Source organism: Lethenteron reissneri, unplaced genomic scaffold (assembly GCF_015708825.2).
Source record: "Lethenteron reissneri isolate LAM-NWPU_2019-01 unplaced genomic scaffold, ASM1570882v1 scaffold_1640, whole genome shotgun sequence".
NCBI classification, from domain to species: domain Eukaryota; kingdom Metazoa; phylum Chordata; class Hyperoartia; order Petromyzontiformes; family Petromyzontidae; genus Lethenteron; species Lethenteron reissneri.
Genome location: NW_026891378.1, coordinates 3,883,860 through 4,012,484, shown reverse-complemented (window position 1 = coordinate 4,012,484; position 128,625 = coordinate 3,883,860). Strand labels below are relative to the sequence as shown.

General features: G+C 50.8%; 1 protein-coding gene and 1 pseudogene across 3 annotated transcripts; both read left to right on the top strand.

The window, feature by feature from the left end:
• The first annotated feature begins 31,558 nt into the window (after positions 1 to 31,558).
• On the top strand, positions 31,559 to 78,225 carry LOC133339106 (E3 ubiquitin-protein ligase TRIM62-like). Of its 3 annotated transcripts, XM_061547227.1 has the most exons (12): positions 31,559 to 32,539; positions 38,268 to 38,363; positions 39,168 to 39,401; positions 40,549 to 40,571; positions 41,121 to 41,215; positions 42,747 to 43,204; positions 67,853 to 68,050; positions 69,560 to 69,655; positions 70,447 to 70,680; positions 71,795 to 71,817; positions 72,413 to 72,507; positions 74,744 to 78,225. In XM_061547227.1, exons 1-12 carry the CDS (start codon positions 31,979 to 31,981, stop codon positions 75,292 to 75,294), a joined length of 2,664 nt encoding a protein of 887 aa, XP_061403211.1. In that variant the 5' UTR covers positions 31,559 to 31,978; the 3' UTR covers positions 75,295 to 78,225. The 3 variants fall into 3 exon arrangements, 2 of the variants coding, with proteins under 2 accessions (XP_061403211.1, XP_061403212.1); XR_009754678.1 differs by lacking the exon at positions 71,795 to 71,817 and having other exon boundaries at positions 74,744 to 74,880; XM_061547228.1 differs by lacking the exons at positions 71,795 to 71,817; positions 72,413 to 72,507 and having other exon boundaries at positions 74,744 to 74,968.
• Positions 78,226 to 93,049: 14,824 nt separating this feature from the next.
• LOC133339082 (E3 ubiquitin/ISG15 ligase TRIM25-like) lies at positions 93,050 to 106,612 on the top strand (annotated as a pseudogene).
• The last annotated feature ends 22,013 nt before the right edge of the window (positions 106,613 to 128,625 follow it).

The following is a 128,625-nucleotide window of genomic DNA, read 5'->3' as shown; positions in this document are numbered from 1 at the left end:
TGTGCGGTCCCCCTTCCTAAAGTGGGGGACCACCAGGGCATCCTTCCAATCCTGCAGAACCCGTCCAGTGGCCCAGACTGATGTTATGATGTCATGTAGGGGAGTCTGCGCACAAACGCCACCCTCCCTCAGCATTTGGCTTTGGAGATCATCTCTGCCCGGTGCCTTTTCTGGTCTCAGATTCTGAATCATCTTCAGTACTTCCTCAACGTATGGCACCTCAGCCAGCCACTCACAGAGGGTGACTTCCTCCTCCAATATTTGAGACACCGCAGCCTCAGCAGGGTCATCCCCACTTTGTCCCATGACGTTTTCCAGGCTGAGGGATTCCCCCTCCCCCAGGACCTCACAAAAATGCTCAGCAAATCTGCAAACCTGTTCCTGGGGGTCGGAGATTGGATCACCGTTCTTTCCCCTAATGATGGTAATAGGTGTGGTGCTGCAGGTTACTTTTTTGATAGAGTTAAATAGGGATTTGTGATCGCGGGCCATTGAGGCAGACTCCATCTCCTCAGCAACCCGCGACCACTACCTATCCTTGCAGCACCTCACGGCTCTCCGAACCTCCGAGCAAAGGCTGTGGTAAACCTACTCATTCTCTGACGTGGGATGCTGTAAACGATTAGAGTGGGCCTGTCGCTTTTTCTCAACCATACTGAACACCTCCTCTGTCAGCCAGGGTATCTGTGGAAGTCTGGACCGCATACCCAAAGCAGCCATTGCATCTGCATGAGTCACAGTCCTAAACCTCGCCCATTTACCCTCGACATGGACCCAAGCACACACATCGACTCACACACACACATAGACTGACGCACACATTGCCCTACACACACATACACATATGGACACACAGACATCTACTTTAGATACACACACATGGATTAACACACACATATCGACTCACACACACGCATTGACTTAGACACACACATCGAGTGACATGCACACATGTATGGACTTACACTCACATGTGGACTAACAAAGACACACATATGGACTGACACACATACACATCGACGTACACACACACATCGACTGACACACATAGACACACAAACGCACATTGACTTACACACTCAGATGGAGGCATGCACAAAAATCGACTAACACACACACATGGACTAACACACACAGCGACTGATACGCACACAAATGGACTGACACGCACACTTGGACTGACACACAAACACTTCGACGTACACACACACATCGGGCGTTGTCCGTTGTAAAAAGACAGACACACACATAGACTTAAACGCACGCATCGACCTACACACACACACATATGGCCTCAAACACACACACATCGACTCACACACACACATCGACGTGCACAGCAATCCCCGATGATGGCACAGCTATCAGCATTGCAGTACTACGTATCTGTAATTAGCGTGACGTGAGCAATCGAAAGAATAGAAATACATAGAAGAAATAAGCTGAAATAAGTCTAAATTAAAGAGCAGCAGTACGCACAGATAGGTTGAGAAGCAAGCTACAGTATAGATTATATACTGCCAGTACACTGACTGAATGACATAAGCATTGCTACAGTCGACAGCAGCTGAAAAAGCAGGATACAGTCAACATGAAAGGCTTACAGTACACTCATAATGGCCAAAAGCAGAAATTAGCAGTGTACATAAGAGTGCCAATGCACTCAGGTTAATTAATCGGCAGGCAGCAGGCCATATCCCAGACTGGCAGTACACTGTCGCAGCATCATGAAAACACACCTAAAAAAGATAATATTTAGCAACCTAATGATAAATTTATTAGTTTCTGCACACAGACATTATTGTAATATTTGGCAACGTATTAGTTTCAGAATAGTAAGCAATGAATCTGAGTTGTTATCTGACACACAAACATTATTATGTAATGATTTGGCAACTTATTAGTTTCATAATAGTAAACAATGAAGCTGAGTTCTTAGCGAAAGATTAAATACAATTATACTTGACATTGCCGTGGTGAGGCCTGGGCCTGTGCAGAGCCTGCGGCCTCGCCTACATTGCCCAGCTGGAAAAGGTGACACATTGCCAGGCTGGGGGCTAGGCCGCTATGCCCCCCCACCATCCCCCCGCCCAAGCTACAATATTACAATGTAAGCGCTGTAATAATATTAATATGTAAGGACTTTATAGCAGTAACAGCACGCATTGGGGTGGGGGGGAGGACATAACACTGTGAAGAATGAACTTCAGCATAGTGTGTATTTTTTACGCATATTTAACGCAAATGAATATTTTTTGCGATTGTGTGTGCGTTGCTAGGGGCAACTCCTGGTAGCGTTTCGCGCATGTGCAATTGCGTGCTTTGTCCGGCGCCGGGCGGCATAAGTAAATAAATAAATAATGATATATAGCTGAAAATTGTTAATTAAACGACTTTAAAGTTTACAGATGGGAAAATAGAATAGCCTATTCCCACTGCGGGGTTTCGGGCATGCTGCCTGCCAAATATTTTTCGACGTAACCCCACCGTTCGAGAGCCAAATTCCTCGCACGGCGTCACAAAAAGTGAGACCTCCCCTCAAATATGGCGTCACAAAGCTCTGCCCCCCCCCCCAAATCATATTTCCATTTTGAAAACAAAACATGCTTCAAATCAATTTAAACTATTGTTATTGTAGTGCGTATTTAATGTAGCACTGCACTCTGATGTTGTAGGAGTGTTGTTATAACAATCAGTGTTGTTATAACAATTCTATATTAATTTAAAGTTGGCATTTAGATGTGACATCACATTTCCCAACCCCCTCCCCTCGTCACACATCGTTACAAATGTCTGACCCCCCCCCCCACAGGTGCGTGACGTCATTTATGTACGGCCCCAAAACTAACTTCTGTCAATAAGATGTGATTAACCATGCAAAAAATATTTAACTACACTTATTTGGACCATCTTATTAGACAGACAACTATTACAGGTTATTGATAGACAGCCAGTTTTGTTTTACCAGGTTTAGTTTTTTCTTTTTTCACACTTTTGTTATGTAGGCTAGGCGTAGTCACAAACCGTACCTCTCCATAACAAAGGCTCAGTCTTTTGTTATGCAGTATATTCTTAGTCTTAAGCCTCACCTTGCCATATTAATAAAAGTGTGCCGTACTTGGCCCTTCCCCTCTTCAACCATTATATATACGGAGTGGTAGCTCTTGTAATCTCTCATTTACTTGATACAGCTGTCGTGGCTGTGACGGTTCCACAAGAGCAGACTGCAGCGTATCATCCGCACTGCTGAAAAGATGATTGGCTTTAATCTACCAACCCTTGAGGACCTGCACACTTTGAGGACCCTGAGGCGAGCGAGGAAGATTGCGGACGATTCCTCGCACCCTGGATACTCTCTGTTCCAGCTACTCCCCTCCGGCAGAAGGCTGCGGTCCATCAAGACCAAAACCTCACGTCATAAAAACAGTTTTTCCCATCCGCTGTTGGCCTCCTCAACAAGGCCAAGGGCTTACAATGACTTTTACACTTAAAATGACTGTTACACTTACTATAACATTGTATCTACATAATTACACCTTTCCATACTTACAACGTGTAATCTTATTTGTATTTTTGTATTTTAAGATTGTTTAATATGGCTAATTAACATTTTACATTTCGCATTTTATAAGGTCTACTTATTCATACTTTTAAAGATTTTAGCCCTTTAGTATTACTTATACTTTGTAACGTTAGTATAGTTAGAGTGTATACCTTTTATATAAGTTAAGATTCCTACTTGTTCAATGTATGCACTGTCCCGCCATAGTGAATTCCTTGTCTGTGCAAACTTACATGGCGATTAAAACCATTTCTGATTCTGATTTCTGATTCTGGTTCTGATTCTGATTCTTCTGAAGACGGAAGCTTGTGTTGCCTCCGAAACGTCGTGATTTTTATTTTATTTTACTTTTATTAATTTTAATTTTTTACCTACGTGACTTTACCGAAAAACCTAAGAATATGAATCCTTGCAGTCACGAAAGCTTCAAATCTAGAATTAAATTCTGTCAATAAAGCAACAGCAACACAGCCACCTCTCTCGTTTCCTCTGTTTATAACGATGCCCTCTGTCACTCCCGCTCGCCTGCTACCTGTGTGTTCAGTCACCGTCCCTGCGCGTGTATGAGTTTAATGTGTAGCAGTACATGCATGTTAGGAGAGGTGATGGTAGCAGCAGGCTGCAAGGCCAGGCAATGCATCGTAAAAGGTGATAACTATGGCAGTGAAACATTACGATACTTAATGATATGAAAATAACAAAGTCAACTAATCAGAAGGTAAAATCATTAAAGGAATTAAAATTATTTCATACATTTAAGATTGATTATAAGATGAGAGATATCGGTAGCAGCAGCATAGTGAGCCAGCCAATTCTGACAGTTCAAGCAGCACGATAACATTTGTAAACTTATTTATTGACTAGGGTCCCAAGGCATGGCTAATGTGCGCCCACTTGCAAAGTGAATGAAATATGTTTTTAAACCCGCTCCTGTGTCTGTGTTTCTCACTGACTCCACAATATTTGACCACGTTATTCCCTCCTATGTAAAACTGTCATCACTACACTCCCGACCATGGCTTATTGGCAACTCTGGGCTCAGCAGACTTGGTGCAGACCCGGAATCATGCTCCCTGCAGCACTGCAAAAGATGTCCCTCTCCCGCACTTTTTCCAGGCTAGGGGCAGGATTCCACGTGGCGTCAGGCCACATCTTCTGTACATTTGTAAGGGATGTCAGGGGAAGGATTCCCACCAATAGGAGGGGGAGTGGGTTGGTGACAGGGGAAGGGGGAGGAGCAAGCGAAGGGATATAAGGGTGAGAACGGGCGGGAAGAGAAGGGATCTTGGCGGGAACGAGATTGAAACGGCTGGGGACAGGTGTGGACTGGAGAAAAGGAATTAAAGACGAATCCCCTGCAACCTTGTGTAGCATTTCTTTTATACATTGAAACGGGATAAAATGAATCCGCAACAGAATGAACGATAAATCATGTTAATGATTTAGGCCCTTCTATGGAGTAATGGAACATTGTTTCGCCCATATAAGGAAAACTGGAACTGGAATCAGAGGATTTTTACCGATCCAATGCTCGAGTAAACGGGAATCGACCGATTTTTTTTACAATACAGAGATCGAACACTGCTTGATCTATGTTGGAACACACAAATACAGGTATTCAAAATATCATTGCTTAATCTATGCTCGAACACATGAACGCGGGTATTGAAAATATCAGCTTGATCCATGCTTGAACGTAAAAATACCGGTGTTCAAAATATCACAGCTTGATCCATGCTTGATGCATGATCCAACACATACATCACACGCTACCGCCTTTTCGCCCTTGAACATCACCAAAACCAAGGTTCTACACCAACTCAGAGCAAGCTGGCAGCAGCAGCCATCTGCTATATGCCTAATTTCCCTCTTTCATACCTTACCTCCCCTACATCGCTCTCCTTCTCTCTTCCCCTTCTTCTTCCCATCCACCACTATCATTTGTTTTAGTTTTTATTTTGGCGACATATTTTTTGTTGTTGGAGGCGCCGCTTCTTGATCACGTCTCCTGCCTCCTCCAGCCCCCATTGGGCATCATAGCAGCAGCCTGGCTGCCAACGGTCCCCACTGGGCCGCACCATCGCCGGTGCCTCGTGGCTTCCTCTCCGCTCTTTACAATCGGCGCTGCTTCCCTCCCGCATCTCTTGCCTGCCCACCACGATAAAATGTCTGCCCCCTTTTCTGGTTACCACAACCCCCCACCTGCATCTGGATTGTAACTGTTTATCACAATTCAGTTTTGTGCAGCGCGTGATGATGCTCTACGTTGGAATGATTCGCTAAGGAGATCGAAGCTTGAAAGTAGTCTCGTTACACTGTGAGCAACCTGTTACAGAGACGTCCACGTAGAAGCAATTCAGTTGCATACATTCAAGTTGCCAAGTTGCACGCAAATGATTGCTCGGGTGTAAGACATACTTAACTTACGTCTTTGTAGAGCACAGTTCGTATCGATTTGAACAGTTGGCTACGCACGGTGTGAAACAAGTTCCACATACGTACGTGAATTATTGATCCCGTATCCTAACCAAATCGCGATAAACTGTCAGTCCACTGTTTGATTGGGGCCACTGCATGCTGTGCGGGTCGTGGGGGTTATTTGACCACGTTTCAGGCTATAGAATAGTCGTGTGGTATTGGTATGGATTTGAGGAATTACCTCTGTGCCTAAAAATTGCAACAGTAATGCAAAGTTGTAACACAATTTGAATTTTTTTTCTTTTTTAAATCCTTTATATTAAGTTCGCTTGCTTGCGTGCTTGCTTGCTTGCTTAGGACCGTGCAAATCTTTCGGTCGTTTTTTAACCCACTTCCCGTGATCCAATCGAGCTGACATTTTCCACATAGACTCGTTGTGCCAGACAATTATTGTTCGTGAAAAAAAATCCCCAAATTTTACACTTTTTAGGCAAAAATAAAATTATTTTACATATATTCAAATAGAACGCATTCATGGCTTTGGCTGAACGTCAGAGTGTAAGAGCCCAGAGCGTAACCCCTCCACAGGCCGTGGTGGAGTAGCGCAGTTGGTAGCGCCCTCGCTTCCCATGCCAAAGGTCGCGGGATCGATCCCCGCGTCCTCCACGGGCGAATATATTTTTAAATCCTTTATATTAAGTTCGCTTGCTTGCTTAGGACCGTGCAAATCTTTCGCTCATTTTTTAACCCACTTCCCGTGATCCAATCGAGCTGACATTTTCCACACAGACTCGTTGTGTGTGACAATTAATTTTTGTGAAATTTTTTTTCCAAAATTTTACACTTTTTAGGGAAAACAAATTAAATATTTAATTACCAATTGCTTAATACTGGCAGACAATCATCTGACCCATAGATTGCAACCATCTCTAGCCAGAGGACGAGATAACTCTAGCCGCCACGCATATAAAGGAATTATAGTGAAAAACTTTGTTTTTACGGGTTATACTTGTTACAGTCCAACGTCGCATATCCGACTCGCTGGGGACTGAATCATTGGTGGTTATGTGAAAAAGTCGGATGTGATTATAACGTTTTTATAAACGCATTTTTATGAACAAATAGGTTTCTCGGCACCAATGAAGTGCAAACTTTTGAACGTGGGGAAATGTTTTATTGTACTTCAGAGATAAGAATTTGTATGCTAGATTAAGAATATGTGACTGCATGCGATAAGGTAAAATTACAAACACCTTTAGAATGTGATCGTTGCACCCTGCACAGTTACTGCTGAACTGGATGTGGGCAGTTTTGTTAGGGCGGACATTGTGAGAATAATTATAGACCAATTTTTATTATTTTACAACAAAATTGGAAAAAAATAATAGACGGCGACCTGAAACCCACAATCTCCCGCGCAATAAAGAGTCTGGTTTCCATGAGGATTCCTGTGCCACCACAGCTATGATGGATAATTATTTTTTCTTCAGTAACCTGCATAAAGGCCACTACTTCTGTGTACTATTCATTGCCTTGTCAAAAGCCTTTGATACTGTTGACCATGATATTCTACTCACACGACGCAGTCAAATAAAAAATTTTGAGGTATCTCTCAGACCGTTCTCAAAAGGTACATCCTGGTAACATCTCGTCCAAAAATATAAAAATAACAAATGGCGTTCCACAAGGTTGGGTGGCTATTGTGACGCTGTATACAGATCAGCTACTAATGTAACACTGAACAGACTAAACCCCATTTGTAATTCTGATCTTCGATTTGTATTGGATGTACCATACATGCCCACCAATTTGACCTCGACTTAAAATCACATCTCACGTCACTTGATGCAAGTCGAAATCTACATTGGGCCCTGTTCATCCGTAAAATCCTTATTGGCAAATCTGTGCTATATTTAGCTAAATCATGAAGCCCACTGTCAAACCCAAGAAACTATCCCAACAACAATAATTTAAATACGTGACAATGACTTTGCCGTTGCAGCACCAATATTTTGGAAAAACCTTGTTTCCTTCTTTAACATCATAAATCTTCCTTCAATAAAAGTCCTGAAGCGGAAGAATCGTGCTGGCTACAGCCACATTTGCAATGTGATTGTAACGTTGATCCATACCCATGTATCGATAGTTCAATATTCATGTACATTTTATTGAGAAACTGGTGTGATGAGGGCTATTGTTGTGTTTCCTGACTTGCACAGGCTTGCATTTAGTGTTTAAACATTCATAGCAATTAATATCCGATTGTAATTTGTTAGTTATATATCGGAGCTGCGGGGTGAGGGCAACAAAAAGAACACAAACATCAGTTCTACAGAAATTAGTTGTCAATGTACGTCAGATCCAGACGCCGCTATCTCTCTTCTTTCAGAATGCTTGTCTGAAGCAAAACTTAAAGCACGAAAGATTATTGACTACTGGTGGCGAGTTGAGTTCAAGATTCGAGGATCTCCCCCTCTTCACGTGGTCATTTGGGGCTATAATATTCAAATTTTTTACACTGAACAGGGCATCAATAGGATCGATGAACTGATTACATGTCATATGCCAGAGGATCCAGAAAAAAGCAGTTAGTGGAGACCTTACAAATTCATCATCACACTCAAACAAGCAACAATAACTCACAAATATCTTGCAGATTCAACTTCTCACGCAAAGTTTCTGACACAATGAAAAATGAAGCTTACTCATCCGATCAATTCATCAGAAACGGTGGAAGGTTTCGATTTTAAGCTTTCGTGACTGCAGGGATTCATCTTCTTGGTTCTTTCGGTAAAGTCACGTAGAAGGGAAGTAATAAAATAATAAAAATAAAACATAATAAAATAATTCTCACGACGTTTCGGCTACAACGCAAGCAGCCGTCTTCAGGTGAAGAATGAGACACTACCAAGCTAGGAGCTTATATATACGCTGGGTTGGAGGTGCAAGAAGAGCGCCTTAACAAAAAGAATGTGCATATGAAGAGGAATTTAGCATATTCATGGGAAATGCGTAGGAGGTGGGCGGGGGGTTTCAAAGTCATATTATGCCCATGCATTATGCAGGATCAGCAGCACCAAGGGAGGGTGTACGGAGTAGCATTAACAAAGGTAAGGAATGTTAATAGTATGTAGCTGCAGTTACTAAACAACCACGTAGAAAACTAAAGTATAAACTACATAAAAAACTATACTTTAGTTTTTTAACTAAAGTATAAACTACATAAAAAACTATACTTTAGTTTTTTATGTAGTTTATACTTTAGTTTTCTACGTGGTTGTTTAGTAACTGCAGCTACATACTATTAACAATTCCTTACCTTTGTTAATGCTACTCCGTACACCCTCCCTTGGTGCTGCTGATCCTGCATAATGCATGGGCATAATATGACTTTGAACCCCCCCCCGCCCACCTCCTACGCATTTCCCATGAATATGCTAAATTCCTCTTCATATGCACATTATTTTTGTTAAGGCGCTCTTCTTGCACCTCCAACCCAGCGTATATATAAACTCCTAGCTTGGTAGTGTCTCATTCTTCACCTGAAGACGGCTGCTTGCGTTGTAGCCGAAACGTCGTGAGAATTATTTTATTATGTTTTATTTTTATTATTTTATTACTTCCCTTCTACGTGACTTTACCGAAAGAACCAAGAAGATGAACGGTGGAAGGATTTGCACATTGAAACGGTGTAAAGGTGAGGAATTTGTTAACAAGTACAATACGAATATGTTGAAACTCTGGAAGGCCAAGATGGATATCCAACCTTGTGGATCCAATCAACCCATCTCTTTCTAAATTGTAAAGTATATGTCCAAGAATGAGCCATCTGAAATGTATTCCAGTCGAAAGGATGCGTTTAACTGAATTTGCTGACAAAAAGATGTATCTTGAAAGCGATTTAAAATTTGCATGTCGGTGCTGAATCAACGCCAAGTGTCTGCTTGTGAATGTGTCTATCGATTATGCCACCTTAAAATGCGAAAAAGTTCACGGAAATGTTTCTCAACAGCCGCAAACCTGAGCAGCGCTTCACATTTCTTGCATTTAACTTCGATGACGAGGCATCTGCATTGTGTTACAATATCTTTGATCGTTACGAGAAGCGATCCCTTGAGCATCCAATATACGACTTTAACAACATGTCCCTGATGGAATTTGCCATGCTTTTGGAGCCACATTATACCAAGAAGGTAGATAAAGTTGATGATAATGACGGGGATGCTGATGCGTTTCAACAACTGGCTGTACAGACCAACGTTCGTTTAATTTAACTGCAAGATAGCAAAATGCGAATTAGGACTCGTCTAGCTGTCGTCAGAGTTCACTAACTTCAAAGCCTCATCTAATCCAGAGAACTACTACCACAGCTTGCTAGCGCAATATTCTCCATTCTGAAATGAGCGTTAACTTCTTGATGGCTTTGGAACAGCTATGGTTGCATTTTTTACCAAAAAAGAATTGCTGAAGACGTCCAGCGCTGACATGACATTTCACTGACAATGGGATCATCACTTGAAAAATGATTTTAATCAAGTGCATGCATTTGAAGAGCTCGAAAATCACGAACCACCTGAAGATGACGACGTGAATGACTATATCGAGGACATCCCGATGGAAGATGCTGATTTGACAGGGCTTAGCAAGACACGAATGTTGGGCAACGTGATCTATACAATTTCATTACCCGCAAGATCCGTGGTCAATTGGAAGATGGATCGCAGGAGAGGTTTGAACTGTTCATAACTGGAGGAGCAGGAACGAGAAACACTTTTACACTCAAATTGCTTAAGGAGCAGATACGCCGAAGCTATAGTGGTGAGAAAATTATTGTAAAAGTTTGTGCCTTGACCAGAGTCGCAGCACGATTGATTTATTGACACATGTAGCATGCATTCAATTTTGAAATTTCCAGTGCAAAAGGATGCAACGTTGGTGAACCCTTGAATGTTGATGGGCGGATACCTCAAACGCCTGAAATTACAGCGGAAGGACATCGAATTAATGATCATCAACGAAATATCCAAGGTGCCGTATAAAATGCCCAGCATGATTGATCAGAGGCTGAAACAGCTTAAGTTAACACCAAATTTCTTTGGACGCCTCAACGGCCTCCTCTTTGGTGATCTCATGCAGCCAGAAAGGATGCAACCAGCAAACTATTTGCGGCATAAATTCTCATTTTGTGAGCTAATGCAGAACATGCGCCAACAAGGAGACACCACATGTATCGAATTGTTGAATGATTTGATGATCGGCCAGATCAAAAGTGAGCATTTCAACATTTTGTTGGAAAATTGGAGGACAACAGCTCCAGAATTGCCCATCGAAAAGGCTCTGCAAATCCATCCAACTGCCAACCAAGTTTATGATCATAATAACAAAGTCCTTCAGCACTGAATGTCTGTGATCAAAGCCCAGGATTTTATTGTTGACTCATCACGAAGCACTGAAAATGTTGATCTGGAAAAATTGATTCCATCGGATGTCAACAAAACCGCAGGCCTTCCAAAACCGCTGACCCTGTTTTAAAGCACAAAAGTGATGCTTCTTTACAATGTCCATGTTGGAAAAGGACTAGTCAATGGAGCGATGGGACAGATAACTGACATCATATGGCCTCAGCTCAATTGTATGCAGAAGACATTCCATCTGTAGTGCCTGAAACTATACGTCACGCGCTGAGGTCGGTGTGTGCGCACGCGGCGTACAGTGGGAGCAAATGAGGACACGGGGTGCTGATTAGCTGGACATTGTTGTTGTCGAGATGTGGGTCCGCGCTGTCTGAAGATGGTAGCAGGTGACAGGGAGTAATTAAGGACGCAGGCCGCTGATTGGCCGAGAGGGTGTTGTTGTCGCGGAGTGGCGCAGCATTATCGGGAAAAATATGCCAGGTGTCAGCGGGGGCTGGGGGCGAGTGGCGTCGCGGGGGATGCCACTGATTAATTGGGGATTAATTGGCTCGCGGATAAAGAGAGGGTTTTTTGGAGGAGACGAGAGTTCGCGCCTGGGAGGAGACAGAGGATGGAAGAGTCGGAGCAGCAGAGCTAATAACAATGTAGGGTAGCAGTGGAGAAGCGTAGGGTAGCAGTGAAGAGGTGTAGAGTAGCAGAGAGACGACGAAGCCAGTAGAAAGCGGCTGGAGTGTGGGAAGAGAAGCTGATGTAGTTACGACAGAGTGGGACAGCGGAGCTGATAAAGACAGCCGAACTGTGGCGGAGAGAGTGGAGAGGAGAGTCGACGGAGGAGTGATGGGGAGCAAGTGAGGCAGGCGGAACGCGGCGAGTGAGCGGAGAGCGCGGAGGAGAACCGTGGATCGGTGTTAGCTGGAGGAACGTTGAGCGATGTTGGATGGAGGAGTTTTGATCGAAATACGCGAAATAAAGTGAAGAGGAAAGACAAGAAGCTGTCGAGTCAGCACTACACATCTATAAACATTTATTTTGGAGAGATTGCATTTCACTGAATTGAGCCGATGTCTGTCCAGTTTCCTGCCGAATATCCATTTGGAACCGCAGAAAGGCGCATGCTAACACTCATCCTCTGTTCGGCTACAACGGTCCACAAAATTCAGGGATTCAGTGTGAACTATACATCAAGCTTACAGGAAGCATTGTTTGCATCATAAAGGTACTGAATGAGATTAATCGACTAAGATTATTGCCCAAATATAGTGAAGGATAGTATTTTTTTCAAAATGCTTTGAAACCGTTTTGATACTTTTACTCTAATATGTATAAGGAAATCTCAAACTTACAGAAAAGTCATTGATACATTCATAACAATACAAACATACGAATTTAACTTTGATATTTTATACTTTTCAATTCAGCTTTTTGGGAGATAGAAATTGTGAAAGCATTGAAAGCAAATATTTAGACTGAAACGTATAAAAAATAGTTTTTGAATGCACATGCTTTAATTTCCACTCAAAAATAGAAAACATAATTTTGACCCCAGAATAAATTCAATTGATCTACTAAATAAAAGTGGGTGGTTTCCTTTCGATAAGTTATATTTATTTATGCCAGCCACCCACTTAATTTAAATTTAATAAATTCTGGGGTCAAAATAATTTATTTTCTTCGGTTGAATGCAAATAAAAGTATGTGCATTGAAAAACGAGGTTTTTTTTTACCAAATTTCATTTTTGTTGTTCTCTGCCCCCTGAACAATGCCCATTCTGTTGGAATATGCGCTGATGCCTACTTCATTGTGTGGTGAGTCTATGGGTCTCTGCGTGGTGAGTCTTTGGGTGTCAATCTGAAACGAGAAAAGTGTCAAAGCATGGGCTCATTAACGTGCACCGTGTAGAAGACGGTGGTTTCAGGTGTTAGTGGGTTGTGGTCATTGTAGTAATTCATCGCTTTGTTATAATGTGGCTTTGTTATGAAAAGGTTTATGGGCAGCTCCACGAGGAGTTTATTTCTTTAGCCAGTTGAGAGTGAGTATGTCGGTGCGTGAGATGGTGAGTGAATGTTTGAAATGGAGCATGAGCGAATTAATGGGTGAGTGAGTGGGTGGGTGAGGTGATTTTAAGGTGAGGTATGTGAGGGTGAGTTGAGAAGGTGAGGATGAGGTGAGTTGAAAAAAGTGAGTTGAATTGAGGTGAGATGAGGTGTGTGAGAATGAGGTGACATCATGAGTTTACAAGAGGTTATTTGAGATTAGGTGAGTTGTTGACATGAGGTTTGTTGAAATGGACTTTGACCAGCAACCCCTTGCACCGAGACGTGGGCACTTTTCAGGGCGTGTCTTGTGACATGCATATGTGGGCGAGTGGGATTGTGCATGAGTGAGTGATATGGTGGTTGAGTGAGTGAGTGGGTGAGGTAATGAGTGAGTGGGTGAGTGAATGACTGATTGGGTGAGTGAATGAGTGAGTGGGTGAATAAGTTACTAAGATCCTGAGTGAGTGAATGAGTGAGCAAATGACTGACATGGTGGGTGTGTCCATGAGTTAATTAATGGGTGAATGTGTGAGTGGGTGAATTCCTGCCTGAGATTGTAGGTGGTTGAGTGAGATAGTGGTGAGTGATTGGGTGAGTGATAAGTGAGTTGGTGGGTGAGTGAGTGAATGAGTGAATGAAGGGGTAATTGAGTGACAGAGATGGCGAGAGGGTGAAAGAGTGAGATGGTAGATAAGTGAGTGAGATGAAGAGTGAGTGAATGACGAAGCGAATGAATGAGTTAGTGAGATTGTGAGTAAATGAGTTGAGGACAGGGTGCGATGGTGTCGTTTGAGTCCCTGTCTCTCTGCGCCTCTTTCTCCCTGTACTCAATCTCGTTATCGATCCTTATTCCTCTTTGGACCCTCCACTGGATAAACATCCCCTGCATATTGAGCAGCACTGCCCATAGACTCAACACTGCCCATAAACTCAACACTGACCCTGTAGATAAAGCAGCCTAACTTCTTACCCTTTTTCTTTCTCCATAGTACAGCCTGACCTCTTCTCCATTACTCTATCTCGTTGTCTTGGATACAATATAACGTGGTTCACAGAGGTGTTCAATGATGGTACAGTAGTCTGACTCGATTGGTTTCCGGTCCATTTGAAACTGAAATTATCTGGATGTGGCTAGGGGCCGGGTGGCCAAAACCCATTGGCACCGTCCAGTATACAAGGGGGTTGACTGTTAGAGCAGCACCAGCAAAAGAAGCAGCACCAGCGGGAGAAGCAGCGGCAACAGTGGAGGAGGCAACGGCACCAGCGGGGGCAGCAGCAGCACCAGCAGCAGTGAGCTGAGCTAGCAAAGCAGCTCCCCCTGGGGTGTAAGCAACGACCCAAATGCCTGGTGTGAGGATCAGAAGGGAGAAGGCAGGACTCAAGATCTATCCTACTGTAGTCCTCTTGGACTGATGTCTAAAACCTCGGTGCTGGTTTCCCAGTCCCGTGCATTGAATATGTGGTACGGTTATTCAGGGACGTTTGTGGACTGTCTCCAGTGCATGTGGACAGTAGAGTTGGTTTTGGTGCTGTGTGTGAAATAGTGAAACGCATAACGACCACCACTACGGAGACTGTGCGTGTTTATCGGGATTACGCAGAGTCATAGGCGTTAGTGGGTTTAGATAGACCCGTGTGTCTGTGATGAATTGTGTGTTCTGGGGGTGTGCGGCCGTATTGGTGGTCCTACACACATTTCACCCTACTGTCTGTAACCTGGCCGAAGCACAGAAGTAAAATTGCTTCAATGCTTAAAATCCTGGTCCATCGATGCCGTTGCTTATTCAGCATTGTGGAGCCAACCGGCCTGCAAAATAGTTCACCATGGTGGAAGTAATCATTTAGTGATGTGATGCCGCCGCCACAAAGCCGCTCGGCGGGTGCCCCATCTACGACCTCGCCATCACCAAGCGACGGGGCCTACCCCGCTTCCCCCTCACCGCCCCACACATTTCCCCCCCATAGAGCTCCAAGGGGAGGTCACCTGGCCGGCCGGTTTTCACCTGAAAGCCCTCATAGGGATAATCTTCACGGTTTCCTGTGGCCAGGGAATTGGGCGACCTCCCCCGATGCTAATTCGCACTGAGGCGCTGTGACCGGGGTTGAGATTGCATGGTCACGGCGGGGGCTGTCCAGCCACCACGGTTGAAACGCACCCCCCACACACGTATCGGCAAGGCAGGCAGGGGTCCGCAGCCACGAATGAAGGAAGAAGCCAGGGGGGCGGCTGATTGGCTCGGGGACTGCCGCCGCGCAGCAGCCCACGGCGAGCCCTTTGTTACGGAAACCGCGGCTGATTAGCATAGCAAAGGCGCCCGTGGACCACCGCCGGCGCCGCCGCCAGCAGGGGCCCATTGTTAGGGAAACCGGGAATGCGGCTGAACCGGTACGGTGACCTGATTGGCCGAGAAGGCCCTCGGGTCGGCTGTCTTTAATGTAGGTTAACGATAAAAGGGGAGCGCAGACAGGTAGAGCCTTCTCTTGCTCCAAAAGTCAGCCCTCGGGACGGTCTCCAGCTCAGCCACTCGAAAATCCGTGTGACGCGTCGAGGTGAGCAACGAGGACGAGGCCACCGGAGCGCCGTGCGCATCTAACCGTAAGAGGTAAAATAGTATTGGGATTGAGGCTAGAAAAACCAAAACCGCTTAGAGCCTATCAAATTAGATAAAACGGGTACAGACCCTTGGGCGATAGTGTAGGCCTGCCTTGCCGATCCCTACTGACCCAACAGTGAATCACAGTCGGCCGATAATAAATCATTAATAACCCATCGCAGCTTCGTGTGGTTTGGACGAGCGGGTGAAAGCGCGTGGTGCTGTGTGTGTGTGTGTGTGCGCTCGTAACGTGGGTGGTCGGTGTGTCCACGGGTGCACGCTTCGTCTGTCGCCGTGGAGACTTGTGCTGTGTGAGGGCTCACACCCACCGTAAACACCTGTTCCACGGCCCCTTTAAACGAGCATTATCACCCGCTCGCGGCGGCTGCGCGTGTGCGAGCAACGTCATTCGCCCTCCGACCCCTGACCCCCCGTTCAGAGCGTGTGATTGCTGCACGGGGCTGTGTGAGGGGAGACGTCACGTTTGATTGGCGGAGAGGCAACGCAGTGTTTACAGGCGTACGGGAGCCGGCGACGAGACATGCCTCTCTCGCGAACTCGTTGAGGTGCGACCCAGGGAGGGGATCCGTCGGGTGACAGCCCTTACCCCGCGAGCGATGAGCCCAGCGGCGGCAGCAGCTGTTCGCATACCAGCGGGGGGTCGGGAAACGGTGGGACCCCTGCAGTCGGCGCCCAGCAGGGAGAGACCTAGGGGGCCAGCGGCCCCAACAACTTGGTGTCAGAAGTCGTACGAACCCTCACATCTTCACGGGAAGGTGGCGCGTTACTCCACGCAAAGGTAAGGCATGTGTTCACCGGCCAGGGGACCCTTACATGGAAAGCGTTTTCCCGCAATATCATAGTGGCTAAAGAGCTTAATGGCTGGTCGGACGCGCAGGCGTTACGACAACTTACGATGAATTTCGATTTAAAGCTTTCGTGACTGCAGGGATTCATCTTCTTGGTTCTTTCGGTAAAGTCACGTAGAAGGGAAGTAATAAAATAATAAAAATAAAACATAATAAAACAATTCTCACGACGTTTCGGCCACAACGCAAGCAGCCGTCCTCAGGTGAAAACCAGGTCCGTCGAGGCGACAGAGTCTGAATGAAACAGCACACGGGCTTAGAGCATATATATAAGCTGGGCGCATTGACAAAGGAATTTGCATATCAACAGGAATTTAGCATATTTATGGGAAATGCAGGAATGTAATTAGTACTGCATATGCATGGATGGGCGGGCAGCCGACTTTGAAGAGGCACTACCCGAAAGCGCGCAAACCCAATTAGAGGAACTAATGCGTAGACTAGACCTGCGTTTCGGCACGCGCAACGCGATATGGGCAACGACGGCCCTAGAGGCACGCCGACGCCAACCCGGCGAGGACTTCCGAGACTACGCTGAGAACGTGCGATCACTAACCCGGATCGCCCGTCCAGAGTTCGCGAAGGAGGTCATTTACGCGCTAGCTGCAGACAAACTGCTCAGGTGCCTAGCTCGCACCGCGTGGTGGCAGCCCAAAAGGGGTTGTGCAGGCCTCCCCTTCGATACCCTGGTCGAGCGCGCACTTGAGTGCGAGGAGCTCTCCAGTCAACGCGCACAGCTCCGAGGGTCGGGACAGGAGTGCACCGTGGCGAGGCTGATCCCAGATGAGGAGGAGGAGGATGAGGAGGAGCCGGCCAGCCCAATAAGGAGACGGGCAAGAGAGCCCCAGAGACCCCGCGAGACAAACCCAGGGTGGGTAGCCGGGTTACAGACCGGCATGGGAGATATTGCTGGCCGGGTAATCCGAATGGACGATAAGGTAACCCAAGTAGGTGAGAGGGTAACCCAAGTAGGTGAGAGGGTAACCCAAGTAGACGACAAAATGAGCCGAAGTATGACCAAGCTGCAGTCCTCCTTTGAGACCATCCAGTCCGAGGTGGGGGAGCTAACTGGAAGGGTAGCCTGACTAGAAGTAGGGTCTGGGCAGCAACATACTGGGGGGAGAGGAAGCGGGCAAGGGGCCCACTACGGAGCCGCAACCCTTCCCCGGGCATGTTATATATGCAACCGTCGAGGGCATCTCATAAGAGATTGCCCTGAGCTCGCCCGTTCTAGGCAGGCACGGGGGTTAAACTCCAACGCCCCCTAGAGCGCGGACCAACTAGGGGTGCAACTGACGCGGTCACGACACAAATAGACGATAATGAGAATAATGGCGAGCGAGTGACCTCCACACAGATCTCAGCAACAACACCCAAGAGCGCGGTGACTCCTGGCGACTGGCTGCGGGAACTGGTGGCGGGAATCACGGGGGCTACGTCGCTGGTGGAGGGGCAGGTCAACGGACGGCGTATCCAGATCCTGATGGACACGGAGGCGGTAGCCTCACTCGTGAGCGCGGCACACTGCAGCATGATCGGAGTCGATGTGAGCCGCCTGCAGGCCCCGGACCGCGCACTGCACACGGCGAGCGGAGCCGGAATGAGGCTACTGGGGAGGGCCACCCTAGAGGTCCGCATAGGCAGCCAGGTGTGCACCCAAGAGTTCTACGTCTCGAGTGTGTTGTGCCACGAGTGTTTTGCAGGTACCGACCTCCTGGAAAAGCTGGGACTCAACGTGCAACCCCGCCAGCGGTGCGCCATCATGGAGAGCAGCGGTGAGCGGATTCCGTTCCTGGGACAAGAGCCGACGCGCCCCCGCTTCGCACCCGTGGCCGCTATCCTAGCGATGGCAGTCACCATCGGGCCGCTCACCGAGATGCTGGTGCCGGTGGTAACATCCCCCACCGACCCCGCGCTCCGACCATCAGGGGAGGTAATGCTAACTCCTCACCCGGAGTTGGCAAAATGGTATGGGGTCGTGGGATCCGCCACGTTGGTAAACGCAGATGGGTACCGATTGTTTATGCCTTTGTTTAACCCTCACAGTACCCCGGCGATGCTGCGACGGCGCACCCCGGTAGCCACCGTACACCCCCTGCACGCACGCCACTCTGACGACTCGGTGTTCGCACTCTGGGCTGAGGACACCGGTCGTCCCGAGGGTGACCAGACCTGGCCTGGCGAGTCGGCCCGACTCCCCGAGCCGAGGTTGTTCCCCTGCTCGACGCGTTACACGTACCATGGGCGGATTTAGCTAGGGGAGAGGCCGATCGGCTGCGCGAGTTACTGCAGGAGTATGCCGACGTGTTCAGTGAACATGACTCGGACGTGGGTCGGACCGACCTTGTTAAGCACCAAATTGACACCGGTGCAGCCCGACCCATCAAACTCTCTGCGTACCGAGTGGGCGCACCCGAACGCGCCCAGATCAAAGAGGCGGTTGGGGACATGCTTCGCGATAATATAATTTAGCCCTCGGCGAGCCCCTGGTCAGCCCCGGTGGTACTAGTAACGAAAAAGGATGTGTCAACCCGGTTCTGCGTCGATTACCGTAAATTGAACGCAGTCACGCTCGGCGACGCCTTCCATCATACCCCGCATCGACGACACTTTTGACAGCTCTCGCCGGTGCGTGATATTTTTCCACCCTCGATCTCGCGTCCGGGTACTGGCAGGTGGAGATGGCGGAGGAGGATCGGCCGAAAACCGCATTCTCCACCCCGATGGGACTATTCGAGTTTCGAGTACTCCCGTTCGGACTCACCAATGCGCCCGCGACGTTCCAGCGGCTGATGGAGTTGGTGATGCGGGGCTTGCAATGGGAACAGTGCCTGATTTACTTGGATGATGTGATAGTGTTCAGTAGATCTTTGTCTGAGCACTGGCCCAGGTTACGGGAGGTGTTCCAGCGACTGCGAGCGGCTCATCTCAAGCTAAAGCCACGTAAGTGTTACATCGCACAACGCGAGGTGGGGTACCTCGGGCATCGCGTCAGCGAGGTAGGCATGCACACCGATCCGGAGAAGGTACGCGCCGTAGTGGAGTGGCCACGGCCAAGGAATCTGACGGAGATCAGATCATTTTGGGGCTCGCCACCTATTATCGTCAATATGTAAAGGGATTCAGCGAGATTGCACGCCCCCTCACCCAACTCACTTCCCCTAAGCACCCCTATCAGTGGACGGGGGCCTGCCAGACGGCCTTCACCACTCTCAAAAATCACCTCACCCACGCCCCCACCCTCGCTTTCCCCGATTTTACCACCGATTTTATTTTGGACACTGACGCCTGCAGCAGCGGGCTGGGCGCGGTGTTGTCACAGGTGCAGGATGGGACAGAACGAGTCATCGCGTACGCCAGCCGGACCTTGAGTGGGGACCACCTGAACTATTGCGTGACCCGCCAAGAGTTGTACGCCGTGATTTTCGCATGTAAGCAGTTCCGGCCGTATTTGTACGGCAGGAGATGTCGCGTACGCACTGACCATTATGCTCTGCAATTTCTTCTTACATTCAAGGAGCCGCGGGGGCAGATGGCCCGGTGGCTGGCGCAGTTTCAGGAGTACAACCTGCAAATCGAGTATCGGGCTGGCCGGACGCATGCAAACGCGGACGCCTTGTCGAGGCGGCCCACGGTGTATGCCGAGACAAGGCTGGAGGAGGCCTGCCCGTGTTTCACGGGGGGACGCTGCCGGCAGGCAACGGACCCCCGAGAGGCCGCGGCCACTGATCCCCCCCCAGCGAGAGTGCAGTGTGCGCCACAGAGACCCTCACAGGTGGCACAGAGGATCCCATCGACCGCCCGACAAGCGCGGGACCCACGGCTCGGGGCCCGGCGGACCACACCGCCCCGATCGAACGGATCCAGGAGGACGTCGGCTGCGCCTTCCCGGGCCTGAACGACGAGCAGCTGAGACAGACCCAACAGCGGGATCCGGATCTGGCGGCGGTGGAGGCGGCACTGCGGGAGGGAAAGAGCGCCCTACTAGGACCCTAGAGCAGTTTGTCTGCCCGGTTGTGTGTGCAGAACAGAGTGGTATGGGAGTTAACCGAGGCCGGCCAGCCGGGGTGCATCTGTGTTCCTGCCCAGGTGCGACCCCAGCTGCTACGGCTGGTGCATGACCATCCGCTCGGGGGCCATGACGGGGAATGGCGCACACGAGAGACCCTACATCGCCAGTATCTCTGGCCCAAATTGACGCAAGACGTGGCCGCCTGGGTACAGGTTTGCCGCGCCTGTCAACAGTGCGGGCCGAAACCGAACCGCTATCAGGTACCCCTAAGGCCGTTCCGCCTCAGCCGCACAAACCAACTGGTCGGGATCGACCTACAGGGGCCATTCCCGCGGTCCCATCGAGGCAACCGGTATATCCTAGTCGCAGTAGAGTATTTCACCCGCTACCCCGTGGCAGTAGCCATCCCTGATAAAACGGCCCTGGTGGTGGCCCGGGCATTCGTGGAGCATTACGTACTTAGGCATGGGATCCCAGAACGAGTCCTCACCGACCAGGGTAGCGAGTTCGAGGCTGAGCTGTTCCAGGCACTGTGCCGAGAATTCGGAATCCAGAAGGACCGAACCACAGCGTACCACCCCCAAGCGAACGGTATGGTGGAGCGCATGAATCAGACCTTAGCGGGGAAACTCAAACGTATGGCGGCCGCAAATCAACGGGATTAGGGCGAACACCTCCCCTACGCCCTTTTCACCTACGCCACCACCGTACACACGTCGACGGGACAAACCCTGTTTTAAATGATATTCGGCCGTGAGTCTCGTTTACCCGCAGACCTGCTGTTCGGCGTTCCTTCCCTCCAGCCGGAGGAGGGAAGCCGCCCGTGGAACACCTGATGGAGACCCTGCGAGAAGCCCGAGGCCGAGCATACCCGCAAGGGGAAGCCGCGCATCGGCGGCAAGAACAGGGCGCCCGACCCCGCATGGAACCCCCCTTATTCCTGACCGGCGCTAAGGTATGGCTACACACCCCTCGCGTCGGGGCCGGGCAGGTGGAGAAACTGACGACCTACTGGCGGGGACACTGGACCGTGGTGCGGCAGATCTCCCCCTGGATGGTTCTAATCTATGGCGGGGAGAGGGGTCGAGAGACGGTGGTCAACGTCCGCCGCTTAAAACCATGGAAAGCGGCCCCGGCGAGAGAGAACCCCGTCCCCCGAAGGCCCTGAAATCCCGGGGTACATGTACCCCCCGTGTTTGGGGGCCTCGCACACTACATGGGCCCCGCCGGGCCCCCGACCCCGAGACGCCCCGATCCAGTCAGGAGACGGCGCGGACGACGGCCCCTAAACCCTTCCGCTGCTGAGTTTGTGCCCCAGCCCACAGGTGCCGGAGGACGGGGAGAGCCGCTGGAGTGGAGGAGGAGGCCGCCGCAGGAGCTACAGAGGACGGAGCCACCCGCCCCGAGACCAGCCACGAGGTCCGGACAGATCGCCCGGACCCCGCAGCATTTTCTCGTGGGCGCGGCCCAAGCAAGGTGCTCCAGTCAACCCGAGACGGGGACCGGCACCTCGGGGCGCTATGTGATGCCGCCGCCATGAAGCCGCTCGGCGGGCGCCCCATCTACGACCTCGCCACCACCAAGCGACGGAGCCAGCCCCGCTTCCCCCTCACCTCACCTCACATAAACACACCCGCACGCATTTCCCCCCCCCATAGAGCTCCGAGGGGAGGTCACCTGGCTGACCGGTTTTAATCCGAGAAGCCCTTATCGGGATAACTTTCACGGTTTCCGGTGACCAGGGAATTGGACGACCTCCCCCGATGCTACTTCGTGGCGCTGCAACCGGCATTAAGATTGCAAGGTCGCAGCGAGGGGCCACTCGGCCACTGTGGTTGAAACGCACCCACCACACCCACGCACGTATCGACGAGACAGGCAGAGGAGGGACGGCACGGCATAATTTAACATGCAAAAAGGGGCTCGAGCGCGTAGGTGCCATTATTAGGGAAATTAAAGGGTAAAGCTGGAATTACAAATAATCAAAGAGGCGACTCGGGCGCATAATGCGCAATTGATAGGGCAAGTGGTAGAGACACGCGGAGGTTCCGTGCATAACTTCCTATGGCAGGCCTTTGTGATGGACGCCGCCGCATAATTTGCATGACAAAAGAGGCGACTCGGGCGCATAATGAGCAATTGATAGGGCAAGTGGTAGAGGCACGCGAAGGCTCCGCGCATAACTTCCCACGACAGGCCTTCGATCGTAGCAAGGTATTAAGGATCTCACTCCAAGAAGCCAGCGATCAAGGCGGCTCCCAGCTCTGCCCTCCGGACGTCCGTGCGACGTGCCCAGACGAGCAGCGAGGAGAATCCATGGGACACCGGATACTTCGAACCGTGAGTAAGAAGGTGAATTAGTATCATAAGCCGATAAATAGGGAATAGGTCCAGGGGTAGCAGAATAGGCCAGCCTCGTCGATTCATACTGATTTAACATCAATTCCCAGGTAGCCGAAAATAAATCATTAATAGCTGATCGTGGCCTCGTGTGATCTCGTTGAGAAGTGTAATAAAGGACTCGTTCACTGTGTCTGTCTCCGTTGTCCTTTATTCAGGTTCTTTACAACTTGTCCCACACGGCCCTCGCTCAGAGCCTCTCCGCTCGGCAGCTCGATGCTGCCGTCGCTCCCGTAGCCTCTCTCCACTCCGATGCAGCTCCGATGCTGGTTCCCTCGTGCAGGCCTCCGGCTGCCCTCACTGCAGCCCCACCGCTGCTCCCCGTTCCTCCGTGCTCGGTCACCGCTGGCCGACGGTGCCGAGTCTTACTGTGTGTGTGGCGATCTCGCCACTCTCCAACCTCCGCCCTGCGTGGCCTCACTCTATCTCTATCTCCAACTCTCTCCTGTCTCTTCCGGTATCTCTCCCTTAAGACCTCATGCCTCTCTCTCACGTGACCTAACTCCTCCCCCCGTGACGTCATACCCGCGAGGCCGTTTACGCCCGCATTACACCACCCTCCCCCATAGAGAAAAATCCAGCCGACCTCGGCTGAACAATAACGACAACAAGTAATGCGAGCGAACACAACCATCACACATGCAAGGACAACGAAGCATACAATAAATATAACAATAACAACAAGAACACAACAGTAAAATTCAACGAAATGTAAGGGATTTCGACCGTGTGTGGGTCGCCGGCCCGTCCCGGATGGGCGGCGGCCCTCCTGCAGACCGGGAACGTGACGGGGTTTTAGGAGCGACAGGATGAGGTCCTCCTGTCGCTATTGGAGGCCCGCCAACGTCCCGGTCCCGTATCCCTGAAGGCCCAGCGTCGGAGGTGTCCCGCAATCGTGTCCGCGGCGGGGTCGGAAGGGCTGCGGGGCTCGGAGTTCCCGCAGCCGCGGTAGGCACACCCCGAGCAGAGCCCCTTGTCTCCTGCTGTGTCACGGCCGGCTTGTCTGTAACAGGCACGACAGGCGCTCTTGCAAGATCAACAGGCACAGGCAAGGGTGAGTCGGCAGCAACAGACCCCGGCAAGGCAACATCAGGAGATGACGCATCAGGTAGAGGGGCCACATATGGTTTCAAGCGAGACGTGTGAACGAACCAATGCCGAGATCCAAACCGAACACGCGCCGACTGTGGGTTGGGAACCTCGATGAGGCGAACCGGCCCTTGCCATGGTTTATGTAATTTAGGAGAGGTACCTGGCCGCACCTGTGGGCAATGGAGCCAGGCCAGGTCCCCCACCTTCCAGGGGCACTCCCCCTTAGAGCGTCGAGCACACCGCTTGTTCCGGGCCTGGGCTTTGGCCGTAGCCATGCGGGCCCCTTCCCGCGCCTCAGTAACACGGCGAACGGTGTCCTGAATGTAATCAGGAAGAGGCTTAGCAGGTCTCCTCACTCCAGTTCCCAACTGCACATCCATCGGCGGCACGTTTTCACGACCGTACATAAGGAAAAACGGCGAATATCCTGTAGCCGCATGCGGCGTCATCCGGTACGCCGAAAGTACCCCAGGGATATGCAAATCCCAATCTGATTGTTGTTCACTCACCGTGTGACACAACATGGCGGACAAAGCCCGATTTAGCCGTTCGACCATACCATCCGTTTGTGGGTGGTAGGGAGATGTCCGTATTTTCTTAGTTCCAAGAGCCGCACACACTTCCCCCAACAATTTAGAAGAAAAATTCCGGCCTTGGTCTGTGAGGAGCCTCTCCGGCGCCCCCTTGTCCATAACGTACCCAAATAGAAAGGCGTCTGTAATAGACGCCGCCGACTGGTCGGGCAACGGCCAGGCCATCGGCCAGCGGGAGAGGTACTCCACCCCAACCAGCAAGTATTTATTACCCTTAGCGGATGGCGGGAAGGGTCTCAAAATATCTAACGCCACCAATTCATTAACTCGAGACACCTGAATAGACTGTATCGGCGGCACATATGGATGTTTAGGTGGTTTTCGCCAGGCACAATCGGGACACGCACGAACGTGACCGACGACATCTGTTGCCATGCCGTGCCAAAAGTAATCTCGCTGCAACGTCAATAGGGTCTTCTGCACCCCCAGATGTAAGAGCGTGTCGCAATGCAGAGTCCTAATCAATTCGTACCGCAAGGATGCCGGTACAACCAGACGCCAGCGTTCCTGTAACCCTTCCCTCCACATCAGCAGACCATCATGGAGAGTGGTTTCCGGCACACCCCCCGTACCCGGTCCCCCACTCTCCTTCGCAGGCCGCTTCCGTAAAGTCACCAATGAATTGTCCAACATTTGTTCCCGAATCCACACAGCCCTTGGAAGATTCAAAACCCCATCAGCCGGTCCCGGCTCCATTGGAGCTTCAGGCACTTCGACTGCCAACGCAACAGGCTGAGGGGGAGGCTGAATCGGCGCACATCTATGCGTCCCAGACGCGCACGCGCAAGGGGATTGCTGTGGCAACCTAGAAAGCGTGTCCACATTCGCGTGATGCACCCCCTTCCGATGGTGAATTTGGAAGGAAAATTCTTGCAGCGTGTCCAACCAACGCGCCAACTGGCCGGATGGTTGGTCCATCTTAAGAGCATACTGCAAGGCCGCATGATCCGTGCGTACAATAAACGAACGACCGTAGAGATACGGTCGAAATTGGCGGAGAAAAAAAACAATAGCCAAAAGTTCCCTGCGAGTGACGCAGTAGCGGGTTTCTGCGGGAGACAAAACCCGGCTACCGTATGCCACCACGCGCTCCACACCACCTTTGGACTGAGACAACACCGCCCCAATGCCCGTGTCACTCGCGTCCGTATCCAGAATGAAGGGGTGATCAAAATCTGGATAATCCAACGTCGGCGCCGTAGCCAATAGATCGCGCAGGCCTTGAAACGCCGCCTCTTCTGGCGGTCCCTAAGCAAATTTCCGTCCTTTACCAGTAAGGAGGTGCAAGGGCCTCGCGATCGTCGCAAAATTCGGAACAAACCTCCGATAATATGAGGCAAACCCCAAAAACCGACGCACATCCCCCACCGTGGCCGGGGTTGGCCAGTCACGGACGCACGCTGTTTTGTCCGGATCCGTGGCCACCCCGTCCGCACTCACGATATGCCCCAAGTAACGCACGGACTGTTGCAGTAGGTGACATTTCTTAGGCTTAAATTTCAAATTAGCGGAACGCATCCTGGCGAACACAGCCTCCAACCGCAGTAAATGGTCGTCAAATGTGCGGCTGAAGACGATAATATCGTCTAAATATATCAGACATGTCTCCCACTGCAACCCCGTTAATACCAGCTCCATCAACCTTTGAAATGTGGCAGGGGCAGCATTCAACCCCATCGGAAGACAATTAAATTGGAATAACCCCTGCGGCGTACGGAAAGCAGTCTTCTCCTGCGAGGGCTCGTCAAGGGGAAGCTGCCAGAATCCCGAAGAGAGATCTAGTGTTGAAAAGAACTTCGCCCCCGACAAGGCATCGAGGGAGTCGTCCATACGCGGCAGGGGGTACGCATCTGCCACAGATACTTTATTTAATTTCCGGAAATCTACACAAAATCGCAATTTGCCGTCTTTCTTCTTAACCAAAACAACAGGCGCGCCCCATGGGCTGTTAGATGGAGATATTATGTCCGCAGCCAACATGTCATCCACTGCCCCTCGAACGTGTTCTCAGCTCAGCCGGACTCATCCGATGCGAGTTTAACCAAATAGGGGCAGCTTCCCCTGTGTCAATATGATGGTAAAGCAACGAGGTGCGTCCCAAGTCCAAATCGTCGGAGCTAAACACATCAGAATAACTCAATAATAATTTACGAATTGCGCAACGTTGTTCCCCAGAAAGGGAAGGATTTTCCCCACACAATTCGGCGATCCTGCGATTATCAGCAGCCCCAGGCCCTGAAACCCCAGCAACCATGCCCTGGCTGCCCAGATAATCCTGTGCCGTAAACGCCGTAGTGGCATGTGCCACAACCGTACCAGCCGGCACACACACATTTTCGGTACTCGCATTAAGCACCTGCAGAAATGGCTGCTGGTCCGGCCGGACAATAGTTTGCACCCCGACGAGCGCCGATCCGCCTGTTATGGTGGCGGACGGCGACAACAAAACCCCAATTGCACCTTGACGACCAGGCACAGGCTTCCGATATCGCAAGGGGATAAGCATCTGTGAGCCAGGTGGAATGTCAACAGATACCTCGGACAGTGCCTGCACCTGGCCGACTGGAGCAGGTCGCCCCCAGGGCAACGGCAAAAATGTAATTTTACGGCCACCCGGTAATTCAATGCAGTTTTCATTAATTCTAATTAGAATGGGCATCTTTGCCAGAAAATCAGTTCCCAACAAACAAGGAACTGCAAGAGACCTCGAAATTAACACAATTCCCGAGGCCGACACTCCCCCGATAGATATTTTAGCGTCCACCTGGCCCACAATGCCCATGCTACCCCCGTTCGCAGCGACGCACGAATCGTAAACCGGACGCACGGCCTCTGGTGGGATGCCCAACAGATGGAAAATTACATCCGATATAATGGTCGCGGACGCTCCGGAATCCACTAAAATATGCACGTCCACCCCTTGTATAGAACCAGGTACAGTGGACGAACCAGTAGCGGCCGCGACGACCCGCCGTGCCAATTTACGCCACTGCGTTACCGAGCGACATGGCCCAGTCAATGGCCTCCCGTTATTAACAACACCCGGATCGCACGACAACGGTGATGAGTGAGGTGTCAAGCCTTGCCGGGTGTCTGGTGCGCACCGACTTGCCTGTCCTGGAGGATCCTTCCGCGGAGCGTCCGCTGTCGAGGCCTCCTGCTGGGGCGGACCTGGGACACGGGCCCAGCAGTCCCTGGCGTAATGGCCCTTACGACCGCAGCGGAAGCATTCGATGTCGTTGCGCCGCTCCGCAGGCCCCCCGTCCCGACGCTCCCGTGTCGGCGGCGCAGCTCGCGGCCCCGGCCTACTGCGGCCCGACCACCGAGCAGAGGCGGCTGTCAGCTCCTGCGGGCCCCCCCCGTCAGGAACGTACACCGCCTTCTTGGGATCCCAACCCACGGCACCTCCTTCGACGATGGGCCCCCCCGTCCACGCCGTGACTTGCCTCCAACGGCGCAGGTTGAACTGGGCATCCAGACATTTAGCGGCCGCCCGGGATGTCAGCTTTTCATGGCCACAAACCGGCATAGGAATCCCCAAATCCCGGGACAGCTCGAGCATCTTACCCAAAATGAGAGGTTTGAGCAGGTCAGGCTCCGTCTCCGGGTATGCGGCCATGGCCAACTCCAATACCTCACCCCTGTATGCCACCGGCGACTCCTCGGGTGCTCGCTGGCGTTGAACAAACCGGCGATGAGCATCATCCGGTGGCTCGTATGCATCTGCCATCTCGTCGAAAACTCTTCTCAATGTTTTCTTCTTCTCGGCCTTTATAGAACGGAAGAATCTCACCGACTCGTCGTCGAGAAGAGTCGGTAGAACCTCCAATGCCTCAGCGTCAGTCCACCTTGCAGAGCGTACCGCCGCCAAAAATCTGCAGGCGAAAGCACTCCAATCGTCACCGATGGAGAATTCTTTAACGGTTGTGAGATGACGACTGCGACTCCTTGGTGCGCCGTCCTCAGCCGATGACTCATCAGGCGGCATATTCAAAATGGCGTCGCATCGCAACGTGTTCAAGATGGCGGCCTCCCGCCGCGGAGAGCGCAAAATGGCGGCTTCCCGCCGTTCTTCTCCTGCCACGCCCAAGATGGCGTCTTCGTGCCGCGTGGCCGATGGCGCCGACAGCGCAGGCAAGGCGGCGGCCTGCGGACCACCATCGGTTCTCCCCAACGCCGTCCTCGGCGTGACGAGCTCACACAATTGCGCCAGCACGATTTTCAGTGTCTCCAGCTGCGCCGCCATCTGTCTCCATCGCAAGTCCGCGTCCTCCGGCGCAGACGGATCCACCGACGCGGCGACATTTTGGACTCCCGGACCCGCACTCGTTCCCGCTCGGATCTCTTCCTCTATCGCAGGCAGGTCCACCGCCTGAGGAAGGTCGTCGTCGTCGGATGGTGTAGCAGATGATGGCGCAGGAATATTCTTTCTTCTGAGCTGTTTTGACATGCCGTTTCACTTCTGACACCAGTGTAATAAAGGACTCGTTCACTGTGTCTGTCTCCGTTGTCCTTTATTCGGGTTCTTTACAACTTGTCCCACACGGCCCTCGCTCAGAGCCTCTCCGCTCGGCAGCACAATGCTGCCATCGCTCCCGTAGCCTCTCTCCACTCCGATGCAGCTCCGCTGCTGGTTCCCTCGTGCAGGCCTCCGGCTGCCCTCACTGCAGCCCCACCGCTGCTCCCCGTTCCTCCGTGCTCGGTCACCGCTGGCCGACGGTGCCGAGTCTTACTGTGTGTGTGGCGATCTCGCCACTCTCCAACCTCCGCCCTGCGTGGCCTCACTCTATCTCTATCTCCAACTCTCTCCTGTCTCTTCCGGTATCTCTCCCTTAAGACCTCATGCCTCTCTCTCACGTGACCTAACTCCTCCCCCCGTGACGTCATATCCACGAGGCCGTTTACGCCCGCATTACAGAAGTGTGAACGCGTGTGGTGCTGTGTACACAGTGGTACGCCACGTGGGAGCGCTGCGCAGAGCGGCGCAAGGGAAAGGGTTGCGTTTGAAGTGCGCGGTACTGTGTATACGTAGACTCGTAGTGAGTGAGTGCCGGGCAGAGCTGGGCGCGTGTGTGCGTACGGTCGCTACGCGTCTGATACAGGTGTGCATTGGTAATGTGGTTATTTGACGTGGAGGCGAGTGCTGCACCGGGCTGTAGATGGGCACACGCTCGCGGCGTGCGAGAGCTGTACGTAGCGGTGTTGAAAGGGGGAGTATGGCGTTTGATTGATGATGCTGTGCGTACGTATGCTCGCAGCGTGGGAGCGCTGCGCGAGGCTGTATGAGTAGGGGGCGTCACGTTCGAATGCCGGCGAAACCATAGCGGGTATTAGGGCGGTGCGGTGACGCAAACGGAATAGGGGATGCAGGCGGGGGAGACCCCGGGGGCCAACGGCCCCCACAGTTGCACTTGGTTGTCAATAAATGATTATTCTCCACAGTTGGTTCACGTCCTTGAGCAAAGTGTTCCAATAGTGCATGACGAATCGAGGAATAATTAATAAATTAAATTTTTTGTTAAGTTTCTCTGTATTCCTGATCGAGTTATTGTCCTTTTCATCGCCGTTAAAGCAATGTTGAAAAATCTGCGCTGGTACCCGATAATAAAATTAAGGGAATTTCACGGCAGATAAAATGGATCCTACCTCATTTCTCTCTCTCCCACGTAAAAAAAAGAGCGACCCTCACAATTAGCATGGCTGCAATAGCGATTCGGGTCTCATTTTGTGGCTGCTCATCCTATAAATGTCTTGATAGTGCATTGCCTTTGCAATTCCGCCTTTTGGTGTTCTCCGGTCTGAGACTGGTGAGACTAGGCCCTAAAAAATTAACCCGTAAAAAAAAGTTTTTCACTATAAATCCTTTATATGCGTGGCGGCTAGAGTCATCTCGTCCTCTGGCTTGAGATGGCTGCCACCTATGGGTCAGATGATTGCCTGCCACCATTAAGCAATTGGTAATTAAATATAAAAAGTGTAAAATTTTGGAAAAATTTCTTCACGAAAATACATTGTCACGCACAACGAGTCTGTGTGCAAAATGTCAGCTCGATTGGATCACGGGAAGTGGGTTAAAAAACGACCGAAAGATTTGCACGGTCGTAAGCACGCAAGCAAGCATGTGAACTTAATATAAAGGATTTAAAAAAGATGTATCTGTAGTAGGACAATCCGTTTCAAAGACAAGGCATCATAGATTAACAGTGCCATGTTTGTTTGCATGTTCGCTAAAAGTACTGTGTGTGGTTAATGCAGAAATGTATTCCTTGCAAAAGGTATATATTGGTGTTTGAACATCTGAACACAACTCCAGTTTAATTGCCAGAAAGGGTAACACCTATTATGATTTTCTCAAACTTTTATACCGGCAAAAAAGGTCCTATTTCGTTTTTTTTTTCGCTGATGTTGATGTGATACAGTCGCACTACCCCTGGGGCACCTGCCCCCCGCCCACATGAGCGGGTCACGGTGCCGGGTTCAGCAAAGGGCCTCGCCCGGTGGTTCGTGGCTCCACAAACTGGACCTTGAGCCCCAGGCACGTGACCGAGTTAAACACGGCAACTCCCACCAGTGTCTCACAGCTCGACAACTGGAACACGACTTTGAGACAGGATCACATTATTTTCATGAAGTAGTTTAAAGTGTTAAACTTATAAGGAAAAAAGGTGAAGCTGAAAGATGAAGATAACAACAACAATCTCGTGGAGTAGAGCGGCAGGGAGCAACGAGTTTACTAGCAGCGTTCCCCTGCCAGTTCAGTTGAGACGAGTTGAGATGAGTTGAGTTGTGATGAGGCGAGTAGAGGTGAGGTGAGATGAGGTGAGGTGGGTTGTAATGAGGTGAGTAGAGGTGATACGCAAATCAAACTGAAAGACTTACTGCTTCCTTGTTGCCCATTTACGTGGCTTGTTCCTCGTTTAGCCTGAGCTACAGACAGAGACTGCCTGAGCTACAGACAGTGCCTTCTCTGAGTGGAGCCACAGGGCCATGGCGAGTGCGGCTCCCAGTGGTAGCGAGGCTCCAGGGGAGTTGACCTGCCCCATCTGCCTGGACGCCTACCGCTGTCCCTGCACGCTCAGCTGCGGCCACTCATTCTGCCTCAAGTGCGTGGAGGGCGCCTGGGATGTGGCCAAGTCCTTCTCCTGCCCGCAGTGCCGAGTGACCTTCCCTCGGAGGCCCAAGCTGAGCAAGAACTTCACACTCGCCAACCTGGTGGAGCAGCGCAGTGCCGCAGAGAAAATGGCCACCATGGTCTTGTGTGACTTCTGCAACGATGGCATGACCGCTGCCTCGAAGACCTGCCTCAGGTGTGATATGTCCTACTGTGTGACTCATGTAAAGACTCATCAGGAGAACCGGAAGTTAAGGAGCCACATTCTGGTGGATCCAGCCACGAATCCTGAGGACCGCAAATGCAAGCCGCACAGAAAGAGGATCAAGTTTTACTGCCGACAGGACAAGAGCTTGGTCTGCACAACCTGCATCATCGCAGGAGACCACAAGGGTCACGATGTGGCTACGCTGGAGGATGAGTACAAGACACGGGAGGTGAGACGGTCTGCGTGTGTGAGTTGTAGCCCCTCCTCCATGAAGTCATCATGTCCCAGTACAAACTGAACAATAATATCAAATAAATATTATATCCTTCTTCTCTCAGCTTCCCATTGTTTCTTCAAAGTTTAACAACCTTGATTTAATATAAAGTATGCTGAGGTTGTCATAGTGCAGAAATAATACGAAAACATGTTGTTATCAATCCTGATATCTGACAAATTTATAAATGTGCTCTTAGTATATTTTAAAAAACTGAAGGACTATAATGCATACAATGTTTTCTCTAAATGACGTGGTTTGTATACAAAAAAGTGGTTTGTGGAATAGAGGAGCATTCCCCAAAATGTAAACGAAATGTTAAACGACTGGGACTGAGTGAGCCGCAGTGCTCACCGCTTGGTAGCCTCGTGCCGGTCTGTCTCAGTTTAGTGCCGCACCCGACAGCAGCTACTGGGTCGCTGGACTTGGGGTTCCAGAAATGTCGCTTGATTTTGACGGACCAAGTAATTCGTGACGGCATTTATATTTTCATTAATATTCTCTATACCGAATTTCTCTGACGCTCAACAGTCACATAGCAGCGGTTCCTTGTGCCATGTAAAACTTAACTAAAACTATTTTTTATTTCACCAAGTGAAGCTCACTGAGCTATGTAGCTCTTTATCACAGGCAAACCTTGCCACAAATGAGAGCTCAACGAAGTGGCTTACTAGGTCTAAATGTATAGCAGCCAAATGCTCTAAACGCACTTTCCAAAACGTGGACAGAAAAACTGGATGGCCCAGAGAAAGATCCATGCGACCATGGAGAGAGACATGCAAACTGCATAAACAGGCATCAGGCACGGGTTCGAACCCACGTCCTCTTGTATTGCAGGTGTAATGCGAGCGTAAATGGGCAGGTCTGATGTGACGATCCGAGAGGGAGGAGTCAGGGTCACGTGGGAGAGGGAGGAGTCAGGGTCACGTGGGCGATGGGTTATAGGAAGGAGACCGGAAGACATCAGGGAGTCGAGGGAGTGAAGAGGGATACCACGTTGGGTGGCCGCCGTGCCTCAGCCTGGTGGCTGAGGGGCTCATCGGACGGCGCCAGCCAGCGGGGTGAGGAGAGAGCAGAGTGCGTGGGGCGCACAGGGCGTGCAGGGGTTGCACGGAGCAGCCGAGTAGCTGCAGAGCTAGCGGAGGCTAGCACAGGGCGTGCGAGGTTGCACAGAGCAGCCGAGTAGCTGCAGAACTAGCGGAGGCTAGCAGAGGGTGCGAGGTTGCACAGGTAGCAGAGTAGCTGCATAGCGGAGCAGCAGTGGGGCTGCATAGGGAGCAGCAGGGTAGCTGCAGAGTGCGTGGGGCGCAAGGAGAGACAACGCTGGGCCGAGGAGGAGGCCAGCGGGGTGAGCGGAAGACGAACACAAATAAAGGACCGACGGAGATCAACATCGTGTGATGGAGTCTTTTATTACATTGGTGTCAGAGTGGACTTTTTCAAGGCAAAATAACATCGAGGAAGACGGCTGAGAACTTGAAAAAGCGTAACCCACTTGTTACGTCTTCTGACGACGAAGAAACGGCCGCCGGCGCACGTCCTCCAGCGGCTACATGGCGGTCCAACTTGAATCGCTGCGGCCCGTTCTGCTGGATTTTGTCACCTTGGTTGCGCCGGTGACGAGGCCGGATCGGCCACGTGGCGGGCCTGGAAGCGGTGAGGATCCGAGTGGGGCTGCGCCGTCCGCCATTGGGGCCTGGCCCACGCTTCCCGCCTCTCCAACACGCGGCAGGGCGCCGCCATCTTGGGTGTGGTCGAGGAGAAATGGCGGGAAGCCGCCATCTTGTCTTCACCGCCGCGGGAAAACGCCGCCATCTTCAACATCGCGGCGGAGAGGCGGCCGTGCGCTGCCATCTGGAGGCGCCGCGGGGTGAGAAGCCTGTTGTGGAGCTGCTGTTTTGCGGGGGAAGGGGAGCCGCTAGGAGAGGACGCCGATGCTGCAGCTGCTGGGGCGGGAGCTCTCCCGTCCTGGCTCGGGTGCGAGACACCGGAGCAGTCAAGTCATCGTTCGAGTTCTGCGAGGCGTCTCAAGTTACCACCCTGCCGTCCTCTGCTCGCTGCAGCCCCGAGCGAGTCATAACGAGATGCACCCGACCCTAACACACACCTCACCCATCTAGCGTGTGCCGGGGGGGCGATTGTTGTCATGTCTTGAGCGAGCGGAGAGCGGTTCGGGCTGTGTGTGTGTTGACGATGGACGCGCTATCTGCTTGTTTGCTTAGTGTCAAATAGTGTGCGTGCGTTGCGGCGTGGAGATGTTATCTTCATGGCGAAGTTAATTATTAATTCGGTTGCGTCAGGTATCTCGCGCTGTAACATCTCGTGGGAGCCTTGAGCGATGTGGTTAATTGAAAAAAATGTTTGCGTGTTGTTGCTGCAAGGTGCCGTGTGCAATGTGGTTGATTGCAAAAGAGAGAATGTTTTTGTTGTTGCTGCAAGTTACGACAGGGTTAATGGGGTGTTGGTTGCCTGCAGATCTGCTTGCTATTGTGCTTAAATGTACGCTTGTGATCGCGATATGCTGACTGCATGTGCTGTTTACACTGTTCTGTACGGATACGGAGTGCGGTGCATTGGTTGACCATTGGGTTTGGGATTGTTATTAATTGTGCGTACCTGTTTGGAAATTGGTAAAAATTCGGGGGGGACCCAAAATTTTGGTTGTATGGGTGTTTATGCACACGAGATTGCGGGTGTGTTCATAGGTAATTGCGCTTGTTGAGAGAGAGGGCGCGCGATTACACCGTTGTTGGTGGCTTTGCTGTTACGGGTGATGGGGCCGTAAATTGCCCGCCAAGTGGCGTCGCTCATTCTGTTGATTGCAAGCGGCCAGGGGTTGCTTTGCGAGTTGGTGTGTGTAAGCAATGTGGTTTGGTAAAATGGGTAAAAATTTCCCCAATACGACTGCTGTGCGCAGCAAACTGGGGCTGTGTGTCCTATCACTGAGGGGTTGTTACAATGTGACGTGGGATGCGTCTTGTGACCCCCAGCAACGGGCAGCTGGGGTGCACGCACGGGGAAAACTGGCGACGTGCTCGCACGTTGGCCCGCCATTTTGAGCGCGCGCGGGGTATTGCGACGATGCGCTTTGCGTAAGGGGCCGCCATTTTGAGTTCGCGCGAGATATTGCGGGGATGCGCTTGGCGAAGGGTGCCGCCATTTTGAGCGCGCGGGAAAAACCTCGGTGGGGCAAATATTTCATCTGTATATGCCTGCCATTGTCGAGTGGGTCATGCACGAGTTGTGGTCACATCGGCCTATGGCTGATGGCTGACCTGACAGCCCGGAGGCGAGATGCTCCGTGGTATGTCTCAAATTAATGGGCCGTGTGCTCATATGGCTCGGGGAGTCATGGTTCAGTTGTGCGGTGGCACACTGAACCTGGTGTGCCGGGGGCTCACGGGATTCTGGAGTGGAGGGTTTGTTACGTGCCAGCGAACGGGGTGACCTGGCTAGCATGGAGCAGGGATTCTCTATGCGGGTCCTCCAGCGGGAAGGGCCGCGGACTTGTTCCGCTCTGGGTTAGGGCATTATTGAATCTATAAGAGAACATTGCCCTGTGGGGGGGGGGGGGGGGGTCGTTGGTGTCTGGCCTTGCCGAGGGATTAATCTTCCCTTGGCTATAAAGCGTCAGACTATAAGATGCTGGTGTGTGTCCATCGCTGATGGGATAGTAAGGGAGGAGCATGGCCGAGTTGCTGCTCATCCCCGAAATTGCACTAGCCGAGAGTATGACCAGTGGATGTTGCTGTGGTTTGACGACCACGGTGAGGGTTAGGGCGAGTTAAATGTTACCGCTGGGGAGCGTGGCTTTCTCCACGCGAGGGTGTGCGACTGGGGGCTTTGCTGAGAGTGACCGTGGGTACATGCTGTGTACGTGCGATGTCTGTGCTGGTCCTCAAGGGAGGACTGCTGGTGGGCAAGAGCAGGAAATGTTTTTGTTGTTGTTGTCACGTGTAAATAATATTGTTAAAATATAAATACTGGGGCATCCATCGCGTCTATTTGGGTATTTATTGGGGGTTTCTTAAGCGGGCCGGATTTACATCATCTCCACTACCCTGGGGCCGGGTGGCTGTCGTGTACGACATGCGGATGTGCGTTGTTGTGCTGTGCCTCAGGGGATTGGATTCTCCTTCTCGTCACAGATCTTCGGCGCCTGCCACACTGGGTGTTACCTGGTGTGCTAACTGGATGAGGACTTAAAGGGGCAATTGAGCGCCCGTTCGTCATTCCTGCTCTATCACTTGCTCTTTGATGTTGGACTTGAGCCGAGCGGATGGAACAGCAACACGACACGCTCTAAGACACCACATTCCTGGGTTGTGCGCGTCGGGCGTTCTTGCGTGTCGGTTGCCGTTGTTGTGCATTGTTCCATTCTTATTCTTGTTGTTGTTGCGCAGAGGACAGGCCGGTGTTCTGTTCCGGATCCTGATCCCTCCCCTTTCGTTACTTGTGTTGTTGTTGTTATAATCTCCGTTGTGTCTGGGGGACTCCTGATTGTGATGCCTTTGCTCGCATTATTTTGTCCTGTTTTAGCCGAGGACGGCTGGATTTTTCTTCACGGGGGGGGGGGGGGGTGGTGTAATGCGAGCGTAAATGGGCAGGTCGGATGTGACGATCCGAGAGGGAGGAGTCAGGGTCACGTGGGAGAGGGAGGAGTCAGGGTCACGTGGGCGAGGGGTTATAGGAAGGAGACCGGAAGACATCAGGGAGTCGAGGGAGTGAAGAGGGAGTGAAGAGGGAGACCACGTTGGGTGGCCGCCGTGCCTCAGCCTGGTAGCTGAGGGGCTCATCGGACGGCGCCAGCCAGCGGGGTGAGGAGAGAGCAGAGTGCGCGGGGCGCACAGGGCATGCAGGGGTTGCACGGAGCAGCCGAGTAGCTGCAGAGACTAGCGGAGGCTAGCACAGGGCATGCGAGGTTGCACGGAGCAGCCGAGTAGCTGCAGAACTAGCGGATGCTAGCAGAGGGTGCGAGGTTGCACAAGCAGCAGAGTAGCTGCATAGCGGAGCAGCAGTGGGGCTGCATAGGGAGCAGCAGGGTAGCTGCAGAGTGCGCGGGGCGCAAGGAGAGACGACGCTGGGCCGAGGAGGAGGCCAGCGGGGTGAGCGGAAGACGAACACAAATAAAGGACCGACAGAGATCAACATCGTGTGACGGAGTCCTTTATTACAAAGGCAAGGCAGATAACATCTCGCCGCTGAGGTGCCCTGCCCACCAACTACTCAGATAGCCCCGCCCACCACTCGGGTAGCCCCGCCCACCACTCGGGTAGCCCGGACCACTTCTCCTGTAGCCCCGTCCACTGCTCAGTTAGCCATGCCCACTGCTCAGGTAGCCCCACCTACTGCTCAAGTAGCCCCGCCCACTACTCAGGTAGCCCCACTCACTGCACAGGTAGCTCCGCCTACTGCGCAGAGAGATCCACTCACTACTCAGGTAGTCCCACACACTGCTCAGGTCGCTCCACTCACTGCTCAGGCAGCCCTGCCCACTACTTTGGTAGACCTGCGCACGTTTGAGCTCCTCGTGAAATCAGTTCCCTGCAGCACTTGATCCCCCAGCCTCCATCGCTGCACCGGGGCACCTGCCCCCATCACTGTGGAGGGGTTTGTGTGGAGTGTGGGTGAGAGGGGATGCTCAGAGAGTGAGTGGAGTCTCCCCTGGTGACGTCTTTCACAGAAACAAGTGGGAGAGGAGATGCGGGTGGTAGAGGAGAAGAGGAGGGAGGCGGAGGAGTCCATAAGGCAGATGGAGGCCGCTCACAGGGACGTGCAGGTACCGTAGTCTGGGCCGGACTCGGTGACCCCGTGACTCCACCCTGAGTAGGATTTGTGATGGAGAACAACTCTATTCATTCACGTGGACTTTCATTGGCTCTAAACACATTGTGGGACTAAAGACACAACGGTTAATGCACCTTAATAAGCAGGACGAGCAACGAGGTGGTTCTCATCTCCACTGAGAAACTCAATCAGTGGTGGAAATTCCACATTCCCATATCTCCATACAACTTACCACTTCAACGTCAGTTATCTATATTGGTCAGATGAAGATTGTACGTACCTCTAATCCAATACTCTGGTGGCAGAGTTGGTGGATCACACATAGACTGTTGTACACGCTTTAGTGAAACCAATTAGACGATAGAGTGACCAGGTGCCAGTATAGCAAGTGGTTTCATGATCCCCTCTCTTCATCCATACATATGTGGTTTTCTCTCACATTCAAAATATGCATTTGAAGAGGAATTGGCCTAACTTCAAAATTCCTTAGGGCTCTACTTGTTGTAGGCAAATTCCAAATTTATCTTCGCTTCATATGAAGGCAAACAAAGCATCGTCCTGATAGCCTTGCGCAATGAGAATGGCACAGACCCTAAATATACTCCTGATGGAATTTGATTATTTCAATGCCTCATAGCCCCCGAATCGTGTTGTACTGACAATGTACAGCAGTGCTATCAGAGGAAGAAGGAGGGCTCAGTGCTGCAGACTCGTATCACTGTATGGACACCTGAATGTCATTTCACAAAGGACCAGACATTAAATGAACAGAGGTGGCATTTCTTTCTCTTTGCAGGGATCCATGACAGATAAAAAGGCCTCAATCTCAGTCAGGTTCTCCCACGCGAGAGCAGCGTTGGATGCGGAGGAGAAGGCGGCTTTAGAACAACTGGAGCAGAAAGGGCGCGACCTGCTGTCCCAGATCGAGAAGAAGATCGCTCACTACCAGCGGGAGCTCAGCGAGCTCCAGACAGCAGCCACTCGCCTGCAGGCCCTAGCACACGAGAGGGACTCGCTCGCATTCCTGCAGGTGAGCGATGGGTCTCCAGTGTCGTTATTGGTACAGAGCCCTCTCACCAGCAGCAGCAGAGGCTCCTGAATGAGAGCTCGCATCTCCTGGGCTTGAGAACACAGCTCCACTCATGGACTCGCATCGCAGCTGAAGTGGCTGCCATTTGGAAGGCCAGCTCATATTTTCTCAGTCAAATTAATTGTCTCCCGCCCTTTAACAGATTCCCATTAAGTTTGTTTCATTGTGAATATAAACTAAATGTTAATGGAATTTCACTTTTTAAATCAACCATGCAACAACAGTGTACACGGTATTTATGATTCTCATCAGCCATTATCTATCCACTTATTGAGGAAGGCCTCCCAAAGCCATTGTCACATCTCATGATGCCGCGATGCAACAATCCACCAGCTCCTGCTCACGAGCCGATGTCATCTCTGCTTCTTACTTCGTGTACCTCCACTTGGATGCACGACCTTCATTGTTCATATCAGGGATGCTCAAATAAATACTATCTCATACACTTATTAATTATATCATTGTGTCTTGAACATCACTTCTACAAGATCTGCACCATGTGCATTGATAACTCGAGAAACTTCTAGTCCTACGTTCCTCTCAACACAGATCAATATCAACCGGTCTCACTCTGAAATATTTGCCCTGCAAATTAGTGTTGGTCCTCATGGTGGTGGCGAGATGTTAACTACCTAGCCTGGTATACCGAAGGTCCGGGATTTAATATCAACACTGACGTCCTTATATATTTGGAGTTTACATTTCTCCCTCCATGGTCGCATGGATTTTTCTCTGGGTCATCCAGTTTTTTCCTCCACATTTGAAAACTTGCGTTTAGAGTATTGGGCTGCTTTAAATTTCCACGAGATGAACCACTTCATTGAGCTATCATTTGTGGCCAGGTCTCTTCTGAAAAAGAGCTATATAGCTCCGTGGGCCTTACCTGTAAAATAAATTGTAGTTTATCATTAACTATCAATCGGTCTCACTCTGAAATATTTGCCCCGTAAGTCAGTGTTTTTTATCATAGGGTCATAAGCCAAGACTTTGGGGTTTATTTTCCACCCACGGTGTTGCAGTGTGAACTCCACTGATCACAAGGGAATGGAGGTAGAGTCACAGTAATGCATCTCTCTCTCTCCCATAGGGGCACCTGGAGGAGACGAGCAGGTAAAATACGACTATCACTCACGACTCGACACACGACAACCTGGGACTGAGTGTGGGGTGCGGGCAGTGAGACATCGGCTGTGTGGAGATGCTCTGTGTGGTGATGCTGTGTGTGATGATGGTTGTTTGTGTGGTTATGGTGTGTGTGGTGATGGTTTGTGTGGTTATGGTGTGCGTGATGATGCTGTGTGTGGTGATGGTGTGTGTGGTGATGCTTTATGTGTGTGTGGTGATAGTAAAGCTGCGTGTGATAATGCTGTGTGCAATGATGCTGTGTGTGGTGATGTGTGTGGTGATGTTGTGATGGTGCTGTGTGTGATGATGCTAAGTGTGGTGATAGTAATGCTATACTCTTAGGTTTTTTCCGAAAGCTTCAAATCTAGATAGTAATGCTATGTGGTGATGCTGTAATTGTGATGTGAGTAATGCTTGTGTGATGAGTTTCGATATGATGATGCTGTGATGCGTGTCTATGTGATGGAGCTGTAATGGTCCTGTGAGTGACGATGCTCTATGTGAAACAGTGGCCATGTCTGTTCTGCTTCACAGGGCAGGGATGTTTACAGCAGATTCACCCTCATGTCCTAGCCAAGAGGACATTGCCTCGCTTAAAGGCACCGAGGGAACTGTGGCCAAATTCCTGTGTGAGTTATTCAGTGTGGAACATGGGTGATGGGGCCATCTTCACAATACATGATCACCGTGTGTGTGTGCACGAGGTCGACTCAGCTTCAAATGCTTACCTAGTTTTGTGTGTAAACATCACCACTAAAGAGACAAAGGTGGCCAGGCGTAGTGCTGGCCACCAAGCCCCGCTTGTGCTGTGCCAGCTTTCAAAGGTGCTGCTTTTCCCCGACAGTCTGTTAAGGCAACACGGGGAATACTTATCTTTGTGTACATCATGGAACTTGATGCGGTGTTTGAACAACATCGCCACTAGGGAGACAAAGGTGGTTGAGCGTGGTGCTGGCCATCCACCTCCTCGTGTGCCGTGCTGGTCTTCATAGACGCTCGCTAACAACACTTGCCCCAATGGTCTGTTGAGGCTAAACAGGGGATCTTTGTCTTTGTTCACATCCCATTCCAGGACACTACTGAACAACACCATGATACTCAGTGTGGTGTTCTTGCGTAAATAATCAGCATGAGTCAGGGGTAATTGTGATGTTGACATGCAGTGCATGCCAGTGAATGTGTATGGGTGGGGAGAGCGGTAGCATAGTGGTTAGCACACTGCACTACGAACCCAGTTACCTGGGTTTAATTATCCGCCATGGCTAATATCAGTTGCAGGTCATATATTATCCAGTCCAGGGCCTCTACTGGGCAGTTTCAACCTCAAATGAGTTCCTGATGCTGGTAATAGTCATGATGGTGATAGTGGTCGTGATGAGGATAGTGGTGCATTGGCCAGTCATCTCAGTCGACCCATGGCAACTGGGTCTGCTCCATGACCTCCTGCCAGTGGGCGTTCTAAACTTCACGTGGCCTCAACGTGCACATAGCCTGACACAGGCCCCGTGGTGATGTCACCGCCACTTAGTGGCGAATGGCTGTTGTTGTTGTTGGTAATGATGCTGATGTTGGTGATAATGTGAGTGATGGGGACGGTGATGGCATTGGTGAATGATGGTGTTGGTCGTGGTGATGGCAGTGATAGTCGTGGTGATGGTCATAATGGTGACATGGGTGATAATATAGGTGGTGATGGTTTTGCTGATGGCGCTGATAGAAGTAGTGATGATGGTATTGGTTACGGTGATAATGGTAGTGATGGTCGTGACAATGGTTTTGATGGTCGTTATGATGGTTATAATGATGCTGGTTGCGTTGGTGATGGTGATGAAGATGGTGATGAGTTGGGGTGATGGGGATAGTGGTGATGGTGGTGGTGATTGTTTGTGATGGTGCTCGTGGTGGTGATGATCGTTGTGATGTTGCTGATGGCGATAGTGATGTTGTTGATGTTCATAGTGTTGATGATGGTGGTGATGGTGATGTTTATGTTGTTGTCATTGATGATATTGATGGCGAGAATGGTTGGTGATGGTGATGTTTGTGTTGTTATAGGTGATGGTGAAGATAATGGTTGGTGATGGTGATGTTGATGGTGGTGATGGTGGATGATGGTGATGACGGTGTTCTGCAGTGATGTTGTCATCGCTGTTGTCACAGATGGATGCTCACCGACTCTCGACACAAACTCAGCTCATAACCAACTCCAGATCTCCTCGGATCTCAGGACGATGACGCGGACCCGTGACTCCCAGGGTCGCCCCGATCATCCACACCGGTTTGATTACTGGTCACAAGCCCTGTGCTGTGAGAGCTTCTCGTCAGGCCACCACTACTGGGAGGTGGATGTGGGGGACGCGAGGTGGTGGCGGGTTGGAGTCGCATACGGGACGATCCTGCGGAAAGGGAGTGGTGATGCTGCACAGTTGCTGGGAGGGAGCGACGCGTCCTGGTGTTTAGAGAAATATGACGACAATTTCTCAGTCTTTCATGGTGGTGTGAAGACTGCACTGTCGGTGAGGGGGGCCCCCTACCCCCGCAGAATCAGGCTTCAGCTGCACTGGGAGGAAGGGCTCCTGGCTTTTTACCGCGCCGACTCCATGGAGGTGATCCACGAGGTTCGGCAGATATTCTTGCAGCCTATCTACCCTGGGATGTGTGTGTGGTGTTTGAATGAACCATTGAAGATCATGGATCTCAGTCGTGCATCCTGAGGATGGGGAGAGACAGAAACCCAAAAAACAGAGGAGAGGGGGGATGTTGAGAAGAGTGTGAATTGAGGGTGAGGGGAAATTGGAGGGGAAGGTGGCAGGTGAGCATGGAGGGTGATGGTGAGGGTGAAGGGTCAAAAGAGGGTTAGGAGAGGAGAGGATGGGAAGGAGTGGGTATTGAGACAGTGAGCAGAAGGTGAGGTGAAAATTCAGGGAAGGGTGAGGTGAGCATGGAGGGGTGGTAGGGTAAGAAGGGAGGGTGAGGTTCAGGTTGGTGTGCATGAGCGATGTCGCCTGTCAAGTACAAATCGCCGGTGCGGAAGTTTGAGGGATGTTAATGAAATCTGAGTGGGGAATTAACACAGCCCCAAAGTCCATGTGGTCACTCCTTCACCTGCAGTGCGTGCTCGCATCACCATGCCTCATCTCTACGATTCACCATCATCACCATCATTATCACCATCACCACCATCACTATCAACCACCATCACCATCATCATTACTATCAACACCACCAAAACCATCACCGACATCGTCACTATCATCACAACGATCACCACCATCATTACCATCACTCCATCATCATCACTATTGTAGAGGTGCTAGACACTCTATTCAGTAACCTGCGGGGCCACTATGTATTAAAGGGGCAATGCAGTGTTACCACTCTGGGACCAACGGCCGGGGTTTGGGAGAGGTGAGAGCAGATGGTAAACACGGATTCCCGCCAGACCAATGGCCAGGGGGTCAGATGAGGTAAAGAGGATCGAAAACGCAGATTGTAAAGAACCAATCAGAGGGTCCCACGAGGGAGCGTGGGATTGGATAAGGACCATTAAAAACGGGTATAAAAGGGCGAGCGTGGGGAGCGCCCGACAGTTCTCCTCACACGAAGACAGAAGCCAGGCTGAAAAAGCTAGGACCCTGGACCAAGCCTTCCAGCTCTTGTGAGAGCTAAGGCTCAGTGTTCCTGTGGTCAAGGAGAGAATAGGTATTGGCAGGCAGGACCCTGGCTCCCCAGCCTTCCAGCTCTTGTAAGAGCTAAGACTCTGCGCGACCAGTGGACAGGGGACCCCCCGAGCCAGCGGTGGGTCAAGCTAGCCTCCCCTAAGTCCCAGCCAGAGGACGCTAGGGTAGCGGGTAGACTGGGAATAGCTCCTGCCAGTTCGGAGGCTGTACCTCCCTAGGCTACGGGTGAGGGAACCAGATATCCCTCTGTGTGTGTATAGGGACTTTGTCGGAAGAAAGACAATACACCAGTGTGTGCCTTAAAGAAGTTTATTCATCTGTTATTTACAACACTACAACTGGCGTCAGAAGTGGTTAAAGACGAACATGGAAACAAGAAGCACAGTCCGTGTGCAAGGTACGGAGGAAGAAAACTCCGACTCACCTGGAGGAGCGGAGAGCGCCGCTGAAGATGTGGGCATGGAGCCATCCGCCCAACTGCCAGCCCAACCGCCGATTGCCGCGGGCGACAAGATCCAGGCTGCACACGGCCGTCTCGCCCAACTGCTGCATGCTGCAGCCGCCATCCTTGAAGGAATTACTTTGGGGGCTGCAGGCGGAGTGGACTGGCCGCCGGCGGACGTTCCCGCCATTACACACCCGGAAGGGTTCGAATTTCCCGCCGAAAGGTCACATGCTTCCGCGAGAAGCGGAAATCAAGTGCACGCTGGGAACATTGACAGCCAATCACGGCACGCTGCGTTATCAGCGTGGGACGCTGCCTCCGCAAGTCGCTCGGGCAATGCCACGTCATCACGGCAGCGACGCTGTACAGTAGACATCGTAGACCAAGCAATGGCCGCGTACGGGACCGAGTCCGAACGAGCTGAAGATGACGAGACGGCTGCTCTCCAACAACGTCTGCCCGTCTTCCGCGAATTCACGTCCACAGGGGGCGACTAGGCCGCATTCCAGCTTCGCTTCCTCAGCCACCAGGAGATGGTGGGCTGGTCGGACGTACAGGCACTACGGGCGCTGCCGACCACCTTAAATGACAACGCTCGCGCTGCGCTCATCTCCATTCCCGACAAAGAGCAACTCTACAAGCGGCACTTCGGCGAATGTCCGATATCTACGGACCTCCTTCCACCACCCGCCATCAGTTCTATGAGAGACGGTGCAAACCTAGAGAATCGCCATTGGCGTTCCATACTACACTACTCGCCATGGCAAGAGCGGCTTACCGCCGCATAGACGATGAGGCCATAAACGCTCTCGTCCTCCAGAAGCTGCTGGAGCTGGCGCGTGGACTGCTCGTTGTCATCCAAGCCATGGATGATGAAGATATGTGCTCACTGTGAGCTGCCCGGAGCATCCATACTCACCTGATGCTCGACTAGGACGAGATCATCACCGCATCGGCTACGACGTCGGAGCCTGCCAGCAGGGAACGACGATCGCTCTCCAGATCGTGCCTTCGCAATGACCAGGGCGACGGGCCGGCGATCACCCGACTGCACCGGGCGTCGCGATGACCAGCAGCGGGGATGGCCCTTCCCCCGCAGTGACGTGACGTGTTTCAACTGTGGCCACCGAGGCCACATCTCAACCGACTGCCGTGCACCTCGTCGGCGCTCCTCCGGGTCCCGAGGCCAGGACCGCAGGGCACCCAACGCACCGCGGCATAAACAGGCGAGTCGCGGCACCCCTCACGCTCGGCCCTCACTCACACCTTATACACCACAATACACCATTGACGTTGCTCGTGATTCGGCGTATGACGTGCGGTGTTCTGGTGATTCTTCACAGCCACTAACCTGGGCAGTGGTCGGAACTGGCCCATAGAGTGTTCGCAGCGACGGCGAGTTCCTCGGTGGTTGTGGGTTCAATTGAGGGTGTAGAGTTTTGTGTGCTTGTCGACACTTGTGCATTGGTCACTATCATTTCGGATTAAATTTGTAATATACTGCCGGTGCGATGTCGACCCTTGCAAAAGGTCTCTGTTCCGTGTTTTGCTGCGAATGGAAGTTCGCTGGGGATTATCGGGCAAATTCGGGCGCAATTTTCGATTGGTGATATTAAATTGGCCGGCCCTGTTTTGGTCTCTTCCTCCCTCACGGTGCCGTGCCTCCTGGGAACTGATTTTCTCGCCAAATTGCCCATTAAAATCCTTATAGATCAGGGGTGTATTGAACTTCCGTCGGGCCGTCGGATGGCGTTTTTATCCGCGACCACGCATTCACGTATGGCCAATGTCTCTGTGTAGGCTTTTGCGGCTTGCACTGTACGCATTCAGCCAGGGGCGCAAATGCTTGTACCCTTGCGGTTAAAGAAACCGCTCGCTCCTAACGCCTCGGTACATGGCGTTCTGTTAGGGCCATCCAACACGGCAGTTAAGGGCCTAGCATTGGTGGCCGCACAGACCCTCTTAGCAGCCGACAGGGAGCCATTTTTGCAAGTTTTGAATGTTGGTCTGTCCGAAACCGTCGTTCCACAAGGGTCTGTGCTCACTCACACGACAGTGGCGCCCCTGGGGACCGAGGTCGTGGGACATGTATTTGACGACCCGCAGCCTCAACCTCCTCCCAAATCAGATGAGGGATGGTTAGATGCACTCTGCGCGGACGCTGGCGATTTATCCAGGCCGCAGCAGATGAAATTGCGGGCTCTTTTGCGGGAATTCTGGGGATGTGTTCAGCAAATCTCAATTTGATATTGGCTGCACCAAGCTGCTGTGTCACCACATTGACACTGGCGACGCTGCCCCTATCCGTCAAAACCCATTTCGGCTCAGCCCGGCGGAGAAACAGCATGTGAAATTGGCAGTTGACAACATACTGGCGGCTGATATCATTTCTCCTTCAACCAGTCCCTGGGTGCTCCGATAGTGCTGGTCAAAAAGCAGGATGGCAGTCTTCGTTTTTGTGTTGATTTTCGGCGCCTAAATACAATTTCCATGGCTGACGCCTATCCTTTTCCACGTATGGATGAGTGATTGGATGCTCTGGCAGGGGTGCATTATTTTTCCACTCTAGACCTACTGTCGGGGTTTTGGCAACTTCCCCTCGATGAGGCGTCAAAACCAAAGACTGCTTTTCGGACACCACAGAGCCTTTTCGAGTTTAATAGGTTGCCCATGGGTCCCCACTCGGCCCCAGCGACGTTCCAGAGGCTCATGGAGCTCGTCCTCGCTGGGCTCCAGTGGGACTCATGTCTCATTTACCTTGATGACGACATCATCTTTGGCCGCACGTTCAAGGAACACATTGAACGGTTGCGTGCTGTTTTCTTGAAAATGCGTGCTGCTAACTTGAAGTTCAAACCGCAGAAATGCCAGCTTCTGCATGAGTTTGTGCGCTATTTGGGCCAAATAGTCAGCCGCTCAAGAATTTCCACCGACCCCACAACGACCAAATGCGTCAGCCAATGGCCTACCCCCACCTCTGCGGGGGACGTTCGCAGTTTTTATCGGATTTGCATCGTATTACCGACGTTTTGTTGCTGGCTTCGCGACAATCGCCAAGCTACTGCATGCCCTTACGTCAAAAGGGATGAAATTTAATTGGGGGGATGCAGAACAGGCCGCATTTGACTCCTTGCGGAATGCTCTCGTGGCGGCACCGCCCTTGGCTTAACCCGATTTTGCGAAACCGTTTATTCTGGACACCGATGCCAGCAACAATGGGATCGGTGGGGTGCTGTCCCAAAACGTAAATGGTGTAGAGAGGGTCGTTGCCTACGGGAGCAGGGTCTTGTCCCCTGCGGAGCAACGCTATTGCGTAACCCGACGCGAGCTGCTGGCCATTGTTTATTTCATCCAGCAATACAGGCCGTACCTGTGCGGTCAACGTTTTACCGTACGTTCCGATCATTCGGCATTACAATACGCTCAGCGTGTTGACCAACCATCCGGCCAGCTCTCCCGGTGGCTCGAAGTCCTCCAGGACTACAATTTCATGGTAACTTACCGCAAGGGTACACAGCACAGTAATGCCGATGCGTTATCTCGACTTCCGCAGGTGAATAAATGTGTGTGCTTTATGGGTTCTGGCCACTGCAAGCCACCACTGGCAGAGCCGGTTGCACCTCTTGAAACAGTTGCCGCCGCGTTTCCCTCCGATTCTGCGCCGGGGGCGGACCATGCGGGTCCGGCAGCAAGTGACGACTTGCTGGGGCTAACACTAGACGAATGGGGTCGGCACCAGATGGATGACGCATCGTTGTTGCCTCTGCGTCATCATGCACGTGATACGGCCTCACGTTATGGGAAATTGAATTATTTCGCTATATGGCGGGGTCTGCTCATGCATTGGGATGCTGATTCATGCCATTACAAAATTGTGGTGCCTTCGGGGTTGCGATGTAAAGCCGTGTGGGCGGCACACAAGCGATTGTTGCACCTGGGTGTGCACAAAACCATTGGCTTGCTACGTTTGCAATTTTTCTGGCCAGTCATGCTGCGTGATGTAACGGATATTTTAATGGGCTACATCCAATGTGCGCAACAGAAACCGCCAGCGAAGCCTGCATGCCCACCCCTGCAGCCCATCTCGGTGTCCCATGTAAACGAGCTGGTTAGATCTCGATATTCTGGGGCCTTTTCCTACGACGCCTCGTGGTAACAAGTACCTTCTGGTTGGGGTTGAGGATTTTACACGGTGGCTTATGGCCTGGGCCCTCCCCAACCAGTCGGCAGCAGCCGTCATGGACGCCTTTGTTCAGGGCTACGTATTGGACAAGGGTGCTCCGGAACGGCTGCTGACCGATCAGGGAAGGAATTTTTTGAGTACCCTGTTGAGTGATATATGCCGCCTGTTGGGCACAAAGAAGGTGCGCACTTCGCCCACCACCCTCAAACTGACGGCATGGTGGAGCGCCTGCATAGAACCCTCAACTCTATGCTGTGCCATCAGGTTGATGAATCCCACCTAGACTGGGACTTGCAGATTCCAGGGGTCCTAACTGCATACCACATGGCGCCACATGTAGCGACGGGGTTCTCCCCATTCTTTCTATTGTATGGCAGGGATGCCATTCCCCCTGCCGACGTTCGGCTGGAGATAGAGCTGCCTCCACAATCGTCAAAGCTCGCTGATCACTTAAGCTTCAATCTCCGTAAGCTGTCTGAGGCAGTGATGCGGCAATCGAAAATTCAGCCTTCCGCCAGCGGGAAAATTCAAGGCTGCAAGCCCCTCACACGTCCACGCATCAGTGGGCACCAGGTGATAAAGTGTGGCTTCATTGCCCCCCAGGTGCCGGTGTCCACATCGGCAAAACTCCTAAAACTGTGGAGGGGTCCGGTGGAAGTGGTCGAGGTTGTGCGACCACAATGTGTTAGAATCCATTGGGGACGGCATCGCTGGTTTGTTCACCCTTCTCGCGTAAAGCCTTTTGTTGTGCCACGCGTTTCTGCATCAAGCTCACAACATGAGGGCCGAGCATGCGATGTGTCCGATGAACCGGATGTCGCCCCATTGGTGCCTAATCCGCAGTGCAGATGACGCAGGAATGATGGGGCCGTGCAGGCCACGATCGGCCGCTGGGGACCGGGGGTCATCAAAGGTCTCTACGGAGAGGCCTCATGACCCGCCTGACATTCCTGTCATGCCGCCTGATCTGCCTGCACCGCTAAAGGGGCCACTTGTCCCCTACAATGGTCCCGCGAAACACACGCGTGCGAAATCCCGCCGATTTTCGTAATATCTACGTTACGTAGTACGACACGTCCCAGTGGTGCATCGTTTTTTTGCAGCAACTGCTGCCTGGGTTGTTGTGTCGCGCATGTTGTCAAAATGTTGAAATGTTACCTTGTAAATATGTTGTGTTATTAAGGGGGGGTATTTATACTGGGTGTTTATTCTTGTTTTTGAAATTGGTTCTTGTTGGAAAGGCACACACACACTTCATTTTTGCATTGTTGGAGTTTCTCATTGTTGCAGCCGGGACGGCTGACGCTTCTAAATGGGGGGGAGGGGTGATGTAGAGGTGCTAGACACTCTATTCAGTAACTTGCGGGGCCACTATGTATCAGAGGGGCAATGCAGTGTTACCACTCTGGGACCAACGGCCGGGGTCAGGGAGAGGTGAGAGCGGATGGTAAACACGGATTCCCGCCAGAGCAACGGCCAAGGGTCAGATGAGGTAAAGAGGATCGAAAACGCAGATTGTAAAGAACCAATCAGAGGGTCCCACGAGGGAGCGTGGGATTGGATAAGGGCCGTTACAAACGGGTATTAAAGGGCGTGCGCGGGGAGCGCTCGCCAGTTCTCCTCACACAAAGCCCGGCTGAAGAAACTAGGACCCTGGACCAAGCCTGCTAGCTCTTGTAAGAGCTAAGGCTCAGTGTTCCAGTGGTCAAGGGAAGAATAGGTCCTGGCAGGCAGGACCCGGGCTCCCCAGTCTACCCGCTACCCTAGCGTCCTCTGGCTGGGACTTAGGGGAGGCTAGCTTGACCCACCGCTGGCTCGGTGGGTCCCCTGACCACTGGTCGCGCAGAGCCTGAGCTCTCACAAGAGCTGGAAGGCTGGGGAGCCCGGGTCCTGCCTGCCAGGACCTATTCTCCCCTTGACCACTGGAACACTGAGCCTTAGCTCTTACAAGAGCTAGCAGGCTTGGTCCAGGGTCCTAGTTTCTTCAGCCGGGCTTTGTGTGAGGAGAACTGGCGAGCGCTCCCCGCGCACGCCCTTTAATACCCGTTTGTAACGGCCCTTATCCAATCCCACGCTCCCTCGTGGGACCCTCTGATTGGTTCTTTACAATCTGCGTTTTCGATCCTCTTTACCTCATCTGACCCTTGGCCGTTGCTCTGGCGGGAATCCGTGTTTACCATCCGCTCTCACCTCTCCCTGACCCCGGCCGTTGGTCCCAGAGTGGTAACACTGCATTGCCCCTCTGATACATAGTGGCCCCGCAAGTTACTGAATAGAGTGTCTAGCACCTCTACATCACCCCTCCCCCCCATTTAGAAGCTTCAGCCGTCCCGGCTGCAACAATGAGAAACTCCAACAATGCAAAAATGAAGTGTGTGTGTGCCTTTCCAACAAGAACCAATTTCAAAAACAAGAATAAACACCCAGTATAAATACCCCCCCTTAATAACACAACATATTTACAAGGTAACATTTCAACATTTTGACAACATGCGCGACACAACAACCCAGGCAGCAGTTGCTGCAAAAAAACGATGCACCACTGGGACGTGTCGTACTACGTAACGTAGATATTACGAAAATCGGCGGGATTTCGCACGCGTGTGTTTCGCGGGACCATTGTAGGGGACAAGTGGCCCCTTTAGCGGTGCAGGCAGATCAGGCGGCATGACAGGAATGTCAGGCGGGTCATGAGGCCTCTCCGTAGAGACCTTTGATGACCCCCGGTCCCCAGCGGCCGATCGTGGCCTGCACGGCCCCATCATTCCTGCGTCATCTGCACTGCGGATTAGGCACCAATGGGGCGACATCCGGTTCATCGGACACATCGCATGCTCGGCCCTCATGTTGTGAGCTTGATGCAGAAACGCGTGGCACAACAAAAGGCTTTACGCGAAAAGGGTGAACAAACCAGCGATGCCGTCCCCAATGGATTCTAACACATTGTGGTCGCACAACCTCGACCACTTCCACCGGACCCCTCCACAGTTTTAGGAGTTTTGCCGATGTGGACACCGGCACCTGGGGGGCAATGAAGCCACACTTTATCACCTGGTGCCCACTGATGCGTGGACGTGTGAGGGGCTTGCAGCCTTGAATTTTCCCGCTGGCGGAAGGCTGAATTTTCGATTGCCGCATCACTGCCTCAGACAGCTTACGGAGATTGAAGCTTAAGTGATCAGCGAGCTTTGACGATTGTGGAGGCAGCTCTATCTCCAGCCGAACGTCGGCGGGGGGAATGGCATCCCTGCCATACAATAGAAAGAATGGGGAGAACCCCGTCGCTACATGTGGCGCCATGTGGTATGCAGTTAGGACCCCTGGAATCTGCAAGTCCCAGTCTAGGTGGGATTCATCAACCTGATGGCACAGCATAGAGTTGAGGGTTCTATGCAGGCGCTCCACCATGCCGTCAGTTTGAGGGTGGTGGGCGAAGTGCGCACCTTCTTTGTGCCCAACAGGCGGCATATATCACTCAACAGGGTACTCAAAAAATTCCTTCCCTGATCGGTCAGCAGCCGTTCCGGAGCACCCTTGTCCAATACGTAGCCCTGAACAAAGGCGTCCATGACGGCTGCTGCCGACTGGTTGGGGAGGGCCCAGGCCATAAGCCACCGTGTAAAATCCTCAACCCCAACCAGAAGGTACTTGTTACCACGAGGCGTCGTAGGAAAAGGCCCCAGAATATCGAGATCAACCAGCTCGTTTACATGGGACACCGAGATGGGCTGCAGGGGTGGGCATGCAGGCTTCGCTGGCGGTTTCTGTTGCGCACATTGGATGTAGCCCATTAAAATATCCGTTACATCACGCAGCATGACTGGCCAGAAAAATTGCAAACGTAGCAAGCCAATGGTTTTGTGCACACCCAGGTGCAACAATCGCTTGTGTGCCGCCCACACGGCTTTACATCGCAACCCCGAAGGCACCACAATTTTGTAATGGCATGAATCAGCATCCCAATGCATGAGCAGACCCCGCCATATAGCGAAATAATTCAATTTCCCATAACGTGAGGCCGTATCACGTGCATGATGACGCAGAGGCAACAACGATGCGTCATCCATCTGGTGCCGACCCCATTCGTCTAGTGTTAGCCCCAGCAAGTCGTCACTTGCTGCCGGACCCGCATGGTCCGCCCCCGGCGCAGAATCGGAGGGAAACGCGGCGGCAACTGTTTCAAGAGGTGCAACCGGCTCTGCCAGTGGTGGCTTGCAGTGGCCAGAACCCATAAAGCACACACATTTATTCACCTGCGGAAGTCGAGATAACGCATCGGCATTACTGTGCTGTGTACCCTTGCGGTAAGTTACCATGAAATTGTAGTCCTGGAGGACTTCGAGCCACCGGGAGAGCTGGCCGGATGGTTGGTCAACACGCTGAGCGTATTGTAATGCCGAATGATCGGAACGTACGGTAAAACGTTGACCGCACAGGTACGGCCTGTATTGCTGGATGAAATAAACAATGGCCAGGAGCTCGCGTCGGGTTACGCAATAGCGTTGCTCCGCAGGGGACAAGACCCGCCAGTTCGGAGGTTGTACCTCCCTAGGCTAGCAGTCAGAGCCGTGTAAAGGTCCCGCTAGGTACGGAGGCTGTACCTCCTCAGGCTATGGGTGAGGGGACCGGATATCCCTCTGTGTGTGTATAGGGACTGTGTCGGAAGTAAGACAATAAAACAGTGTGTGCCTTAAAGAAGTTTATTCATCTGTTATTTACAACACTACACTATCATCAGCAACAACAACATCATTATCCTCATCATCACCACTACAACGATAACCACCATCACCACCATCAACCACCACCATCCTCATAATCACTATCAACACCACAATAATTATCACCATTATCATGTCCATCATCATAATCATTACTGAACATAACCACTATCATCATCACCATCATTATGACCATCATCACCATAACCATCATCACCAACATCAAGCTCATCACCATCAATATCACGACTAACACCACTACTATCATCACCACCATCATCATTGCCACCACCATGATCACCACCATCATTATCATCACTATCAGCACCCACATCACCATCACCCTTCTTATCATCACCACCAACACAATAATCAACATCAACACCACAAAAACTTTTATAGTCATCATCACTATCACATCCACCATCACGAACATCATCACCACCATCATCACTATCATCCTCACCGTGAAAACCACCATCATTACCACCACCACTGTCATCATCACCACCATGATCACCACCATCATTATCATCATCATTATCATCATCACCGCCTACATCACCACCACGATTATCACCATCACAATTCTTACTATAATCATTACAACCATCACCACGATCATCATCACCATCACTACCATCATAACTACCATGATCAACACCACTACCATCATCACCATTTTACCATTATTACCACCACTACCACCATCATCATGGTATCATCTTTGTAACGTCTTTGTAGTCTGGTCTGTTATTTTTATTTATTGTGTTTACCCAGTGCGATAACTCAAGACACCAAGATAGGAGTCTCATTTGTAAGAGGGAGTGGAATGGGGAGTGAGTAGATGAGTAAGTAGATAAGTGACAGAGATGGTGGGTGATTGATTCAGTGACAGCATGGTTGATGGGGTGAGATGGTGTGTGATTGAGCGGGTGAGTAGACGGGGGAGATAGTTGGTGGGTGGGTGAGTGAGTGAGTGGATGGGTGAGTGAATTGGTGGAGTATTTGAGTTAGTGAGAGGGTGAGTGGGTAAAATATTGAGTGCGTGAGTGAGTAGATTAGTGAGTGAACGTTTGAGTGCATGGGTGAGTGAGATGGTGGGTGAGTGAGCGGCTGATTGGGTCAGTGGTTAAGTTAGTGAGCGAGAGGGTAGGTGAGTGGGTAAATGATTGAGTGAGTGAGTTCAAGTGTATCGTCTGTAACCGGGAGTAGAACTCGAGAGACCAGGACAGGAGTCTCATTGGCAAGAGTGACCTGGGGCTGGGGGGATCTCTAAAATAACAAAAACGACAACGTGAGCACAGGGAAGAATAACGAAGCGAAGAGAAATTGGCAGAAAAAACCACCAACAACAACAACCACCATGTTACAGACGGAACCGGAAAAAAAACCAGCACCCCGAACAAACTCCCAATACTGCAAGGGTGGAGACAGCATCTGTACACCCAACTCACAGTCGTGTCCACGTGTTGGGGGGCTATCTCGTCAACCCAGGGCCACCCGTCGCGGCGTCCAATGCTACGTAACGACGACTCCCACAGACAACACCGACAGCCCACTCCTCCTGGTTAACCACACCACCACGGTTCCTGGGTTTGTCGTCACGGAAGCGGACCGGTAGCTGCTGCAAGCTGCGCAAGGCGTAATACGTTCAAAGCGGCTAACCCGCCGGATCATCCGGGCAGCTGCATTCTGCACTAACTGGAGCGTCTGCACCAATCCAAGTGGAAGCTCTGCATAGATAACACTATATGTAACACCATTTTTGTTCCTGGGTAGTGTTATTTCCTAATTGCTCATGCCTAAAAAATAAAGAAAGTGGCTATTATTCCCCATAACCTTTGCTTTTGTGACCAGGACATTGATATTTTGACATGTACCTATTTTCAGTGAGAAAAGGGGTGAATATGTCTTTTCGTTCACATATAGTTAGAAAAAAAACATATTAATCAAAATTAACATGTATTTATACTAAAGTAAAACAAAAATTAATACAAAAGATTTATGAGTGAGTAGTTTTTGGAGATTTACAATTATACTGTAAATCACTTTCACGAATCATCCCCCAAATATAGTCTCCCATCATGTTCTTGTTATACTGTCCTTGGTAGCGGCATTCTGCATCATAATCCAGGCGTGTTGAGACAAAGGCATGAACTAATGATTACAGGTCTGGGGTAGAGAGGAACGGGCCCAACCCTCGGAGTGTTTGTAGGTGGTAGAGATCTACTCTGAACGTAGCTATGAGCTGCGGGCGCACAGTCAAGCTCTGATCTAACAGCACACCGAGGTTGCCTACTTTGGACACACGGAGAGGGCGAGTTCTACTAATCAGTGGATGATCGATGTGGCCCTGACACGCTCGCAGACGCTGCTCTGAGCCAACTATCATGTACTCTGTCTTGCCCAGGTTTAGCTGCAGACGGTTTTGCTCCGGTCAAACAGCGACTTCAGACAAGCATTCTGAAATAACAGATATAGCGGCATCTGGATCTGATGTACGTTAACAAATAATTTATTTAGAACTGATTTTTGTGTTTGGTTTGTTGTCCGCACCTCTGATTAGCACGGTTGGATATGTATGGTGCGAAAAAGTTCAACATACATACATAGAATTTGAATCAGCATCTTTATTTAAACTGGAGGAATCCTATGAGTCATGAAGCTCTTTTTCAAAGATGTCCAGTAGAGACGGGTCAGAATGTTACAATAACAAACAGTCCAGACAACTGATAGGGGTGTGAAATATAGCAAAGGTGTGCAAATTACTGAAACTAGATAAATACGAATTAATAAAGTATTTTACTACAATTTGCAATCGTATATTAATTCCTACCGATTTTTCAACACTAAATGCAAGCGTGGGCAAGGCAGCAACACAACAACAGTCCCAGATCACTCCAAGACGACACGGCAGTCCCTGGACACAACTGCACATGAATATTGATCTATTGATACATGGGTATGGATCAGAGCATGAATCTTCTGCTTCAGTACATTTATTGAAGGAAGATGTATGATGTTAAGGGAGGAAACAGGGTTGTTTCAAAACGTTGGTGCTGCAACGACAAAGGCTTTGTCACCCATTCCAATTCTCATTGTTGGCATAGTTCACAGAAAATTAGATGGACGTCTTAGGTTTCTTTGGTTTGACGGGCTTCATGATTGAGCTAATTAAAGCACAGATTTGCCAATAAGGGTTTTATGGATGAACAGGGCCCAATGTAGATTTCGTTTTGCATCAAGTGATGTGAGATTGGATTTGAAATCGAGGTCACATTAGTGGGTGCTGCATGATACATCCAATACAAATCGAAGATCAGAATGATAAATGGGGTTTAGCCTTTTAAGTGTTAGATTAGTAGCTGATGTATACGCAGCGTCACCGTAGCCACCATACCTTGTTATTTAAAAACTTGTGGACGAGATGTTACCACGATGTACCTTTTTGATAACGGTCTGAGATGTATCTCTGAAATAATTTCATCGTACTGACAATTCTAGTTGACTGTGCCTTGTGATTCTAGATTTATATATTTAATTTTTTACCTACGTGACTTTACCGAAAAAAACAAAGAGTGTGTGCCTTGTGAGTAGAATATCATAGTCAAGAGTTTCAAAAGGCTTTTGACGAGGATACAATGCCACGTTACAGACAGGAAATGCCGATTTGTCGTTAATTTAAGCGGCACAGCCGATGGTGGTGTGCCTCGACACAACTGTCACTTCTCCTGCCCAAAGCAGACTAACTTAACCCATGATTCATGAACGCATTTAACAATAACCCTGGAATATGCTCACACAGAGCAGAATGGGGAAGATAAGGAGGCGTGTCAAGACGGAAACACTTCACATATTCAAGGGCCTCTCCATGGACACAAATAGTCGGGGGATGGTTGGCTGATCCAGTGGCAGTTTGAGGACGACCTTGGCTTTGGTGATGTTCAAGGGAGACAAAGGCGGCCGCGCGTGGTATTGCCCACCCACCTCCACTCGTGTGCCGTGCCAGCCTTCATGGGTGCTACTCGCTAACAGCACTTGGCTCAGCAGAAGTGTGCTAAGGCTGTACGGGGATATTTGTGAATACCTATACAGTCGTGTCATCTCTCACAGCTCGGAGATTACGTAGCCATCGCTGCAATCATATTTAGTCAGCTGGGAAGAGTAAGACGGAGTTCATTCGCAAATCAGTGGGGTATCAATGGATCGCCCTATATGAGGGTGATTTCTCAAGGTTGTGGTTTATATGTTAAAGGTGGTTTCAGGTGTTGGTGGTTTGGGGTCATTGTAGGAATGCATGCTTTGTTACAATGTGGCTTTTTATTAAATGGTATATGGGCAGCTACACGAGGTTATTTTGTTTTAGCGAAATGAGAGTGGGACAGTGGGTGCATGAGGTGGGTAATTGAATGAGTGGATGAGTGTAAGCATCACATAATGTGAGTGAGATGGTGCATTAGTGAATGAGATGGTGAATGAGTGATATGGTCGGTGAGTGAGTGAATCGATGGGTGTGTGAGATGGTGGGTGAGTGGGTTGGTGAGTGAGTGAATGAATGAGATGATGCATGAGTGAATGAGTCTGAATGAGTGAGATATGCTGTGGTGAGTTTGAGGCGAGGTATGTGAGGTGAGTTAGCATGAGATATGTTGAAATAAGATGACGTGAATTGAGATGAGGTGAACTGAGGTGAGATGAGGTGTATGAGGATGACATTAGATGAGTTGACATGTTAGTTGAGATGGACTTTGACCAGCCACCCCTGGCGCTCACACGTCAGCACTTTTCATACCGAAAGAACCAAAGAATAGTGCAGTACATTATGATCACAAATACGACAAATGCACGCATTACACCATGACCACGGGACTCCGGGAGGAGACCATCGACGACTGCCGATCAGGCGGCTCCGAGACCTCAGACTGCAGCTGCGCCAAGCTGTTCAACGTGCGGTCGGAGGTGCCGGCCAAGTACAAACACCGTCTTTTTGAGTGCAAACTTCTAGAGCACAGTTGTCAGTGCAAAACAAGACACCCCCTGCTGGGTGCTGGGAATCCTTGAGGCTGCAAACGACTTCACTGCAGATTTGTGTATCCCGGGTTCATGCTGCTTCAAGGACGTAGCCATGGAGTCAACATTGGGGGGGACCAAATCTTCCAGGGGGTCTGGGGGTCCCTCCCCAGAAAAAAAATCTAAATTTGAAAACGAATTTCCTGTCTAAAATATAAAAAAAAATCACTAACACATAGGATGGACTTTTTATTTATTTTTTACAATAATGTCTAATAGTGTATTGTATGACATTGCTGTTTATTCTTTTTTTACCTTTTCTTGTTTCATTGTAGGTAATGGCAGAGATTAGGGATTAATAAACTACAACCATAACCACAATCATGTAAACAGAAATATATTTTATAGCAATATATTGTGGGGGGCATTTTGAGCATTTTTGATTATTGGATGTGTCCCCCCCCCAATAAATATTATAATTACGACCTTGTGCTGCCGCATCACTTAACCCAAGAGTGGAGCGAGCGTGAGGGTTTGTACGACGATCGCCGCGCTATATTCTTTGTTCTTTCGGTAAAGTCACGTAGTAGGGAACTAATAAAATAATAAAAATACAAACATTTTATTGTTTTAAATAAAAAATATAAAGCAATTTATGTTATTATGATTAAATAATAAAAATATAAATTAAATAGTTTTATATAAAACAATAAAAAAAGCAATAAATTGTTCTATATTTTTATTATTTCCCTACTACGTTACTTTGCCGAAAGAACCAAGAATATGAATCCCTGCAGTCACGAAAGCTTTAAATCAAAGTTTAAGATCTCCGCGCTCTCTGCAAGTTTTATTGTCACGGAGCTCTGCTGTTGTCATCACAGGGGGGCGCTGCGTAGCGTCAATTACAGCACATTCACACGTCGCGTTTGCTTGTAATCATACGCACACTTACAAACGAGTTTTTAGAATCATGTAAGCTACGTAACTACGTTATTCTGAATGCTTAAATATACATGTAAAATTTTAATATGCTTTTATAGACTTTTTAAAGCTTTAAATACTCGATTTATTTACGTCAATAATGTTAATACAGCAGTTTTACCTATCATAACTACTTTTGATTCAAGTCACACTTACAAACGAGTTTTGAGAATAACGTAAGCTATGTTGCTATAAATGTTAACATTTGCAGCTTAAATCCAAAATACGTTATTAAAGATTTACCTCAGAATGCTACAGAGTTGTGTTACATTCTTAATCACGTAACTCTATCTGGACAAGTCGCAACCTTACACCACTGTTCCCTACCTCATAGCACAGTAAATGTAATCAGCACAGTGACTTTACCTCACGTGCCTGTACGCAAGAAGTAAAACTTTTACCTCAGCCCGTGTCTCACCGCCTCGCTGCTTAGCAACATCACTGCCGCCAATCTGATGTTGGTTTCCCGCCAAAATCAGGGGTCAGAGGGCAGGTGGGCGGGGCCTGAGGGCAGGTGGGCGGGGCCTGAGGGAGGGGGGCGTGTCCTGCGTGGGTCAGCGTTGAGCTCTGATGAAGCCACCTTTGGGTGTGGATGCAGGTCACAGTGTGATGATGGACCGCCTTGCTCCTCGGGAATGCAACGTGAACGTTCGTTGCGATCACAGATCGCGGACGGTCGTCCAACTTCTCTCAATGGAAAAACCAAACACAGCCACGGATTATGATCTCTCTCGTGCACGTGTCACCAGGGGCCGTCCATAAATGACGTCACGCGATTATGGACGATTTTTGACCCCCCCCGCGTCACACGGCGTCACAAAAAGTCAGACCCCCCCCCCTCAAATATGACGTCACAAAGCTCTGCCCATCCCCTCCCCCAAAATCACATTTCCATTTTAAAAATAAAACATGCTTCAAATCGCTTTAAACTACTGTCATTGTAGTGCTTATTTAATGTGGCGCTGCACTCTGATGTTGTAGGAGTGTTGTTGTGACGTCATTTATGGACGGCCCCACAACTAACTTCTGTCAATAAAGCAACAGCAACACAGCCGCCTCTCTCGTGTCTCTGTTTCTAACGACGCCCTCTGCCACTCCCCTGCCTTACCCCACACACCTGGCCTGCACTCCTCCGCCAGAACTGTCTCCATTCCTACCCTGCCTCGTCTCTTTCCCTACCACCACTCAATTATAGTCATTACAGTCATTACAATAGCATCCTGATGAGTATTTTAATAGGAGGGGGATTTTTCCCAGCTCTGCCACCACGTGCCACATGTACGGCATGTTAGTGTGTGTGTGTGAGAAGCTCGTGTAGTGCCTAATGTGCAATGTGTGTATGTAAAGGTGTACTGCATGTTACATATAGCACTGTATACAGTGTGTATACTGCAATGTAGAGTATGAAAACACGTGTAAGTGCGCGTGTATGAGTTTAATGTGTAGTAGTACATGCACGTTAGGAGAGGTGATGGTAGCAGCAGGCTGCAAGGCCAGGCAATGCATCGTAAAATGTGATAACTACGGCAGTGAAACATAAAACATAACGATACTCAATGATATGAAAATAACGAAGTCAACTAATAGAAGGAAAAATGATGAAACGAATTAAATTTTTTACATATTTTTAAGATTGATTATACGATAAGAGCTATCGGTAGCAGCAGCATAGTGTGCCAGCCAATTCCAACAGTTCAAGCAGCATGATGACATTTGTAAACTTATCTATTGACTAAATTCCTGAGGCATGACTAATGTGCGCCCACGTGCATCGTGAATTAAAGCTGTTTTAAACCCGCTCCTGTGTCTGTGTTTCTCTCTGACTCCGCAATATTTGACCACGTTATTCACTCCCATGTAAAACTGTCATCACTACACTCCCAACCATCGCTTATTGGCAACTCCGGGTTCAGTAGACTTCGTGCAGACCCAGAATCATGCTCCCTGCAACAGTGCAGAAGATGGCCCTCTCCTGGCAAGGGGCAGGCTTCCACGTGGCGTCAGGCCGCATCTTCTGTGCGCTGAAAGAGGATAAAGAAGATAAAATGAATCCGATCAATTATGTTAATGGCGTCCTCACAGCAGCCTGGCTGCCAGCGGTTCCCCACTGGGCCGCACCCTCGCCGGCACCTCGTGGCTTCCTCTCCGCTCTTTACGATCGGCGCTGCTCCCCTCCCGCATCTCTTGCCTGACCCCCATGCCCACCACGCGTCCTCTTGGTGGCCCGGTTGCCGGCGGTCGCCTGCCGGGCCACGCTGGCGCCGTGCGAATTCCTCGCTATCCCACGTGGCTGGGATGGGAGGTCGAGCTCCTGCCCCTGGGGGAGTCTTAACCGTGTCAGCATGACGGGCATGGAGGGAAGATATGTGTCCATGGCAAGCGAGCTGGGCTGAAGCTGCACCATTTACCTTGTCGTGGGCCTGGCCGGAACTGCGCTGCTGCACTGCACATACGTTATGGACGTCGTCTGTGGCCTGCGGTGGCCTTCTTCTCCCTCCTGGCTGCAGCCCATGGCCACCCCCCTTTGTCTTCGCAATACGATGCCTCATTGTTTTTTCAGCCACCCAAGCTTTCTGTCACCCCCCGCCCCAGCTACGACCAGGCCTATCAAAACCCCTCCTTATCCATCCCTCTTTTTTTACTGTCATCAAAAGTACACCACTACTTTACAATAACCCAATTCTTAATTTCATTCATCATGCTGTATACGATTTTCGAATTGCTGTAAAACCCCTTCGTAAAGATGCGATATAAATCTTATACTGGTAGGAACCACCTGGTTCCACCAGCCCACAGGGGATTATTGTGTCCGTCTGTCCGTCGTGCATCCAAAAACGGGAGGGGTCGGGCTGGGTGGAGAGGGGAGGGTGGGGAGGGGCTGGGTGGGGAGGGTGGGGAGGGGCTGGGTGGGGAGGGGCTGGGTGGGGAGGGTGGGGCTGGGGGGGTGGGGCTGGGTGGAGAGGGGCTGGTCACCCCGTGGTGCCCTTATAAAACTCAACGTTTAACCTACTCACGCCGGCTTGTGCCCGCCCTCACAGTCGGCCATATTTGCGGAATACACCACGCCGCTGTTGACCCTGGCCATTGACCGAGCAACCCAACATTCCTACCAGCTCCCTCCGCAGGAATGTGTTTAAGATTAGATAAGAACCATGATCGGACCAGTCAAACATCCCCCAACAATGTTGATGGAGAATCCCTTGAATATGTGGAGTATTTCCCTCTTGACAAAACTCCTTATCTTATCCATCCTGCTGTATGTGAGCGTATGCCAGCATTATTGTTAAGTGCATTGATGAATCGTGAGTTTAGTTTGTCTCCTTTGAGCAGGAGATGTACTTTAAGTAAGAAGTGACAGATACTGTAGGTCCAGGTGCATTACCATCAGCTGTGTCCCTTCAAGTCACCACACATCAGCATCAGCGTTTCCTGCTTCTACCGTGGTATTGTATTCTCAAGGTAACATGCTACTGATAATACATTTTTTTAGTGCTATGGACAATGCTGATGATTATGGACACGGATTGAATGATACAATTTGGAAAATGACAACTGATTGTCTCATCTTCTTGGTTCTTTTGGTAAAGTCACGTAGAAGGGAAAAAAGAAAATAATAATAATAAAACGTAATAAAATAATTCTCACGACATTTCGGCCACAACGCAAGCAGCCGTCCTCAGGTGAAGAACAGGTCTGTCGGGAAGACAGTGTCTGAATGAAACACCCCAGGCTTGGAGCGTATATTTAAGCTGAGTTGGAGGGGGAAGAGCGCCTTGACAAAATAATTAGCATATCAAGAGGAATTTAGCATATTTATGGGAAATGCAGATATGGGATTAGTCACTACTTATGAAATGCGTAGGAGGTGGGCAGGGGGTTTTAAAGTCATATTATGCCCATGCATTATGCAGGATTAGCAGCATCAAAGGTAGGGGATAGGGTAGCATTAATAAAGGGAAGGAATGTTAATATTATTTAGCTGCAGTAAATAAAGACCACGTAAAAAACTAAAGTATAAACTACATAGTATCATCAGTATACTAAATATACTCTCCACTAAGCTGAGCTACTAACAGTAAGTAATACATTACAATTCTATGTCGCAAAAAAATGTAATATACTTCCAGCTAAACGTTTTTCTCTTACATCACACGGGTCTACTCCGTACTATATACTGCCATGGACAAACCCAACATAAAATTATATACTTTATTACTATACACCACCTTCGACTATACATTTTAATATTAAACTATGTATTATTCTACCCACCCTACTGTATATCACACTGCTGTATATTCACTATACAATTACGATACTATATATTACGTTATACATTGTATTAAACATTACAATTTTATACTATTTATTATCATACAATCTGCTATACACTATACAATTGACCGTTGTGTGAAAGATACTAAGAGGAAGCAACGAAATATGTCAATGGGAGAGTGGTGGTAGGAGACTTGCAGCGGAGAAAAGAATCCATTCCCTGCGGAGAATACAAGATATATAGTCAATGCCAGTGAGTGGACTGCAGTCTGAAAGTCACCGTAAAGGTGAACACAATCAGTTAAGATCCGAAATGGTGCATTATGTCCTTCCAATGATTGCTGAGCCAGAATCCATCTTCTCGGTTGAAATTGTCTCTGTGTTTGTATATGTGGATCGCCTCATGAACGAATCTCTCATGGTAGCCAGATGGCTTGCAGAGAACCTCTGTCTTGGAGAAGTCAATGTCATGTGAGCCCACTGAATTGTAACAGTGATCTGCCATAGCTGAGGTGTTTGTCCTACCGTGTTTCAGGTCTGCTTTATGTTCACGGTTGCGGTCCAAGACATGTCGTTTGGTTTCTCCAATGTAACTGCTACCACAGAGGCAACTTAGTTTGTAGATGCCAGGGTACCGTATGTCTGGAACCACATATTTTATAGAACGAACCAGATCACGGAGTTTATGTACTGTGTTGAATCGGACCTGGATCTTGTGTTTAATCAGGATTTTGGATATCTTTTTTGTGACCCCAGCAATGTAGGGTAAGGTGATGGTTTTGAAAGGCTCTTAAACAGGATCCTTCTTGATGGTGGGAGTGATGGCTTTGTGGATTGTGTAGTCGGAGTAACCATTAGCCTTAAGCGCTTGGCGTACGTGTTTGAGTTCACTGGCAATGTGTTCCTGGTTGGAGATGCATTGGGCTCTATGGTATAGAGTCTTGATGAGGGAATTATTCTGGGATGGTGGTGGGAATCCGGTTTTAGGTAAGCATCCGTATTGGTGGCTTTCCTGTAGACAGAGTGGCTCATTGAACCATCAGGTCTCCTTTTAATTAGGACATCCAAAAAGGGTAGCTTGCCATCTTTTTCGACTTCCATGGTGAATCTGATGGCTGGGTGTATGGAATTATGTGGTCGAGGAATTGGTCTAGAGCAGGCCGGCCATGGGGCCAGCTGACAAAAGTGTCATCTACGTACCTCTTCCATAAGGTCGGGCGTAGAGTGGCAGTCTTGATGGCGTCAGTCTCAAATTTCTACATGAAAACGTTGGCTAAAACCAGAGATAGGGGGGAGCCCATTGGGGTGCCTCAGTTTGTTTGTAGAAAGTTCCATTCCCGGTGAAGTATGTATTGGTTAAGCAGTGTTTCACCAGGGGGGGGGGGTACCCCAGTATTCAGTCCTTGATAAGTCAAGACTTCAATTATTGCGATGGTGTCAGGTACAGGAACTTTGGTGAATAAGGAAACCACATCAAAACTGACAAGCAGGTCGTCTCGGGACAGGGAAATTCCCTTGATTGTCGATACCAGGTCTGCGGTACTAAACGCTACTCAAACAACAACCACCACCGTGTTACAGACGGAACTGGAAAAAAACAGCGCCCCGAACAAACTCCCAATACTGCAAGGGTGGAGACAGCGTCTGTACACCCAACTCACAGTCGTGTCCACGTGTTGGGGGGCGATCTCGTCTACCTAGGGCCACCCGTCGCGGCGTCCAACGCGACGTAACGATGACTCCCACAGACAACACCGACAGCCCACTCCTCCCCCGGTTAACCACCCCACCGGACGGGTAGCTGCTGCAAGCTGCGCAAGGCGTAATATGTTCAAAGCGGCTAACCCGCCGGATCATCCGGGCAGCTGCATTCTGCACTAACTGGAGCGTCTGCACCAATCCAAGTGGAAGCTCTGAATAGATAACACTATGTAACACAATTTTTGTTCCTGGGTAGTAAGTGTTATTTCCTAATTGCTCATGCCTAAAAAGTAAAGAAAATAGCTGTTATTCCCCAAAACCTTTGTTTTTGTGACCAGGACATTGATATTTTGAAATGTGCCTATTTTCAGTGAAATAATGGGTGAATGTCTTTTCGTTCAAATGAAGTCAGAAAACAACAACACATGAATCAAAATTAACATGTATTTATACTAAAGTAAAACAAAAATTATTACAAAATATTTATAAGTGAGTAGTTTTTTGAGATTTACAATTATACTGTAAATCACTTTCACGAATCAGCCCCCAAATATAGTCTCCCATCATGTTCTTGTTATACTGTCCTTGGTAGCGGCATTCTGCATCATAATCCAGGCGTGTTGAGACAAAGGCATGAACTAATGATTACAGGTCTGGGGTAGAGAGGAACGGGCCCAACCCTCGGAGTGTTTGTAGGTGGTAGAGATCTACCCTGAACGTAGCTATGAGCTGCGAGCGCACAGTCAAGCTCTGATCGAACAGCATACCAAGGTTGCGTACTTTGGACACACGGAGAGGACGAGCTCTCCTAATCAGTGGATGATCGATGTGGCCCTGACACGCTCGCAGACGCTGCTCTGAGCCAACTATCATGTACTCTGTCTTGCCCAGGTTTAGCTGCAGACGGTTTTTCTCCGTTCAAACAGCGACTTCAGACAAGCATTCTGAAATAACAGATATAGCGGCATCTGGATCTGACATACAGTGAGGGAAAAAAAGTATTTGACCCCCTGCTGATTTTGTACGTTTGCCCACTGGCAAAGAAATTATCAGTATATAATTTTAATGGTAGGTTTATTTGAACAGTGAGAGACAGAACAACAACAACAAAATCCAGTGGTAACCACACTTCTGCGCAAGAGCGCATAAGTGTGGTTACCACATCTACACCTCTAAAAAAGGAGCGAAACAGACTTCTCTACAAATCTGGCTGTCGCCTGATGAAGCTAGTTGTAATTACTGGCGGGTAACGGTGCCGGGTTCAGCAAAGGGCCTCGCCCGGTGGTTTGTGGCTCCACAAACTGGACCGTGAGCCCCAGCCACGTGACCGAGTTAAACACGGCAACTCCCACCGGTGTCTCACAGCTCGACTACTGGAACGCGACTTTGAGACAGTAACAAATTATTTTCATGAAGTAGTTTAAAGTGTTAAACTTGAAATAAAAAAGGTGAAGCTGAAAGACGAAGATAACAACAACAATCTCGTGGTGTAAAACGGCGGGGAGCAACGAGTTTACTAGCAGAGTTCCCCTGCCAGTTCAGTTGAGATGAGGAGAGTTGAAGTGAGTTGTGATGAGGTGAGTAGATGTGAGGATTTGAGACGAGGTGATCCGAGTCTTCGTTTTTAAGCCACCCCTGGAGTGGAGACGTCTGTACTCGCTCACACGTCAACACATTCCAGTGCATATCTATTGATATGCAAATCAAACTGAAAGACTTCCTACTTCCTTGTCACCTATTTACGTGGCTTGTTCCTCGTTTAGCGTCTCAGACGCAGCCAGCGACTGCCTGAGCTCCAGCCAGCGACTGCATGAGCTACAGCCAGAGACTGCCTGAGCTACAGACAGAGACTGCCTGAGCTCCAGCCAGCGCCCGTCTCTGAGTGGAGCCACAAAGCCATGGCGAGTGCGGCTCCCAGTGGTAGCGAGGTTCCATGGGAGTTGACCTGCCCCATCTGCCTGGACACCTTCTGCTGCCCTTGCACGCTCAGCTGCGGCCACTCGTTTTGCCTCAAGTGCGTGGAGGGCGCCTGGGATCCGACGGAGTCCTTCTCCTGCCCACAGTGCCGAGTGACTTTCCCTCGGAGGCCCAAGCTGAACAAGAGCGTGACGCTCACCAACCTCATCGAGCAGCTTCGAGTGGCTGAGCCCATGGCTGCCGATGCTTCTGCTTCTGCTGTTTGCTGCGATCATTGCAGGGAGCCCGCAGTGAAGACTTGCCTCAAGTGTGAGATGTCGTTCTGTGTGACCCACGTTGTGCCCCACCAGAAGTTGGCAAGGTTTAGTGACCACGTCCTGGTGTCGCCCGGTGTGAACTTGGAGAATCGACGGTGCGTGGAGCACGGAGCCGAGTACCGCGTCTATTGCATTAACAACGGACACCTCGTCTGCAGGGACTGCACCGTCACTGTGGATCATCGAGGGCACAAGCTCATCACTCTGAAGGTGGAGCACGACAAACGAAAGGTGAGGAAGAGGTTCTCACGGTCACCGAGCAGTACCCACGATACCGCAGCATCAACTGATGAACTCTGTCCTTGGCTCTCAACAGCAACATCTACTTATAACGAAACCACAGCGAGTGGCTCAGACTCATTTTAAAGTGGATTTAATATTTTACATCCCGTCAATTTATTTTTCAAACGACTGTTTGAAGGGTAAATTCATAGTACAGTCGACCCTTCTGCATCGCGACTTTCCCCATCGCGGTTTCGATATATCGCGGGATCAGCAGGAGAAATTAAATGAACATTTTTTGGGAGATTTTGGGAGTTTTGCGAAAGCCGCAGACGACACGCAAAAAGTTTAGTAACTCAAATGCACAAATTATATGTACAGTACTGTATAATATTCATGTATTTTATATTTTAACTAGCTTGTTTGCCCATCCAAGGACGGGTTTATTTTGCAGTAAATCTGAAATATTCAATAGAAAAATTGTTCAGCTCATGATTATTAATAAGGGGGGGGGGGGGGGGTTTGCCCCATATGGAATGATGTAACCCGCTAATGGTTATTGGTGAGGGGTGCGGCATGTGGAGTGACGTCACCCATTCATGATTATTAATGAGGTGGGGGGAGTCCATGTAGAGGACCCCACCTGTTCATGAATATTAAAGCAGGGGGTTGGCCTCATTTGGAGTGACGTCACGCGCGGGACACACAGACCATAAATATACACGATTTTTTGTGTATATTTTTTGGGTTAAATTCAGGCGCACACTGGAACTTTGGAGACAACACTATTTATTAGGTAACATAACAATTAACACTTAACATAACGACTTAAGGTGGTAGCCACCTTTCCTAACTTAACCAACCCACGGGGATACTACATCATTGGACCAGGACAGCCCAACACGCTGCCTGGTCCACTAGCGAAGACCAGAGAGCTTCATCACAGAGATGACCCAGCAGCAGAGCAGAACAGCCCAGAACAGCCCAGCTCTCCATCCACACCCCGCTTATAACCACTCCGGCGTGGCTGGCTCTGCCCCAGGCCACGCCCCCCCCTGGGGCCCCTGGCCCGCTTTTATCCGGTCACGTGTCCTGTTGGGTTCACGCAGAGTGTCACGGCCCGACACGACCTCCGTGACAACTGCCGACAGCCCCCATACCGAGCCACTACAGTAGTGTCGTTCTACTACTCTACACAGGCATCAGGGTCCGGTTCGAACCCACGACCTCCTGTTTAGTAGACAAGGCAGATAACATCTCACCACTATGGTGCCCTGTCCACCCACTACTCAGATAGCCCCGTCCACGACTCGGATAGGCCCGCCCACTGCTCAAGTAGCCCCACCCACTACTTTGGTAGCCCTGCGCACGTTTGAGCTCTTCGAAAAATCAGTTCCCTTCTGCGCTTGCTCCCCCGAGGCTCCTGCCCCCGTCACTGTGGAGGGGTTCGCGTGGAACGGGGGTGAGAGGGGACGCTCGGAGAGTGAGTGGAGTCTCCCCTGGTGACGTCTCTCACAGAAACAAGTGGGAGATGAGACGCGGGCGGTGGAGGAGAAAAGGAAGGAGGCGGAGGAGTCCGTGAGGCGGATGGAGGCCGATCGTAGGGATGTGCAGGTACCGCGTCTGGGCCGGACTCTGTGACCCCGTGACTCCACTCTGAGTAAGGTTTGTGATGGAGGACAACTCCATTCATTCACGTGGACTTCCATTGTCTCCAAACACATTGTGGGACGAAACCCACAACGGTCAGGACGAGTAAAGAGGTGGTTCTCATCTCCACTGAGAAACTAAATCAGTGGTGGAAATTCCACATTCCCATATCTCCATACAACTTAACACTTCAACGAATGTTAACTGTATTGGTCAGATAAGGTGTATCACACACAGACTGTTGTACACCATCTTACTGAAACCAATCAGGCTTTAGGGTGGCCAGGTGGCAGTAAAGCAAGTTGTTTCATGATCCCCTCTCTTCATCCATACACATGTGGCATTCTCTCACATTCAAAACATTCATTTAAAGAGGAATTGGCCTAACTTCCCATATCATGAAGTGTCTACTTGTTGAAGGCAAATTACAGATTTCCCTTCGCTTCATGTGAAGGTAAACAAAGCATTGTCCTGATAGCCTTGCGCAATGGGAATGGCACAAACGCTAAATGTACTCATGATGGTATTTGATGATTTCATTGCCTCACAGCCCCCACCAGCTATGGCGAATCGTGTTGTAGTGAAAATGCACAGTGGCGTTATCAGAGGCAGAGGAAGAAGGAGGCCTCAGTGCTGCAGACTCATATCACTGTCTAGACACCTTAGAGTTGCACTCGAGTCACACCGACCCGAATGTCATTTCACAAAGGACCAGACATTTAATGAACAGAGGTGACATTTATTTATCTTTGCAGGGATCCATGACAGATAAAAAGGCCTCAATCTCGGTCAGATTCACCCGCGAGAGAGCAGCGTTGGATGCGGAGGAGAAGGCGGCTTTAGAGCAAGCGGAGCAGAAAGTGCGCGAGCTGCTGTCCCAGATCGAGAAGAAGATCGCTCACTACCAGCGCGAGATCAGCGAGCTCCAGGCAGCAGCCACTCGCCTGCAGGCCCTAGCACAGAAGAGGGACTCGCTCGCATTCCTTCAGGTGAGCAATGAGTCTACAGTGTCGCTATTGGCACAGAGCCCTCTCACCAGGAGCAGCAGAGGGAGGCTCCTGGGCTTGAGAACACAGCTCCACTCATGGACTCGCATCGCAGCTCCAGTGGCTGCCATTTGGAAGGCCAGCTCATATTTTCTCAGTTAAATTAATTCTCTCTCCCGTCCTTTAACAGATTCCCATTAAGTTTGTTTCATTGTTAATTTAAACTAACTGTTAATGGAATTTAACGTTTTAAATCAACCATAGAACAACAATGTACATGGTATTCATGATCATCATCAGCCATAATCTGTCTACTTATTGATGAAGGCCTCCCCAAAACATTGCCACATCTCATGATGCCGCGATGCAACAATCCACCAGCTCCTGCTCACGACCAGATGTCATCTCTGCTTTTTACTTTGTGTACCTCCACGTGGATGCGCTACCTTAATTGTTCATATCTGGGATGCTAAAATAAATACGGTCTCATATACTTATTAATGATATCATTGTGTATTGAACATCACTTCTACAAGATCTGCACCATGTGCATTGATAACTCCAGAAACTTCTAGTTCTACGTTACTCTCAACACAGATCAATATCAAGCGGTCTCACTCTGACATATTTGCCCTGCAAATTAATGTTAGTCCTCATGGGGGTGGCGAGATGTTAACTACCTAGCCTGGGATACTGAAGGTCCGGGATTTGATCCCAACCCTGACGTCCTTATATATTTGGAGTTTACATTTCTCTCTCCATGGTCGCATGGATTTTTCTTCGGGTCCTCCAGTTTTTCCCTCCACATATGGAAACATGCGTTTAGAGTATTGGGCTGCTATACATTTCCACGAGATGAACCACTTCGTTGAGCTATCATTTGTGGCCAGGTCGCTTTTGAAAAAGAGCTCTATCGCTCAGTGGGCCTTACGTGGAATAATCAAAATAGTAGTTTATAGTTCACTATCAACCGGTCTCACTCTGAAATATTGGTGATCATAGGGTCATGAGCCAAGACTTTGGGGTTTATTTTCCACCCACGGTGTTGCAGTGGGAACTCCACTGATCACAAGGGATTGGAGGTAGAGTCGCAGTAATGCATCTCTCTCTTCCATAGCGGCACCTGGAGGAGACGTGCAGGTAAAAGATGACTTTCACTCACGACTCGACACACGACAACATGGGACTGAGTGTGGAGTGCGGGCAGTGAGACACTGGTTGTGTGGGGATGCTATGTGGGGATGCTGTGTGTGATGATGCTGTGTGATGGTGTTGTATGTGTGGATGCTATGTGTGGTAATAGTAATGATGTGTGGTGATGCTGTGTGGTGATGATACTGTGTGCTGTGTGGTTATGCTGTGTGTGGGGATGCTGTGTGTGGTCATGGTTTGTGTGGTGATGGTTTGTGTAGTGATGGTGTGTGTGATGGTGGTTTGTGTGGTTATGGTGTGTGATGACGGTGTCTATGATGATGCTGTGTGTGGTGATGTTGTGTGATGGTACTGTGTGTGGTGGTGCGTGTGGTGAAGCTGTGTGATAATGCGCTGTGTGGTGATGCTGTCTGATGGTGCTGTGTGTGATGATGCTATATGCGATGATTCTCGATATGATGGAGCTGTGATGATCCCACGTGTGTTGATGCTGTGATGCGTGTCTATGTGATGGAGTTGTGATGATCCTGTGAGTGACGATGCTCTATGTGAGACAGTAGCCATGTCTGTTCTGCTTTCACAGGGCAGGGAGGTTTACAGCAGATCCACCCTCATGTCCTAGCCAAGAGGACATTGCCTCGCTTAAAGACATCGAGGGAATTGTGGCCAAACTCCTGTGTGAGTTCTTCAGTTTGAATCACAATAAATTATCACCGTGTGTGTGTGTGCACGAGGGCGACTCAGCCTCAAATGATTACCTGGTGTTGCGTGTAAACATCACCACTAGGGAGACAAAGTTGGCCAGGCCTAGTGCTGGCCACCAAGCCCCTCATTTGCTGTGCCAGCTTTCAAAGGTGCTGATTTGCCCCGACAGTCTGTTAAGGCAACACGGGGAATATTTATCTTTGTTTACATTCTGGAACCTTATCCTTGTATTTAAACAATATCGCCACTCGGGAGAAAAAGGTGGTCGGGCGTGATGCTGGCCACCCACCTCCTCGTGTGCCCTGCCAGCCTTCATAGATGCTCGCTAACAGCACTTGCCCCAATGGTCTGTTAAGGCTACATAGGGGATCTTAGTCTTTGTTCACATCCCAATTCAGGACCCTACTGAACAGAGCCATGAGACTTAGTATGGCGTTCTTGGGTAAAGAATCAGCATTACGAGTCAGGGGTAATTGTGATGTTGAGATGGAGTGTGTGCCTGTGAATGTGTCTGTGCATTTGTAGTGGTGGTGTTGACGTGCGCCGACAGTGATGGGTCACGGGGCGCGGGGTTGGGCACGCGATGTGGGCGTGGTATGAACGCGCACGCCGGTGGTGAGGCGCGCTGATACAATCGGGGAAAAAAGGATCGTAGCCAGCGCGCGCAGTGATTGGTCAATAAGATGGGTGCTCTCAGCGACGTCCGCAGGAGGGGTATAAAGGGAGACGCGCGAGAGCACTCGTGGTCAGTGTTAACCAGTTGAAGACCGAAGACGGAGTGGAGGAGGTAGTGGCCCGAGACCCCTAGTCCCGCCGTCCTTGTCGGGACCGGGGCCCTGTGTGGCTCGGAGCCGAGACTGGGGAACCCGTAGTCCGACGCCCGCGTGGGTCGGGACGGTGGTACCCAGAGCCGAGACGGACACCCCAGCCGGGTGTGTTCCGGAAGGCTACGGGGCGTAAGAGCCCGTGTCAGTATAGCTGAGTGGGTGTTAGTCACCCGAGTAGCTAAGTGGGTGTTAGTCACCCGTGTAGCTGAGTGGGTGTTAGTCACCCGAGTAGCTGAGTGGGTGTTAGTCACCCGAGTAGCTAAGTGGGTGTTAGTCACCCGTGTAGCTGAGTGGGTGTTAGTCACCCGAGTAGCTGAGTGGGTGTTAGTCACCCGAGTAGCTAAGTGGGTGTTAGTCACCCGTGGAGCTGAGTGGGTGTTAGTCACCCAAGGGGCTGGGTGAGTGTTAGTCACCCGTGTAACAGTTTGGTGTCAATAAAAAGAGTGTGCTACCCGTGAAGACGTCTCCCGCCGAGTTACTACTTTACACATTTGTGCGTGGGGGGAGTGGTGGCATAGTGGTTAGCACACTGCAATACGAACCCAGTTATCTAGCTTTGATTAGTAGCCATGGCTAACATCATTGGCAGGTGATATCTGATCCAGTCCTGGGCCTCTGCTAGGCAGTTTCAACCTCAAATGAGTTCCTGATGCTGGTAATGGTCATAATGATGGTGATCGTGATGAGGATGGTGGTAATGATAGTGGTGCATCGGCCAGTCATCTCAGTCGTCCCATGACACATGGGTCTGCCCCATGACCTCCTGCCAGTGGGCGTTCTACACTTCACGTGGCCTCAACGTGCACGTAGCCTGGCACAAGCGCCGTGGTGACGTCACCGCCATTTAGTGGCGAATGGCGGTTGTTGTTGGTAATTATGCTGTTAGTGATAGTGAGTGATGGGAATAGTGATGACATTGGTGATAATATAGGTGGTGATGGTTGTGATGATTTTGGTGATGGCGCTGATGGTAGTAGGGATGATGATATTGGTGATGGTGATAATGGTAGTGATGGTGGTGATGATGGTTTTAATGGTCGTTATGATGGTTATAATGATGCTGGTCGCGTTGGTGATGGTGATGAAGATGTTAGAGATGGTGGTGATGGGGATAGTGGTGATTGTCAAGGCGATGGTAGTGATGGTGGTGGTGATTATTTGTGACGATGGTTGTGATTTTGTTGATGGCAATAGTGTTGTTGTTGATGTTCACAGTGTTGATAATGGTAGTGATGGTGATGTATATGTTGTTGTCATCGATATTGATGGCGAGGATGCTTGGTGATGGTGATGTTTGTGATGTTGGTGATATTGATGGTGGTGATGGTGGATAATGGTGATGATGGTGTTCTGTCGTGATGTTGTCATCGCTGTTGTTACAGACGGATGCTCACCGACTCTGGACACAAACTCAGCTCATAACCAACTCCAGATCTCTGCGGATCTCAGGATGATGACGCGGAACCGTGACTCACAGGGTCGCCCCGATCACCCACACCGGTTTGATGGCTGTGCACAAGCCCTGTGCTGTGAGAGCTTCTCGTCGGGCCACCACTACTGGGAGGTGGACGTGGGGGACGCGCAGCTGTGTAGGGTTGGAGTCGCGCATGGGACGATCCCACGGAAAGGGACTGGTGATGCACAGCAGCTGGGAGGGAGCGACGCGTCCTGGTGTTTAGAGAAATGTAACAACAGCTTATCAGTGGTTCATGGTGGAGTTAAGACTGCACTGTCGGTGAGGGGGACCTTCTCCTCCCGCAGAATCGGCCTTCACCTGCACTGGGAGGGGGGGCTCCTGGCGTTTTACTGCGCCGACTCCATGGAGGTGATCCACGAGGTTCGGCAGAGATTCTTGCAGCCTCTTTACCCTGCGATGTGGATGGGGTGTTTGAAAGAACCATTGAAGATCGTGGATCTGAGTCGTTTATCCTGAGGATGAGAAATAGAAACCCAAGAAACCAAGACAGAACCCAAGAAACAGAGGAGAGGGTGGATGTTGAGGAGAGGGGGAAAGTGAGGGTGGGGGAAGGTTACGGGTGAGCGTGGAGGGTGATGGTGACGGTGAAGAGTGAGGAGAGGGTGAGGAGAGGATGTGAAGGAGGGTGTACAGAGAGGGTGAGGGGGAGGGTAAGGTTGAGTTTGCGTGCATGAGCCGGTGCAGTTCAAATCGCAGGTTCGTGTGGCCGCTCCTTCACCTGCAGTGCGTGCTCACATCACCACACCGTCTCATGCCTGCGATTCACCACCATCATCATCACTGTCATCACGACCATCACCACCATCAACACCACCACCATCATCATTATCACTACCATCACCACCATCACCACCATTATCACCCCATCCCCACCACTGTCATCATCACGACCATCACAACCATCAACACCACCACCATCATAATCACCATAGTCATCAATACCACCATCATCGCCATCATCATTACCAACAGCATCACGAATATCATCATCACCATCATGATCACCACCACCACATCACTATCAACTTCCATCACTATCATCATTACTATCAACTCCACCAAAACTATCATAATCACCATCACCAACATCGTCAATATCATACCACGTTCACAACCATCATTATTATCATCATCACCCCATTATCATTACTATCATCAGCAACATCATCATCAACATCATTATCCCCATCATCACCACTACCACAATCACCACCATCACAACCATCAACCACCACCATCATCATAATGATTATCACCACAATAATCAGCACAATTATCACGTCCATCATCATAATCATTACTTATCATTACCACTATCATCATCATCACCATCATTATAACCATCATCATCATAACCATCATCACCACCATCAAAATTATCACCACCATCATCACCACCATCATTATCATAATCACTATCAGAACCCACGTCACCATCACCATTCTTACCACCAACAACAACAACCGCCATTCGCCACTAAGTGGCGGTGACGTCACCACGACGCTTGTGCCAGGCTATGTGCACGTTGAGGCCACGTGGCCTCATTCTTACCACCACTACCACCACAATCATCACCATCATTACGATCATCAACATTAATACCACAAAAACTGCCATAATTATCACCATTATCACATCCACCATCACGACCATCATCACCACTATCATCCTCACCGTGAAAACTTACTATCACCATCATTCCCACCATCTCCCTCATCACTACCATTACTACCATCACTGTCATTATCACCACCGCTACCGTGATCACCACCATCATTATCACCATCACTACCATCATTACTACCATGATCAACACCACTACCTTCATCACCATTTCACCATTATTACCACCACTACCACCATCATCATGGTAGCGTCTTTGTAACGTCTTTGTAGTTGGGGCTGTTATTTTTGTTTATTGTGTTTAACCGGGGCGAGAACTCAAGACACCAGAATAGGAGTTTCATTTGTAAAAGTGAGTGGAATGGTGAGCGAGTGCTTGGGTGAGTGAGTAGATGAGTAAGTAGTTAAGTGACAGAGATGGTGGGTGATTGAATGATTGAGTGCATGGTTGATTGGGTGAAATGGTGGGCGAGTGAGTGGGTAAGGAGACGGGGGAGATGGTTGGTGGGCAAGTGAGTGAGTGCATGGGTGAGTGGGTCGGTGGAGTGTTTGAGTTAGTGAGAGGGTAAGTGAGTGGGTAAACTATTGAGTGTGGGAGTGAGTAGATTAGTGAGTGAACGATTGAGTGCATGGGTGAGTGAGGTGGTGAGTGAGTAGCTGAGTGGGTCAGTGGTTACGTTAGTGAGCGAGAGGGTCGGTGAGTGGGTAAATGATTGAGTGAGTTCAAGTATATCGTCTGTAACCGGGTGTAGAACTCGGAAGACCGGGACAGCAGTCTCATTTGCAAGAGTGACCTGGGGCTGGGGGGAATCTCCAAAATAATAAAAACGACAACGTGAGTACAGGAAACAATAATGAAGCGAAGATTGAAGATTAATTAGCGGAAAAAACAACCACCACCGTGTTACAGACGAAACAGGAAAAAAAACAGCGCCCTGAACAAACTCCCAATACTGCAAGGGTGGAGACAGCGTCTGTCCACCCAACTCACAGTCGTGTCCACGTGTTGGGGGGCGATCTCGTCCTACCCAGGGCCACCCGTTGCGGCGTCTAACGCGACGTAACGACGACTCCCACAAACAACACCGACAGCCCACTCCTCCCGCCCCCCCCCCACCCAGGGTACCTGGGTTTGTTGTCACAACGGCCCCCAGGGCGAGACCGTCCCGGTCCTCGATGCCGCCCGGCGACCAGACTCCCCCTCGGCGTTGACCTCCCTCCGGGAGCATCCGTGGAGTGAGCAGCTGGACGCTTCGTTTGTAACCCAAACGGAGCCGTTGCCTCCTCCCCAACCTCCTCCTCTTTCCCAGCACTCAGCCTCCCATGTGTAATGTGAGGATATATCCGGCTCACTGACGTATCACAACTCGTCATGATGATTGGCTCTGCCGGTCCTGGTCTATATCCAATGGGGGGAAGCCTAGGGGCGTGGCCCTGACGTAATGGACAGGTGACAGCTGTCATCTCGTCGCCTTCATCGCTGCCGTCTTCACTAGATATTGCACTGCTGGAAGTTGTTGGCTATCCCAGTCGGCGCCATCAATGTTTGATGGTTAGGGTTGTGTACAGGCTACACTAAGTAATGGTGGAGAGTGTAAGGACGAGACCGTGGAAGCTGTGAAACACATTCCTGCGGAGGGAGCTGGTAGGAACGTTGGGTTGCTCGGTCAATAGCCAAGGTCAACGGCGGCGTGGTGTATTCCGCAAATATGCCCGACTGTTAGGGCGGGCACAAGCCGGCGTGAGTAGGTGAAACGTTGAGTTTTATAAGGGCACCACGGGGTGACCAGCCCCTCCCCACCCAGCCCCACCCAGCCCCTCCCCACCCTCCCTACCCAGCCCCTCCCCACCCTCCCCTCCCCACCCAGCCCCTCCCTCCCCACACAGCCCCTCCCTGCACGACGGACGGACACAATAATCCCCTGTGGGCTGGTGTAACCAGGAGGTTCCTACCAGTAAGAAGGTGCCTCCTAGAAACTCTGTCTCTGAATCGTTGACCTTACATTTGATGTAAGGAGTGCTTATAAAATTCAAAAGACATTAGGGTTTAAGTACTTATTAAGTAGCAATGTCAAAGTTATCCAAGAAGAAGAGCTCCAGTGGCTTCCTAATAATGTAAGTGAAGTATTGGAATTGACGGCAGGAACTTCTTGACGGGTAACACACTTTTATTAAATCTTTACGTGTCACAATACAACGTGTGGTCTTCCTTCTTCCGACGACACACTCCACTAATCTCGTGTAAACTCTAGGCCTCTGGCTACACCCGATACACTTGACTCGTGTAGACCCTATGCCTCTGGCTACACACAATATACTCGACTCGTGTAAGCCCTATGCCTCTGGCTACACAATACACTCGACTCGTGTAGACCCTATGCCCTGGCTACACACAATGCATTCGGCTCGTGTAGACCCTATGCCCTGGCTACACACAATGCATTCGGCTCGTGTAGACCTTATGCCTATGGCTACACACACTACACTCGCCTCTGGGTTACACAGAGTCCCGGTCCCGTTAGGACAGCGGGGCTAGGTACCGCAGGGCTCTAGGTCTTCATCCCCGTCTTCATTCTTCGCTGGTTACACACTGCCCTTACGCCTGTGCATCCCCTTTTATAGCCCCTGCTCACGAGAGACGGAGCTGATGCGGACGTCGACGTGAGCGTCGTTCCTTAATGAACCAATCACGACGCACTCTCTCTACGATCCGCTTTCCCCAGCGCGTGTTAACATTACTCCACCAATCACACTGCGCTGCCACCTGATCACTCCCTCTCAGCGCGTCACCGGCCCACAGCCAATCGGTACCCCGTAACCCACGACCCCGCGCTGACCCCTGATCCTCCACCGTCAGCGCGCGTCACCACCTACACAGCCAATCATCACGCGCTGGCATACGATCCCTAATCCCAGCGCGTATCACCTCTACATCACCCCCTCCCACATAGCTTGCAGCCGGCCCGGCTGTTAACCAACAACACAACCTAACGTCAACGCAGTAATAAAGAACTCCACATCCCAGTGTGCCCCGTAACACAACAACAACAACATAACACAACGCAACACTTAAATACGAAGCAATATACAGCCCGACGAACAACACAATAAAAGCGAACACCGTAAAACGAACGCGCCAAGTGTCACTGTGACCCACGCAGTGCCGAGGCGCTCCGGCTGCCTCGACTCCGCATGTGGTAGGTTACACAAAGTAGCGCGACCTAGCGCGAGTCCGTCTGGCCGGTCCGTCGTATGGGACGGGACGTTGGCGACCGTCCGGTGGCTCCGGCAGCTCTAGACGGCGCGGATCGGGCCTGGAAGGACCGGCCCCGCCGTGAAGATTCGGCCGCCGGTGGTCGGCAGCTGTCAGTTCCGAGACACCTGGGAGCGGATCAGGCGGAGACATGTGAGGAGCAGGCAAGGACAATTCCCCCTCAGGGTCGTCGGTCACGTCACATGCTCGGCCCTCACGACACAAGGGGAGGCCATACGGAGGCGAGAACGGTTTCAGTCGGGAGGGGTGGACGTACCAACGGCGTTTTCCCCATTTTATCTGAACGCACTGGGGGCGTGCAACCCGCACGACCTCCACGGGTCCCCGCCACGGCTTCAACAATTTAGGCGACGTGGCCAAAGGTGCCTGAGGGCAATGCAGCCAGGCCCTGTCACCTGGTTCCCAATTGTGCACGGACACCTTCCGTGCCCGCAACCGCTCGTTCGCAATTTGGCGAGCCCGCGAATTAAGCCGTGCGGCCTCCCTTGCCTCTGTCAGTTTATGAATATTAAATTTAATATGCTCTGCCAATTTCGAATTAGTTCGTGGCGCGGGCAGACCCAGCTGCGTTTCCATGGGTGGGTCGGCTTCCCGACCGTACATTAGATAAAACGGGGAAAATCCCGTTGCTGCATGGGGGGCCATTCTATATGCGGCAAGGACCCCAGGGACCTGCAGGTCCCAATCAACATGTGACTCACATACCTGCTGGCACAGCATAGAGGTCAATGTCCTGTTAAGCCTCTCCACCATCCCGTCCGTCTGCGGGTGGTACGGGGAGGTACGCACCTTCTTGGTACCCAACAGGTCGCACACCTCTTGCAGTAATTTACTCGAAAAATGTTTCCCTTGGTCAGTCAGCAAGCGTTCGGGAGCCCCCTTGTCCAGGACGTAGCCCTGGACAAAGGCGTCCGTCACAGCCGCCGCCGACTGGTTGGCGAGCGGCCACGCCATAGGCCACCGGGTAAAATATTCGACCCCCACCAACAGGTACTTATTACCCCTAGGCGTGACCGGAAAGGGCCCCAGAATATCGAGTGCAACGAGCTCGTTAGTGCGCGAGACCTGAATAGATTGCAGCGGTGGATTAGCTGCCACGGGCGGTGGTTTCCGTCTGGCGCACTCAACACAACCCTTCAGAATATTCACCACGTCACCCCCCATTCCCGGCCAATAATAGTCACGTTGAAGCAGGGCAAGCGTTTTGTTAACTTCCAAATGCAAGAGGCGTTCGTGTGCGGCCAAGACAACCTTCCCCCTCACAGCAGAAGGCACCACAATCGCATGCCGCCAGGACAAACTGTCCCATCTCATCAACAGGCCTTGCTTAAGCTCGTAGGAGCCAGTTCGGTCGTGGTTACCTTCGGAACCCTCAGTCTTTCGGCGCAATGCCAGCAGGGAGCTGTCCGCCATTTGGAGACGGCCCCACTCAATCAACGACAGTGAGAGCAGCGAGTCCTGACCCCCTGGGGTAGCGGGACCATCCCCAATTGGTGTGCTCGCGGTCGCAACCAACGCCTCCCTACCTTCTGTAACCGGAGGTTTACAGCGCGCCGATCCCGATAAGCACGCACATTTGTGACAAGGCAACAACCGCGACAGGGCATCGGCATTCGTGTGTCGCAACCCTTTACGGTACGTAGTCGTGAACTGATAGTCCTGGAGGACTTCCAACCACCGCGACAATTGGCCCGAGGGCTGGGCAACCCTTAATGAATACTGGAGCGCCGCGTGGTCCGTCCGGACCGTGAAATGACGACCATAGAGATATGGCCTGAATTGTTGTACAAAAAAGACAATGGCAAGTAGTTCACGACGGGTGACGCAGTAGCGCTGCTCTGCCGGCGACAACACCCTGCTACCATAGGCGACCACCCGTTTGACCCCTCCAACGACTTGGGACAGCACTCCCCCAATGCCCGTGTTGCTAGCATCCGTGTCTAGCAAGAAGGGACTCGCAAAGTCCGGATAGCGCAAGGGTGGGGCCCTTACCAAGGCGTCCCGGAGGGAGCAGAATGCAGCCTCCTCCTCCGGTCCCCACCGGAACTTCACTCCTTTTGCCATTAAAGCGTGCAAGGGCTTTGCAATGGTGGCGAAGTGCTCAACGAATCGGCGATAATACGAAGCAAAACCGATGAAACTGCGCACGTCTGACACTGACGTGGGCGTCGGCCACGAACTGACACAGTCCGTCTTCGCAGGATCGGTAGAAATCCCCGAAGAGTCGACAATGTGACCCAAGTACCTCACGGATTTACGAAAAAGATGGCATTTGGCCGGTTTAAACTTTAATTTAGCCGATCGCATTCGCAAGAACACCCCTCTCAATCGCTGGAGATGTTCTTCAAACGTTTTACCGAAAACAATGACATCGTCAAGGTAAATGAGGCACGTATCCCACTGCAAGCCCGACAAAACCAATTCCATAAGACGCTGAAACGTCGCAGGAGAGGAGTGAAGTCCCATGGGTAACCGGTTAAACTGAAACAGGCCCCCTGGAGTCCGGAATGCAGTCTTAGGCTTAGACTCCTCGTCGAGTGGCAACTGCCAGAATCCGGATAATAAATCAAGAGTCGAAAAGTATCGCGCACCGGACAATGCGTCGAGAGACTCGTCCATCCTGGGGAGCGGATACGCGTCGGCCACCGAGATCTTATTCAGGCGACAGAAATCGACGCAAAATCGCAGGGACCCGTCCTGTTTTTTAACGAGCACAATAGGTGCTCCCCAAGGACTGGAAGAAGGCGAAATAATGTCGGCTTCCAGCATATCGTTAACTGCCGACTGAACATGTTCCTTCTCAGCAGGACTCAGTCGGAAGGGATTTTGCCTGACCGGTGCCGCATCGCCCGTTTCAATGTGGTGGCGTAGCAGGTCCGTGCACCCAATATCATACTTATGTTTACTGAAGACATCCGAAAATTCAATCAGCAACCCGCGCAGCGCACCCAACTGTACCGCTGACAAATCGTCAGAGTCCGCGCACAGCATATCAATCCAATCGAGGTCCTCCTTCGATGTTACGTTATTCGTGGGGCTCGGATCAGCCTGCGCAACCAGCCTCTCCTCCGCAGGGACCCGTGCCGCGTGAGCTAGCACGGTGCCCTGCTGAATGACGGCCGGCCGCGCCCCAGCGTTTAAAACCATCACAAACGGATCCCTGTCGGCCCCAACCAAAGTGTGAGCCACCGATAAATCGAGACCTCCAACAGCCCTATTAGAAGGATCCAAAAGCATGTCCTGTTCCGAGGCCTCCTTCCCCCATGGCTTCCGCAACCGGAGGGGAATCAACATTTGTGAACCCGGGGGCACGTGCACGGTCTGTGTCGCTAACGCCTGTATGGTAGCGCACGCCGTCCGAATTACATTAGGGCTCGTCAAAAATGAAATACGGCGACCCGATGGTAGTTCAATGCAACGCTCATCAATGAGAATTTTGATGGGCATTTTTGCCAAAAAATCAGTGCCCAATAGGCAAGGAACCGCCAGGGAAGACGAAACGAAAACGGGTCCCGACAATTTGATATCACCAATGCAAATGGACGCCCTAATCTGACCGATAATGCCCAACGATCCCCCGTTAGCGGCGTAAAATGGCACATCCACCGGAAGAAGCGGACGACATTGTACCGGGAGAATATTATAAATGAGATCCGAAATAATAGTCGCCGATGCCCCCGTGTCCACTAACACCCTGACCTCGACCCCATCAATAGATCCGGTAACGACGGACGAACCCGCTGAGGCAGCCACTATTCTGTGCCCCAACTCCGACCATTTAATGTCTCCCCGGTCCCGGCCGAACCCCCCTCTCCGAACCGAATCCCCGAACTCTACTCGGCTCTCCCCCGTCGCAACGCGACGACCCATACGTGTCGAGTATGCGGGCCAAGCATGTGAGGTGCCGCGACTTGCCGGGGTTTGCAGTGATGACTTGGGGCCTTGTTCGTCGTCCAGCCGAGGTCCCATGGCGCGCTGACGTGGGGCGCGGCAACCGGAGGCCACGTGGCCTCGGAGGCCGCAGTTATAGCACGTGATGACAGTCGTCGGAGATCTCGGTTGCTCCAGCTTGCGGGCCGCTCGCAGAGGCGAACGACCCCCCGACCTCCAGTCCCCCGCTCGTCCCGCGATGAACGCCTCCTCTCGTGGGCTGACGACTTGGGGCACGGTGACAACCGGACCCGGAGTTGAGGCCACGGCAGCGTTGCAGACGACCCCCTGCTTTCGTTGAAGGACCTCGTGCGCTTGTATGCTCGTGGCGACCCGTAAGGAAGAAATATCGGTCTCGTCGGCCGTGTTGATGGGGACCCCCAGGTCCTGCGCCAACTTGAGCAGCTGCTCCAAAACCATCGCATCTTGGCCCTCCTCGTCCATACGAGGGAACGCGGCGTCGGCGAGAGCAAGCAACGCCGTGCGGTAGACGAGCACGGTCTCCGTGTCCGCCTTTCGTCTTGCATAAAAATGATGGCGGCACGCCGAGGGAGGACCGTAGACTTTGGCCATGAGAGCCAGCGCATCCTTGAGCGTGGAGCGGTCCGACCTGTGTGCGGACGTGAAGGCCACGAGCGCGTTGTCGTCCAGCATGGCAGGCAGTGCCCGCAGTGCCGTAGCGTCGGACCAGGCGGACATCTCCTGATGCGCCAAAAATCTGCGCTGAAATTGGCTCCAATCCCCGCCTTCCGCCTTGAAGGCTGACAACGTGGGAAGGCGCTGCTGAAAGATGAAGTCGTCCTCCTCCTCGTGCTTCCTCTCTGCCCCCCCGTCGGTGTGTAAGATGGCGGCCCCAGTGGCAGGTGTGTGATGGCGGTCCGCCGCGCGCGTTGGTGACGTCAGCGGGCGCGCATGGAGAACCGCTGCCACGTGGTGATAGGCCGTTCCCGCCAAAAGTTGGTGCGGATGAAATGGCGGGAATCGCCAAATCGTTTTGGCGGGAATCTGCAGGGCGACCCTGTAGCACGTCGGCCGCCGTCCCCGCTCCTCCCGACGAGCTGATCTCTGCCAAGATGGACGCGGCGGCGAGCAGCAGCTCCGCCAGACGGGAGTGTGCCTCGCGGAGCACGGTGTCAGTCCCCCGTCGCTCGTCCGGCGCCGTCGGCGGATCCTGCCCCGTGGGCAGCTCCTCTTCCTCACCCCCTGATGCCGCGTCGTCGAGGTTGTCCCCGTGGTCAATCCCGTGGGTCCGACGGCTCCTCCTTGTATCCATGCTTGGAGGACCGTTTCACTTCTGACGCCAGTTGAAGTATTGGAATTGACGGCAGGAACTTCTTGACGGGTAACACACTTTTATTAAATCTTTACGTGTCACAATACAACGTGTGGTCTTCCTTCTTCCGACGACACACTCCACTAATCTCGTGTAAACTCTAGGCCTCTGGCTACACCCGATACACTTGACTCGTGTAGACCCTATGCCTCTGGCTACACACAATATACTCGACTCGTGTAAGCCCTTTGCCTCTGGCTACACAATACACTCGACTCGTGTAGACCCTACACACACTACACTCGCCTCTGGGTTACACAGAGTCCCGGTCCCGTTAGGACAGCGGGGCTAGGTACCGCAGGGCTCTAGGTCTTCATCCCCGTCTTCATTCTTCGCTGGTTACACACTGCCCTTACGCCTGTGTGCATCCCCTTTTATAGCCCCTGCTCACGAGAGACGGAGCTGATGCGGACGTCGACGTGAGCGTCGTTCCTTAATGAACCAATCACGACGCACTCTCTCTACGATCCGCTTTCCCCAGCGCGTGTTAACATTACTCCACCAATCACACTGCGCTGCCACCTGATCACTCCCTCTCAGCGCGTCACCGGCCCACAGCCAATCGGTACCCCGTAACCCACGACCCCGCGCTGACCCCTGATCCTCCACCGTCAGCGCGCGTCACCACCTACACAGCCAATCATCACGCGCTGGCATACGATCCCTAATCCCAGCGCGTATCACCTCTACATAAGGAAAAGCGTTCCACACAGCCACAGAAGTAGCACATCTAACAGCACCACGCAATACGGTGACCGTTATTGTTCGATCTTGCAATGTGATTATAACCATTAGTGTACGTATATGTTCATAAGTTTTGCTGACTGAATTTCTGGCTGCCTGCCTGGCTTCTTGGTGGGCGGCCGAGCAAGTGAGCGTATTCGGTGATGACATCACGCAGCGCATCTGCGGGATGGCATCAACACCGCACCCCACAGCGTTGAGCCATGTTCCTGCATGGTGCTGACGTCACAACCCTCCCTCCCACTCAAACCACCATTCACCCCTGGGCGTGTATGCGTCATCACGCTATCATATCATACTCAGATCGTCATACGAGCAAACGACATTAGGAGAATAAGTTTGCAGACTGGATGGCTGGAGGGAGAGACGGATGGACAGTCACATAGAAAGGGCATGCGGGATGATCGTGTTTGATTAGAAAATAAAAATGTTAAGTAAAAAAAATCTAAGGTAAAATACCACAGCACGTGCTATTGTCTTGAGTATTACTGTTGATACGAAGTGACGTTAACTTACAGTCTATAGAAAGCAATACACGTACAGTGACATGGACGAATTTGACGTGAATTTGCGTGTGACCAGACCAGTACTCGCTGTGTCTGATTCAATACAAATCCTATTGTAGTGCTCGTTCTGGCTATCAACAAAAATACACAGTCTGCTGCACGGTGCACGTGAAGGAGTCAATGCATTTGCACTTTGATAGACTGTCACAGAGATCCATAGACTCGCTCACACAGAGACACAGATTCACTCATTCAGAGACAAATAGACTCATCACATATAAACCCATATACTCACACAGAGACCCACACTCACACAGAGTATCATAGACACACACACATACCCATAGACTTACACAGATACCCATTCACTCAATAACACAGTGAGCCATAGACTCTCTCCCCATAGACTCCCCTGTCGGTAGTAAATCGGGGAGCTAGGGCCAAGAGTGGGCAAAAACCAGGAAGGGGAGGCACAGGGCATGAGCGGGACATTCTAGAGCAGGTTGAGCTGTCGAGTGGTCGTGTGTAGAGTTGTGCGAGAACTCTCACCTTCTGGGTTCTATTGCCGACACGCCATGCACACCAGGTCGGGTCACTCCAAAAAGTCAGTCTATGCCCAGACAAACCAGAGGTGAGAGATTAAATGTTACACTGTCCGTGTCGTCTTGGTCTTCCTGTCTTTGGTGGTGCATTGTGGGTGTGCAAGTGACATGTTGTAAGGCAAGTAGCTACATGTATGAGAGGGCTCGTCCCGAACAGGACGCCCTCAGTTAAGAAAACCTCCCTACCACCAGCCAATCCTGCATAGGGACTTCACCCCGAGGAGCCGTCTCCTGGAGCCTTGGGAAGGCCGCATAACCACAACTGGAGGGAGTATTACGGGGGGGGGGGGGTGTGCGTAGGGCAAGGGGCCAACTTTAGGCTGTGTTCAAGCCACCGCTGAGTAATTTATATCATGCACAAAGCGGGTCTCCCTCTATCAGGCGAAATGAGGCACGGTCCAATTTATCTCCGCCCGTGGCGCCAGAGGTCGCAGAAATGCGGAAAATGTGTAGATTCGCCGTGGGTACGAGGGGTCGACCTTAGCTTGTGTTCACACCACCCCTGTGGAGAGATACACAAACACATAGCCACCCGCGGGTAAGGTTGCCCAACCGCGGTGTGGGATGACAAACCGATGGCACATGCTGGTGCACTCGGAGGGAGGGGGAAAGTATCCTCCAGGAGGGCATTGCTCGAATGAAGGACTGTCCTCCTTTATAGGGGACGTGGGCACCGAGAAAGAGATGGAGACCCGACAGAGGCAGGGCCCGTCGAGTTCGCAGCCAGGCCTGGCGGCATGGTAGAGGGTAGCGTGATGCACCCCCGCAGGAGTTGCTAGCGGAGACGAGCGATGATGGCGCATGAGGGCCTGGCAGTGGCCGGAGCTATCCTGGGCAGTCTGCCAATTCCTTCACCCTGCTCGAGTAGACTTCGCATCACGTGACACTGTATTGATACAGCAGTGGAGTGATAGAGACTGGTAGATCACCAGCACTGTATTGATACAGCAGTGGAGTGATAGAGAAAGGTAGATCACCAGCACTGTCTTGATACAGCAGTGGAGTGATAGAGACTGATAGATCACCAGCACTGTATTGATACAGCAGTGGAGTGATAGAGACTGGTAGATCACTAGCACTGTATTGATACAGCAGTGGAGTGATATAGACTGGTAGATCACCAGCACTGTATTGATACAGCAGTGGAGTGATAGAGACTGGTAGATCATCAGCACTGTCTTGATACAGCAGTGGAGTGATAGAGACTGATAGATCACCAGCACTGTATTGATACAGCAGTGGAGTGATAGAGACTGGTAGATCACCAGCACTGTATTGATTACAGCAGTGGAGTGATAGAGAAAGGTAGATCACCAGCACTGTCTTGATACAGCAGTGGAGTGATAGAGACTGATAGATCACCATCACTGTGTTGATACAACGGTGGAGTGATAGAGAAAGGTAGATTACCAACACTGTCTTGATACAGCAGTGGAGTGATAGAGACTGGTAGATCACCAGCACTGTATTGATATAGCAGTGGAGTGATATAGACTGGTAGCTCACCATCACTGTGTTGATACAACGGTGGAGTGATAGAGAAAGGTAGATCACCAGCACTTTCTTGATACAGCAGTGGAGTGATAGAGACTGGTAGATCACAAGCACTGTCTTGATACAGCAGTGGAGTGATATAGACTGGTAGATCACCATCACTGTGTTGATACAACGGTGGAGTGATAGAGAAAGGTAGATTACCAGCACTGTCTTGATACAGCAGTGGAGTGATAGAGATTGGTAGATCACCAGCACTGTATTGATACAGCAGTGGAGTGATAGAGACTGGTAGATCACCAGGACTGTCTTGATAAAGCAGTGGAGTGATATAGACTGATAGATCACCAGCACTGTGTTGATACAGCGGTGGAGTGATAGAGACTGGTAGATCACCAGCACTGTCTTGATACAGCAGTGGAGTGATAGAGACTGGTAGATCACCAGCACTGTGCTGATACAGCAGTAGAGTGATAGAGACTGGTAGATCACCAGCACTATATTGATACAGCAGTAGAGTGATAGAGACTGGTAGATCACCAGCACTGTGCTGATACAGCAGTGGAGTGATAGAGACTGGTAGATCACCAGCACTGTGTTAATACAACAGTGGAGTGATAGAGACTGATAGATCACCAGCACTGTGTTGATACAGCAGTGGAGTGATAGAGACTGGTAGATCACCAGCACTATATTGATACAGCAGTGGAGTGATGGAGACTGGTAGATCACCACCACTGTATTGATACAGCAGTGGAGTGATAGAGACTGGTAGATCACCAGCACTGTGTTGATACAGCAGTGGAGTGATAGGGACTGGTAGATCACCAGCACTGTGTTGATACAGCAGTTGAGTGATAGGGACTGGTAGATCACCAGCACTGTATTGATACAGCAGTGGAGTGATAGAAACTGGTAGATCACCAGCACTGTGTTGATACAGCAGTGTAGTGATAGAGACTGGTAGATCACCAGCACTGTATTGATACAGCAGTGGAGTGATAGAGACTGGTAGATCACCAGCACTGTATTGATACAGCAGTGGAGTGATAGAAACTGGTAGATCACCAGCACTATATTGATACAACAGTGGAGTGATAGAGACTGGTAGATCACCAGCACTGTATTGATACAGCAGTGGAGTGGTAGAGACTGGTAGATCACCAGCACTGTATTGATACAGCAGTGGAGTGGTAGAGACTGGTAGATCACCAGAACTGTATTGATACATCAGTCTAGTGATAGAGACTGGTAGATCACCAGCACTGTGTTGATACAGCAGTGGAGTGAGAGACTGGTAGATCACCAGCACTGTATTGATACAGCAGTGGAATGATAGAGACTGGTAGATCACCAGCCCTGTATTGATACAGCAGTGGAGTGATAGAGACTGGTATTTCACCAGCACTGTGTTGATACAGCAGTGGAGTGATAGAGACTGGTAGATCACCAGCACTGTATTGATACAGCAGTGGAGTGGTAGAGACTGGTAGATCACCAGCACTGTATTGATACAGCAGTGGAGTGGTAGAGACTGGTAGATCACCAGCACTGTGTTGATACAGCAGTGGAGTGATAGAGACTGGTAGATCACCAGCACTGTATTGATACATCAGTCTAGTGATAGAGACTGGTAGATCACCAGCACTGTGTTGATACAGCAGTGGAGTGATAGAGACTGGTAGATCACCAGCACTGTATTGATACAGCAGTGGAGTGATGGAGACTGGTATATCACCACCACTGTATTGATACAGCAGTGGAGTGATAGAGACTGGTAGATCACCAGCACTGTGTTGATACAGCAGTGGAGTGATAGAGACTGGTAGATCACCAGCACTATATTGATACAGCAGTGGAGTGATAGAGACTGGTAGATCACCAGCACTGTGTTAATACAACAGTGGAGTGATAGAGACTGATAGATCACCAGCACTGTGTTGATACAGCAGTGGAGTGATAGAGACTGGTAGATCACCAGCACTGTGTTGATACAACAGTGGAGTGATAGAGACTGGTAGATCACCAGCACTGTGCTGATACAGCAGTGGAGTGATAGAGACTGGTAGATGACCAGCACTATATTGATACAGCAGTAGAGTGATAGAGACTGGTAGATCACCAGCACTGTATTGATACAGCAGTGGAGTGATAGAGACTGGTAGATCACCAGCACTGTGTTAATACAACAGTGGAGTGATAGAGACTAATAGATCACCAGCACTGTGTTGATACAGCAGTGGAGTGATAGAGACTGGTAGATCACCAGCACTATATTGATACAGCAGTGGAGTGATGGAGACTGGTAGATCACCACCACTGTATTGATACAGCAGTGGAGTGATAGAGACTGGTAGATCACCAGCACTGTGTTGATACAGCAGTGGAGTGATAGGGACTGGTAGATCACCAGCACTGTGTTGATACAGCAGTTGAGTGATAGGGACTGGTAGATCACCAGCACTGTATTGATACAGCAGTGGAGTGATAGAAACTGGTAGATCACCAGCACTGTGTTGATACAGCAGTGGAGTGAGAGAGACTGGTAGATCACCAGCACTGTATTGATACAGCAGTGGAGTGATAGTGACTGGTAGATCACCAGCACTGTGTTGATACAGCAGTGGAGTGATAGAGACTGGTAGACCACCAGCACTGTATTGATACAGCAGTGGAGTGATAGAGACTGGTAGATCACCAGCACTGTATTGATACAGCAGTGGAGTGATAGAAACTGGTAGATCACCACCACTATATTGATACAACAGTGGAGTGATAGAGACTGGTAGATCACCAGCACTGTATTGATACAGCAGTGGAGTGGTAGAGACTGGTAGATCACCAGCACTGTATTTATACAGCAGTGGAGTGGTAGAGACTGGTAGATCACCAGCACTGTGTTGATACAGCAGTGGAGTGATAGAGACTGGTAGATCACCAGAACTGTATTGATACATCAGTCTAGTGATAGAGACTGGTAGATCACCAGCACTGTGTTGATACAGCAGTGGAGTGAGAGACTGGTAGATCACCAGCACTGTATTGATACAGCAGTGGAATGATTGAGACTGGTAGATCACCAGCCCTGTATTGATACAGCAGTGGAGTGATAGAGACTGGTATTTCACCAGCACTGTGTTGATACAGCAGTGGAGTGATAGGGACTGGTATATCACCACCACTGTATTGATACAGCAGTGGAGTGATGGAGACTGGTACATCACCAGCACTGTGTTGATACAGCAGTCGAGTGATAGAGACTGGTAGATCACCAGCACTGTATTGATACAGCAGTGGAGTGGTAGAGACTGGTAGATCACCAGCACTGTATTGATACAGCAGTGGAGTGGTAGAGACTGGTAGATCACCAGCACTGTGTTGATACAGCAGTGGAGTGATAGAGACTGGTAGATCACCAGCACTGTATTGATACATCAGTCTAGTGATAGAGACTGGTAGATCACCAGCACTGTGTTGATACAGCAGTGGAGTGATAGAGACTGGTAGATCACCAGCCCTGTATTGATACAGCAGTGGAGTGATAGAGACTGGTATTTCACCAGCACTGTGTTGATACAGCAGTGGAGTGATAGGGACTGGTATATCACCACCACTGTATTGATACAGCAGTGGAGTGATGGAGACTGGTACATCACCAGCACTGTGTTGATACAGCAGTGGAGTGATAGAGACTGGTAGATCACCAGCACTGTATTGATACAGCAGTGGAGTGGTAGAGACTGGTAGATCACCAGCACTGTATTGATACAGCAGTGGAGTGGTAGAGACTGGTAGATCACCAGCACTGTGTTGATACAGCAGTGGAGTGATAGAGACTGGTAGATCACCAGCACTGTATTGATACATCAGTCTAGTGATAGAGACTGGTAGATCACCAGCACTGTGTTGATACAGCAGTGGAGTGATAGAGACTGGTAGATCACCAGCACTGTATTGATACAGCAGTGGAGTGATGGAGACTGGTATATCACCACCACTGTATTGATACAGCAGTGGAGTGATAGAGACTGGTAGATCACCAGCACTGTGTTGATACAGCAGTGGAGTGATAGGGACTGGTAGATCACCAGCACTGTGTTGATACAGCAGTGGAGTGATAGGGACTGATAGATCACCAGCACTATATTGATACAGCAGTGGAGTGATAAAGACTGGTAGATCACCAGCACTATATTGATACAGCAGTGGAGTGATAAAGACTGGTAGATCACCAGCACTATATTGATACAGCAGTGGAGTGATAAAGACTGGTAGATCACCAGCACTGTGTTGATACAGCAGTGGAGTGATAGAGACTGGTAGATCACCAGCACTGTATTGATACATCAGTCTAGTGATAGAGACTGGTAGATCACCAGCACTGTGTTGATACAGCAGTGGAGTGATAGAGACTGGTAGATCAGCAGCACTGTATTGATACAGCAGTGGAGTGAGAATGAACAACAATAAAACTCGCGAAGCCTGCAGTGAAATAAAAACGACGAATGCATAAGAGACACAAAACGTCAGCAGTAGAATGAAAATGGCCGAGTGGTAAAATGCACTGGGAGCCAGCAGTGAGTCGAGACTGACAAATGGGACCCTCGAAGCTCTGCGATGTACGAGTGTGGCATGGGAGTGGATGTGTTGTGTATGTAAGGGATGTTAGGGGTGGGAATGTTGATAGACAGTGGGTTTCGGGGCATGGAGGGGATTCCCAACCAAAAGGACGAAGACAGTGGAGCGGCAACAGTGGAGGATGGGAGGAGCAAGCGAGGAGATGCAGGAGGGGAGCATCAGGGGGCTCGGGGCATTGTGGCGGGGGGAACGGATTGGGAGAGGGCTGTGGGCAAGTGTGGGCTTGGGGTGAAAAATTAACCCGTAAAAACAAAGATTTTCACTATAAATCCTTTATATGCGTGGCGGCTAGAGTCCTCTCGTCCTCTGGCTTGAGATGGCTGCCACCTATGGGTCAGATGAATGCCTGCCACCATTAAGCAATTGGTAATTAAATATAATTTTTTTTTCCTAAAAAGTGTAAAATTTTGGATTTTTTTTTCACGAAAATACATCACGCACAACGAGTCTGTGTGCAAAATGTCAGCTCGATTGGATCATGGGAAGTGGGTTAAAAAACGACGGAAAGATTTGCACGGTCGTAAGCGCGCAAGCAAGCAAGCAAGTGAACTTAATATAAAGGATTTAATAAAAGACGGATCCCCCCAACCTCGTGTCGGTTCTACTTCACATGGACATTTTGCGGTGTGCGGTGTCAGTGGTTCAGAGCGACTTGCACCGGCTGCATGTGCCGGTGTGTACAGTTCTATGGTGGGAGCGGTGGCGCAGCGGTTAGCGCGGCGCGCCGTGCTACGATTCGGGCAGAGACTCCAATCCCGCTCATGGCCACCACCCACACCAGGGACAGCGTCAGCGATTATCTCAACCGGCTCTGGGCCTCCTCTAAGTCGACTCAGCCTCAAATGATAACCTGGTGCGGTGTGTAGTAGACTAGGGAGACAAAGGCGGCCGGGTGGGTGTAGTGCTGGCCACTCACCGCCTAGAGTCTGCGTGGGCTACACGGGGGAGCTTTGTCTCTGCACGACACAGAGAGCAGTGAGCCGCAGCCACGTGACTGAGTTGAAGGCGGGCAACTCCACAGGTGTCTCACAGCTCGAGAACTAGACACCCGACACATTGTTTACTTGTCTTTAGTTCTTTCGGTAAAGTCACATAGATAGAAGAAAAAATAATAAGAATAATATAATAAAAATGAAAATAAAGTGACTAAATCTTGCTTTGAAGCTTTCGTGACTGCAGGAATCCATCACTAATAGAAAAATAAATAACAATAAAATAAAAATGATTATTTTTTATCCACTTTACTCTTTGGTTCTTTTGGTAAAGTCACGTAGTGAAGAAGTGACTTTATTATTATTTTTGTTATCATTTTTTCTTGCTACGTGACTTTACCGTAAGAACCATAGACTATGAATTCCTGCAGTCACGAAAGTTTTAAGTCAAATTTTAATTGTTTAATTAAGTAATTTAACGATTTAAATAAGCAAGAAAAAGTGAAGCTGAAATAATAAAATATCGTAGAGCAGAGAGGGAGAGGCAACAGAATGAGAATAAGTATTCATACTGGTGGAATCCGATGAGCTATAAAGCTCTTTTTCACAGATGTCCAGTCGGGGCAGGTCAGAACGTTACAACAACAACAACAAGTAATACAACAACACGACAGGAGTGCAAAGTGTAGGAAAGGCAGATAAATCACTTCGAGACATATTTATAGAAATAAAACTACAAATATTTTTTTTCATACCAGATAAGCCTCCAATGAACTATTCGATCTTTTTTCAGATGCGACCTGGCCACAAATGATGGCTCATCATCATCATCACCACGTGGAAATGTACAGCAGCAAAATAATCAAAATAATTTAGACGCAACGAGTTTACAAGCAGCATTCCCCTACGAGTTCAGTTGAGACGACGAGGTGAGTTGAGATATTGAGGTGAGTTCAGATGAGGTGAGGTGTGTGAGGATAGGATTTGAGACGAGGCGACGTGTCATCACATTCCAGAGCGTTTCATCTGATATGCAAATTAAACCGAAAGTGTTTGTACCGTACTTCCCGTTCTCACATTCACGAGGCTTGTTTCTGTTTTTGTGCCTCATGCGCGGCCAGCTACTGCCTGAGCTCCAGCCAACGCCCGTCTCTGAGTGAAGCCACAGGGCCATGGCGAGTGCGGCTTCCAGTGATAGCGAGACTCCCAGGGGAGTTGACCTGCCCCATCTGCCTGGACGCCTTCCGTTGCCCCTGCACGCTCAGCTGCGGCCACTCGTTCTGCCTCAAGTGCATGTAGGGCACCTGGGATGCGGCAGAGTCCTTCTCCTGCCCGCAGTGCCGAGTGACCTTCCCTCAGAGGCCCAAACTGAGCAAGAACTTCACGCTCGCCAACTTGGTGGAGCAGCACAGTGCTGCAGAGAAAATGGCCACTGTGGTCTTGTGTGACTTCTGCAACGATGGCACGACCGCTGCCTTGAAGACCTGCCTCAAGTGTGATACGTCCTACTGTGTGACTCATGTAAAGCCTCATCAGGAGAACCCGAAATTCAGTGACCACGTTCTGGTGGATCCAGGCACGAATCCTGAAGAACGCAAGTGCAAGACGCACAGAAAGAAGATCAAGTTTTACTGCCGACAGGACAAGAGCTTGGTCTGCACAACCTGCACCATCGCAGGAGACCACAAGGGTCACGATGTGGCTACGCTGGAGGATGAGCGCAAAACACGGCAGGTGAGACGGTCTGCGTGTGTGAGCGGGAGCTTCTCCTGCGTGAAGTCAAGTACGAACTGAACAATGATATCCAAATAAATATATAATTCCTCTCTCAGCTTCCCATTGTTTCTTCAAATTTTAACAACCATGATTTAATATAACGTATGCTGAGGTAGTCATGGTGCAGAAATAATACAACAACATGTTATTATCAATCCTGTTATATGACAAGTTGATAAATGTGCTCTTAGTATATTTAATGAAAATGAATATATTTAATGCGTACACTGTGTTCTCAAAATGACTTGAGTGCAGAGACTGTGGTTCGTATACAAAAAGTGGTTTGTGGTAGAGGGGAGCATTCCCTAAAATTTTAATGAAATGTAAAACGACTGGGACTGCGTGAGCTGCAGTGCTCACCGCTTGGTCGCCTCGTGCCGGTCCGTGCCAGTTTAGCGCCACACTCTACAGCAGCTACCGGGTCACTGGACTTGGCGTTCCAGAAATGTCACGTGATTTTCACAGACCAAGTATTTCGTGACCGTATTTATATTTTCATCACGATGCTTTCTTTCGAATTTCTCGGACACTCAACAGTGACATGGCAGAGCCTCATTGTACCATGTAAAACTAAACTAAAACTATTTTTTATTTTACCAAATGAAGCTCAATGACCTATGTAGGTCTTTTTCAGAGGCAACCTGGCCACAAATGACAGCTCAACGAAGTGGCTTATCATGTCTAAATGTATGGCAACCAAACACTCAAAACGCACCTTTCTAAATGTGGACAGAAAAACCGAAGGACCCAGAGAAAAATCCATACGACATAGAGAAAGACATGCAAACTCCATCTTTTTATACAGGCATCAGGCGCGGGTTTGAACCCACGACCTCCGTATTTGCCGGCAAGGCAGATAACATCTCGCCACTCCGGTGCCCTTTTCACCCACTACTCAGCCCCGCTCACTATTATGGGAGCCCCGCGTACTACAGTAGCCCCGCCCACTATAGTAGTCCCGCCCACTACTCTTGTAGCCTCACCCACTGCTCAGGTAGCCCTGGTAGGCCTGCCCACTGCTTGAGATGCATTTTAAGGTTGTCACGGAAACGCTCCCTTTGACCTCCGGGGGCACGTGATCCATCACTGGGCTGGGAATAGAAGATTTGCTTAGGAAGCCTCAAGTCATTCATCCTTACAAGGTGACCTACCCATCTGAGTTGATACTTTATCATGATGGCCTCTATGCTAGATGAGTTTGATCGCTCCAGGACACTGATATTAGTTTGTCTTTCTTCCTATGTGATGTTTTCTATTTTCCTGAGACAGTTGATGACACATTTCGAGAGATTTTATGTGTTTACAATAAGTGGTCCAGGTTTCTGCAACATATAAGAGGGTTGGAATGATTACATCATTCTATAGGCCACTTTGGTCTTCGTGGTAATGTTGTGGTCTTCAAAGACCCTGTTCTTAAGTTTGCCAATGGCAGCACTAGCTCGAGAAATCCGATGTTAGATTTCATAATCAATTAAGGCATTGCTAGAGAGATGGCTGCCTAGGTATGGGAAACTGGGAACGCTTTATAATATTGCATTGTTGGTAATGATTGTAGGGGGTGGTCGGTGTCCTCCCGGAGCTTGTTGAAAAATAATCTTTGTTTTGCTGGTATTCAATGTGAGACCCATCTTGCTGTAAGCATCTCTAAATATGTTGACGATGACCTGAAGGTCAGCTTCTGAGCAGGCACTGACTTAGGCATCATCAGCATATTGGAATTTAATAACGGATGTTTTTGACTTCGCTCTGAAACAGTTAATGTTGAATATGTTCTCGTCTGTCCTATATGCGATATTTATGCCTCTGGGAAGTCTGTTCTGTGTCAGATGAAACATTCCCGCCAGGAAGATGGAGAAAAGAGTTGGTGCAATAACGCAACCTTGCTTCACACTGGTCCTTACTTCGATTGGCTTTGAGGTTTCACCATCAGAGAGGATGACAGCCTTCATACTGTCATGCAACAGACGGAGGACGTTAACACATTTTGTTGGGCAGCCATATCTCAAAAGGATTCTGCATTGTGCATCACGATTAACATAATCGAAAGCTTTAGTCAAATTAAAGAAGGCCATGTACAATGGTAGTCTCTGCTCCTGGCACTTCTCTTGGAGTTGACGGGCTGAGAAGATCAAGTCTGAGGTTCCCCTGCCAGGTCGAAAGCCACTCTGCGATTCAGGAAGGAGTCTTTCAGCAAGTGGTAGAAGTCTTGATTTAAAGCTTTCGTGACTACAGGGATTCATAGTCATGGTTCTTTCGGTAAAGTCACGTGACTTTACCGAAAGAACCAAGAATATGGTAGAAGTCTGTTTAGTAGCATTTTTGGCAGTATTTTTCCAGCGGTGGCAAGAAGAGAGATTCCTCTGTAGTTGTCACAGTCTGACTTGTCACCTATTTTGAAGATGGTTACAATGATGGCATCTTTCATGTTCGTTGGGAAGGTCTTCATCATTCCAAATCTTGGCCATGAGGGAGTGCAGGTGTTCTAGTAGGAGTTGTCCTCCATGTTTGTAAATCTCAGCAGGAATCTGGTCTAGCCCACTCCCTTTGTTCTCTTTCATCTGCTTGACAGCTTTAGCCACTTCAAGCATCGTTGGTTCTCTAGCTAAATCCTCAGTGGTAGAGTGTCGCGGAATCTCACTGAATATAAAAGCGTTAACAACAGCGTTGCAGTTGAACAGCGTGTTGAAGTGTTCCTGCCAGCGGGAGATGATTGCATTTTTGTCTTTGAAGATTTCTGTCCCATCCTTAGACTGAAGTGGTGCAAGGCCCTGTTTTGATGGTCCATATAAGACTGGTTCCTTTAAAAAATTCGTGAGTTCTTGGAATCTGCAAGATGTTGTACTTCTTCTGCTTTGTTTCTGAACCAGTTGTTCTTCAGTTCCTAGATTTTAGTTTGTACTTTCGATTTGGCCTCCTTATATGATTGTTTTTTTCTGTCTAGACTGTTTGTGTTGTTGCCAGGCGATTAATGTTTTCTTCTTCTTGTCAATGAGGCTTGTAATTTCTTGGTCGTTGTCATCAAACCAGTCACAGTTTATCCTTCTTGTGTAGCCAATGGTGTTTCCTCAGCTGGTTATAACTGCCGTCTTGAGGTGTGTCCAGTACTCATGAACATTTCCTGAAGCCTGGTTGATGCTGAGTCTTTGAGCTAGTTCTTTCAAGCGGTCCTGTACTGCTGGGTCTTTAGTCTGATTGCATTGAGTCTTTTCCTCTGTAGTGTTGGTCGGTTGATGTGTTTGTGGTTTAGTTTGAGAGTCATCACTGTTCGAATTAGTCTGTGGTCAGTCCAGGAATCGTCTGCATTGATCATGGCACGAGTGACATCGGTGCTGTCAAGCTTCCTGACAATCACGTAGTCCAGTAAATGCCATTGGTGTGATCGAGGGTAGCACCAGGAGGTCTTACGGCTATTCTTCTGCCTGAATAGGGTGTTGGAAATGGTCAGGTCGTGCTCAGAACAGGTTGTAAGAAGAAGGTGACCATTGGAGTTGGGCTTTCCAACTCCCTCTTTACCAATTACACCGTTCCACATTTGATGGTCTTTCCCAACTCGAGCATTGAAGTCGCCGAGGAGAATCAGCTTGTCAGTTTTTGGTGTACTCTGAATTATTTGGTTGAGTTGGCTGTAGTAGGTCTCCTTAGTGTCTTCTTTGGAGTCCAGTGTTGGTGCATAGGTGCTGATGATGGTTGTATGTTGGTCAATTGCGAATTTCAGGCGTAGGGTCATAAAACGCTCATTGATACCAATTGGGAGCTCACTTAAGCTGTTGATGAACATGTTGTCGATTGCAAACTCTACACCATGCAGGTGTCCATGCACTGGATTACCCTTCCAAAAGATGTAGCCTCCACTTAGCTCGGTCAGTTGGCCTTCATCCGCCAGATGGATTTCGCTGAGGGCGGCAATATGGATATTAAATCGTCTCAGCTCACGTGCCACAAGAGCTGTTCGGCACTCTGGACTTTGCGAGTTTGGGTTTTTTTGTGAGGGTGATGACATTCCAGGAATTAATGTTGAGGTTATATTTATTTTTGTTTCGACCGCAATTATTGATGCTCCCTCTGGTCGCGGTAAGCCAGACAGGATGTTGCTCGGCAGGCTATGTTTAGGGCACATTTTCTAGCCTCCTCCCCATTTGGGGTGAGCAGAGTGGATCCTCGTGGGCTTCTCAGTCACAGCAACAGCTGCCAGGATGCACTCCTGCCTAATCCGAGTGCATGACGACCTTATAAAAGCTGCCACCTTGGTGCTGGATTGTGACTAGGATCTTCTAGCTGCATAGGCCTGCCCCGCTTGCCACTTGCCAATCGCCCAAGGGCTTTGGGTGTGTAGTGTGGTGGTGCGATGGCACATCTTCCCTGGAGGGTGCCAGTGCGTGAATTAATTTACGTGCACTATCTGTTGCACACCAGCTACCACACGGGGCTTAACCAGGAACCAAGCGTGGGTCCAATGACGAGACAGAAAACAAAGACGATTAGAAGGCTTGTCCTGAAGCACCAGACATCCAGTGGCGTCTCCGTCATATGCCGTTGGCCAACTGAACCGTAGCTCATCCACCCCACCGAGGTGGGCCGTTGGCCACTTGGTATCCACCCGGGATTTTATCAGGGTTTACTCCCTTAGTCTAAGTGGCTAACCAGAGCTCCGTTAGCCAGCGCGTTTCCAGTTGAGTACAGACAGGCCTTCTTGGTTACCGAAGTGGCCCAGGTGGTCGAACCACCCACCATATTTCGCCCTGTCTGGCAATCCTGTACTTTACCTGTTACCACCTCTCACGAAATGGACTACTCAACACCGCCCACTACTCAGGCAGCCACACCCACTAAGCAAGTAGCCCAACCCACTACGCAGGTAGCCCCACCCACTACATGTTGCCCCAACCACTATGCAGGTAGCCCCACCCACTACTCATGTAGCCCCACCCACTACTCGGTTAGCCCCGCCCACCACTTGGGTAACCCCGCTCATTACTCGGGTAGTCCCACCCTCTACTCCAGTAGCCACGCCAACTGCTCAGGTAGCCCTGCCCACTGCTCAGGTAGCCCCACCCACTGCTCAGGTAGCTCCACCCACTACTCAGGTAGCCCCACCCACTAAGCAGGTAGCCCAACGCACGATGCAGGTAGCCCCACCCACTACATATGTAGTCCCACCCACTACATAGGTACCCCAACCCACTACGCAGGTAGCCCCACCCACACCTGTATCCCCACCCACTACGCAGGTAGCTTTGCCCACTGCTGAGGCAGCTCCACCCACTACTCAGGTAGCTCCACCCATTACTCAGGTAGCCCCACCCTCTAGGTGGCTCCACCCACTGAAACAGGTCGCCCAACCCACTACTTAGGAAGCCCTGCGCGCGTTTGAGCTCCTCGTGAAATCAGTGCTCTTCAGCCCTTGCTCCCCCAGCCTCCATCGCTGCACCGGGGCTACTGCCCCCGTCACTGTGGAGGGTTCGCGTGGGGCGGGGTTGAGAGGGGATGCTCAGAGAGTGAGTGGAGTCTCCCCTGGTGACGTCTCTCACAGAAACAAGTGGAAGAGGAGATACAGGTGGTGCAGGAGAAGATAAGGGAGGTGGAGGAGTCCGTGAGGCGGATGGAGGCCGCTCGCAGGGACGTGCAGGTACCGTGTCTGGGCTGGACTCTGTAACCCCGTGACTCCACTCTGAGTAGGGTTTGTGATGGAGAACAACTCCATTCATTCACGTGGACTACCATTGGCTCTGAACACATTGTGGATCTAAAGATACAACAGTCAATGCACCTCAATAATCAGGACGATTAAAGAGGTGGTTCTCATCTCCACTGAGAAACTCAATCAGTGGTGGAAATTCCACATTCCCATATCTCCATACAACTTACCACTTCAACGACTGTTAACTATATTGGTCAGATGAGGTGGTACGTACCTCTTATCCAATACTCTGGTGGCAGAGTTGGTGGATCACACACAGACTGTTGTACGCTCTTTTAGTGAAACCAATCAGGCTTTAGAGTGGCCAGGTGCCAGTATTGCAAGTGGTTTCATGATCCCCTCTCTTCATCCATACGTGTTTTTTTCTCACATTCAAAAACTGCATTTAAAGAGGAATTGGCCTAATTTCCCATATCATTAAGACTCTACTTGTTAACGGCAAATTACAGATTTTTATTCGCTTCATATGAAGGTAAACAAAGCATCGTCCTGATAGCCTTGCGCAATAAGAATGGCACAAACGCTAAATGTACTCATGGTGGTATTTGATTATTTCATTGCCTCACAGCCCCCGCCTGTTATGGCGAGTCGTGCTGTAGTGAAAATGCACAGTGGCGTTATCAGAGGCAGAGAAAGAAGGAGGCCTCAGTGCTGCAGACTCGTATCATTGTCTGGACACCTTCAGAGTTGCACTCGGGTCACACCGACCTGAATGTCATTTCACAAAGGACCAGACATTTAATGAACAAAAGTGGCATTTGTTTCTCTTTGCAGGCATCCATGACAGATCAAAAGGCCTCAATCTCGGTCAGATTCACCCGCGCGAGAGCAGCGTTGGATGCGGAGGAGAAGGCGGCTTTAGAGCAAGCGGAGCAGAAAGGGTGCGAGCTGCTGTCGGAGATCGAGAAGAAGATCGCTCACTACCAGCGCGAGATCAGCGAGCTGCAGGCAGTAGCCACTCGCCTGCAGACCCGAGCGCAGGAGAGTGACTCGTTCGCGTTCCTGCAGGTGAGGAATGAGTTACCAGTGTCGCAATTGGCTCAGAGCCCTCTCACCAGCAGCAGAAGAAGGAGGCTCCTGAATGAGAGCTCGCATCTCATGGGCTTGAGAACATAGCTCCACTCATGGATTCCCATTGCAGCTCCAGTTGTTGTCATTTGGAAGGCCAGCTCGTATTTTCTCATTAAGTTGGTTTCATTTTGATTTAAAGCTGTCGTGACTGCAGGGATTCATATTCTTGGCTCTTTCGGTAAAGCCACGTAGAAGGGAAATAAAATAAAAACAATAAATCGTGTTGTTTTATATATTTTTTATTTTATTATTTCCCTTCTACGTGACTTTACCGAAATAACCAATAATATAAGTCGGTTTCATTGTGAATATAAACTAAATGGTATTGGAATTGCACTTTTTAAATCAACCCTACAACAATGTACACGGTATTCATGATTATCATCAGCCATGATCTATCCACTGATGGATGAAGGCCTCCCCAAGCCATTGCCACATCTCATGATAACGCGATGCAACAATCCACCAGCGCCTGCTCACGAGCCGATGTCATCGCTGCTTCTTACTTTGTGAGCCTCCTCTTGTTCGTATTATGGAAGCTAAAATAAATACGAGGTCTCATACACTTATTAATTATATCATTGTGTCCTGAACATCACTTCTACAAGACCTGCACCATGTGCATTGGTAACGTCAAACATTTCAAGTCCCAATTTACTCAACACAGATCAATATCAACCGGTCTCATTCTGAAATATTTGCCCTACAATTCAGTGTTGGTCCTCATAGGGGTGGCGAGATGGTAACTACGTCGCCTAGTATACCGGAGGTCGAGGACATCACTATATATTTGTAATTTGCATGTCTCTCTCCATGGTCGCATGGCTTTTATCCGGGTCCTCCAGTTTTTCCCTCCACATTTGGAAACGTGCGTTTAGAGGATTGAGCTGTTATACATTTCTACGTGATGAACCACTTTGTTGAGCTATCAGTTGGGGCCACGTCGCTTCTGAAAAAGAATCATATAGCTCCGTGGACCTTTCCTGGGAAAAAAATTTGTAGTTTATAGTTGACTATCAACAAGTCGCACTGACATAATTTCCCCGTAAGTTAGTGTTGATGATCATTGGGTCATAAGCCAGGGGTTCATATTCCACAGACAGTTTTGCAGTGGGAACTCCATTGAATGCAAGGGAATCGAAGTAGAGTCATAGTAATGCATCTCTCTCTCTCTCTCCCACAGGGGCACCTGGAGGAGACACGCAGGTAAAAGACGACTTTCACTCACGGCTCGACACACGAAAAGATGGGATTGAGTGTGGGGCATGGGCAGTGAGACATTGGCTGTATGTGATGATGCCGTGTGGTGAAACTGTGTGTGGTGATGTTGCGTGTGAATATGCTGTGTGTGAAGATATTTTGCGTGATGATGCTGTGTGATAATGCTGTGTGATGATGCTGTATGTAGTGATGCTGTGTGGTGAAGTTGTGTGTGATGATGATGTGTGATGATGCTGTGTGTAGTGATGCTTTGTCTGATACTGCGTGGTGATGCTGTGTGATGGTGCTGTGTGTGATGATTCTAAGTGTGGTGATAGAAATGCTGTGTGGTGATGTTGTAAGAAGTTGTGATGAGTTATTATGCTTTCTATGATGAGTCTAGATGTGATGGAGCTGTGATGAGTATCTATGTAATGGAGCTTTGATGATCCTGTGAATGACGATGCTCAATGTGAGACAGTGGCCGTGTCTGCTCTGCTTTCACAGGGCAGGGAGGGTTACTTCAGCTCCACCCTCAGCTCGCAGCCAACAGGACATTGCCTCACTTCAAGTCCTGGAGACAAATGCAGTCAAACTCCTGTGTGAGTTCTTCAGTGTGAATCATGGGTGATTGGGTGGTCTTGACAATAAATTATCTCCGTGTGTGTGCACGAGGTCGACTCAACCTCAAATGAGTACCTGGTGTTTTGTGAAAACATCACCACTAGGGAGACAAAGGTGGCCAGGTGTAGTGCTGGCCACCCACCCCCTTGTTGGCCGTGCCAGCTTTTAAAGGTGATGACTTTTCTGACAGTGTGTTAAGGCTACACAGGGGATTTTAGTCTATGTTTATATCCTAATCTAGGACCCGACTGATCAGAGCCATGATACTCAGTGTGGTGTTTTTTGGTAAATAATCAGCATTACCAGTCATGGGTAATTGCGATATTGAGATGGGGTGTGTGCCTGTGAATGTCTCTATGCATCTGTAGGTGGGGTTAGCGATGGCAAAGTGGTTAGCACACTGCACTACAAACCCAGTTTACTGGGCTTGATTACCTGCCATTGCTAACATCAGTGGCAGGTGATATCGGATCCATTCCTCCGCCTCTGCTAGGCAGTTTCAACCTCAAATGAGTTCCTGATGTTGGTAATGGTCATAATGATGGTGATAGTGGTTGTGATGAGGATGGTGGTAATGAAGCTGATATTACTGATAATGTGAGTGATGTGAATGGTGATAGCATTGGTGATGGTTTTGGTCGTGGTGATGGCAGTGATGGTCGTGGTGATAATGATGGTGACATTGATGATAATATAGTTGGTGATGGTTGTGATGATTTTGCTGATGGTGATAATGGTAGTGATGGTGGTATTGAGGGTTTCGATGGTCGTTGTGATGATTATAATGATGCTGGTCGTGTTGTTGGTGATAGTGATGAAGATATTAGATGGTGATTTGAAGCTTTCGTGACTGCAGGAATCCATACTCTTTGGTTCTTTTGGTAAAGTCACGTAGGTAGAAAAATAAAAAAATAAAAATATATCACGACGTTTCGATAGCAACACAAGCGATCGTCCGCAGGCAGAAAAAAATATCCAGCTGTGGAACTGCTGAACCAGCGAGAGAGCTCTTATACCAATGTTATATATGGGGCGATGTGCAAGCAAGCGCTTGCCTCACAGCGCAGTTGGCAGCACCGCAGCTTGTTTTACACATAGAAATGACATTAACTTACTAATTTCCCAAATCTCCCTGCCTAATCACTACAATCAACATAGTGCTAATCTCCCATTAACACTGCTGCTGTGCGCGCATGCGGGGATGATACTCTTATGCGGCGACGGAAGCACATTTAATGCTAATCTCTCTCCCTAATCTCTCTCTCCATAATCTCCCCCATTAACACAACTGACGTGCTTGCGTCCGGGGATGGAATTCCTTTCCAGCTCAGACCCCGCTTGCTTGCCCACCGCCACATATATAACCTCTTGCTGTAACAGCTCTCTCGCTGGTTCAGGAGTTCCACTGCTGGATATTTTTTTCTACTTGTGTTGCTATCGAAACGTCATGATATATTATTTTTTGTTTTATTTAAATGTTCTACCTACGTGATTTTACCGCAAGAACCAAAGGGTATTTTAGATGGTGGTGATGGGAACTGGTGATGGTTGAAGTAATAGTAGTGATAGTGGTGATGATTATGTTTGTGATGTTGCTGATGGCGATAGTGATGTTGGTGATGTTCATCATATTGATGATGTTGGTGGTGATTTTGGTGTTTTTTGTGCTGTGATGGTTGATGGTGAAGATGATGGTTGATGATGTTGATGTGGTGAATATAGATGGTAATGGTAATGATGGTGTCCTGTAGTTATGTTGTGATCGCTGTTGTCACAGACGGATGCTCACCGACTCTGGACACAAACTCAGCTCATAACCAACTCCAGATCTCCTCGGAACTCAGGACGATAAAGTGGACCGGTGTTTCCCAGGGTCGCCTCGATCACCCACACCGGTTTGATGGGTGGTCACAAGCCCTGTGCTGTGAGAGCTTCTCGTCGGGCCACCACTACTGGGAGGTGGACGTGGGGGACGCGCGGTGGTGTCGGGTTGGAGTCGCGTACGGGACGATCCCACGGAAAGGGGGTGGTGCTGCATTGCAGCTGGGACGGAACGATGCATCCTGGTGTTTAGAGAAACGTGACGACAGCTTCTCAGTGGTTCATGGTGGAGTGGAGACTGCACTGTCGGTGAGGGGGGCCCCCTCCCCCCGCAGAATCGGGCTTCACCTGCACTGGGAGGGGGGGTTCCTGGAGTTTTACCGCGCCGACTCCATGGAGGTGATCCACGAGGTCCGGCAGAGATTCTTGCAACCTCTCTACCCTGGGATGTGGCTGGGGTATTGTAATGAACCATTGAAGATTGTGGATCTGAGTCGTGCATCCTGAGGATGAGGAATATTAGAACCCCAAGAAACTGAGGCGAAAACCCAAGAAACCGATGAAAGGGGGGATGGTGAGGAGAGGGTGAAGTGAGGGTGAGGGGAGATTAGAGGGGAAGGTGAGGGAAGGGGACAGGTAAGCGTGGAGGGTGAAGGGTCAGGAGGGGTTGAGGAGAGGAAAAGATGGGAAGGAGGGGGTAGAGGCGATGGTGAGGCAAGGTGAGGGTTCGGGGAGGGTGGGGTGATGGGAGGGTGAGGTGAAAATTGAATGAAGGGTGAGGTGAGCATGGAAGGGGAGGGTGAGGGGGGAGGGTGAGGTTCAGGTTGGTGTGCATGAGCGATGTCGCCGGTGCAGTACAAATCGCCGGTGCGGAAGTTTGAGGGATTTTAATGAAATCTGAGTGGGGAATCAGCGCAGCCCCAGAGTCCATGTGGCCGCTCCTTCACCTGCAGTGCGCGCTCGCGTTACCACGCCCCATCATCCCTGTGATTCACCATCATCACTATCATCACCCCATCATCACTATCATCATCACCACCATCATCCCCATCAACACCACCATCATTGTAATCACCAGTCATCACTACCTCCATCATCACCATCATTACCACCATCATGATCATCAGCATCATTGCCATTACTCCATTTTAATCACTATCATCACCACCACCACTCTATCATCATCAATATCATCACCAACATCATCAACATCATTATCCCCATCATCACTACGACCACGACCATAACCATCATGAACCACCATCACCACCATCACCACCAACACAAAAAACACCATAATCCTCACCATTATCACGTCCACCACCATCATCACTATACCACCATCATCACCACTACCAACACTGCCACGATCATCACCACCATCATCGTTACCACCACCATGATCACCACCATCATCATCACAATCACGATCATTACCATCATCATCAACACCGCAAAAAACACCATAATAATCACCATTATCACATCCACCATCACGACCATCATCATCACTATCATCACCGTAAAAACCACCATAACCGTCATCATTATCACCATCTCCCTCATCACCATCATTACCACCACAATCATCATCACCACGACCATGATCAACACCATCATCATCATCACCACCGACACCACCACCACCATTATCACCATCACACTTCTTACCATCACCATCACTACAATCATTATTACAATAACCACCAATACCATCATCACCATTTCACCATTATTACCACCACTACCACCTTCATCACAATCATTACTATCATTGTCACTAACATCATCATTCCTCCTTCGCAAAACCCTTCTCTCCACAAGAAACATTAAAGACATAATACACACCACGTACTTTCTGCACCCCCCCCCCCCTTTCACTCTCCCCCCCTGCAGCCGATCTCTCAGATCTCTCCAAGTGCTGCCATGGGGTCCACTTTCTGCCCCGCCCCCTCTCCCCCCACCTCCTCTCTCCCCCCGCCCCCTCTCTCCCCCCACCTCTCTCTCTCCCACCACCTCCTCTCTCTCCCCCCGCCCCCTCTCTCCCCCCACCTCTCTCCCCCCACCCCCTCTCTCCCCCCGCCCCCTCTCTCCCCCAGCCCCCTCCCTCCCCCCGCCCCCTCTCTCCCCCCACCTCCTCTCGCTCCCCCCTACTGCCGAGGTCTATATAACCTCGTGCCACGGCAGGTCTCTCGCCTACTTCAGCAGTGTTTTTCTTGCCGTGGTTGTCCCACCTGATGACGATTGCTTGTGTTGCGATCGAAACGTCGTGATCTATTATTTTTCTACGTACGTGACTTCAGCGAAATAACCAAAGAGTATGGATTCCTGCAGTCACGAAAGCTTCAAATCAAGATTGACACCACGTATTGTTTTACTCATCCCATCAGTCGCAGGCACGGCCTTCTGAGAGTGCCTAATTGAAGCGGCATTTGGTTCATCGCAAGCAACACTCTGGCCAGGTTTTGACATTCAGTGTCTCATCAGCAGCAGTCAGGCTCGCGTGAAGCAATGTATGTATGTTGAACTTATTTCTCACCGTACGTAGCCAATGTACGTAGCCAACTGGTCTAATCGGAGGTGCAATGCTGGCGAATTGCCCAGATGTTCATAGGCAAGGTCAGGTTCTGACGTTCTGTTTCTCATCAGCAGTAGCCAGGCTTTGCTTAAACCAAGGCTCACGAAGTAATTGCCAACTGGACTCCTGGCCGCCTGCTTGTATGTATTGTGTGTTGAGATTATATTGCAACGAATGTAGCCAGCTAGGCTAATCGGAGGTGCGGGGGAAGGACAACAAACTAAGCACAAAAAACACACGGACACGGACAGTCAGGTACAAAGGGCGTGCGGGTTGCTCGTGTTTGATTAGAAAATAAATGGTCAATAAAAATCTAAGGTAAAAAAAGAACACGCAGCACGTGTTATTGTCTTGAGTATAACTGTTTATTTGAAGTGACTATAGAAAGCAATACACGTACAGTGACACAGACTAATTTGACGTGAGTTTGTGTGTGACCAGACCAGTACCCGCTGTATCTGATTCACTACAAATCCTATTGTAGTGCTCGTTCTGTTTATCAACACAAATGTGCCAAGTCTACTGCACGGTGAACGTGAACGAGTTAATGCATTAGCACTTTGATAGATTCACTCAGACCCATAGACTCACCACACAGAGACATAGACTCACTCAGAGACAGACTCACGAACAGGGACCCATAGACTCCATCACACACAGACCCATAGACTCACACTGAGATCCACACTCACACAGAGACCCATACACACACACCGAACCAGACTCAGAGACCCATAAATTCACTCACATAGACCCATAGACTAAGACAGAGACCCATAGACTCACCACACAGAGACCCATAGACTCATGACACAGACCCACAGACTCATGACACAAAGATCCATAGACTTACACAGAGACCCATAGACTCACAAAGAGACCCATAGACTCACAAAGAGACCTATATGCTCACACAGAGACCCACAGTCGGTTCTGCCGCCACTGCTGCTGTATTTGTTGTTGATGTGGTTGTTGTTGATGTTGTTTATGTTGTTGATGTCGTTCCACGGGGATGTTGGGGCCTCGGACCATCGTGGGTCAGGGCTGGAGACGACTTCCCTGCACGCGTTGCTGGTGCTGTGGAGCATAGCGGAGGCACGGGAGCAGGGCCAGAGGGAGTGTCAATGGTGGTGGTGTACCCGTGTCTGTGTGTGTACACGTGTCTGTGTGTGTGTATACACGTGTCTGTGTGTACACGTGTCTATGTAGACGTGTCTGTGTGTAGACGTGTGTGTACGCGTGTCTGTGTGTGTACACGTGTCTGTGTGTACACGTGTCTGTAGACGTGTCTGTGTGTAGACGTGTGTGTACGCGTGTCTGTGTGTGTACACGTGTCTGTGTGTGTAGACGTGTCTGTAGACGTGTCTGTGTGTGTAGACGTGTCTGTAGACGTGTCTGTGTGTGTACACGTGTCTGTGTGTAGACGTGTCTGTGTGTCGACGTGTGTGTACGCGTGTCTGTGTGTGTACACGCGTATGTAGACGTGTCTGTGTGTACACGTGTCTGTACACGTGTCTGTGTGTACACGTGTCTATATGTGTGTCTGTAATGTAGCGGTTAGCGCGCTGCGCTACGAACTTTGGCGACCTGGGTTGGGTTCCCGTTCACGGCCAACACCAGTGACGATTAATTATCTGAACCGGTCCTGGGCCTCCCCTAGGTCGACTCACCCTCAAATGAGTACCTGGTGCGATGTGTAAACATCACCACGAGGGAGAAAAATGCGGCCGGACGTGGTGTTGGCTACCCACCCACTCGTGTGCCGTGCCGGCCTTCATAGGTGCTCACTCACAAAACTTACTCCGACAGTCTAAGGCTATACGGGGGATCTTTGTACACGTGTCTGTGTGTGTGTGTACGTGTGTCCATGTGTGCGTGTACACAGAATGGGAAGCGGTAGTGTAGTGGTTAGCGTGCTGCACTAAGAACCCGGTGACCCGAGTTTGATTCTAGCTCAAGGCCAACACTGATGACGATTATTTGAACTGGTCCTGAGCCTCACCTAGGTCGACTCAGCCTCAAATGAGTACCTGGTGCAGTGGTGTGTAGTGAACATCGCCACCCGGGGAGACAAAGGCGGCCGGGCGTGGTGCTGGCCACCCACTCTCTCATGTGCCACAGTGCCGGCCTTGATAGGTGCTACAACTCCCGACCAGCACTTGCCCCTAGAGTCTATTGCAGGCTACACGGGGGAGCTTTGTCTGTCTCTACAATGTGACAAAGCTCCCCCGTGTAGCCCACCCAGGCTGGAGGAGCAAGAGCTGTTAGTAGCGAGAAGCAGCAGCGCCTGTGAAGGCCGCCACTGTGGCACACGAGGGGGTGGGTGGCCAGCACCATGCCCGGCCGGGAGGGAGCGACGTCCCGTACGCGACTCCAACCCGACACCACCCCGCGTCCCCTACGTCCACCTCCCAGTATTGGTGGCCCGACGAGAAGCTCTCACAGCACAGGGCTTGTGCATAGTAATCAAACCGGTGTGGGTGATTGGGGCGACCCTGGAAAGCAGGGCTCAGCGTCATCGTCCTGAGATCCGAGGAGATCTGGAGTTTGTTATTAGCTGAGTTTGTGTCCAGAGTCGGCGAGCGTCCGTCTGTGACAACAGCGATGACAACATCACTACAGAACACCGTCATCACCATCATCCACCATCACCACCATCAACATTACCATCACCAACCATCATGTTCACCATCAACAATAACATTACAGACATGACCATCAGCAACCATCCTCGCCATCAATATCATTGATGACAACAACATAAACATCACCATCACCACTATTCCCATCACCATCATCAACACGATCACCAACATCACCAACACGACAAGCATCATAACCATCACAACGACCATCAAACCCATCGCCACCATCACTACCATGACCACAATAACCAATATCACCACTCCTTCCATCAGCGCCATCCGCAAAACCATCACAAACATCACCACCTATATTATCGCCAATGTCACCATCATTACCATCACCCCTACCATCACTGCCATCACCACAACCAACACCATCACCAATCCCATCACCATTCCCATCACTCACATCACTAACATCAGCATCATTACCACCATCATCATCTCGACCACTATCACCATCATTATGACCATTACCAGCATCAGGAACTCCTTTGAGGTTGAAACTGCCTAGCAGAGGCCCAGGACTGGATCAGATATCACCTGGCACTGATGTTAGCCATGGCGGGTAATCAAACCCAGGTAACTGGGTTCGTAGTGCAGTGTGCTACCGCTCCCCCACGCATACACATTAACAGGCACTCACTGCATCTCAACATCACAATTACCACTGACTTAATGCTGATTATTTACCCAAGAACACCACACCGAGTCTCGTGGCTGTTCAGTATGGTCCAGGAATGGGATGTGAACAAAGACAGAGATCCCCTGTGTAGCCTTCACATACTATTGGGACAAGTTCTGTCCACGAGCGTCTTTGAAGGCTGGCATGCCACACGAGGTGGGTGGCCAGTACCACGCCCGACCACCTTTGTCTCCCTAGTGGTGATGTCTATTAAACACCAGGTAATTATTTGAGGCTGAGTCGACGTCGTGCACACACACGGGGATCATTTATTGTCAAGATGGCCCCATCACCCATGATTCACACTGAAGAAATCACACAGGAGTTTGACTGCAGGTGTCTCCAGGACTTCAAGTGAGACAATGTCCTCTTGGCTGCGAGCTGAGGGTGAAGCTGCTGTAACCCTCCCTGTCCTGTGAAAGCAGAGCAGACATGGCTACTGTCTCACATAGAGCATCGTCACACACAGCTTCATAACATAGACACTCATCACAGCATCTTCACGCATGGGATCGTTACAGCTCCATCACGCAAGCACTCATCAAACAAAGCATCATCACTCATCTCACAATTACAGCATCACACATAATTACTATTGCCACAAAGCATCACCACACACAGCATAACCACACAACATTACTATTACCACACATAGCATCATGACATACAGCTGTGATGCCGCCGCCACGAAGCCGTTCGTCAGGCGCCCAAATCCCCGACCTCGCCACCACCAAGCAACGGAGCCAACCCCGCGTCCCCCTCACCTCACCTCACATGAACACACCCGCACGCATTTTCCCCCACCCATAGAGCTGGAAGGGGAGATCACCTGATCGGCCGGTTTTTATCCGAGAAACCCTTATCGGGATTAACTCTCACGGTTTCCGGCGATCATGGAATTGGACGACCTCCCCCGTGCTACGTTGTGCCGCGGCGCTGCGACCAGCCTTAATATGGTATGGTCGCGGCGTGGGGCATTCGGCCACCGCGGTTGAGGCGCATTTCCCCCCCACACACACCCCCACGGGTCGACGAGACAGGCGGAGGAGGGACGGGGCGGCATAGTTTAGGGTGCGCAATTGATAGGGCAGGTGGGGGGGACATGCGGAAGCTCCGCGCTTAACTTCAGCAGCGGGCCGTGGTGATGGACGCCGCTGCATGGTGCGACGGAGCACGGCGCCATGCATGAGAAAGGGATAAATTAGAATTTACGCCGCACATTGATTAGCATGTCAAATGCGCCCGGAACCGCCGTGCGCGTGCAAGGTGGCGCGAGCCCATTGTTAGGGAAGGGCTGAGGGACGCCCTCCCGCTCGGAGCCGCATCCCTTTGATGTAGGGAGGATAAAAAGGGGAGACAAACGAGAAATCGGTCTCTTCTCTCCAGGCCAGAGGACCAGCCGCAGCTCCAGCCAGCGACCCGGACGTCCGTGCGACGCATCGAGGTGCGCTGTTAGCACAGGGAGCAGCGAACCACCGTGGGCATCTAACAGGGAGTAAGAAGGTGAAGTAGGATAATAGCCGATAGATAGGGAATAGGTACAGGTTTAGTGGAATAGGCCAGCCTCGTCGACTCACTGATTCAACATTAGTTACCAGGTAGCAGATAATAAATCATTAATAGCGAAGCGTGGTCTCGCGTGATCTTGTTGAGCAGTGTGAGCGTGTGGGTGAGCGTGTGTACACAGTGGTTCGCCACGTGAGTGAGCGCTGCGCGGAGCTGAGCGTGCGGGTGAGCGTGTGTACACAGTGGTTCGCCATGTGAGTGAGCGCTGCGCGGAGCTGAGCGTGTGGGTGCGCGGGTGTACACAGTGGTTCGCCAGGTGAGTGAGTGCCACGGGGAGCTGTGTACGTGAGGGCAGCGTCATCCGCCCTCCGAACCCTGACCCCCGTTAAATAGCGCGTGATCCGTGGAGAGACAACGCAGCGTTTGCAGGTGAACGAGAGCGGGCAGCGAGCTATGCCTCTCACACGAGCTCGCGGAGGGACGGACCAGGGAGGGGAGCCGTCGGGCGATGAGCCCAGCGACGGCAGCAGCTACTCGCAGAGCAGCGAGGGGTCGGCGCACGGCGGAACCCCTGCCATACGCCCGGAGCACGGAGGGTCTTCGGGGGCCAGCGACCCCGACAATTTGGTGTCAGAAGTCGTACGAACCCTCACATCTTCACGGGAAGGTGGCGCGCTACTCCACGCAAAGGTAAGGCATGTGTTCACCGGCCAGGGGACCCCTACATGGAAAGCGTTTTCCGGCAATATCATAGGGGCTAAAGAGATTAATGGCTGGTCGGACACGCAGGCAGTACGACAACTTACGTTGAACTTAGATGGGCGGGCAGCCGACTTTGTAGAAGCACTACCCGAAAGCGCGCAAACCCAACTAGAAGAACTAATGCGTAGATTAGACCTGCGTTTCGGCACGCGCAACGCGATACGGGCAAAGACGGCCTTAGAGGCGCGCCGACGCCAACCTGGCGAGGACTTCCGAGACTACGCCGAGGACGTGCGATCACTAACCCGGATCGCCCGTCCAGAGTTCGCGAAGGAGGTCATTGACGCGCTAGCTGCAGACAAGCTACACAGGTACCTAGCTCGCACCACGTGGTGGCAGCCTAAAAAGAGTAGCGCAGGCCTCCCTTTCGATACCCTAGTCGAGCAAGCACTGGAGTGTGAGGAGCTCTCCAGCGAACGCGCGCAGCTCCGAGGGTCGGGACAGGAGTACACCGTGGCGAGCCTGATCCCTGACGAGGAGGAGGATGAGGAGGAGCCCGCCAGCCCCATAGGGAGACGGGCAAGAGAGGCCCAGAGACCCCGCGAGACAACCCCGGGTTGGGTAGCTGGGTTACAGACCGGCATGGGAGATATTGACGGTAAGATAACCCAAGTAGGTGAGAGGGTAACCCAAGTACGCGGGGAAGCAAATACAAATATGAAGACCCTCCAGTCCGAGATGGGTGAACTACGTTCCACGGTAGGGGGGCTAGCCGGGAGGGTGTCCCAATTAGAGTCCGATTTGGGACAACTGCGTACTGGGGGAGGGAGAGGGAGCGGACAAGGGACCCGCTACGGAGCCCCCCCACCTCCCCGGGCATGTTATATGTGCGACCGCCGAGGGCATCTAGTGAGAGACTGTCCTGAAATTACCCGAGCTAGGCAGGCGCGGGGGTTAAACTCCAACGCCCCCTAGAAAGTGGACCAACTAGGGGTGCAATCGACGCGGTCCCGATACAAATAGACGATAATGAGAATAATGGCGAGCGAGTGATCTCCACACAGGTTCCAGCAACAACGCCCACGGAAACGGTGACTCATGGCGACTGGCTACGGGAGCTGGTGGCAGGGATCACGGGGGCCACGTCGCTGGTGGAAGGGGAGGTAAACGGAATGCGTACCCGAATCCTGCTGGACACGGGGGCGGTGGCCTCGCTCGTGAGCGCAGCACACTGCAGCGCGATCGGGGTCGACGTGCGTCACCTGCAGACACCGGACCGCGCGCTGCACACTGCGAGCGGAGCCGGAATGGGGCTGCTGGGGAGAGCCACCCTAGAGGTCCGCATAGGCAGCCAGGTGTGCACCCAGGAGTTCTACGTGTCGAGTGCGTTGTGTCACGAGTGTATCGCAGGTACCGACCTCTTAGAAAAGCTGGGACTCAACGTGCAACCCCGCCAGCGATGCGCCACCATGGAGAGCAACGGCGAGCGGATTCCGTTCCTGGGACGAGAACCGACGTGCCCCCGCTTCACACCTGTGGCCGCTATCCTGGCGACGGCAGTCACCTAGATGCTGGTGCCGGTGGCAACATCCCCCACCGACCCCGTGCTCCGACCATCAGGGGAGGTAATGCTAACTCCTCACCCGGAGTTGGCAAAACGGTATGGGGTCGTGGGATCCGCCACGTTGGTAAATGCAGATGGGGACTGATTGTTTATGCGGATGTTTAACCCGCACAATACCCCAGCGATACTGCGACGGCGCACCCCGATCACCACTGTACACCCCCTGCACGCACGCCACTCTGACGAATCGGTGTTTGCACTCTGGGCTGAGGACCCCGGTCGTCCTGAGGGGGACCAGGACCTGGCCTGGCGAGTCGGCCCTACTCCCCGAGCCGAGGTCGTCCCCCTGCTCGACGCATTACATGTGTAATGCGGGCGTGAACGACCTCCCGGAGGTGACGTCATGAGGGGAGGAGTTAGGTCACGTGGGGGAGAGGGGTCAGGTCTATAGGGAGAGAAACCGGAAGAGGAGGGGGAGTGACGGGAGACCAGGAACGAGTAAGGCCACGTAGGGCGAGAGCAGAGGGTGGCGAGATCGCCACGGACACGGGGAGCGAGGATCGGCACCGTCGGCCAGCGGTGACCGACCCGAAGCAGCGAGGAGGCTGCAGTCATCAGCGGGTCTGCATACGGAGTCAGCAGCGGGTCTGCATATGGAGTTGCAAGCGGGTCTGCTTACGGAGTAAGGCCAAGAGGGTCTGAATATAGAGTTAGCAGCGGGAGTCTGCACACGGGGTTAGCAGCGAGTCTGCAAGGAGAGGAAGGAGGCTACAATAGTGATAGCAGCCGGAGGCTGCAAGCAGAGTATCTCTAAGAGAGTGCCGTGAGGGTAATTACGAAGAACCCAAATAAAGGACACGGAGTCAGAGAGAAGCGTCCGAGTCTTTTATTACACATGTACCATGGGCGGATTTACCTAAGGGAGAGGCCGATCGGCTGCGCGAGTTACTGCGGGAGTATGCCGACGTGTTCAGCGAACACGACTCGGACGTGGGTCGGACCGACCTTGTTAAGCACCAAATTGACACCGGTGCAGCCCGACCCATCAAACTCCCTGCATACCGAGTGGGCGCAACCGAACGCACACAGATCAAAGAGGCGGTTGGGGACATGCTTCGCGATAACATAATTCAGCCCTCGGCGAGCCCCTGGTCAGCCCCGGTGGTACTAGTAACGAAAAAGGATGGGTCAACCCGGTTCTGCGTTGATTACCGTAAACTGAACGCAGTCACGCTCGGCGACGCCTTCCCCATACCACGCATCGACGACACTTTTGACAGCCTCGCCGGAGCGCGATATTTTTCCACCCTCGATCTCGCGTCCGGGTACTGGCAGGTGGAGATGGCGGAGGAGGATCGGCCGAAAACCGCATTCACCACCCCGATGGGGCTATTCGAGTTTCGAGTACTCCCGTTCGGGCTCACCAATGCGCCCGCGACGTTCCAGCAGCTGATGGAGTTGGTAATGCGAGGTTTGCAATGGGAACAGTGCCTGATTTACTTGGACGATGTGATCGTGTTCAGTAGATCTTTGTCTGAGCATTGGTCCAGGCTACGAGAGGTGTTCCAGCGACTGTGAGTGGCTCATCTCAAGCTCAAGCCACGTAAGTGTTACATCGCACAACGCGAGGTGGGGTACCTCGGTCATCGCGTCAGCGAGGCAGGCGTGCGCACCGATCCGGAGAAGGTACGCGCCGTAGTGGAGTGGCCACGGCCAAGAAATCTGACGGAGATCAGATCATTTTTGGGGCTCGCCACCTATTATCGTTGATTTGTAAAGGGATTCAGCGAGATTGCACGCCCTCTCACCCAACTCACCTCCCCTAAGCACCCTTATCAGTGGATGGGGGCCTGCCAGACGGCCTTCACCACTCTCAAAGACCACCTCACCCACGCCCCCACCCTCGCTTTCCCCGATTTTACCACCGATTTTATTCTTGGACACCGACGCCTGCAGCAGCGGGCTGGGCGCGGTGTTGTCACAGGTACAGGATGGGACGGAACGAGTCATCGCGTACGCCAGCCAGACCTTGAGTGGGGCCGAGCTGAACTATTGCGTGACCCGCCAAGAGTTGTACACCGTGATTTTCGCATGTAAGCAGTTCCTGCCGTATTTGTACGGCAGGAAATGTCGCGTACGCACTGACCATTATGCTCTGCAGTTTCTTCTTACATTTGAAGTATGGGAATTGACGGCAGGAACTTCTTGACGGGTAACACACTTTTATTAAATCCTTTAGGTATCACAATACAACGTGTGGTCTCTCTTCTTCCTCCGACACACTCCACTAATCTCGTGTAAGCTCTAGGCCTCTGGCTACACCCGATACACTGGACTCGTGTAGACCCTATGCCTCTGGCTACACACAATATACTCGACTCGTGTAAGCCCTATGCCTCTGGCTACACAGTACACTCGACTCGTGTAAGCCCTATGCCTCTGGCTACACAATACACTCGACTCGTGTAAGCCCTATGCCCTGGCTACACATAGTACATTCGGCTCGTGTAGACCTATGGCTACACCCACTACACTCGCCTCTGGGTTACACAGAGTCCCGGTCCCCTTAGGACAGCGGGGCTAGGTACCGCAGGGCTCTAGGTCTTCATCCCCGTCTTCCTTCTTCGCTGGTTACACACTGCCCTTACGCCTGTGTGCATCCCCTTTTATAGCCCCTGCTCACGAGGGACGGAGCTGATGCGGCGTCGACGTGAGCGTCGTTCCTTAATGACCCAATCACGACGCACTCTCTCTCAGCGCGTCACCGCCCACAGCCAATCGGTACCCCGTAACCCACGACCCCGCGCTGACCCCTGATCCTCCACCGTCAGCGCGCGTCACCACCTACACAGCCAATCATCACGCACTGTGCATACGATCCTTAATCCCAGCGCGTATCACCTCTACATCATTCAAGGAGCCGCGGGGGCAGATGGCCCGGTGGTTGGCGCAGTTGCAGGAGTACAACCTGCAAATCGAGTATCGGGCTGGCCGGACGCATGCAAACGCGGACGCCTTGTCGAGGTGGCCCACGGTGTACGCCGAGACAAGGGCGGAGGAGGCCTGCCCGTGTTTCACGGGGGGACGCTGCCGGCAGGCAACGGACCCCCGAGAGGCCGCGGCCACTGACCCTCCCCCAGCGAGATAGAGTGCAGTGTGCGCCACAGAGACCCTCACAGGTGGCACCGAGGATCCCGTCGACCGCCCGGCAAGCGCGGGACCCGCGGCTCGGGACCCGATCGGACGGATCCAGGAGGACGTCGGCTGCGCCTTCCCAGGCCTGAACGACGAGCAGCTGAGACAGACCCAGCAGCGGGATCCAGATCTGGCGGCAGTGGAGGCGGCACTGCGGGAGGAAAAGAGCGCCCTACCAGGACCCTGGAGCGGTTTGTATGCCCGGTTGTGTGTGCAGAACGGAGTGGTACGGGAGTTAACCGAGGCCGGCCAGCCGGGGTGCATCTGTGTTCCTGCCCAGGTGCGACCCCAGCTGCTACGGCTGGTGCATGACCACCCACTCGGGGGCCACGATGGGGAACGACGCACTCGAGAGACCCTGCGTCGCCAGTATCTCTGGCCCAAATTGGCACAAGACGTGGCGGCCTGGGTACAGGGCTGCCGCGTCTGTCAGCAGTGCGGGCCGAAACTGGCACAATACCAGGTACCCCTAAGGCCGTTCCGCGTCAGCCGCACGAATCAGCTGGTCGGGATCGATCTACAGGGGCCATTCCCGCGATCCCATCGAGGCAACCGGTATATCCTAGTCGCAGTAGAGTATTTCACCCGCTACCCCGTAGCAGTGGCCATCCCTGATAAAACGGCCTTGGTGGTGGCCCGGGCATTCGTGGAACATTACGTACTTAAGCACGGGATCCCAGAACGAGTCCTCACCGACCAGGGTAGCGAGTTCGAGGCCGAGCTGTTCCAGGCACTGTGCCGAGAATTCGGAATCCAGAAGGACCGAACCACAGCGTACCACCCCCAAGCAAACGGTATGGTAGAACGCATGAATCAGACCCTAGCGGGAAAACTCAAACGTATGGCGGCCGCAAATCAACGGGATTGGGACGAACACCTCCCCTACGCCCTTTTCGCCTACGCCACCACCGTACACACGTCGACGGGACAAACCCCGTTTTTAATGATGTTCGGCCGTGAGTCTCGTTTACCCGCAGATCTGCTATTCGGCGTCCCTTCCCCCCAGCCGGAGGAGGGAAGCCGCCCCGTGGAACACCTGTTGGAGACCCTGCGAGAAGCCCGAGGCCGAGCATACCCGCAAGGGGAAGCCGCGCATCGGCGGCAGGAACAGGGCACCCGACCCCGCATGGAACCCCCCTTATTCCTGACAGGCGCTAAGGTGTGGCTACACACCCCTCGCGTCGGGGCCGGGCCAGTGGGGAAACTGACGACCTACTGGCGGGGACCCTGGACCGTGGTGCGGCAGATCTCCCCCTGGACGGTACTAATTTATGGCGGGGAAAGGGGTCGAGAGACGGTGGTCAACGTCCGCCGCCTAAAACCATGGAAAGCGGCCCCGGCGAGAGAGAACCCCGTCACCCGAAGGCCCCGAAATCCCGGAGTACCCGCACCCCTCGTGTTGGGGGGCCTCGCACACTACATGGGCCCCGCCGGGCCCCCGAGACGCCCCGATCCAGTCCGGAGACGGCGCGGACGACGGGCCCTAAACCCTTCCGCTGCTGAGTTTGTGCCCCAGCCCACAGGTGCCGGGGGACGGGGAGAGCCGCAGGAGTGGAGGAGGAGGCCGCCGCAGGAGCTACAGAGGACGGAACCACCCGCCCCGAGGCCAGCCACCAGGTCCGGACGGATCCCCCGGACCCCGCAACGTTTCCTCGTGGGCGCGGCCCAAGCGAGGTGCTACAGTCAACCCGGGACAGGGACTGGCACCTCGGGGGGCTATGTGATGCCGCCGCCACGAAGCCGTTCAGTCAGGCGCCCAAATCCCCGACCTCGCCACCACCAAGCAACGGAGCCAACCCCGCGTCCCCCTCACCTCACCTCACATGAACACACCCGCATGCATTTTCCCCCACCCATAAAGCTGGAAGGGGAGATCACCTGATCGGCCGGTTTTTATCCGAGAAACCCTTATCGGGATTAACTCTCACAGTTTCCGGCGATCAGGGAATTGGACGACCTATCCCGTGCTACGTTGCGCCGCGGTGCTGCGACCAGCCTTAATATGGTATGGTCGTGGCTTGGGGCATTCGGCCACCGCGGTTGAGGCGCATTTCCCCCCCACACACACCCCCACGGGTCGACGAGACAGGCGGAGGAGGGACGGGGCGGCATAGTTTAGGGTGCGCAATTGATAGGGCAGGTGGGGGGGACATGCGGAAGCTCCGCGCTTAACTTCAGCAGCGGGCCGTGGTGATGGACGCCACTGCATGGTGCGACGGAGCACGGCGCCATGCATGAGAAAGGGATAAATTAGAATTTACGCCGCAGTGCCAGCAACAACCCATCGTGACAACATTTCCCGGCCACCGACTCGCCCACACCTCAGCAGCCGCTCCACTGTAGGAGCCCCCCTCCGCCCCCCGGCCCTGGTGAATGACGACCACCCCAGCCCCTCGTGCAGTAGAACCCATCCTCTGTATAGTCGTGTCGTGTGTGGTGTATAATAGTGTCGCGTATAATAGTGTAGTGTATAGTGTAGTTTATGGTGTACTGTATAGTGTAGTCTATAGTAGTGCAGGGTCGTCATAGTAGTACAGTAGAACTTCTCCTCTTAACGATGTTCATTTGTCCCACGAAACCGGTCGTTAAGTGATTTGGTCATTAAGTGTGCATATGAAATACCCGTTAAAGGCTTACTTTGTTCTGATAGCTTCGAAAGTTACCCTTTTTCACTCAAAAACGTACTTTATAGTATTTAAACAATGGATATGAATCCATGAAGAACAATATTATAAACAAATACCTACAACAGCCCGTCGTCAACAAGGGAATGGTCGATAAGTGAACACATTGTGCTCTATGGAGACCCTTCGTTAATCGATTAGTCATTACATAGGTGATCGTTGGGGAGGGGTTCTGCACTACACTACTATACACTACACTACTATAAACTACACTACTATACACTACACTAGTGTAGTGACATAGGATCGGTCACATAGCAGCATAGCGCTGGCTGCTGACAGGGAAAAGGATCTGCAGCTCACAGCAGCCCTGACTGACAGCAGGTCACGTGATAGACCAGAGAGGGATCTAGGGGAAAGGTTACGGAAGGGGCACATCGAGAATCCGTTAGTAGGTCTCAGAAGGGGGCGTGGCCGGGGCTGGAGCCAGGCCACACTGGCAGTGCAGGTAGTCCTCTACTTACGATGGAGATGCGTTACGACGACCCCATCGTAAGTCAAAAATATCGTAAGTCGAAGATGGCCTAGCCTACCCAGGAGTCTTAAAGAATAGTGATATTTTAGCAAAACAGCAATTTACAGTACCGTACTGTATAAACTATATACTGTACGTATATATTAATTACAATACTGTATTGCACAGTAAAATGTAAAGGAAAAAAAACAAGGTAAATTCTTAGTCTACCTATATGAACTGCAATTTTAAGGAAAGTTTTTTCAGGAAACAATCCTATAAACACGCTAACACCGAGACAACTTAACTCCTTCAACCGCTGGTGAGAGTGAGGCATCACCACACGAGGTGGGAGATGCGTACGTCCCGGCAGCGTCCCAACGTACAGCGAAATTTAAAATATTTTACAATTTTGTCGTATCGCTATCGCCATCGTAAGATCGAAATATCGTAAGTCGGACCATCGTAACTCGGGGACTATCTGTATAAGAGGGGCCCCGGGAGGGGACCTCGGGGCTGTCGTTTGGAGTGGGATCTCGTCATGCTGCTGGAGTCTTCACCATCGTCTTCACCATCTCGGCATCTCCAGTCAGGCAGTCTACCAGCTGTCCTGACTGGGAACCGTAGTTACCAAGTGTGAACTGTTATGGCCGTGTAAATAAAGTGCCTCCTACTTTTAGTGTCTCTGAGTCAGTCACTGCACATAAACCCACAGGTGACGATCCCTCTGTATAGTCCACAACAGACTATGAGTACCTAACTTCACACACACTCACTTTCACACGTACTCCCCACCACCTCACACATCACCACCACACACACTACAATATGACACACTACTACACTATACACTACACCACTATACACTACAATGTGTTACTTTGGTTCTTGCCTACTTATTCTTATGTTTTTTCGGTAAAGTCACGTAGGTAAAAAATTAAAATAAGTAAAATAAAAATAAAATAAAAAATCACGACGTTTCGGAGGCAACACAAGCCTCCGTCTTCAGGTGAAACAGTCACAGCACGATAGCTGTATCAAGTGACAGCAATTTGAATTTTTTACCTACGTGACTTTACCGAAAAAACCTAAGAATATGAATCCTTGCAGTCACGAAAGCTTCAAATCTAGAATCTTGCCTACTTCTCCAGGCTCACCTGTATCGCGGACACTAAATGTTTGGTAAGCCAAGTCACGCCCGTGGAGAGTGTGGGTCGAGTCTAGCGAGAGATCAATCGATACCATATTGTTGAGGCGATTCTAGAGGGTTGGTTTGTCTTTAATTCGTAGACCAGCCACCCTGCCGGCTTTCACGCCGTAGCAGATCTTTGGGCAAACGCGGTGCGCTCACGATACACCCCCGGCACTCACACCTGAGCCTACGCTCACACACCCTTAAGGCACTTTGAGGCTCAGATGGCGTTTACCATCCGCTTTGGGCTACATTCACAAGCAACCCGACGTCAGGGTGAAGCTCGATGCCGTGCGTCATGCACCACCGCCGGCCTGACACCGTCGTCGTCAGAGGAAAGGAAGCGAGCCGGCGCCTGCTGGCTTCTTTCTGCCATAGGGAAGTGTCAGAGGCAGCCTCCTTGTGCTCCACTGCCCCTTCCCTGCTCCCCACCGGCTGTCCAAGCTGGAAACGTGGCCGGTTTCGGGGTACCGCTCTCGTTCCCTGCTGGCTGGAGTTCAAGAGCGGAGAGGCCTGGGGTCTTCCTCCATTCACCCTCTAGTCTCTGGTGGTGATTGACACTTTGTTTGCTGCAGGTGTTTCTAAATTTCAATCACCCGCTTTCCCTATGCAGGTGTATTTTATTTTGCCACTTATTTGTACCATGTGACACAATACACTCTACTTCTATACACTACACAATGAGACACTACACAATAAATTTAGATTTGAAGCTTTCGTGACGGCAGGGATTCATATTCTTGGATCTTTCGGTAAAGTCACGTAGAAGGGAAAAAAAAAACGTAACAAAAATTCTCACGACGTTTCGGCCACAACACAAACAGCCATCCTCAGGTGAAGAACAGAGCTGTCGGAAAGACAGCATCCTAATGAACACTGATAAGCCTGGCGGGTGTATTTTAAGCGGGGTGGGAGGAGCAGAGCGCCTTGATAAAGGAGTTTACATATCAACAGTGGAATTTAGCATATTGACGCTAAACAACTGCTTCTACCCTACTACCATACAATAAACCGATGTGAAAAAACTAGGTATAAACTACATCAATATAAATTTTGATTTAAAGCTTTCGTGACTGCAGAGATTCACATTTTATTGCTGTGGAGTTCACACCTAATGACGATTGCTTGTGTTGCAGTCGAAATGCGGTGAGAATTTTATTGTTTTATATTTTTTTTTATTTCCCTTCTACGTGACTTTACCGAAAGAACCAAGAACATATGATCAATGTACTCAATATACTCTCCAATAAGCTGAGTTTACATATCAACAGAGGAATTTAGCATATTTTTTACAGCGACTGACGGTGTGGTGAGAGTGATCCGCACGCGTGCACTGCTGCTCTCTACACACACAGCTTGCTGCTGTTTGTAGACAATCTGTTAAGTGATTTGTTTACTTCTCCTGTACGCTGCCCCTCCCGTCGTGTCTTGTGCGCGCGTTGTGCGTTTGTTGTTGTAACGTTCTGACCCCAGTGGCCCCCGACTGGACATCTGTGATGAAAGAGCTTCAGAGCTTTTCGGATTCCTCCTGCAGTATAAATACAGAGTCTGGTGCTCACAAACCCACACACAGAGACCCACACAGAGACCGATACAGAAACCCACAGAGACCCATACAGAAACCCACAAAGACCCTTACATAGACCCATACTCAGAGTCACATAGAGACCCACAGATCTATCCATAGAACCACAGAGACCTATGCTCAGAGACCTATACATAGACCCACAGAGACCTATTGAGACCCACATAGCCCCATACTCGGGGATCCATGCAGACCCACAGAGACCCATACTCGGAGACCCTAACACAAAGCCCCATACAAAGACCCACAGACACATCATACAGACTCGCAGACAGAACCATAGAGACCCAAAGTTCCATAGTAACCCACACAGACTCGTAGAGACCCACACTGTGATTGTGATTGGTGGTTAAGGGTTGTAGTTTGTAAGTGTTAAGTGTGGGGAGCGGTTGCGGGCGCCGCGTCGCGGCTCCGACCAACATCAGTGGCGAGTGAAATCAGAACCGGGTCCCGTGCCTCCCCTAGGTCGACTCGGACTCAAATCAGAACCTGGTGCGGTGTGTAAACATCAGCTCTGGGGAGACAAAGGCGGCCGGGCGTGGTGTTGGCCACCCACCCCCTCGTGTGCCACAGTGGCGGCCTTCACAGGCACTGCTGCTCCTCGCTACTAACAGCTCTTGCTCCTCCAGCCTGGGTGGGCTACACGGGGGAGCTTTGTCACATTGTAGAGACAGACAAAGCTTCCCCGTGTAGCTTCCAATAGACTAGTGGCAAGTGCTGTTCGCGAGTTGTAGCGCCTATCAAGGCCGGCACTGTGGCACATGAGTGGGTGGCCAGCACCACGCCCGGCCGCCTTTGTCTTCCCGGTGCGATGTTCACTACACACCACTGCACCAGGATATTATTTTAAGCTGAGTCGACCTAGGTGAGCCTCAGGAGCAGTTCAAATAATCGTCATCAGTGTTGGCCTTGAGCTAGAATCAAACTCGGGTCACCGGGTTCTTAGTGCAGCGCGCGAACCGCTACATTACAGACACACATATAGACACGTGTACACACAGACACGTGTACAGACACGTGTACACACAGACACGTGTACACACACAGACACGCGTACACAGAGACTCCTTTACACACAGACACGCGTACACACACAGACACGCGTACACACACAGACACGCATGCATAGACACGCGTACACACACAGACACGTGTACACCACCACCAATGACACTCCCTCTGGCCCTGCTCCCGTGCCTCCGCTGTGCTCCACATCACCAGCAACGCGTGCTGGGAAGCCGTCTCCAGCCCTGACCCACGATGGTCCGAGGCCCCAACATCCCCGTGGAACGACATCAACAACATAAACAACATCAACAACCACATTAACAAATACAGCAGCAGTGGAGACAGAACCGACTGTGGGTCTCTGTGTGAGCATATAGGTCTCTTTGTGAGTCTATGGGTCTCTGTGTAAGTCGATGGGTCTCTGTGTCATGAGTCTGTGGGTCTCTGTGTCATGAGTCTATGGGTCGCTGTGTGGTGGGTCTATGGGTCTCTGTCTTATTCTATGGGTCTCTGTGAGTGAATTTATGGGTCTCTGAGTCTGGTTCGGTGTGTGTGTATGGGTCTGTGTGAGTGTAGATCTCATTGTGAGTCTATGGGTCTGTGTGTGATGGAGTCTATGGGTCTGTGTGTGATGGAGTCTATGGGTCCCTGTTCGTGAGTCTGTGTCTCTGAGTGAGTCTATGTCTCTGTGTGGTGAGTCTATGGGTCTGAGTGAATCTATGAAAGTGCTAATGCATTAACTCTTTCACGTTCACCGTGCAGTAGACTTGGCACATTTGTGTTGATAAACAGAACGAGCACTACAATAGGATTTGTATTGAATCAGATACAGCGAGTACTCGTCTGGTCACACACAAACTCACGTCAAATTAGTCTGTGTCGCTGTACGTGTATTGCTTTCTATATGTAAAGTAGTAACTCGGCGGGAGACGTCTTCACGGGTAGCACACTCTTTATTTTCACCAACTTGTAGTTACACGGATGACTAACACCCACTTCGTTGCACGGGTGACTGACACCCACTTAGCTACTCGGGTGACTCACACCCACTCAGCTACACGGGTGACTAACACCCACTTCGTCGCACGGGTGACTGACACCCACTTAGCTACTCGGGTGACTCACACCCACTCAGCTACACGGGTGACTAACACCCACTTCGTTGCACGGGTGACTGACACCCACTTAGCTACTCGGGTGACTCACACCCACTCAGCTACACGGGTGACTAACACCCACTCAGCTACACGGGTGACAAACACCCACTCAGCTATACTTGACACGGGCTCTTACGCCCCGTAGCCTTCCGGGACACACCCAGCCGGGGGTGCCCGTCTCGGCTCTGGGTACCACCGTCCCGACCCACACGGGCGTCGGACTACGGGTCCCCCAGTCTCGGCTCCGAGCCACACAGGGCCCCGGTCCTCACAAGGACGGCGGGACTAGGGTTCTCGGGCCACTACCTCCTCCACCCCGTCTTCGGTCTTCAACTGGTTAACACTCCACGAGTGCTCTCGCGCGTCTCCCTTTATACCCCTCCTGCGGACGTCGCTGAGAGCACCCACTTATCTGACCAATCACTGCGCACTCGCTACGATCCTCTTTTCCCAGCTTGTGTGAGCGCGCCTTACCACCGGCGCGCGCGTCCATGCCCCGCCCACATCGCGTGCCCAACCCCGCGCCCCGTGATCCATCACTGTCGGCGCACGTCAATACCACCACTACATCACCCCCTACCACATAGCTCGCAGCCGACCCGGCTGCTAATAAAATATACAACACCCCTTCACCCCTATGTGTGCCCTGTAACATAACAACAAAACCCTAACAACACAACATGAACACCGCAATCCGCAAAACCCAGCAACCGCCCCACCCACAACAAGAACAATATGCACAATCCGGCGAGTGGCAACGATACTGTGTATGCGGAACGAATAACAATAAAAAAAATTCTTTATTCATTTTCTCTTCTTTTCTCTCCGACTCATGCAGCGTCCCAATCTGTCCGAGCGTCCCTTGAACGGGACATTACCCGGCAGAGGGGAAAGCCGGCAACGAGGTCGGGCTTTAACAAACATTTTTTTTTTTTTTTTTTTTTCATGAAAAGTGTTGCGTCCTTGCCCGAGTCCGCCTTGCCGGACCGTCGTACGGCACAGGACGCAGTTGGCCATCCGGCGGCGCCGGCAGTTCAGGAAGGCATGGGCCAGGCATCGGGGCTCCGCGTGAGCCGCGGGGTTCCGGTTCCCGACGGTCAACAGCCGTCAGGTCCGAGACACCTGGGGGTGGGTCAGGTGGAGACACGTGAGGATCAGCCTGCGACACATCCCTCCCCGAGTCGACGGTCACATCACACGCTCGGTCGTCACGGCACAACCCGGGGTCACGCGGCGCCGCGTAGGGTTTCAGTCGGGAGGGGTGCACGTACCAACGGCGTTTTCCCCATTTAATCTGTATACTCTGGGGTCGTGCAACCCGCACAATTTCCACCGGTCCCCTCCATGGTCTCAACAGTTTGGGGGACGTAGCCAACGGTGCGTGTGGACAATGCAGCCAGGCCTTATCGCCCGGTTCCCAATTGTGCGTATGCACCTTCCGTTCATGCAATCGCTCGTTCGCGATCTGCCGAGAGCGTGAATTCAATCTCGCAGCCTCACGCGCCTCAGCCAATTTGGCGATGTTAAACTTAATATGGTCTGCCAATTTAGATTTTGCACGTGGC

Coding starts and splice junctions, on each gene's coding strand:
- LOC133339106 (XM_061547227.1), top strand. CDS start 31,979: ATGGCGAGTGCGGCTCCCAGTGGTAGCGAGGCTCCAGGGGAGTTGACC. Junction 40,572..41,120: donor CACCTGGAGGAGACGAGCAG/GTAAAATACGAC, acceptor TCTGCTTCACAG/GGCAGGGATGTTTACAGCAG. Junction 41,216..42,746: donor AACTGTGGCCAAATTCCTGT/GTGAGTTATTCA, acceptor CTGTTGTCACAG/ATGGATGCTCACCGACTCTC.